Raw genomic sequence first — 144,179 nt, 5'->3', positions numbered from 1 at the left:
CCTCTGACAGGAAAATCTAGCAAACATGTCTCCAGGGAACTTTACTTTCTGTACTGTGAAGTCAGTCCTCCAAGAGTTTTACAGCATGACAATGGTGGAGAGTTTAAGAAAGCTGTTGATTGTTTATGCAAAAAAATGGAAGATCATAAGAGGCTCTCCATACCATCCTCAATCGCAAGGAAAGGTTGAGAGGTTCCATGGTTCTCTCCACAAGTAGATGATGTACGACTTCATGCAAATGTCTAGGAGGGGTATGAATTGGGCCAAGAGGCGTAACTAGAGTACCAGAAACTTCAAAACGAAGAACCAATAGAAGTTCTGGGTAATGGTTCCCCCTTCGAGGTGTTTTATGGCAGAGTTTCAAATGCAGTAACAGAAAGACATCCTGGTGGTTTGATGTGTCAGGAAAGCTGTGCTCCGCAAGAAAGTGATATTGAAAAAAGTCAAGCATGTACTTTAAAAATAAGAGTTAGAAAAAGTCAGTGGAGAAACAATGGGCTGAACGGTATATCGGCAGAAAAATGAAGAATAATCCAACATCAGTCTTTTATGTTGGTGGAAACATTTTCATCCGGTTTCCATTGTCGAGAACAAGTCAAAGTGCTCCGTAATGTCGGTCTGTACTAAAAGCAAATAATTATATGAAACAGAATCTTAGAATATCAAAACACAAGATTTCTTATGAAGACCCTATAACACATGAGCAGGTATCTGAGAGAAAAACACGTCAAGAAAATAAACATAGGGCCAAAGTCCCTGAAGCTACTATAGACATGGATATAAATTAAGTATTTCCTGACTGTATGAAATTATCTCACTTAGGTCATCCTAGAGACTTGTAAACCAAATATTAAAGCTGTCTGACCAGCAGTTTTGAAAGTACAAGCAACTCAACAGTTGACAGAGCTCTGCTGTGTTATGTAGAGAATAACCTTTTGTGACACATGTACTGATGAAGAAGGTGGATATCTTTGATTAACATTGTAAGTGAGTTCTGTTGAATAAGTTGAGACTGTACATACTCAGAGAAAGCACACTGAAGAGACAAATGTTTGAAACTTAAGAAGTTCAAGGTCATCAAAAGCATTATAAGGAATCATGTAACTTTCATTGCACTGTTTACACAGATTGCATAATTGCTATAAATAGCACATGAGGAATCTTACAGCCCAGCTTTACCATAAAAACCTTATCACTTTGACCACTCTTTTAATTGACCACTCTATTTTTTTCCTCAAAAAGTAATTTTATTTTATCCTTACCAAGTCAACCATAAATGGAAATTAGAACTTTCTCTATCTCTATCTCTATTGACTATTTTGAGCAATTTCTTTTAGATAACATACAGGGCACAATAAATGACGGTTCAGAATATGTCAAAGTTGGGATTCAGGAAAGTTGCCTTTACATGTTTTAATCCTCCAAGATGGTAAGCATTTCATTATGAACTGTCAAAAAAAGTTGAACTTTCTGATAATTCTACACTAAAATTATTTTGGCTTTGATGATTTCCTAATTGATTCCATTATTTAAAATCATATTAATTATTTTTTTCTGGGTGAATTGATAGGGTTTACACAGTACAAGAATTACATACAATGTAAGTCAAATTTGACCAAAAATGACAATAAATTCCTTAAAAATACACATTTGCAAATTTCATCACAATTTGAACAAATCTAAGTTGGGTTACCCCTAGGGAACTGTATACCAACTAACAAAGCTGTCTGACCAGCGGTTATGAAGAAGAAGATTTTTTACCAAAAACACCTTTTTGGCATTAATTTGCCTATTTTCAACAATATCAAAAATTAAAAAAAATTGTTTCTCAAAATCATATTTTTCATCTACACAACAAATATCAAATCAGTAAGTACAGCGGTTCTCAAGATATTTGAGTGGACGGACGCCTCACAAACGGACATACATACATACATACATACATACATACATACATACATACATACATACATACATACATACAGACTGACAACGGACGCCGGACGGATACCCATCCCAATAGCTTCTATAGACTATAGTCTATAGTAGCTAAAAATGGAATAAAGCAAAACTGTCATGCCATCCTAAAACCTAAATTCCTCTTCGTTAAGGATGACAACTATGAAGTTTTCCGTAACTGGGCATACGAAGTTATTTTCGATCCTGATGGTGATGGTAATTGTCAATTTGCTGCATAAGCTTATTCCTTACAGGAAGTTGGGATTCATTGATCTCACGACACTCTTTGGAGGGAGATCATAGAATGCCTTGTGGAATATGCATACTCTGTAGATGGCAGCTGTCTGGCAATATTTTCCTACATTCCCTGGTCCGAGTACCTCCGAAGCATGGCATGGATTTAACATAGGGCAATCACATGACTCTCCAACACGCGGCTGACATTTACCAACTTGAAATCGTCATCATTTTTCAGGCTACTCTGATACAAGCAATGTCATAAGTCCCCAGTATTCTGAAAGCATTGCTTGTGTTTTTTCCTGGGCATATGTTTCTCTATCTTAGAGTAATTTGAACATTGAAAATTTTCTTTCCTCTACTTCAATGCCTTGTAACTGGCTGGAGGCAGATTTAGAGAAGAATCAGCACATAAATTGTCAAGCTATGGGATAGAGATTTGTAAAAAAGCAATCAGATTGGACTGTCACAGTGTTGAGGAGGCACAATTACCGTTTTGTACCAATGATTTTGACGATGAGATACAGCTGGATATTGATACACTAATTGGGTTTGTCAGTTTGCTCTCCAATTTACCCTTTTAGTGGTCAACTTTTACAACTTTGCGCCAACATCAGACAGACTAAAACAGCAGGTGATGCAGCAAGATGTCTGTAAACTAATTTACTATGTAGTATGTTTATATCTTTACAGCAGCTATCAGTTTCAATGGTGACACACACAGAGACTGGTTGCCAAGTTTTACAAGCAGTTCAAATTCACAGAGAGAGGTTAAAAGAACGACGTTACTGCAAATTTAGACTCGGAGGACAGTGTTCTTTGTAGTTGAATATCAATAAAGTTCATGACTTCAAAAATAATAGAGTGATGTGTAAAATGAACAAACTGTACTTTGGTCATCGACAAATGAATTACACCACATTTCTCAATGAGCTGACTTCGGGGCCTACTTCAAAGTGATCTAAAATTAAAAGCTGACGAAACAGAGAAACAACTGGCACATCATTTTCCTCAAGCCAGTGCGTACTCTTACACCAGACCACCACTAAATCCATGGATGTCCCCATTTCAAGGAATGTTTCCGGGGTATCCTTCAATGTTCTTTCCGTATCGACCAGTATTTCCAGAAATGCAATATCACCATAATCCCGGTATTTCTGGAATCAACCACGCTCCACAGCCAACACACACTATCACTCAAGCAGGCTGTCCAAGTATTCAGCAAACCAACGCCAGCACTCAGCTATGTCTGCCAACTCTCGGACCGCAAAAGCGGCTCGCTGGAGTTAACACCGATAAATTTGCCAGCTATCAATCCTACAAAGCACACAACTCCATTGTCATCTCCCATTATACCCGCACAGTCGCTACCAACTCAGGATGTCCTGACGCAACCTATACCTGTGTCTACATCAGCTACACATACCGAAACTATGTCCACGTCTCAGCAACCAAATATACTTTTGAATAGGCCAAATGAAAATATAACATTGCTAGATTTAGCAACTATTGCCACTACCAGCGATTATAGTACTAGTGACAATTAAATATAACCCATTCAGGTCGTCTACTTCAAGTAAAATTTGAAAAATAAGTACACGTCCCATTGCACAATTTACTACTTTTTTGTGTGATCCATTTTGTACTACTTTTAGATTTTGGTTAGATTTGAGTTGAAGAGAAATGTTTCAGTTTTGAATTATTTTATTCGTTCGACAAAACACTTGTCTGAGTTTTTTTAGACTAGAAAGTTGCTGACCCAAAGCCCTTGGGTTGTTAGTTTTATATTTTTTTTCCCTGTTAAATGAAAACGTCGGATCAACTAGAAATGAGAAACACTCTTACAATGTTGCAAGGTTTTTATCGCTACAATCTTGTCAATATAGAAAACTGTTGTCTGAGTTTTTTTTTAGGCTAGTAAGTTGCTGACACAAAGACCTTGGGTTGTTAGTTTTAGATTTTTTTGTGTTTAATAAAAACGTCGGATCACTAGAAATGAGAAACACTCTTACAATGTTGCAAGGTTTTTATTGCTTGTCGCTACAATCTTGTCAATATAGAAAACAAATGACGTTCACGAAATAGCCTGAAACCCCCAAGTTCACTTTATACTGAAGTAGGCCCCGATGTCAGCTCATTGAGAAATGTGGTGTCATTCATTTGTTGATAACCAAAGTACAGTTTGTTCATTTTACACATCACTCTATTATTTTTGAAGTCATGAACTTTATTGATATTCAACTACAAAGAACACTGTCCTCTGAGTCTAAATATGCAGTAACGTTGTTCTTTTACCACCTCTCCGTGAATTTGAACTGCTTGTAAAACTTGGCAACCAGTCTCTGTGTGTGTCACCATTGAAACTGATAGCTGCTGTAAAGATATAAACATACTACATAGTAAATTAGTTTACAGACATCTTGCTGCGTCACCTGCTGTTTTAGTCCATTGTTGGCGCAAAGTTGTAAAAGTTGACCACTAAAAAGGGTAAATTGGAGAGCAAACTGACAAACCTAATTAGGTAATGTATCCAACCACCTTAATATCCAGCTGTATCTCATCGTCAAAATCATTGGTACAAATACTGTAAACCATGTAAACGTTTTAAAGTCTAGAAACTAGGCCAGAAGAAATAATGAATAAAATCGTGGCTTATATCTTGACAGTGACACAACGTACGATTATTAATAGTTTCTGTGCCTTATTGTTCAATGTAAATTCACGATTTCAGAGAATAACATCCATTTTTACAACAGACAGACTACAAAAAGTCAGTTACAATGTGGACACTTTTGCAGGGTATCACAATATGTGAGAAATATATAAAGAATTTAGTCAGAGTAGTGGAATTGTGCTTGCAATTAAGGAAATTATCAACGGCACAAGATGGTTGAATGCATTGGTTAATCTACTGTTTACAGGAACGGGATGATAGATGTATATATGTTCGTGAAATAATTTGGCGGAATGGAAAGAAATACTGAATTTAATAAATTAGCTGATCGTATGTTTTACAACTTAACCCTTTCAGGCCCGACTTTCTGGTAACTTACGAGAACTACCCCTATATAGGGGTTTAGGCCTGAAAGGGTTAAAGGTGCTGTAGGTGTAAATTTGATGATTTTCGCTTTTTAGTTCCGCTGTCAGCGACGCGGAGCTTATCAAATAGGTTGATTTTCCGTCGTCGTCCGTCAACAATTGCCTTCTCCTTTAAAACCGCAAGTGTAATTGCTTTGAAATTTTATATGCAGTTCACTTGGAGTGACCTCACTTAAGTTTGTTAAAATCGTGGTGAAATTTGCATATTTGTATTTTTGGGGCATTTTTTGGTGTTTTTAGTAAAAAAATCTTCTCTGAAACCGCTTGTCCGATTGCTTTGAAATTTGATATGCAGTTTACTTAGGGTGACTTCAGTCAGATTTGTTCAAATCATGGTGAAATTTGCATATTTGTATTTTTAAGGCAATTTTTGTCATTTTTGGTAAAAAAAATCTTTAAAAATCTTCTTCAAAATTACCTGTCAGATAGCTTTGGTATTTGATACATATGTCCCTAGGGATGATCTATTTCAGATTTGTTCAAATTGTCCTGAAATATACAAATTTGTATTTTTAAGACAATTTTGTCATTTTTGGTCAAGAAAACTTGTTCTCAAAACTACTTGTCTGATAGCTTTGTAATTTGGTACAAAGTCCCGAGGGATGTTGTTAGATAAATTTTCTGCTCGAAGTGTTTGGAAACCCACAAATTTGTATATTTTACGTATTGGAAACCCCAAATTTGTATATTTTACATAATTTTCTCAGTTTGTGACCTTAAATGACGTACATGTACACCAACCCATGATAATGTTGTGAGAGAGTTTCGAAGGCTGTAAACATAATTTTGTCATATTTAATATCAATTTGTAGTTAAATTTGATCCAGAAAACAAACTTGAGGTAAATTTTTTCATTGTGAACCAATTTTTGCAACTTTTGCATATGAGACACACAAGTTACTGATGAGAAATTTGGATCCAGGATAATTCCAGATGTCTAAATTCCCCCCCCCCCCCCCCCCCCATGGAAGTCATTTCACTATCTGTAACTGATTTAAGTCTTGTTTACATTCAAATGATAGCACTCATAGCATTAATTAAAACATCCCAAAGGTTGTAAATACATTTCCTGCCAGCTGGTCTTATGTAAGGGGTGGAACATGTGATATTCAGGAGGGGGTAAGGGCTAGAAGATTGATGAGGTAGCATTAATTTTTACCAGATCCTTTGTACATTTTTTCCCACTCTATATTTTTCCCCACTCTCCCACCTTTTCTTTTTGTCAAGCTTCTCTGGCGAATTTTTTTTGTTGACATATGCTTTATGTATGTAAGATCTGCTTGTCCCATTGCTATAGAAGTTGATATGCATGTTCCTAAAGATGACCTCCAGTACCTAAGTTGTAGACCTTATTTGCTTTAGTCATTCTTGTTTATCTGGTTTAAATATTTTTCTTGAAGTTACCAATTCAAACCGAATGTGAGCACTCTGTCCTTGAAGGTATTTTTGTATTTTTGGGTGAGTTTTGCCATTTTTGGTCTAAATATTTGTTAGCTTTGATATTTGGTATACAGGTTCCTAAGACTTTATCTTAATGTAATATATTGAAATTATGATGATATCATCAATTTCGTATTTTTGCAGCTAATTTTGCCATTTTTTGATCAGGCCATCCGGAAATGAGCTATCAAAGATATCCACCTTTTTCATCAATACATGTGTCACAAAAACTTCTTTACATAACACAGCAGAGCTCTGTCAACTGTTGCGTCGCGTATTTTTTATAATCGCTGGTCAGACAACTTTAATATTTGGTTTACAGGTCCCTAGGATGACCTCAGTGAGATAATTTCATACAGTCAGGAAATACTTAATTTTATATCCATGTCTATAGTAGCTTCAGGGACTTTGGCCCTATGTTTCTAAGTACTTGTTTAATCCCTTGGATATTTGATAGGCATGTTCGTTGGGATGATCTTCATCAACACATCTATCACAAATACTCTGTACACAGTTGAGCTCTACCAGCCACTGGGTTGCTTGTTTTGATATATGATACGTAATAGTGGGAGCCGGACTGCCAAATCTATGATTTGTGTAAATTGATAAAATGCATTATGAGTTGTATATGGCAGCCTGACCGCATAATTTTGAGTGGATTATATATTATATTTTTTATGCTTCCCAGATTTGTGTTATCAGAAAGCTATAGACAAAATATGTCTTCTGACATATATAGGTTGTCAATGATAGGAGAAATTTTGGTCCCATTATTGAAATAGAGGCGCCTAGGCACCTGCAGTTCTAAATGCAATGTATCCCCGGTAATAAATGAAGGTGACTTGCTACCTTTTCAAATTAATCAAGGGTTGGTACAGAGCCAAGTTTTACAAATGTAAATGTATTTTTTTAGCAGGTGATATCAAGCAAAACTCAGAGAAATGACATTTGCTTTAATCCATATTAAGCTAATGAAGATTTAAATTGAACTTAGGATGGGAAATTAAACAGTAGGAGAAAACAAAAGTAAAAAAGGTGAAATGAACTGCTTGTCTTGTATTTTCCTTTTTGGTGACATGTACTTTTTTCATGTTTAGGTTGAGATTGTGTTCAAAGAACACAACCTTGACAAGATGGTGTCTCAAGTTGGACCTTGTAGAATAAATCTTGGAGATCTGAAGACCCTAAAGTACCCACTGACAAGAGAAGAAGAAGCTCAAATGAAAGCTAAGTTTACATATAAATACCGTTGGGAGAGAAGTGTGTGGCATGGAGGCTGGAAGCAAATGTCATGACCCATGACCTCGACCGTGAAAGGTCAGGCTGATCACAGAAGCGTCGCACTGATTGTTTACAGTTTTCAGAAGTACGGACGATGGCGAAGATGTTCATATTTTGGTTTTTTTTAATGAAATGAAATGTTTATTTATTGAAAACAAATGATTTATATGTTAATATGTTCTATTAATAGCAATATTCGTGAAGGAAACTAGAGGAAATACAATTTTTTACTATAAGCCAGTGAAATTCTATAGCAGCCATATCATCAAAATGACTGGTCACATGATTGGTCATGTGATATGTTGTTCCTTAAAGCGCAGTGGTCGTCGCGCTGCGCATCCTCCTGAGGGGGTCCCCCTCTGTTGTAAACAAATCCAAGAACGCCGCACATGTTACGGGTTGATTGTAATGTTTGCGATATTGCCGCTTGTTAAAATGGCGGCTGATCTGTCACAAGCATACCAACTAACCAAATGTAACACGCATAAAAGGTCAATTAATCTAAGTTAAATATCTGCTGAATATTGAACAATAATTGCACGCTGGATTGAGATCACATTTGCTCATGATTTTCTTGAATCAGTTGAATGGGGCTCGGCTACTGTTATCGCTCGAGCCATAGAGCTAGACGTACGCATGTATACGCCAACAGACTATCAACGACCGGGCTCTAGTTTTCGACATCGCTAGCAAGGACGAGAGCTTTCATTTCAAGAGGCCCGACAGGAGTACAAAGACAACAACCCAAACCACAGAAATCTACAGCTCGCAGAGCAATGCCCGCTGCAGCAAGAAGCATCTCTACATCTGTTCCGTTCCGTGGTCTGTATGAACGTCCGTGTCAAACCGGGTATATGGCGCGCTACACTCGGCTGTGGAGAATCCAACTCAACTACAAAGTTTACCCCGTTTTGGGGTGCAAACGAGAATTCCGAGTACAGGTATCAAGTCAAGCGAAGGACCTTTCATAGCTAGTCTTCTTGTTATGTGGGGGTTATCTCACTTGAAAGAGGATTCAGACCTACCCGGCAATCAGGAGGTACAACAACGAAGTTTGCCCAGCACCGGTAGGCCTGCACAAGCTAGCGGTTGGATCACTGCCATGACCGTGCACAGGACCGGGGCACAGGATCTCTCGATACGTCTATGCACGGTGTAGCCGTGCAATTTTCCTGCCAAATGCTGCGAAAACCCGCTCGTTTTGTCTATTGTTTCCTGTCATTTTACTATATCTTACCACGTAATACTAGGAGAAGTAAGACATGGTGATCAACAGTTGGTTGTGGGCCAAGTCGTCGCGGGCCGGTACGTTGTGGGACCGGATTCTCTATATCCGTGTACGTCAATGCGGTGACCGTCTCCCAACAACATCTCCCGTGTCCTGCTCTAGCTTGCCGATCATGGTCTTGAGTGTAATTTTTGTGTTAGGCATTGTGCTTGTTGCTGGTCTACATAGGCAATGTTGATCATTTTAGTTATGTATTTTCACTGTACTGTACATAGCATTGTGTACAACCAGCGTGATCGCGCAAACCTTTTTGTTCACTGTGTGAGTGCAGTAAACTCAGCGACATAATGTGCTGAGTGTAGTGTCCCAATGTTCGTAGCTCTACACGAGTTTATAGATAGAAATACAGCACTGAAGTTCGTTTCCGATCTTAATATTTTACTATTGCATGATGTTGAGTTTTACAAAGGCTTTAACAAAGTGGGGGACTGCTCCCATCTCACTCCTATTGAAGTTGAGAAGACTTATGTTTACAAAAATTTATGTTTATCAACAAAAAAATCACGCACGCGCAGCGCGACGACCACTGCGCTTTAAAATGTATTTTTAAATATTGTGAATTATTTTTTGATAAATCATAACCATTTTAGATGCATATTTCTGCAAGGAAGACATAAAGCAGGTGTTTACAAATATAAAATGTGTAGATTTTCAAATACATAATCATGTCAGATGTGATGTTTGTGGTTCATTTACTCTGCCTTTTGTGAGAAAAATCTTAAATAGTTATTATTACATATATGTAAAGACAATGCCATGAAAATTGCAACTGTATTCAAATTTGCGTCATTTAATGGATTCAAAACACGTCCTGATGCTTCAAATATTCATATTCTTTGCCAACTCTGGTCACATGCTGTGTCATGTGATCAGTCACGTGACCTGGAAATACAAAACTTATGTATAAAAAATGGGAAATTTCATGCTGATTCAGAAAATATATGGTTTATTGGTACTTACTTAATTTTTACTCAAAGCAGTGTTCATGCAATGACCACACCCATGATTCAATGTTTACATAAGGGGCCTGGTATATAGGAATACATTGGCCTTGGTAGTCAAGGGGTTAAACACAAGGTTTCAAGAACAAAGTCTGCAACAACTATTGAGGATGTATATGATGGTTAACGTTTACAAAATACATTTCAACAAGGAAGGGTTTTTCCATGGGACATCTGCAGCAAAAATGAACAAAGAAATCCATTTATCTTTTCAAATAAATTTTGACGGTGTAGCATTATTCAGATCGTCCAACTTTGGAACTTGGCCAGTATACTATACCATTTAATGAACTGCCTCCTGATGAAAGGTCAGTACAATCACTGACTGAATCTGCAATAAATTTGTACAATCCTCTTTAGAAAATATTAGGTATGAAAAAGATTTTTAACATGCAGCTGTGGACATCAAATACACAGAACCCTGTATGTTAAAAAAGAAAACATGGCACGAGACTATGGGAAAGTTTTTTTTATTTCAGGCAATTGAAAGTGAATCCTCACTTGTAGAGAGAAAAATGTGTCTTTTGGGGGATGGAAGTGAGTCTTGTCGGCCTACCTCTATTGACAATAGGTTCGATCAATTTTGCCTTTATGTTACAACCTAAATCTCACATATTTTGTTGGAAACACATTAAATAGATATCACGGATAATTTATTCAAGTGAATTGTATAAATTTCTAATACTCAACTTGAAATTCTCCCATCTTGACTTTGTCTTTGAATTAAATGAATCCATCTGTGTACATGTACATGCTAAATGTAAACACATTTATTACATGATCTAAGCCAAGAGAAGTGCATGAACATTTTGTGAAATATGACATTAATTTTTTTTGAACCTGCATCTTGAATCTTCTTCTTATTGAAACTTATGAAAAGAGCAATATGGAAAACAAAGTTATCTGGAAGCATGTAGGAAAGTTGTGCCTTTATTTTCTATATTGCTGCATTGGTTTGCTTGCATATCTGGGGATTCAGCTGCACAAGTTCTAGACTGGTTGTGTAAGAGTTCAGATTGTACCCTGTTGAACATCTAACTACTATTAAATGATCCTTGAACCTTCCTATATGTTAAACTCAGAAAAATAGCAATATATGAAAAACAAAGTTGTCAGAAAGCATATAGAACACCAGCGCCTTCATTCATGCATTAGTCCGTTCACATATCTGGTGAATTAAGCTGTACTAGTTCTTCATTGGTTGAGTACATGTATGTGTTCATGTAGTACCCAGTTGAGCATCAACACGACCGAAAAAAATTGACTGCATGAAGAATTGTTTTCTTATATGCACATTATCTGCAAGTTGTTGCATGAGCTTCTGCAGCCATATACCTGCCACACAGTTTGTCAACTACAAACTTTAAAGTCATTTTTTTATTGTAATATTTTTAACAATCCCCATAGCTGCATTAAAGGGATAATCATGGCATCACATGCTAATATAATTAAGTGTCATGTTTTCGAAATCTAAGCAATATAAATTTTTACTATAACCCAAATGGGATTCGAACCCTCACACACTCACGGCAACATCGCCTAGCTGCTCGGCCTCACACAAAACCAGTCGGCCACTGCTTCCAACCCAAAAGAGTTGGTCAAAGTAACTGACTTAGATGTTACAATTCTGTGCGCTACTGAGCAACACAGTGTGCATGGAGCAGACGACACACAGACACAGTACTCACACATATAGTAATCGGAAAGCACGAAGCTTTTTACTGAGCTATCAGATAGACTCGTGACAAGTGATGTTACGAGTGTATTGATATAAGTTCAATCTGCTTTATTTAACAGGACAGGCATGCAGAACTTGACGCACAAAAAATCTCAAACAGAGATTATTATAATATAAACTATAATGACAGCTTCAATGTATCCAATAGAAGTGCTTCAGTTTCCTCCACACCATCAGCCAATCATTACCCACTTAAACTAAATTCAGCAATGGCCAATTTCAGTCCATCAGCTAAAACTGCTTCATTGCTATCAACGCCAGGTGAGTTTTATGGAACTGTACAGGAGAACTTGCACATATTAACACAACGTCAGAGAATCAGTCAGCTGTCTCAGCTTTTCCGGGTGAGCTTGATGGCTGATTTTCCAGAAATTCCAGAGTGCTTTGTGCCCATTAACTTTATCCCATTTATAATGAATGGGATTTCAGAGCTGTACGGTATATACATGAACAAGAAAACACATTTTTGCATTTAGCAAAATGTTTGCAGCTTAGAGACAATGAAGACTGCCACAGATTGCCACTAGACAGAATGCCATGGCCTATGTTGGCATAAAATTTAAGGTTTTTCTCAGTTGATAAAGCTGAAGAAGGCAGCTGTCCTGAAGCCTATCAACAATATATGGAAACCATGTACACATATTTCCGTAACAAGTGGTTATCACTATGTTGTCAAAGATAGTTCTACCCAGTCAGACACCCAAAACCATGCAGAGGATGAAGAAAATGATATTCTAGCAACTGTACTAAGAGAATGTGAAATTCAGGAGTCCGAGGAAATTAACCATGAGTGGGAATCTATGGAAGAAAACTTAGTCATAGACTTGTCTTGTTAAGAGACTGAAAATGTAACCAATATGTTATTCCTGCATGTAGCTATGTTAATTAATGTCGGGCATGATCCTAGTCGACAACTACATGAATTTACAGGTAGTTTACAGAGAACACAATTACGTTGCTGTGTTTTCTTTTATACACAGATGACTGTCATATAGAACATCAATTCCCACTTGTGCTAGCTAAACCAAGATTTTCGATTTTTCTGTGAACACATATAAAAATATTCACAGATTATGGCTCTTTGAAACATGAATACTGCAGTTGTTGTTGTAACAATTCGTTTGTATTTATTTTAAGTAAGAGAGTCAATAACCAGTGTGAAATTATTCTGATGATAATAGATGCACTTTCAATGATTACATTTCACCAAGTAAATGGTATTTTGGCATGTTATTTAAATGTCACATGTGGTGATACATTTACCGATGAGAGAGAGCACAACGTGCAAAGCATACAATCATTGGCTAATCGTGTCACTTCCATCAGGAGAAGGAATTATTCTAAAATGCAGACTTTCACAGAGAAATGAATTTTGGAGGTAATTATCTGACACTTTGAAAGCATGTTTGTTGCAAAGTGGTGTGAAATGTTTTCTGCAAAGAACTTCCATTTCTACTGAAAAGGAGAGTGACTGTATTCTGAAAAGCATCTTGAGAGAGAAGAGTAATTGAGAAGAAAAAGTAGTTCATTCTAATCTTTGCACTCACTTTTCATGTTACCTTGTCATAATATGAAAGACGTCCTAACTGTAATATGTAAATTTTCTTTTTTATACATAAGGTCACTTAAAATAAGTTTTTACAATGGTTTTTACAGTGATGACATTGACTCGTTGAGCAATATTTGCAATTACAGTCATTAAAATCAAGGAGGACTATTTTTGATCATATATTTTTATACAAATGCATAAATGCAAAGTTTAATGTTAATGCTTTAACTTCATGTACCAAGGTTTTCAACTCGGCGTACTACCCTACTTTGTTCCATGTGCCATTTGGTAGAGTTACTTGTGTTCTTGACTCTCTTTTTAGTAGAATTTTGAGCAATTTAATTTGCTTTTAAGCGAATACAATGACATTGATCCTTTTTCTGTAAATTTAAATGGTTTTAAAAATGTTTTAAAACATTGTTTTCTCAGTATTTGTTAAAGTTTGTTCATCTTGTCTTCATGTTTTAACTCTGTATCTGTATCTTTACTAACAGTCTTCCATAAATGGCCTCGGCTGTGGAAGTCATTATTAATAAAATAAAAAAATAAAATAAAATAAAGAAAGTTCCTTAGATTACTGCAAGGCTTTTTACCTCAGGAATCGTTTGAAATTCTAAAATGTCACACCAAATGTCAAGACTTCCTATTGTGCCAACAAATGGTTCTACTACTTCATCCATAATCCGCAGATTTGCCATATGCTAATGATAGAGCTCAATATGGAACACCTTGACTATAGTATAGATTTTTCAGAGGATGGAAAATTATCATAAGTGCCACAGTATTATAAAGAAGCACATATCCTGACAGATGATGACATATAAATTATGCAAATGTGAGGAAGGAAATGAATCAGGCAAGGCATGAACATTCCTGGCAACTGCAGTTAAAAGAACAAAACAGGTATATCATAAGTGTAGAGTGATTAAATGCCATCGTCATGATAACTCATTTCAATTCTTGCAAGTTTGTGAAAACTGGAGACAGTTTACATAGTGAAAATGGGACAATTTACATAGTGTTAAATCAAACTACTCATGAAAACAGGCATCATTCATGAGAATGTGAGGATGGACATGAGTGTCCCAACTGTGGAGTGAAACACCTGGAACAGAGATTCCAGATACTGATCAATAAACACGGTACAGAAAACCTATAACATGCCAACATGGGAAGTACAGAAGTCCACCATTGTAGTTGATGGTGTCACAAAAGGATGACCAGCAAATTCAAAAACGATAAGAAGAGTTTTCGTGGGTCAACCAATTGAGCACAAGAGCAAGTGGTGACAGACAGGCAAAAGGAGGGGTGATTGCAACAGCAAACAGATTGCCTGAAGCAGAAAGGTTTATGCATATATACCTGATGTCCACTATTAGAGAACGGGTTAACAAAGAAATTAACCAATCATAAAAAATCTGTGAGATGCTTCAGGTCAGCCTATCATGCCCAGGCAACCCTGCAGCATATGGTTCATTTGTATGACAAGGGGATTCTGTTTCAAATGTGACAACTCATACCATGCGGTCATTATGACAGTGCAAATTGGGCCTTACTCAGATTTGCATTTGACTATATATACGAGGTATTTTGCCAAGAAGCAGTTGTCTTTAATTTCTTGTTACAAGAAGGAAAGGCATAAGCCTGGAAGATGCAGACAAGCTTTGAAGAGCAACAGAGATTTGACAAATATGTAAAGTATGGAGTACCCTTCATGAAAACATGTCGCCAGCTCGCCAGGTCTAACAAAAGCTTTTGTATCCAATTGTAAAGGAAATGGTCAATGATTTGTGTGAGGAGGCTAAAGACGAAATGAAAGCACTCCCAGACACAGCAATTGGCAGCGGAATAGAATTATTACAAATTCTGATAGTGCTTGGTTAACTATAGAGGCAGCTTTAGCAGGCTCATGTAGTGCGCAATAAACTGCATTTATCAAACTGAACATCAATGTTTTATCTTTATAGTTATGTTTTGTAAATCAAACCTTTTAAATTAAAACATTAAGCAGATATTTTATCAAGTAAGGTAAATTACCAAGTTGTCACATTCATTAACATTATTGATATATTTTCCATTTTGTGTTTACATAACAATAGGTCAGTATTATCTTACAAATTTTGTCATAGTGGCTTTATATAAATAGTAATATTAAATCAATTTGGTGTATCTACATTTATTTGCGCAAGATCTCATATATGGTTACAGTACTTTTTAAGCATTCCTCTGGGTGAGGGTAGTTTCTAATCTGTTTTCTGTACATCACTGTATTTGCACAAAATGAATACAACCTGGCAACTCCTGCATGGTAAGCCATGACCATGTTGTATTATGTTTGTGGTCCAGTATTTGTAAATAACTTGGGATGCAGTACAGTCTGACTCAAAATATCAAGGAATCAAATGTTTTATGTGTGCTTGCATGTTTGCTGTGCTGAGTATTCATGATTAACATAATTATTTACCCCAGAACACAATGATATGTTTTTACAAAATGAAAGCACAATTACAATCAGCCTTGCTAACAAAAGAACATGGCGATGTAGCACTCTGTAATTAATATTATTTCTTACCACCACTCAGCAATGTACAATCTACGGTGATCGTTGACTTTTGAAGTTCGATATCGCGCAATCCTCTTTTGTTTGCAAGGCTTGTTTTCGCCTGGGTGCTCATGGGTTGAATGAGATTAACAATGGCGGCGGATATGAACGCTTCCCTCGCATAGAGAGAGAAAAGTAGGCTTTGTGTAAGTTTACGTTCGCGGCCGAGCACATCTTGTACCTAGGCGAGGTGAGTGTGCTTGAAAATGAAGATCAATGCAAGTTTTTGATTCAAAATCGGCTGCTACCAGCAGTTTTGTCTATGGCAGTCTGCAAGGCTGTAGTGGGAGGCCGTATAACGCTATAACGCCGGTAACACACGTCCCTGCCATGCAAAGCTAGGTCTAGGCTAGTGTTACCACGGCCCTGTCTTGAAAAATTGAACTCATCGACACTCTTATAATTCGTATTTCAATCATCGACGACCTCGCCCAAACCCTACGTTTAAATGTGTGTTTCTAAACAAAATATACATTTCACATAGCCTGATTTTCATGATTTCCTCTTGCCACCCGCTGGTTTGATTATAAACGAGACGTAAATACAGACAGCATACAGAGGGCATACGTCGCAATGCAGAAGTGCACATACTTGACCTGTCAACATTTCCCCACATGACAGTCTCCAGGTATGCGTGTACTGCCGAAGTGGGCTGCCCAGGGTTTTCCCCATTGGCCTCGCTTTGACTTCAGATTCACAGTGATCACAGGAGGGCGCTAGACTTATGAAAAGGGTCTATTGTGATGATTTAAAGTTTTTGCAAATTAACATTGATTTTAACTCTTCTGTAAGTTTTGCATTATTGTAAGTATTAAAATAAGCTTATTTAATATGAAACAACATTTACAATGACCCTTGAATCGGTATGTCAGGCATTGCCCATTTCCCTACTCTTCTGATAAAACAGTATGTCCAGCATCGGCCACTTCCTACTTGGACTCAAACTTTTATGTTATACGATACATCGATTTTATCCAATAATATCCGATAAAGCACACCATGGGACATCAGCCAATACCTCAGTCGTCTAATATTTGACTTACAGTCTAATTTTAGAAAGGTTGGGAGGTGGCAGATGCCTGACATACTATTTTCTCGGAAAATATAGGATAAAATTGATACCATCATCTGACATCTAAGTAAGTGTCTAATATTAGATGAGTGGAAAAGTGGCTGATGCCGCACATGGTGTTTTATCAGATACCGTATTATCGGATAAAATAGATAATATCATCTAACATCTAAATTAGAATCTAATGTTAGAAGGGCCGGGAAGTGGCTGATGCCCAAAACAGTTTTATAGGATAATATCATCAATGTTAGATCACTTTGGTCTCATGCTCCTGAAACACTCTAACTTTGACATCTAAGACAATATTTTCCGATTATAAAGAAAAAAAGCCAGTATTTTGCCCCTTCATGTACAAGGCACTCCTCAGTCACTGTTGAAAAATAGGCTTTGACATGAATGATCCTGGAGGGGTTAATAGTAATATCTCCAAGGTACATGTTATGAAAGGTGTTCACTTCTATTCTTGTTCTGGCTATTATTTTACATTGTGCTCATTTTGTTTGTCCTGCAGCTCATTTGTGAAATCAATTATTCATTCATTTATTTATTTATTTATTTATTTATTTATTTATAATATTTTTTTTGCAAAACTTTCCTGCAGTCATAACAACTCAGTAGATATGCAAAGAAGGTTGGATAAAATGGATTCACATGAAATAAGAACAGCAGTAAACAGTCTCTTGAGAGGTAGAACACAACCACGTCCAGCACAACAAAATACAATGTAACGAAATCCAACAGCAATTTCAAGAAGACAAAGCAGTGTATTTCCTTGATCTGCACCCTTTTATATCCCAAATCTAAAACTTACAATATGAAACTCTGTGTGATAAAATATGATGAAGAGGTCATCATGGATAGTACAGGTAATATGCATTGCTGGCATGGAACCTACCTGTTAAGATATGATATTCGCTTGGAAAGTAAGTTGAATGAAGAAAAGATAGTGCTAGAAATATAGAAGTCTTTCATCTCCAAACTACACTGGGAAATTCAAATATGTCAATGTGCCATACTGTACAGGTGCTGTCATATTTAGAACAGCCTCGTCTTCATTTAAATTCTGTTCCAAAGCACTATGGGACACCAGGACCAATACAAAAACTGCCGATGACATGCTTGACACAGAGCATGATGTCCTAAATGAAAGGAAAGGACAATTAGTAAATATCAACCTGGTCCATCTGCCGCCCTGAGATCTTCAATTATTGAATGTACAATGAGATCTTCAGACATGATAAACATATATAATATCAAATGTAAATAAACATGTGACAAGCCAACTTCATTTCTCTCTTCTATGGCTTAGTTAATATTCATTTCTTTGTCAAACTGCGGCTAATATTTGACATTACAATAGCACCATCAATATCAGACTGATTTTCTGACTGCATGAACATTAACCCTGAGGCTTCCTCATCTGTCTCTGCATCACTTCCACATGTGTATTATCACTGTTTGTCTCTTACCCATTGCTTTCTCTCTTCATGCTCATGTATTCTTGCTTGTTTCCTTCTCAACCTTAGATTTTTGGACCTTTCAGAACCTAAACAACAATACAATGCCAGTATGGAGTGGTATGCTAACCCCTTCGTTGAAATCAACCAACCCATGTTGGGATAGCCTTTGCATAATTCAGGATGAATAATCTGTTAAGCCATTTTTGACCTTTCGTGAGCCTCTATCTCATAAAGCAGAGCATGAAATTCATAGGTCAGAGGGGATTTTGATCTATATGCTTTACCTTTACATTGAAGGTAATCTTTGTCTTCACACTGGCTACATGAACACACTTTCAACGGATGAAAAACGCAATGCCCATCCTTTAAACTATGAACGTTTCAGCAACGATGCATTGACAACTGGTGTAAAATTTGTTTGTACCGTATGTTTATGGGTCTTTGGATGGTCTGCTTCAACTATTGCACAGGGGCGATTAATTCTTGCCTGCCTAATGAATCGCTCAGACGTACTGGTACATCCACAATTTGGAAAGTGATTTTTCTGGCATGTGCATTCAAGCTTCTCACAATGCTAGGATATTCCTGCTTGTAACTACCGGAAATGAATGTTGAGGTTACTGATTTCATGGAAGCAAGTTTGTGTAATTGGTTGGTGTGTGCTTCTTTTGACATGACCACCACAAAACATCACTTTGTTCTTTTCTCCTGCATGGATAAACCCTTTTGAATGACTTAATGCTACTTGAGTCATTATCTTGCCAGTTCACCTAAACATTCACATCCTCATCTCTTGCCCGTCTGAAACACTTATCAGCAAAATAACCGTCTGAAAATTTCAAGGAACCTGGGTAAAGAGGCTCATCAATGTTGTCATTCCCTCTCTGACACAAGTGGAGGTAGTAAAGCATGACCTGCCAGTAATTTTCTGACTATAAAAGTAAAATTCCTGCTAAAGCTGCCTCTATAGTTAACCAAGCACTATCAGAAGTTGTAATAATTCTATTCCACTGCCAATTGCTGTGTCTGGGAGTGCTTTCATTTCGTCGTTAGCCTCCTCACACATATCATTGACCATTTCCTTTACAATTGGATACAAAAGCTTTAAAACTGACTGGAAATCTGGTCTTGACAATACTCTAATGCCTAACCGTAGCTCTAAACTTATATAAATATCACTGAAATGATTCCCTGGCATAAATTGAGCCACATGTATAGTTAAAGAGACTACAGTCCTTTGACTACCGGTACCTTCAATGTATGTTAAATGACTTCAGAGAATGAAATCATGCAGACAATCATTTTTGTACCCCAGAATATTTTTAAATACTGAAACTGCTTTTTGACAGGATGGATACTAATGCAAATTAAGTGACCTCCAACCGTGCTTTTTGAAAAAGACATGAACCTCCCTTGCAGTTTTCAAATTTAAGGCGACCCCCCCCCCCCCATTATCTCTGATGTATCCCATGGTTTTCGCTTCATCTGCCCTATTAGTCTCATTTGGAACCTTTGAGCACAGTTCAAACAACAGACTCTCTTTATAGGGGTATAGGATTCAAGGCCAGTTCTTCTACGTAAATCATGTGTTGATGAATAGGGATCAATGTCCACCACTGTTTAGCTGAACCTGTTCAATAGGCAATTAATATTTCATCACATCTCTAACAGCAACTTTATATACTTGTTATTGATTTGAAAGGACTATTATGTGAACATGAAAATGTCAGTGTCAGCTTAATAAACTATTGTTCCCCTTATAAAATGAAAAATGCAAGACACAATTACTTTCGGTATTTTTTTAGTTTTCAGTTTATTCTTCGGTTATGGTATTGGACTGTTACCTGTCCAAGTGCAAGAAAAGTCATGCCAAGAAAAATGCATACATATACATTATCATTGTTCATTATGGGATAAGGTTGAAGGACATGTACGGGACAGTATTAATAACTGACCAACATGTAAACAATAGAACACCTCATATTGGTCAAGTAGTAACACAGAAAAAAATCACTAGTTCCATTTCAGGTTAAAAAGCAGACTTAATCTAAACAAGAATCTAAAAAGACGATAACAGAAAAGAGCTACCATGACAGATTACTGGTAGTTGCTGCCAAGAATATACCTTGTTGAAAAGTCAAAGAAAGGCACTGAATATTTATTCTGTACATGCTCAGCGGGCTGCTCTGAACGTGTAAAATGCCAGGACAAAAAGCATCAGTTTGTGTTGGCTGCACCTGCCAACTCAGGCAATGCGTCTTTTCTGTGTACTTATCTGCGATAGTACCAGATTTTTGCCAGCTTCAGGTGAAACTCTTCTAAGAGATCAAGTATTGCACAGTATGACATCAACATTATCTAAGGAACAAAGGTTGGAATGTTTATGTGACAAGTTGAAGGCTGAGTGATAGAGGACGCCATTAATTGCTGTGTGGGAGCCACCTACATCAGGGTTCTTGTTTCTCTCTGTTTCCGGGCAATTAATCACACTGTTGACAAACATAGAGGTTTTAGTGACATGAAAGAGTTTTAAAACAGAAGATCATGTGCTACATTCTCCCATGATAACAGAAAAGAACTACCATGACGGATTACTGGTAGTCTCTGCAAAGGGTTTTACCTTGTTGAAATTCAAGAAAGGCATTGGGTATCCCATACATGCTCAGTGGGCTGCTCTTAACAAGTTATGAAATGTGAGGACAAAAAAGTGCCAGTTTGTGTTGGCTGCAGCTGTCAGAGGAGACGATGCATCTTTTCTGTGTCCTTATCTGCAAAGTACAAGATTTTTGCCGGCTTAGGAGAAATACTTCTAGAAATATAATTTCTCTCGATTCAATAGTATAGAAAGAAATTGATGTCTTTGCATAATGTGATATTCTGTCTAGCCAGATACTTCAGCAGCCTACTGACAAGTTCATCCTAGTTATCATCAAAATCGGAAATCATAATAATTTTTGCCCTCATAACTATCCTCAGTGATGGCGACTCACAATACCCAGAATATTAATACAACAAGTGGCAATACATTGACGCCATGGACATCGCAATCAAGCGTGGCGAAGAACAATCGTGGCTCTTACCGAGGAAATAGTGAAGAAAAGAATTGCCAACTCAATGGAAAGAGTGTCGAGCCAACTGCTGCAAGATTTGAACTAACTGCTAACATCAAGGATTTTTGCAATGGCAAAAGTCTAAAGCTGCCACTTCTGGCTGATCATTCATTAATGAATGAATGGAGTGCAATGTCATTCATTTGTCTGGATGATATATAGAGAAGATTATGAAGTATCGCACATTATCTAAGGAACGAACATTGGAATGTTTAATGCCAAGTCAAGTTGTGGGTAACTAATTCCAAATGTATATTAATTGAACCTTGTCCCCATTTCCTGTATGCACGTCTAACTTTACAGTGTAGTTGGACCAAACCATGGTGCTGAAAAGGTTGACGGGAGCTTAGAAAGGTGGACAACATATTTAAAATTGCAACTAAGAACATGAAAATCTGATCAGACTTTGGTATATTGCCAATATATATGTACCATTTAAGATGGCGTCTGCTTTCATTAATATTCACGTTTTACTATTAGTAGTTGCGCCAGCGGCTTACTGACTACACATGCGTAGATTCATAATACACTATGCGAATAACGAAAATGTATCTGACTTAATTCATGGGCGCCGATGTTTTTTTTTAGTGCTCATAAATAAACAAATACACAAGCGACCTAGCGGCCGATATAGCTCCGCTGTGTTTATGTAGAGAATAACTATTTTTGACACATGTTGATGAAGAAGGGTGGAAATCTTTGATAGCTCGATGCAGTGGCCAGAAAAAAGTGGCTAAAATAAGCTGCAAAAATATGCAATTGAAGATTTCATCATACTTTGAATGTATCACATAGGATCATCCCTAAGAACATGTCAACCAAAGCTATCTGATGAGTAGTTTTTGAGAATAAATTTTTTGACCAAAAATGGCAACAATTGCTCCCAAAAGTAAAAATTGCAGATTTCATCATAATTTCAAAAGATCAAATTTAGTTCATCTATAGAAACCTGTATACCAAATTTCAAAGCTGTTAGACAAGTACTTTTTGAGAAACGCATTTTTTGACCAAAAATAGGAAAAATTGCCCCAAAAATTCAAAATTGCAGATTTCATCATTATTTCAATAAATATCATTTAGTTCATCTATGAAAACCTGTATACCAAATTTCAAAGCTATCAGATGAGTAGTTTTGAATATACACATTTTTTGACCAAAAATGGCAAAAATTGCCCCAAAAATACAAAATTACAGATTTCATCAGAAATTCAATATATATTACTTAGCTCATCTGTAGAAACCTGTATACCAAATTTCAAAGCTATCAGACCAGTACTTTTTGAGAAACACATGTTTTGACCAAAAATGGCAAAAATTGCCCCAAAATTACAAAATTGCAGATTTCATCATAATTTCAATAATTATCATTTAGTTCATCTGTAGGAACCTGTACACCAAATTTCAAAGCTATCGAATGAGTAGTTTTGGAAATACACATTTTTTGACCAAAATTGGTAAAAATTGCCCTAAAGTTACAAAATTGTAGATTTCATCATAATTTCAATAACGTTCATTTAGTTAATCTGTAGAACCTGTATACCAAATTCAAAGCTATCGGATGAGCATTTGGAAATACACATTTTTTGACCAAAAATGGCAAAAATTGCCCCAAAAATACAAAATTACAGATTTCATCAGAAATTCAATACATATTACTTAGTTCATCGATAGAAAGCTGTATACCAAATTTCAAAACTATCAGACCAGTACTTTTGAGAAATAATTTTTTGACCAAAAATCGCAAAAATTGCCTTAAAATGCAAATTTGCATATTTCTGCACAATTTGAACAAATCTGAAATAGATCATCCCTAGGGACCTATGTACCAAATATCAAAGCTATCTGACTGGCAGTTTTGAAGAAGAAGATTTTTAAAGATTTTTTTACAAAAAATGAAAAAAATTGCCTTAAAAATACAAATATGCAAATTTCGCCACGATTTGAACAAATCTGACTGAAATCACCCTAAGCAAACTGCATATCAAATTTCAAAGCAATCGGACAAGCGGTTTCAGAGAAGAAGATTTTTTTACCAAAAACACCAAAAAATGCCCCAAAAATACAAATATGCAAATTTCACCACGATTTGAACAAACTGAAGTGAGGTCACCTTAAGTCAACTGCATATAAAATTTCAAAGCAATTGGACTTGCGGTTTCAGAGGAGAAGGCAATTGTTGACGGACGACGACGGACGACGGACGACGACGGAAAATCAACCTATTTGATAAGCTCCGCGTCGCTGACAGCGGAGCTAAAAATGTACAAACTGTTATTTTATAACATGGCATTAATAAATGTATCTCCTTTATTAGCCAGTAAGTATTATTATCACTGTGTCACTGATAGTATCGTTCCCATCACGCCTAGGAAATAGAAAAAGAGTGAAAAACTGTCGGGCATATGAACAAGGACATTTACAAAGAATGCTGGTATTGAATTTTAGAAAAGCGCCCTCTATGTCAATAAGTAGTGTCAATACCTCCATTCTGTCACTTGATGTCACTAGAAAATATACCGTCAATGTTGAATGTTAATGTCAATAGCGTCAACATCTCCCCTTTCTGTCATTTGATGTTACAAAAAGAAATACTGTCAATACATTCCTTCATGTCAATAGTGTCAATATACCTCCCTTGCTGTCATTTGATGTCACAAGTAAAAATACCACCAATACCGCATTTTGATGTCAATAGTCAAAACTTCCCTTTCTATCATTTGATGTTACCATAGAAAATACCATCAATACTGTCTTAAGTTGTCAATAGTGTCAATACCTCCCTTTGATCTGTTACTTGATGTTACTAGAAAAAATACCGTCGATACTATATATTGCTATATCCATGTTTGCTACATGGTTTTTGTTATTATGTGTTGTTCCTGATTTTAAACTTTCCCTTTTTGTCAAGTCATATACCATCTAACTCCAGCTTATGGTGTACACATTTCACAACTCCTTACATACAGTAGAGCTTTTGACTCATATGACGACTTTCGAGAGAGACACAGCGCTAGCCTCTTAGCACTTAAGATTGTAAGACAAGGATTCTTAGAAAGTAGATTGGTGAAATCATTTGAGAAGTTCTATGGTAGACATGAAGATGTTGCATCAAAAAATGACCAATCTGTTTCTCGTATGATGAACGACAGCATATCTGGCTTTGAGTAATTTTGTATTTACTAGATTTCATGAACTTTGTCACTTTTGGTCAATCTTGACGGGTGCAGCTAGCTGGGCAGGGTATGCTTATACCTGTTCCAGAGACCTGCACGCTGGTACCACCACTTATAGTAGTGGTTCAAGATGATCCATCATTTCCTTTGTCATTTTCTACTTGTTCCTTGGACCTGAAATGTCCTGATAAAGAATTTATTTACCTTGAATGATTGTGATTATTGGACCTACATTGATATCTATACTTATAACGATATTATGATATGGTCATTACACGTTTTGGACATTTGTGACTGGTGTGACTTAAAGGAGCAAATAAGGGAGAAATTTGAAGAGGCAATCACACCATACTACATGGAGCTGAGTGGAAGCTAAAGACCAGCACAGGGTTTGGGCATTGACAAACAGTTTTGTACTGTTAGTGGACTTTTGAACAACATTCCAGATTTGCTGACAGATTTACCACCTGGGTAGGTTTGTGTTATATATGTGTGAATCGTTTGACCATTTGTATGTGACTCAGTCAGGGATAACCATCTTTAATTTGTAAACTATCAAAACATTGTTATAAACTGATATACCCAGTAATACGTATTGTAACAGTATTGGGTTTATTTTTATTATAGATACAAAAATTAATCCTCACAAACATACGAAGAAGTGCAATGTGACCACATGCATAGTAGCATTTAGGATTCCTAGTCTTGCCGAGCTATCTAGCCATGGCAATAAAGGGGAGAGTGATATCAGAAAACGCCATCAAGAAGTACATAGAAACAAACAACATTGGATGCTGGATTATTAACCCTTACAACGACTTAGTTCATGTTCTCTTATCAAGTGTTTCCCACGCACATGCAAAGTCTAAGTTAAAGTCCCCGTATTTGTAAACCATAGAAAATTTTGCAATGATCAAAGTGCATCATGTTGTTCCAGCAGACTTTACAATTTTTATCATGTCACTATATGTTCAGAAATTACAGCAAAAATTGTTGCAAAATGTGTCTTTGCAATAAACATTTTTTGCATGAGATTTGTTCATCAATTGAGTTTTTAATCTTACTGTACAAAAAATAATTTTTATGAGCATGAAATTTGCAGGTGTTATATAGTGAAGGCATCACCTATGAAAAGAAAACATCGTGGAATAAAACAAAACATTTCAATAATGTATTCTAAACATATAGAGAGCGTTGTCAAGATGTGGTATTATTTCCAAGAAAAACATGAAATGCTGAAAAAAGTTATGAAAGCCCACAGTCCTGTGAAATTTGAAAGGGTGAAATTTGTGCATGGCTTGGCAAATGCTGTTGTGAGAGATATAGTGGTTACAAAATGACAAAGGAGACAGAGCGGGATACATGAAATAATTCTCAGAGCAGAAAATTATTCTCGATCAAAGTCATTCTCTAATGTGATTACATGTCATATACAGAATGAATTAAATCGCCAGCTTCATCAAACAAGTACACAGAACCTGACCACAATGAGTTAAATCACACAGCCTGTTCGTTTCATCAACAAAATGCCACGATGCAATCTGTGTGGAAAGAAGAATTCTAGAACAGAGTTGGAAAGTCGTGGGACATTTCACATGTATGGCGGTTCTGTCATCAAACAAGCAGAAAAACTACTGTTAGAAGGCTGTAAACTCCAACAAACATCTTGTAAGTTATTTGACATCTGGATTGGTCACGTGGTTTGTCAGTTTCAAGAAAACTTACTTACTTTTGTACCTTCCCAATTGTGACAACATTTACTCATATTTTAAACTTCCCATTAGGAGGATAACTTTACAACTTATGTACCATCCTATGTGGGACAAAATTTACTTTTGCTTTCACCTGCCCACTTGCTAGAAAATTTAACTGTGTTCCTACTTTCCCAATGAGGGTAAACTTCATCACTTTCATACAATGTACCTCCCAAGTTGGGAGAAAACTTACTTGTTTTTAGTCCCACTTTATGGAAAATTTACTTCTGCTTGTAGCATTTAACATCCAACTATTGCACTGTCAAAAACTTTTGCATTTTACCAAGTGTTTTCCGTTATTTTTCAACATTATAAATTTGTGTCATTGTAGTTTGAATAAATACAATATTAAATGTTCCAAATCAGGATGGATAAATTTATTGTCCCCACAAGGCTGTCTTTCGCCCATGTTAAATGATTATTCATTCCTTCGATAAAGTTTGAGCAATGTGTGACAGTAAATCTACAAGCATGAGTGCTTCATAAACGAAAATTAAAGTGATATTAGTTGCTGGTCTAAACGAACATGCACAGTCAGTTATCTGACATGGTGTGAGGCAGTCATGGCGACTGTAAAGATAAGTGTAGGTGATGAAGTTTTACAATTATTACTAATGCCTATCCATACTTCATGTCTCAACATGTTGACTGGCAATAATAATAGGTTCCAGGAAAGAACCATATATTTGGTGTCCACTGAGGCAATTGACGCAGGGCATAAAGTTTACTGACAAACAGAATCATGTCTGTTCGAAATTCCTGAGGAAGAGCTGGAGGAAAGCACTGATGAGGTATACGGCATTATGTCTACCACCAGTGTGTCCAGTCCCGGCAGAACATCTCAGTCTTTAGTAGACATAAGAGACTGTATGCTGTCAAAGTCCAGTCTATATACAACTCCAAATGGTCTAGTGAGTTGCAAACATATTTGGACCAGTTGAAGGCTGGTGCATAATGCAGCCATGTTGGCAGAGAGTTGTTTGCCACAGCTGGACACCCATATTTGGTGATTGGCATCCCTTCATATCCACTGCAAGAACATCTGGGTTTTGCTTTGGTGTCACTCAAAACACACTGTGCACTTACCATTTTTAGGACAGATTTTGCAAGCTGTACAGACAGATTGATGCTACCTGTTGCAGTTACGTGATGAAACGAAGGCTAGTGTACTCAACACATACATGTAAGTACAGTAGCTAATTATAAGTCCTGTACTGGTAGATGCCCTTATTAGTGGGAATACTGTCCCAGTTGGTACAACTTGAGTTAACTGTAAGGAAATGCACAAAACTCTGAAAAAATTAGAAGTTTCAAGAGGAAAATGCCATACGGAGACGTCATGGTGACCTCCTTAATGTAAAGTGCCATGATAAAAGGGATTTGCACCTTCTGTGCACTTTTCAAGATATGAAGAAGTTGAGTCAGAATTTTAAGATCTTTGTGATTCCAGGGCAGTAAGACAAATCAAGTATAAAGGCCATAACATCTGGCAGGACCAAACTTTAAGCAGAATCCCATATGCTGTCATAAATGCTCCTGAAAGTGAGGATCTCTCCTTAAATCAACTGGAATCCTAAAAAATAACGGATTTGTAAAATTCAGTGGGAAATTAGAGGGGGACAAAAAATACAAAAGCATTGTTCTGAATAGAAGAAGTACAAAATTCTTCTGTAACCTCTGCTGTTTCAATAGAACAATGCTATAACCCACACCATCAATGAGGACTGTCCATCACAGCAGAGGACATGACATCATGGGGAAACTCGAAAAGAAGAATGAACAGTCTGGCCCCATCACTCTGTATCAATACAACCTTCAGACTGAATTCACCATCAACCATCAGCATCCTAAACTGAGGGACGCTTATAAATTTTGTATTTTGGGGGCAATTTTTGCATTTTTGGTCAAAAAATGTGTATTTCAAAAAACTACTCATCTGATAGCTTTGAAATTTGGTATACAGGTTTCTACAGATGAACTAAATGATATTTATTGAAATTATGATGAAATCTGCAATTTTGTAATTTTTGGGCCATTTTTGGTCAAAAAATGTGCTTCTCAAAAAGTACTGGTCTGATAGCTTTGAAATTTGGTATACAGGTTTCTACAGATAAGCTAGGTAATATATATTCAATTTCTGATGAAATCTGTAATTTTGTATTTTTGGGGCAATATTTGCCATTTTAGGTCAAAAAATGTGTATTTCAAAAACTACTTATCTGATAGCTTTGAAATTTGGTATACAGGTTTCCATAGATGAACTAAATGATATTTATTGAAATTATGATGAAAATCTGATACAGGTTTCTATAGATGAACTAAATTTGATCTTTTGAAATTATGATGAAATCTGCAATTTTTATTTTTGGGGGCAATTGTTGCCATTTTTGGTCAGAAAGTTTTTTTCTCAAAAAACTACTCATCAGATAGCTTTGGTTGACATGTTCTTATAGGGATGATCCAATGTAATATATTCAAAGTATGATGAAATCTTCAATTGTGTATTTTTGCAGCTTATTTTAGCCACTTTTTTCCACCTTCTTCATCAACATGTGTCAAAAATAGTTATTCTCTACAAAAATACAGCGGAGCTATATCGGCCGCTAGGTCGCTTGTTTTACTATTTTGGGCATATTTTTGCTATCTTCTCTCGGGTTTTTCACCCAAGATGCCAGGAAGATACAGACGCCATTGCCATGCTTGTTTTGAGCAAAGGTTTGTTGCCAGATTTTATTTGACTGGTTTTTTTTAGAAATTTCAGCACAGATATTCTGTAAAAAATGTGATTTTAATACAACATAAGCTATTTCTCTAGGGTAAATGTAGATTTCGAAAAATTACCAACATTGCGTTGTTGTACAACTTAATACGATTCCAACGCAAAAATGACGTACTGCTTGCCTATGCTGACCTCAAAATTGAGGGAGGAGATAGAGTTTGATGAAAGACAGCTACGTCGGAATATAAAATATATTTGGTCATGTTACAGTTTTGACACTTGTAGGCATATGCAAAGAACTGACGCTCGCCTATGCGGGCCAGGTGCCTATGTTGAGACTCTATGATCTATAATTAACAACATAAGATAGAACCATGCAGCTGGTTCATGACTAGCTGCAATAATTGTAGCCTTGGTTGGCCATGGGGATTGGGCTTCTGTCGTGCGGCTCGTGCCTTGCCCCAACCAAGGCTACAAGGCAATACTCATATTTACATGTAAAACGCCACTGTTGATCAACAGTGGACACTCAAGGAATACACGGGGCTGCATTGTCAGAGAATCTCGCCTTACCGTGTGGAAATTAATATATTAAGGGCTTCAAACCCCAGTCCTTTTGCTCAAAGGTTCGAGGCACACAACAGACAGTGCAAAATGCAGCAGAAGTTGTACTTGATTTAGCTTCAATGTCCCCAGCTGGTTCTGGTGATAGGAGAGCTCTTTGCGATACCTGTTACAGGTTGCTTGAAAAAATCTACAAGCAACAGAAAGAAACGGTAGAGTTTCGTGAAGAAAGGGCAGTTGAAGGAAGTTACTTAGATAAAAAGAGAAAAAGGCAGACATCTATGAAAACGCCACACAAGTCACCAAAGAAATACGTCGACGAAAGTCAATGAAGAAATAGTGGAACTGGAAGTAATAATATCAACGTCTCTCAGGTTAGTAAAATAAACACGTGTGCGTGTGTGTGTGTGTGTGTGTGTGTGTGTGCTTGCTCTGCAATAATTGTAATCTTGGTGGGCTGGTTCATGTGGCTTGGGTTTCTGTCGTGCGGCTTGTGTGTCTGTCTGTGTGAACGCGGCCACTCGCATGCACCTATCTTAATGTTTGTTATTGTCGTCTTTATAACAGATACATTCATTTGTAACCAGAGTCGTGAGACTTATAAGGAGATCACAATATTTGTAAGCTTTTAAGTTATTACTACATAAAAGCAAGGCAGCCAGACGAAGTTTCTTTCAGTATATTACACAAAGGGTAAACCGCCCTTTATCACATTGGATTTCATAGTTCATGATGTGATACATGTTCACAATATTTCCATATGCCAGGGAATCATTATTATTGTTTGAAATATAGGTTTTTAGCAACAATATGACAAAATGTTCATACGGTCTAGGCGTAAGTACTACAGGTATGTCCGAGACCAGACTGATCTTGCAGTTTATGAACATCCTTTAAACAGAAATGTATGTGTTCTGTTCCAGTACTTTATGAGGTAAATGTTTATTAATTGCTACAAATTGTCATGCCTTTATATTTCCATGCGTCTCGTATATGAAAGGATCAATGCAGGTAAAACTATTGGCAGCACAATGTACACCTCTGGTCAGCTCTTTTTTCCACTTCTACTATTTACCTTGTTTCAGTTCACATTCATGGAGTTCATTCAGTTTTGTTTTATTATGTCTCTTCCCAGACCAGATAGATCAGTTGTCCTTGTGTCCCAGACAGCAAGCTCTGGGAATTCTTTTAATAATTTAGATGGTTATGTTTTTTATGATTGCCCTTATGATTTACCCATCGGTTCAAGTTTTCCTTTTGATGGCCCCTCCTCAAAGTATTGTAGTCTGGCCGGGAGCTCTTCACTTCCTGATTTATCTCCTCCTTTCCATAATTCTCCACCTGTGTCTCCTTTCCGTGATTGACCTTCTGTCCTTTCTCATTCATTTTCACATTATTCTTTTTCTGACCCTTCTTTCTCTTTAATTTTTTTTGGTGATTCTGTTTTACTTTCTCGTTCATTTCCTTCTCCTCCTCCATCACCAACACCAGACCCTGATCACTGCCCATCGTGTTTTGAAAGGTGGGAGACTCACTATTGGCAGCACTAAGCTTGTTCGTTGATGATGTTTGAGGAATCTGAGTATTCCTTTTGTATTCCTCCTCCTCTTCCAAGTGACAGGCCGACTCATTACAGCCCTACCATACCATACCTGTCTTACAGCGACACATGAACAGCAATCTAGCTGAACATTTATAATCAATGAATAATCCAGTGTACGGATAGAAAGTGAAGTAGCTGAACATTTAGAATCTATGTTTTATCCAGTGTATGGATAGAATTAAGTAGGTGAACTTTTAGATTATCAGGTGTATGACAGAGTGAAGTAGCTGAACTTTAGAATCAATAGATTAGCAAGTGAATGGAAAGAAAGTAAAACCATTCCAACATTTAGAATCAATGGATTATCCATTGTATGGATAGAAACTGAAGTAGCTGAACAATTAGCATCTATGGATATAATTGTATGAATAGAATGAATGGGTGAACATTTAGAATCAATGGATTATCCAGTGTACGGATAGAGAGTGAAATAGGTGAACAACAAGTCATCATTGATGACACAGTCCCCACTTGTTAATGGGTACTCACAGGTCCGTGGACAGCATAGAGTCCTGTTTATTAATTGGGTCTGTGATTAAGAATGACTTCCATGGTGGTGAAAACGTAACACCAATGTGGGCTGCCACCCTAATTACAAAAGGTCATACAATAAGTCAGTAATTAATCGATAGGTTTTTGCATTCTATTGTAGCACTGACAGATATCAACTGTACCACATTTGATAAACAATACTGATAAGTGTCAACAAACTGTATAACAGCACTGTGAGATCAACATCTGTACCAAGTTTCATAAAATTTGCTGAAGTATTTCTGATATCACTCTAATTAGGTAACTTCAATAAAATACCGTCAAGGAAAGTGTGCTCACATTCGGTTTGAATAGGTCCATTCAAGAAATATTTAAAGGCATTTCTGGCGATCCCTGGGATCGCCTTTGTTCTGGTCTGCAAGAGGATTATGGAGGTGTGATAGCCTTTTGTTTTCCATTGAAATTATAATCTTGTGGGTAAATTTTCTGATGAGACAATCTGGCGCCAACGCATGCCTTTAAACCAGAAAAACAAGAATGACAAAAGCAAATAAGGTCTGCAACTTAGGTACTGGACGTCATCTTTAGGAACATGCATATCAACTTCTATAGCATTAGGACAAGCAGATCCTTCATACATAAGCCATTGTCAACAAAAAATTAGCCAGAGAAGGCTTGATAAAAAGAAAAGGTTGAAAGAGTGGGGAAAAAATACAGAGGGCGAAAAAAATTTACAAGGGATCTGGTAAAAAGTAATGCTACCTCATCAATCTTCTAGACCCTACCCCCTCCTGAATATCAAATGTTCAATCCCTTTGTCGATGGCAGGAAATATATTTACAACCTTGGGGATTTTTTAATTAATGCTATGAGTGCCATTATTCGAATGTACACAGCACTTAAACTAGTTACAGATAGTGAAATGCCTTCCACTGTGGGGGGTGTTTACTACATCTGGAATTATCCTGGATCCAAATTTCTCATCTGTTCTTGTATTTTACATGCAAAAATTGATCCGCAATGATTTACCTCAACTTTGTTTTCTGGATCAAATTTTACTACAAATCGATACCAAATATGACAAAATTATGTTCACAGCCTTCAAAACTCTCTCACAACATATCCTGGGTTGGTGTAGGTCATTTAAGGTCACAAACTGAGACAATTACCTAAAATATACAAATTTGGGAGTTTCCCAACACTTTGAGCAGGAAAATTTATCTAATAACATCCCTAGGGACTTTTGTACCAAATAACAAAGCTATCAGAGAAGTAACTTAGAGAACAAGTTTTCTTGACCAAAATTTACAAAATTGTCCTAAAAAATATTTGTATATTTCAGGACAACTTCCACATATCTAACAATTGTCATCCCTGGACATCTGTACACCAAATATAAAAGCTGTCTGTCCAGGGGCTTTAAAAAGAAATATTTTTTACGATTTTTTGACCAAAAATGACAAAAATTGCCCCAAAACAGTAATTTTTCCAATTTTGTCATAATTTCAACAAATTAGAAGGGTAACACCCTTGCAAACATCCAACCCAAATTTGAGAGAAACTGGGCTGGCGGTTTCAGAGAAGAAGAATTTTTACTTAAAATGAGGAAAATAACCAAAAAATTCAGCAAATATACAAAATTCAAGATATCTCCACGATATACATAAAACTGTATAAGGTCTACCTAAGGTACTTGCATACTTATTTTCAAAGCAATCAAACCAGCGGTTCTTGAGTTATTGATTTTTGACCATTTTGACATTTTTAAGCACATTTGCATAATTTGGGCACAGCCAACTTCATTTGAATAAAATCCCACCTACAGCCCAGGATGCATCCACAGACCAAATACCACTCTAAAAAGAGCAGCGGTTCGTGAGTTTTTGAAGTTGACGGACATACTGTACACATACATACAGACGCCATTGACTTCAGCTTATATGATAATCTCATATTGGTATAGCCAAATGTGAGCTAAAAATTAAAATCATAGACTGTAGTTTCTCTACTGTCTGTATTACAATGCATGTATGCAGCACTGAATGGATTCATTACGACTCGGTCCCGCTGTCCATGGGGCCATAATTACAGTCTACAGATACTACCAGGACATGGGGGGGAGGTATCATGCAGGGGTTATGAAAGTAGTCATTCAAATATGAAGGAAGAGTGGTTTGCACTGTGTCCTCTATGTCAGTGTGATCTGACATTGCATCTAAAATGTTGTCTTTGATGTAATGTCCATGCACATTTGTTTTTGTTTTTTTTAAATTCTGGATTGACTGTACAAAAGCATGCCAGAAAGTTGGGAAATTTGATTAAACAAGAGCAGTCACAATTTAAGGTAGCTTTCCGCCTTTGCGACGACCTATTTTCAAACGTGAATTTTGCCATCAAGATGTGTACTTTTACCCAAGTATTATATATCACCTGAAAGCTATTTCTATGAATTTTTTTGTTTTATCGAGAAAATTAGTGTGCGATGAATTTTTTGAAGATCTTAGTGAAAGTGTAAAGAAAATGGGTGGTCTCACGTAAAAAAGTTTAAGTCTGAGCGGAGAGGGGCTATTGTTTAGGTGTTAACGGGCAATTGGTCTTCAGAATACTGGCTACAAAACCGTGTCTCAGATTTTTGAAAAAGGCCTTAGTTTTTTCACATCGTTGAGTCAAAGTTTATCCACCGATTAGTCTTACAATGCCGCCTAATTAAGCAGCAATAACTCGACTTTAAAAATCTTCATAAAAAAACTGAGACACGGTTTTGGAGACAACCTACTTGACAAACGTCTGTGAAAATCTGGTGAACTTCCGTTCACGCGTTCTCGAGTTAAACTCTTTTGAACGTGCTGCAATGTGACAAAATGCCGAACTGAGAAAAGGCGATTTAGTAAATTGGTTCGGGTTTTTCCTTTTGAATGGGAATAAAACAATGTACCCAACGGACAAAACACTAAAACCAGATAGTGAAATCAAAGTGTTCAACTTCAACAGTATATTCACTCATTGAAATCAGTGTCAACGTCGAAATGAGGCTAAAAAGGGTGAATTTTGGGAGCGTTGTACTCTTTTTAGAGCGCAATCTACACAGTAGTTGATGAGTAAATAAACTTGGGGAGTGCCAGGAAGGGATTATGGATAATCTGTTGACTGATTAGTTGTAAGGTTTAAATAGAGTATTAACTGTTCGACCTAACTGTCGGAACTGCTACGGCATCTCGATGCCGTCTACACGAGCGCTTGGACTTATTACCTCCATGACAAGCGTACACTATAGTGTAAGTTTAGGGCAGCATTCGATTCGACCTCGGAAACGACTCACGGCTGCGGAATGAAAGCGAGCCCGATGAGTGATATAGGGAAAACAATATTGGCTGACAACAAAAATATCTGCGTTTGTATGTGGATGTACATTTGCGGTGTCTGTGATCATGGAGATAAAAAGAACAGCTCCATGCTGTGATCCATTACGGTTAGAGTAACCGAGGATTCTAGTGAGCAGCCATTTTTTAGATCTTCACGCGCCTTGAAAACCGATTAACACTAATCAAACTACGAGCATTTCTGAGACAATAGTTCGTCCTCGCTCTGTACAGCATTTCTGTGGGTGAAGACCGTTTCTGGAGTCATTTATGCTAAAATGAGCCAATCGCCTGTCGGCGGCATAAAAGTCAAAGGAGAGAAGTTGAGAAAACATGAACATAGAGAAAAGTACGTCATTTCATCAAGCGCAAGTTGCATGCGATAGACCGCTCGTCAAGCTGTCGTTCGTATCCAACATGAGTACCATCGATTCCAGGCGAATATGATATTAGACCCGTCTTCATTACATGTAAATTTCAGGATTAGGATGGTGTTTTGCACTGTATTCAAGTACTGTAGTTAGCCCGTAAGCGTCTCATTCAATGGTTTACCGACCAATGATGACATGTTGATGAAAACTCAGGGCGATTACGTTATTACGTTGTGACGGTCATATTCATATTGAAATTTGTCTTCGGTCCTGCAGCATTTTGGCTACTGCCATGATAACTGATAACAATGTTGTCGTGTCCATTCCCATAAAATCATTTGATTCACATTCGTCCGGTGTACGATGAACATTTGTTAGTTGACGTATGTTTTTACCTTGTCACGGTCGGTAACGAAATGGGACAAGGAAAAACGGGGACCGCGGGATTGAAACGACTTCGACATTATCAGTTCACTGCCATTGTGCCAAAACGTCTGCAAACCAAAGCAGCTATTGTTTTGTGGCGTGTGATTTCTGCATCGCTACGTATTTTGCCTTGGGAAAATTTCCTGTCGATGTCTTGAAGCCCATGCAATTTGTTTCCACCTTGTATTTTCTAATCCCAAGTAGTTCAAGGTGCCGCAGTTTCTGATATTTCATTTTTATTCATAAATTGTTCAACTCACTCAGTATTCTCATCGAACGGACAATGTCGGGTTTCTAGATCTTTTGGCGCGGTAAAGTCGTTTCGGCCGCACAATTTCCGACGCGAAGACGTTTAGGCAACGCGACTAAAGACGTTTCGGCACTACCTGGTGGGGGAACTCGTGGCAAATGTTACAAATCAAAACACTGAGAAGTATAGTGTCAGCATTCACATGCTTTAAAGTTTGTGAGAACATGGTGAAAAACCGTGAGAAAAGAGTTTCATATCATTTTCAATAGCAATAGCCGCCGACACTGTCAAAGTTTGAAAAGCGGCGCCTAAACGGCACTGTAAAAGTCATACTGGTCAGAACGCAAAGGTCACGCTTATGAATATGACTGGTCTGTCAGTTGCTTATAAGTTTGAAGGGAAAAAAATAAATCGTAACGGGGGTGTCGAAATGTCTTGGGGCCAAAAGAAGCCGAAACTTCGGCCGAAAGAGGCTGAATGTTGCTTGAATGTTGAAGATGTGAAGGGTGTCTGTTGCGGTATTCAAGTGTTCCCGCTGTCACTGAGGCCGCCAGTGGAACGTACCATTTATGTATACGGGACAGCCTCTTCAAAGATGTTTAACATTACGAAACTTATCCACCACTCCTGGTGCTTTTACAAAAGCACAAAAATGTCCCAGATAAAACATTTAGTGTGTGGGCCATTTTTGTAATCTGAAATTGTACCGTCAACAATGTCATAAGTCTGACCTTGTCCGATTGTGTCAATAAATTATGATCTTTTGGGAGCGGCCACCCCTATGAGAAAAACGGTAAGACCCACCTTTCGCCAGGTACAGTCTATGGTCTTGACCCACGCAGTGAACGGTAGGTGTTAATGGGATTTTCACAGCGGATGTTGTCTAAGTGCATGTGAATACTGTGACGCTGCTTGCTTAGTGTAATCCCTTGTCAATCAAGACTTAACGGTAGTCTCAAATGCCAAAATGTACACCTGTGCCTCTCGTACATTTTTATTCCAAAATTTCACCCAAAAACAGGAACTTCACGACCAAGATATTCTACACACAAGGAAGATCAATGTTATAGGAATACTTTTCAGGGATAAAAGAAAAATCGTGTTTTTATCTCAAAATACCAAAACAAAGGCAGAAAGCTACCTTAAAATGAGATTTTCAGCCAAATTTTCATGTTAATTTTTTCCCTTATTTCATTCATCATCAGAGCAGTATTGCAGCGGGTCATTGCATCTCACTCAACTATCAGATGATTGCCATATTTCGTCATGGTGATAAGGTGTATGCGATCAATGAGAAGTGGCCTCACGCAGGTATGGCAAAACTGAAATTTCACATTTCATATTCCCCTTGATACATGTACCCCTTGATACATGTATATTGCAGGTGACTTCTTGTGCAAATTTGAAAATCAAAGTGAGACTTGAGTGGACACCGTGGGTCATCAGTATGTATTAGGGAGATGGTGCAGTGGCAAAGAATGTGAAATTTTCAGAAGAGTTACTTTCAGAATGTGCTTAGGAATACAATTCAGAATAACATTCAGACACTCACTATGTGAGATAATATTCTGTATATTCCAGAAGAGTCCTTTCAGAATGTGCTTTGGAATACAATTCAGAATAATATTCAGACACTCACTATGTGAGATAATATTCTGTATATTCTAGAAGTAACAAGTCATTGACAATGACATAGTCCCCACTTGTAATAGGAGTATTAGTCTTGATGGGGCAGGGAAACGAGGTCATTAAGAAGTATCACTTGAGTGTATATGTTCAGATCTATGATGGACACATAGGTCTATGTCATTGTTCCCATTTTGAAACAAGAGGCATGTCTAAGTTATGGTTCTAAATCGGGAAAAAAGATCAGACCTCTAGCTGTATTGGCCAGCCAAGAAATACATATGTGCATAATAAATGAGGTACAAGATGTGACATCTTAAGGTCTACTATCCTATCAAAATTGAAGCGTAAAGAACTTGTGGTTACTGAGTTATGCATATATATGCATATTCAAGGTCAAAGGTCATCAAGGTCACGTGACATTTTGAAAAAAACAACAACATTGTATTGCTAATTAATCCATATATGCCAAAATTCAGACCTCTAGCTCTATTGGCTTGCCCACAATTATATATGGGCATAATTAACGAGGTAAAGCATGTGTTGTCATAAGGTCTCCCATCCTACTAAATATAAAGGACATAGCACTTGTGGTTACTTATTTATTGACATAATCGTGTATTTTAGGTAAAAGGTTATCGAGGTCACATGACATTTTGTCAAAAAATTTCTATCCTATAGTCTTCCCTATATACTAAAATCATACCTCTGGCTCTATTGGCTCGCTCAAAATTAGATATGCACATAATTAATGAGGTAAATATGTGGCGTCATAAGGTGTCCCATCATACCAAATATGAAGGGTGTAGCACTTGTGGTTCCTGAGTTATGGACAAATATGTATATTTGAGGTCAAAGGTCATTGAGGTCACGTGACATTTTGTCAAAATAATTGTATTGCTAAGTTATCCCTATATACCAAAAATCAGACCTCTAGCTCTATTGGCTCGCTCAAAATTAGATATGTGCATAATTAATGAGGTACAATATGTGGCGTCATAAGGTGTCCCATCATACCAAATATGAAGGGTGTAGCACTTGTGGTTACTGAGTTATGGACAAATATGTATATTTGAGGTCATAGGTCACTGAGGTCACATGACATTTTGTCAAAAAAATTGTATTGCTAAGTTATCCCTATATACCAAAAAATCAGACCTCTAGCTCTATTGGCTCGCTCAAAATTAGATATGTGCAATAATTAATGAGGTACAATTTGTGGCGTCATAAGGTGTGTCATCATACCAAATATGAAGGGTGTGTAGCACTTGTGGTTACTGAGTTTGGACAAATATGTATATTTGAGGTCAAAGGTCACCAAGGTCACGTGACATTTTGTCAAAATAATTGTATTGCTAAGTTATCCATATATACCAAAAATTAGACCTCTAGCTCTATTGGCTTGCTCAAAATTAGATATGCACATAATTAATGAGGTACAATATGTGGCATCATAGGGTGTCCCATCATACCATATATGAAAGGTTTAGCACTTGTGGTTATCGAGTTATGGACAAATATGTATATTTGAGGTCAAAGGTCACGTGACATTTTGTCAAAGCGTCTGAGATATCTGCGTGAACGGATGGACTCACATGGATGGACTAACGGACTGACATGACCCAATCTATGAGCCCCCTGGACTTTATCTGTGGGGACTAAAAACTGTGTCACTGCATCCTTTTTGCAATATGAATACGATGAGAAACTAAATTTTTATTTTTCTTGGCCTTATACATGGGAGTCTATGGACTGCCTTATACATGGGAGTCTATGGACTGCCTTAAACATGGGAGTCTATGGACTGCCTTATACATGGGAGTCTATGGACTGCCTTATACATGGGAGTCTATGGACTTCCTTATGGAGGTGAAAACTAAAAAGTCCTCTAACACGGCCAAATTTGATTGCATTGTGAAACAAATCAACGTGCATCTGTATGAGGTAGAGTACTATCCTTTTACCAAGTTTAAACGAAATCGCTCCAGGCGTCTCTGAGATATCTGCGTGAACGAAAAAAGTCATAAAATATGCAAATGAGCAATTAATTATAAGCCACACCCACCAAAATCTAATCAGATCTAAGTCTCATCATGATAATACCAAGTACCAAATGCATGACATTAGACCTAAGGGTTCTTAAGTTATGAGTGGAACAAAATCTGTCTACGGACAGACGGACGGACAGACGGACGGACGGACAGACATTGTGGCGACATAGGACACCTTTCGTGCTTCGCACCACGGTGTCCAATGACCATAACATTGAAAATGAGATGTTATTTACACTGATGTGGTGTAAACTAAATATAAAGTAGTTTGCATTGAACCCCTGACAATTTGGGATTTAGACATAATTGACTAACTTGCAGAGTTGCCAACACTGTCAGGGGTAATTATTACCTAGCAGTAATGACATGAAAATGACAGAATGATAATACGGACAGGAGGACCAACCTCTACCATCTATGATGTAGACATAATAAACTTTATTATAAAGGAGGCAAGAATAGAATAGAAAATCCTCAAGGACCCCCTTTGAAGTAAATTCTGAACACTCCCTTACATTGGGTAAGTTTCTCTGGTGTCCTATTAAGTTTTTCAAGTCAAACATCACATCAGGTTTCATACTATGCAAATAACGAGCCGCCAATCACATGTGAGGGACTTACCATGTATTAGGTATACCAAGCGGATATTTTAAAATCCCAAAGAACAGGGGGTTCAGAGTTCAGAGTTCCAAAAAACAGCGGCATAGGAGATCCAAAGAGACATCCCAACAAAGGTTTAAAAAACCCATTACACCCATGAAAGTGGTAACTAGGTCAGAAACCGCTAAGAAATCTGCAGCTTTTTAATGCACTTTCCAAAGAGTGATCGGAAAATGATGAAAAACGCATTTTATCTGATCAAAATTGGTTCAGTCATTCAAAAGTTATGAAGATTTTTGTGTATATAAAACCTCGCGGCCAAAGGTCATATTGGAAAAAAGTTAAAATTGATGAAATTACAGTTTTCCATAGGCATGTTTTCCCTGAAATACATAACTTATTTTTACAAAATAATTTACTTAAAATCATGATGTGCCAATGAATGCTATACTCTATCAACGGGATAGCAGAGGATCAGCCTACACCTGGCATTAGTAAAGAATGGACAGGGTACACACAGTCTTTAATTTAAAAACGATAAGAATTTTAATTTAACTACAAATGCAAAAATGTGCAATATTGGTTTAATTAATTTTCAGTTCTCGCATCAAAGAACAAATTTATAATAATTACATCAGTGCTCGGAACGAGATTTCAATAAATAAACTCTGTCAGGTTTTAGGTTGATAAACCGACTCACTGGTAACGTCAAAAGACGTGGTGACATTTAAAGAGGTTGTACATGTCACAACAGCCAAAGAATGCAAGGAAGAACTGATCAAGGGTATACTCAAAACTTAGACCCCTTTAGTGCTACACTAGCCAGCCCAGAAAAAATTACTTATGTTATAAGAGAAAAGTCGGAAGTTATTTATAGTGTTACTGTTATTTGTAACTTCACCAGTTGTCAGGATGCTGCCATACAAACACCCACTGCTGAAAATGCCATGCAATCCATGTTAGAGACTTTAATGAAGAAAATGGAAACTACAATAGACAAAATTATGGAAAATTGTAATGCCACAGAGAAGAATTCTGATTCTGAGGATAAATCTGCCCAGCTAACTGCACAACCAATCAAGATAAGTGTCTTCAAAGAAGCAGAGGCGTGCCCGACAGCAACAATGGACCACAGATGGATTGACAATTTGAAGTTTTTGCCACCGTGTTGGACATGTGCAGTTTAAATGTCCTGAACTTTAACAACAGCAACAGTTCCAGTAAATGCAGCGACCGCTAGATATCCTTTGTTCAGCCACAGCAACCTGCCTGGCATTCAACTCAACGACTTGGTTCCTGCCACAACAACAGCAGCAGGATTCATTAAACTAGGACTGCTGTTGGTCAAGGGGATACTGGAATGGCAGACGTTATATTTGATGATGTCCCCAGCTTAGTGTACCAAGGAAGTAGAAACTGATGATGATAATGAAGATTATATATGAGTACTTTTAGACTGTCCTAGACATATACAGCGAAACTTGTTAAAAAGTCAGTAAATATAGTACGACAAATTAAAAATATTTCTGTGTGCCTGTTGCTGTCTGTTTTGCTCCAATGTTCTACACTAGAGTGCACATGTCTCTAACACAATTTAGACTAAGTGCACATCAACTTAACATAGAAACAGGTAGACATCGTTAAATGAGAGCAGAAAAACGTCTCTGCCCATGTTGCGAGAGTAACAAAATAGAAGATGAAATACACTCTCTACTCTTATGCCCATTATATAACAAAGAAAGAATACAAATCCTGCGTTTAAAAGACAAGAAACGTTTAACTGAAACATTTATTGAAATAATGACAAACAATAACACAGCTGTTTCTTTGGCAAAATTTATTTATTGTTGTTTTGAAAAGAGGAAATGTTAATATTATTTCTAAGTGAATTTTGAAGTTGTTCTCTTTCTTTCTGATTTGTTCAACTTGAAGTTGAATTCTTTATTGTATGTGCTAATATGCCAGAGTGGCAAACGGTTCAATAAAGATCTATTCTATTCTATTCTATCAAGACCCCCTTACAGACCCCCCCCCCCCAGCTACGTGACAGTAGTTTCATGGTCAAGCAAGGAAGACCAAGTGCTAACTTTTTCTATTATTTTAATCATTAAAGTACATAAATAATTGAATGAATGTCTGAGATATCAGCTTTTGTACACTAATACATGTTTATGGCTGATAAAATGATCAAATCATACTTGGAGGAAACGTTCCAAAAGCAAGATTTGTGGTTTTCTTTATACAATGTGAATTCTTTTTGTAGGATGTACCTCTCTGTGCTTCAATACATTTCAGGAAAGAGTTGTCTCAGGGAAAAATCCCTTTTCTTGATCAGAATCAGGTGCATGCCGCCTTGTACGTACTGCAGCAAATGCATTCACATCTCATAAAAATACCGTCAATGACGCTGTACCTTCTCTAATGTGTGGCCAGGTCAGGTAATTTGTTGTTGGCATGGAGTTGTTGGTAAATAGTTGATGATGTAGGGGCATGAGGTGGGATATGGACCCAAAGAACCCAAAAGATGATTAAATACATCAATCAAAAAAATTCTAAGCTACATTATAAACTGCCTAAAGATAGTTCAATGTGGAAAAAAGTTAAATAATTCAGAAATAAGAATTAACAGTCCAAATTAGTAATGACGCACTTCCCTACTGACCTGAGTGCATGTGAAATACACAACCTGGCATCTGTAAATTAAATGTACGGTATACCAAGTGATCATTTTAAGTCACTTTTAACTGTTTTTAATGGATTTTCCAAAGAGTCCTGTGGAAATGATGAAAAACGCTTATCTGGTCTTGTGTTTGTAAAACCTCATGGCTGATAATTGTCATAGTATTGAAAAAAATTGAAAGTGAAGAAATTACTGTTTTTAATAGGCATATTTTCCTTGAAATACATGACTGTGTAAAGAATATATGCTAAAAGTGTTTAAGAGTAAATTCTTTTCAAAAAATAATTTAATCTGTGACCAAAGGATTTTATTCTGAGTTTACAAATTCAAACATTGCATTTGTTCAATCATCTTGTGCAGTGCAAAATTTATAAAATGACTGAAAAAACAAAAAAATTTGCAGAATTACAGTCTTTGTGATGTATCATTATGGGTTGACATTACGATAATTGTTAATGTGTTCGAAGTACTACTATACTATAATTTAAAAAGAAAAGTTCATGCAGAAATGGTACAATATATTGTCAGCAATGTAGTGTTAATTTTGACTTTACATCAAAATATGCTTTTGCTGGATACCAAATATATAGGGCGAAATATTAAAATCAGCCATGTTCAGCAAAATCCACACAACAGCATTGATCCTTTTCTAATGTGATTTGATTTGCTTATGTTATCCTTGTATGACAGTCAGTACAATATGGAACTTGAACACAACATATTGAATAAGTATGCTGTAAATGAAATGGTGTGGCTGCATCCACATGCAGCAATAGGAGTGCCTTTGTCTCTCATCCCTAATTTCCAACCTGTCCCATCCCTGAAAAATAGTTTGGTCTTATATTTATAATGTTAATAATTTCTGTATTTGTTAAAATGTGCGCATCTCAAAAACTTTTGATCATAAACATTTTCATTGTTTTTTATAGCTGACCAGTCAGTTAACCTGTTTATTTTGAATATTTGCGCATTTTTCCTCAGTATTTGACATTTTCAGAATACCTTCTTATATAATTTGTCATTTTCTAAAAGTTTAAATGCTCCTTTATATGGTAAAGCTTTCCACAAGCACCAAAAGTGTACTTCATATAGGAAGGTCCGACTTTCCTGTCTAAAACTTTTACTCATTTTCGTTCGTATGACTTTGAAACTCCAGGAAACGATTGGGAAGAAAGAGTTATCTTGAAATATTGAGGTACTTGCTGATATTTTGCTAAATTAAATGAGAAAAAATGCAAGGAAAATGCCGACAGGCTTACACAGTGACCGTTTTCAGACTCAGAGGCTAGGCATATGATCATCTGCAGATTATGCAACAGGCCCATATCACGTGAGGCCATGAGGGGATATCCACGCAACTCAGTACCAAACACTAGCGCACACAGAGTGAGCAAACACAAAGTGAGTACCCCTAACGTCAGCTCAGTAGTCTGTAATAGATCGTAGTCAACCAAGAAACCTTGGAGAAAGGCTTAACACTGTGGCTATGCCGCTAAGTCACTTTTGATTTTTGTCACAGCTCAAAATCGTTCTCCCACACCTCAACCTGAGCCATGAACACCCCCACCAGTTTATGATATGACCCATCACAATGGTATGACCTCAACGGATCTTGACAGACGGAAGTCTTGACAGACGGAAGTAGAAGTTGACACCAGCATACTGGTTTTCAACTCTAATACCTTCTCTGTCTATAAATAGACACGAGAAGGTAAAAATCTGGTGTATTTTCCCAATGGGAAACTACAACGAAAGTGCTGCCATTAATTACTGTGGGCATATTTTGTAATTTTTGAATAATTAATTCTAATGACGTACTGAGATCGGTCAACTTCGACATAAGGCAGAAACCATACACAGCTGAAATTCAAGCTCTTGGGACAATCAACAAAATTAAAGCTGGCCCAATGCATAGGTTATTTGAAAGGCACAAATATATATAAATTCTGATTTAAGATGGATAAGCATTTCTTGAAAAATCTTAGCAACATGAGAAATGCATTAAACATAGTACAGTTCTTTCCATAGTAATAGAAACCACAAAATCCATGAAACTAAACAGGTTTCCCGCGAAGGCGACTCTTGGCAGAATGGAAGGTCCGGCATGCTTGTGGAAAATCGTTTCCACTTGGCAGGTATGGAGTCCTTTCCAGAATCTTAATGGGACAGAAATAAAGATATATGTTGAATATATGAATAATTCGGTACTTAAGCTCACAGAGAATTGTTAGGTTGTGCGGCCTCTGCATCACAAATCTCATCTTCTGACAAAATTGAACGGGTTCAAATGAAATTTATAACATGTTTGTATTTCGAGGAAGGGCTAGCTTATAATATTGATAGTTATTTGAATCTTGTTACTGTTTTAATTGTACGCCTCTCTTCAAAAGCCGTCAAATTTTAGATCTTTGTTTTGTTCACAAATGTGTCAGTTTTATGGCTGAATGTCTCAACATTACCAGCAAGTTTATCTGTCTGTCAGGAATGTTATCTTTACTTTGCTTTTCTAAGTCTTTGATGAGATTAATTGTCTTTGCATGATATTTCGTATCATTAGTTTGTTAGTCTGTTTGGTTTCTTTTGATAGAAATGATATAAATTTTTTTTGTAACATTTTTTTTAAACAAGTAAAAATCTATGTATACTCACAGTCATACACAATACATAATTATGTTTATTACACCTCACTCATTCAGCTGCACTGCCATTGGTTAAACACGACTCACGTGACATGTAAAACGTAGAAGAACAACTTAGGTCAACGAATAAAGAGGTTGAAAAGGGACTTAGAAATCTGTAATAAAGACTTGAACTAAAAACGTGTATAGAGAATGAGTACAAGGAAAAAGGATTGAAGCAATTAAAAAGATAACAGAGCTTGAGAGTGAGGCTATTTTCCAGCATTCCGTGGAAATGCAACAAAATAAGCAATCAAGAAGTCTTGAAAATCAAGTACATGTTAATGTAGATGAGTTTTAAACTAAGAGAAATCCTGTAGTTATAGCAGCTGTGAATGGTTTCACTTGTCATAAATCACCAACATCAAAAACATCAAACAAAAAACAAAAGGTGAAGAAATTTCTTGCTGTGGAGTCTATCTATAATGCTAGAAATTTAAATTATGTAAGTGACTTTGTGTGTGCAGTGGAAGCTGTGATATATTCAATATGTCAAAGTGAAAGCGTAATTGATATTGTTGGTCACATTTGTCCCAGGGGTAGCTATGATACAATTTATTCAATGTTAACTGAAATGAGAGTGAAATCAGAAAGTAATACGCCTCATGGTTTACTAGAGTATTGATTTGATAATGAACAAAGATTAATGAAGACCAGATTGTCATGTAATCATAACAAACAAATACTGGAAATTTTGACAACTTTAATATGTGTACAATTAGATCCATTTTCAAATATTCAAGATAATAGCCAGTATAAACCAAGTAACTTCCCTTTCCCAACAGAGGAAGAAGCTTTGAGTTTGTGTGAACTTACAACAGACATGATGTCAGCATATCATGCAGAATTTGATGAATATCTAACTGAAAGATTGAACAAATTAGATGGAATTGATTTCATTGATTTAGAAATGGATAAAAGGAAAGAACAGGAAAAGTATAAAATATGTGCTGTACCCCACTGCAGTTATACAAATCTGAAAAAAAATGTGGTAAGTGTGGTACATGGATTGCAAAAGAAAGAAAGGCACAGGCAAGTGGAGATGTCTTAAATACTAGAATGGAAAAGAAATCAAAACCAAACTCTGGTGGATTAAACTTTCACAACACTGTCCTTTCCATAGAAAATTAAATTATAATTTAAAAAAACACAAAAGTCTAGTAGTCCAAATGTTAGTGTCATTACTCCTGTATTTGTAAATCCAAGTAGCACATAGGCTGTGAAGGAAGTCCTTCGATCAATTGGTAAACATGCAGGGATTAAAAGTCATGATCCTGAAGATAAAAGGGAGTGGGTAATTGTCCGTTGCGATGGATTGCCATCAGGGTTGGTCAGAAAGATAATTGCTGAAAGTGCAGAGGAATTTGACTGGGTACTGTTGAGAACTGGGCTGGGCCATGAGGAAATGAATATGCTCAAAGCATTGATTGAATTATATTGGAATGTGTTGTATGAAGAGTTGGTTTGCCCTCAAGGGATAAAATCTTATTTCAACTTTTACAAGATACAATGGTAAACAAATGAAGATAAACAAATGCAAAAGTAAGCTTTGCGAGGTCCGCCTGCACCTACAATACACATACAGAATTACCTTGTGGTGTCTCTATTTTCGTCAATACTGTTCGTTGGTCTGCAATCAGATGAAGGGCATGGCAGAAATATCAAATGGTAGACCAGTAAGTGTTGAGCTGGTATATGAACTATGCCATATCTAGTCATTTACAATACCAAGCTGGGCCCCGCTGACGATGCATGTTCAGCAGAGCCAATCCAGGGTTTCATGGCATCATCAAAGTACTGTACATGCTCGATCAGATCAGGGATAGCTAAAGCAGTTCCTGAGATGCTTTTCTCTAAAACATCAGAATTTGTGTGACAAATATCAAGAGACACTGCAGATAAAGATACATTACTGCATGATGTCGAGAATATCCATGACTCAAAGGTTTTGGGACCCTTTTGGAATCAAAATGTTCGTCAATCATGCCATGCAACAAACCATACTGTTGTAATGTGACCTCTGACCTAAAATCTAGGCATAGTGATTGGCTAATAACAATCAACTGGATATAAATAGCCCTCGTATCAGGGCGAGTTATATTAAAGATTTGTATACTTTTAAATTCTATTTTCACATCCCATCACCATTGCATCGGATCATCTCGAAACAAAATCAGAAAACCTCACCAAAATGAATAAAATAATTCCTAATTATGAAAATTCATTTAATATGCAAATTAGGCATTGGTTGAATTAAAAATGTCTTTAGACTTTCAATAATGTTATATCACAGTATCTTTGATGTATACAACAAGTTTCAACAACTACAATCAAGTTAATTCAGATATACCAGTATATCCCTAAATGGGAAAGTTCATTAAATATGCAAATTCGGAATTGGCTGAAGTAAAAATGCTTAAAGACTTTCAAAAATGTTGTATCATAGTAGCTCCAAATACATGTAGCAAGTTTCATCAACGTCAGTCCAGTCAATTCAAATATACATCCCTAATTAGCAAAGTTCATTAAATATGCAAATTAGTAATTGGCTCAAGTTAAACGCTTAATGACTTTCAATAATGTTAAATCATAGTATCTTTAATATACATACCAAGTTTGGTCAAGTTTGATCAAGTCAAATCAGACATATATCCCTAATTAGGAAAGTTCATTAAATATGCAAATTAGCAACTATCTTTCATGTCACCCCTTAATGCTTCCCACTGCTGATATATCTTGGTGTGATCAACATTTGTGGCAATCTCATCAAATTGTGTAGTCATTTTTAATGTATATCCGGGTTTTTTTTAATCATTAATTATGCAAATGAGCAAAAAGTATGGAAGCCACACCCACCAAAAACTAATCAGTTCTTGCCATTTGCTAACTGAATATATGTGCCAGATTTGATTCTGATCTGATAAGCCGTTTTGAGATATCGACCAACAAACAGACAGACAGACAGACAGACAGACATCGCTACGACATATGCTCACGTGTGTAAACACGTGAGCAAATTATTGGTCAGATATTGCCAACAAACACTGCTGCTTGTGAAAGGGGCTTTTCCAGGTACAACAGAATAAAAACAAAACCCAGGGCTAGGCTGAAAGTTAGCCACAGTTAAGTTAGTTCTATTATGTCAATTGCAATAGAGGCACCATCTCTGAGGAATATTGATAAATTTGACTTCAACAAGGCATTCGCAGTGTGGTGTTCACTGAAATAAAGGAGAATTATTGGCTCAAAATCTACATGTATTTGTATGTCCAGTAGTAGCACATCCAGTCTTTGCACCGTTTTAGAGAAGCTCATTGACACTGCCAAAAGACTGGTAAAAATGACGTTTTATTGAGGACACTGTATTTCTGTAAGTGAAAAGTTGAAGGAACTCTGACTCAAAACTAGTGTGTTTGATTTCTGTACCACACTTTCCTATTCTACTCCCATGTGTCTGATCTGTGGCACAAGATTTTTTTGGTTCAAATTTCAAGGTGTGTCCTTGACAAGTGAGTTGAATCCGTTCTCAAGTTACTTATCAACAATAACAGTAATTTAAGTAGAATCTACCAAGTTGCAGGTTTCATCCAAAAGTATTCTACAAATCTGTTGTTAATATGATCTGTGTAACTGCTGTAAGCTGTAACAAAAATGTTCAAACGTGAAATAAAAGAGTTAATGATATTCTGAACTGTTAGACTGTTATTTTATCCCCTTGAGATAAAAAAAGAATTTGTTCAGCATGCCTTATCAATCATACAACACACCAACACACAAAAAAGTACACCATACTTATTATAGAGTAAACCAACAGAACAGCATTCACTAAAATTTTATCAAATTTACTAATAATTTAAACTGGGATTCGTAAATTTACTAAAAATTTAAAACCAAGAGGAGACCCAGTTAGGTCATTTTAGATCGTCGACAGGCACCTGTGCCACTGTGGCCTTCTCTGTCTATTATGTACTGAAGTGCTGCATGAGCAGTCTGAATATTTCGTTGGGCACAAGCTCGTTCCTTCGACGCTTGGCTGTTAAGGAAAACGCATGCTACTAAATTGTCACAATGTGTTGGTAATTCTTGGGAAAGAACGCACGACAGACAATTGATAGTTTAACAACTTTTGTATAATACCCTGTGTTCGCGCTGCCCATTCGCCACGTTTGCAAAGGCGAATTGAAATCAGCAGTGGCGAAGAAAAATCGATCCTAATTCGCCACAGTGGCGAAGATGATTTTTGCTGAAAAAATTCCGCAAAATAAGCAAAAACGTGGGGTTTTTTAGTCTTTTGTTGATCTGCGCTTCTCTTTCGGCGATTCGCGAAAAAAATATATCCACTTCCGTATTGTTCTCTCCGACGTACGCAATTGCAATCGAGCCAAGTCTCGCGAGAGATTCGACGTCAATTTGTATAGTGTACAGCATGCACGTAAATGACTATCGCGAGAATTGAAAATGCAGGCAGACGCAATCGAGCCCTAGTCTCGCGATAAATTTGACGTCATTTTGTCTAGTGTACAGCAAGCAAAGCGAACACTCGCGAGAATTGAAACTTTTGCTACAGCAGACACACGCATTTTAATCGTGGTCATAAAGTTCGGTGTTGAAATTTATTTGCATCGTGGTCTAGACGTTCCGTGTTGCGCATTTTAATCGAGGTCTTATTTTAATGGTGGTCGATTTGCATCGCGGTCCTCATGGTCCCCTATTGATGTTACTTAAAATCGCCATCCCAGCGACGCATTCCGTGTTGTTGTCGATTTGCATCGTGGTCTCGACGTTCCGTTCCGTTCGTTCTCGACGTTCCGCGTATCCATGCTCAGTTGTAATTTTTTTGGTTGATTTTGCCGTATTGTTTTTTCAGAAACATACAAAATCGTCTAAGTTTTAAGAAACAATTAATTTCTCTAGGGAGGACTATTCAAGCTCGTTGTATCCTCGCATTAAATTTACCGATTTTCTGTAATACAGTTATTTATGTTGTTTACGGAATTTTTGTGACAGCTTTGGGTAAAAAGGTGAATTGGACAACATTTCATTTCTGTCAGGAAATCTTAGCGCGTACATCTTGTGCAGGTGAACTCTACGGAATTTTCTGATATCAAAGATGTTTGCTAATTTACAATGATACTCATACTAGTACTTAACGAGATTTCCTGTCTAAATTCCCGCAAATCACCATGAAAATCTAAAAAATTACTACACGGAATTAAGACAACATGTGGAAGTGTCGTTTGATGACGTTCCGAACGTCTGTGCCACATTTACGCGACGTCTTGTATGACGTGACAAAGACGCTACGTGTACTGATGGAACGTAATTACGTGTAACCAAACTTCTATTTTAATCGCAGTCCGAACGTTCAGTGTTGCTGTCATGCTGTTGATTTGCATCGCGGTCCCAACCTTCCGTGTTGCAGTTCATTTTAATCGTGGTCTCAACGTGCGTGCTGCTTTCGATTTGCATCGGGGTCTAGCCCTGCGTACGATGCTGTGTGTTCCGCTACAGCTAATCGCCCCGCCCTCACGGGCGATTAGCTGTAGCGGAACACACAGCATCGTACGCAGGGCTACATCGGGGTCCAGAATCAAGCAATTTCCAGTGTTAAAATGAAGACAATTGGATACAAGGTTGATGTGTGATAGTTTATTCTTGTGCATGCAACCGACATTGGAGATTATAGCATTATAGAAAGCTTTGTTTTCGTAAAAAATGTGTGGCTAATAAAATTTGTCTGTGGCTAATAAAATTTGAAACTATTCGCCACAGTGGCTAACAGCTTTCCAAACCCAGCGCTAACACAGATACCTTCGAAATTTACTGCTTTACCGAGTGTCAGAGGATATTTAGGTTCGTGAAGGTGGGAGAACGTTGTTTAATGGGCATGAAAAACAGCATATACAACATCTCACTGTATTGCGCAGATCATCGTTCTTAAGGTTTTGTGACAGTCTAGACTTGTGTTTTCTAATTTCTGATCTTATTCATGTAAAATTGACCCTCAAAACTGCAGAATTCACTTAGATAAAGTATCCAAGGTGAAAATTAAGGAGATTCCGAAGTATGTTTGAGTCAGCTGTAAAGAAGTATGATTATACACAGTACCGTGGTACGGTGTATTCTCAGTCCAGGGAACATACATTGCCGTGAAATCATAATTTCGATACACATCACTTGAATCAGCTTGTCCACTCAATAGTAAATATTAAACTGTAGGTAAATAAGATAATTTTTTTCCCCCAAAAAAAATATTGTCACTGATATATTCATCTTTCCAGAAAATGGAGCACCACATCAAATAATACCCAAAATGCAGAAAAATATTGCAAACAAAGAAGCATCTCAACATTGAGTTGGCCTAGAAATAGTAAGAGCAGTTTCAAATGAAAATGTTTAATGTTCAGAGCTTTTGAAATATTTTCACCAAGTCAAAAAAGTGACTAACTGCTTGACCTTTGACCCAATCAAAATTTTATATTATATTTTTCAAATTATGAAAATGGAGATTGCAATATGCTAATTTATTCATCTCAGGTTTAGCAGTGATTTTCAAGATGCACTGTGACCTTATATCTAGCCTGTTGACCTTTGAATGACTGATTACGTAATTTGATAAGTGAATTATGATAATTTTAATTAGATAATTATGATAATGTATTAGTCTATATATTTTTGTAATAGTAAGTCCTCAAGTGACCACATGCATACATTAAAATTCTTATATTATCTGATTACCAAATAATCTGCAATAAATCTGTGGCTTGATATTAATTCATGAATTAATTTTTATATTACGCTATTTCAATAACTTCTGCATTAAAGTAATATCAATAATTGGAATGCTATAGCAGCATCACAATGGTGTACACACCACCTATGATTGGTAATTGCTCTATTGTGCTTTTGGGATGGTACCATCCCACCAAGTAGGTATATTTTGTATGTACGGGTCATAACATTTTATTAGATGGGTTATTTTTGATCACGTATTGAAAACGATTACAATCCTATTACACTTATTTTCAGAGTGCCATCTGAGGAATAATTTTTGATTATGAAAAAAATGTTTTGAACTCCCTATACACAGCTATTAAACACAGCAGATGAAGCCAGTGAATGGCCCGCGGGGGTGCAAGCGCTTATTGCAGCAACGGGACGCTATGGTGATGGTACAGGTTTACCCATGAACACTAACTGTAGTTCAACATAACAGTCTGCTGATGGACAATTACATAAAGTCTTGAATTTGTCTGGAAAATACCAGAAACTAACTTATAGACGTCTGAAAAATGCTAGACAATGGGAGTTCGAGATGGTTAGCACTTCCCTAGCCCCGCGTACGCTGCTGTGTGTTCCTCGTGTTATACGGCCTCTCATCACTTGGGAACGCCCAGCATTGTAAGCATCGTAGCATCGCTATCCACTTCCCTAGCTGATCTATACCACGTGTTGGTACAAAATAAAGTTCCCACCACGACGGCCAAATTCAAACCTGTTATTTCTCACTTTGATCGAATATTTCCTCCATAGGAGGAGGAAACTGAAAGTCGAAGATCCCTTAGCTAGACCCCCGTCTCCGAGGAGTGTGAACGAAGGCCAAAAGCGGAGACTGCGGTCCAGGCTTAGCTATCCCCGCCATGAGCAAAAGAACTTGACCTGTGGATAACGTACTGATCCGACGAAGTCAGATCCCGTGAGGAGTACGGTGCCCAGAGTACAGTGATCCAAGGTCATTAACATGGCGCGAAAACCGCAAACAAATTAATTATGTTTATCTGGAGAAAAGCCGCTGCCCTTTACGTTGCCAGGAATGCTGCTCGAGCTCGCTAATTTCGGCTGTGTTGAAAAAAGGCCTCGGTGAGGTCATCCTATGACTCGGTGAACGTATAGATCACTGTGTTCATGTAGTAGGCTCTTTCATGGCATCTCTCATCTAGTGATTGGACCTCCACGCAGACTTGCCACATGACTGTCTTTCCAGTAGACTCTACAAAGACCGGTCTGTTTGCACAGATGTGATTATGAGTATGACGAACGAGTGAAGTTGATTCGGTGACGGCGGTCCCTGGTTAACTTTATAACAAAGCTTTCCCTCTTCAAATTTCGGGCTTATGCCATAGAGGTAGTCCTTAAAACGTCTTGGTACGAGTAGAGTTTATCAGTGGCAGCATATTTTGCGATCACAACGGCTCTGCGACAAGCTACCTCCAAATCTGTTTCGGTTTAACCGTTAACAGGCCGAGTAATCTTGCTGTCTGGCGAACTGGACGCGGGATCCTATTTTTAGAGGTCTACAGCTACAGTCACACAACGTAAACTGCTAAATTAGTCCGCTAACAGGAAGGCAAAAATACGTGTTACAACCTCCGTGAAGTTAAGTACTCACCGATTGAGTAAAAAATTACTACAACAGTAAATATCTGTTTGATTTTTCAACGTAACTACGTAAAATTAAAGTCAGATTGTTAGGATGGTCAGGATTTACTTTTTATGTGGGCAAAGTCGGAAGTATATAAAGCGGTCGCTAAGGCGCAATTCGACTGGCGGTTCCCATGGCGATAGGTATCTATCGCGCGTATCATGTCATGAGAGAACTGATAGTGTTACCTACGCAGTACATGTGTATGTATGTACTCACACTTGCTCCAAACCACAGTTACCCATGTTTCGCGTATAGCGGCCGCCGCGCACTTGGTAAGCTTATCCTAAATAGAAAAGTACTTTTCCATGCATACCACGCGGCGGCTGCTATGTATTGAAACACTCGTAACTGTGCTCAAGGCCGAATAAATTAAAGGACTATTTATTTTCAGCAGACTGTCGCAACTATTAAAGTGGTAGGTAGCCCAGCCCTGCGTACGTGATGCTGTGTGCTCCCGGCGTTATATTTGCCGGGAACACACCACGTCGTACACAGAGCACAGGCGCTCCTTTGCTGGCTAGTCTGCTAAATTGATCAATTTTCGGCTCGACCCACAGGCGTGATGTTTTCTGGGTAGTTTCTACGAGTGTAGTTTATGCTACGTTCCGTCGTTCTCTTCCGAAGTTCCGTAGCCTACTACGGAAGAGAACGTCGGAACGTAGCATAAACTATACTCATAGAAACTACCCAGAAAAACATCACGCCTGTGGCTCGACCTATCGATCCCGTGGTCGGTTTGCCCACCACTGTAGGCCTAACCCTAGGTTGCAAATCTGGTTCACTTTAACCCGTTATACGCGTGATGTAGCCTACTAGGCCTATATTTAATTCTCAGGCAACATTTCTTTTTCAATCAGAATCATAAACAGTAACCTAGTGTAACCGAAGATTGCAGTGGCGGGCATATCGACCACGGGATCGATAGATCGAGCCGAAAATCGATCAATTTAGCAGACTACCTAGCTAAGGAGCGCCTGTCCTTAAGTAGAGGTACAGATAGTCTATTCCCCAGCCGGAGTATTTTTGCCTTCGGAGACTATTTTTAAGCCTTCGCTCACATTATCTAAGGCGAAAATATCTCCGAAGAGAAAAATAATCCGGCTAGGGAGTAGACGAAGTGGTAGGCTGTTGCGTAGATCGTGGGGTGAACTAGCTCTGCATGGCAGGGATGTGTGTTACCGGCGTTATACGGCCTCTCACTCCTCTCGTATCAAACAAAATTCATGAAAAATGGCCGACTTTGTCCCTTTAATGCTTAAAGTTTTAGTAAGGTTGTCGGCGAAATTAAAGGATATCGCCTGCGTGTGAAAGGTAAGTTATCATACATGTATCTCAAAACGATCAGTCGAGTGTATCACTTCATCATAATCAAAAAAGTCGATAACAAATTTCAATTGGTATAAATATTTACATAGTTGTGCGGGAAGTGAAGAGCACAATCTGTGAAAACTAAATCTGTTTCATTATTGAGCTCGCGCGTTTGTACAAAACGTTTTTCCGCCAAAACTAAAGATATCATCGTTTACATGTATTCTTAATGAATAATATTGTTATATGCGTATTTATACCTGTTTATTAAATTTAATGACATGGGTTATTTTAAACCTCACGCATTTGTGTCTTTGACGCAGTTAATGAATTAACCAATTTACCAAATTATTCCGTTTGTTACTGTATATTATTCCGATTGAAAAAGAAATGTTGCCTGAGAATTAAATAGCCAAGAATATCATCATTACAGTGCTCTCCGAACTTAGAAATTGGCTGAATACGATCGTCGACATCATTGCCTTCGACACTTTTGCAACCAAAGGCAAAATACTGTACACTTTCCATGTACGAGGCGTAAAATCTGTACCAACCGAAGTGTACCCTGGTAATCATATGTCGCGCATTTTTCAACGACGTTTTTCATTATCACTTTTTACTGTACTCGGTAGGCTTTTGCGCCGAAAATATCCAAACGAATTTTCCTACATGATGTGAAACCACACTATTTGAGCGGGAAGCACAAACTGGTCGTTTATGACGACCACATGTTGGACCACACGTTTATTTGTACAACAGTCGGCACACACTCTCAGCGAAATCTCCTAGAATATAATGTGAAACCAAAGAATTTGAGCGGGAAACAATTATTATATCTACTTGCACTAAACTGGGTGTTTATAACAACAGACGAAATGATCCCTAACAATTCAATGTACATCACCCTTCCGCGAGCCAGTGTTAGAGAACAAATTTAATCTTAAACAATCAGCAAAAATCTGGTGCAGAAAATATCTAAGCAATGTTGAACAAAGATGACACCAAAGAGTTAGCGCGGGGAATATTATTACGTTAATTTGCTCCAAATTGCTTGTTCTGACTGACGCCAGCTCGTTTGACCGCAGGTTTTTTTACAACCACGGGTTTATATTTTGGAGCCAAAAACATTAGAGCGGCATTTTAAAAAAAAATAAACATTCCCTTAGAATGTAAAGTGAAACCATCGTTGTAAACCTCAGCTCATCGCTACCTGTTTGATTTTTGCGCAGGTCAGCGGAGCGGAAATTATTGCTCTGGCTCGCGAGAATGAGGTGAAACCACAAAATTTGGGCGGGAAAGAAGCACCATACTGTCGACTTGCACTAAAATGGTCGTTTATGACTACAGACGTGTTGATCCCTTGCAATTAATTAGTACATCCATATCAAAACTTTGCGCGACATTGCGTCAGACGAAAAATCTTTTTTACGACAATAGGCGTACATTTCGAGCCGAAAATATCCATAAATGATATCCTTAAAAAAGAAACAAAATAGCAAAAATTTGCAATAGAATCATATTTCATCAATCTTTACCAAACATAATACATTGACTCGTATGAAAGTGGTCTTTTAAGACGACAGACAGAATGGTCACAGTCCCAGGCAATTGAGTATTCATCATGCATATCGCACGCCACTGTGTTAGACCAAAACTTTACTTTTACGACAATCAGCATATATTTCGGGCAGAAAATATTTACTATCTAAGGTATAACCAAAGATATAATATGACGCCAAGAAGTTTCGCGCCGGAAATATTATTTAGTTAACTGCATTTAATTTGTTGTTTCTGACTACCGATAAAATCTTCCTTAGTACATAATTGAGTGAACATCATCGCGCGACAGCCCGTTTGACAACAACTTTAAAAAAAAAATTGGCATTATACTTCGAACCGAAAATATGTGGGCGATATCCTAAAGAAAAACAAGTATAATAGCCTAAAGTTTGCGTAGGAAACATATTTCATCAATTTGTACCAAACTGACCCGTTGACTTTATGAGGTAATATGTGTTAGAGTTTCGGCACGCGAACTTTTAAGGGGCGGGGCGAGAGTAAATAGTATACGCATTAATCTGCTGTCGTGCAATAAACCGTACTTCTCTTCACTTGTCGGCATTCAGGCTACTACTGGAGTTGTAAAATTGTAAGAAAAAATGTCTTAAACAACTTAATTTGTTATTTCAAATACTAAATGCCTGAAAGAATGGAGGCAAGAATCAATAGATGAAATTTTGTTCAATGTTGTATTAGTTATACTGTGACGTCGCCACTAGATAGTTATTAAAGCTTTTACCAATGACAATGACTGTGACCTATAATAGTAGTAACCCCTTCTGCACGTGGGGCATCGTGAGAATGATTCCCTTGTTTATCTTGGAGACTCTGTGATGTAACCGTTCATCCGCTCTTAGCGAACGCATTGTTTTAACAACACCGACTCGACATACTGTTTATGTTGACAGATGTACCGATGGGAGCGATCTTCCTGTCTTTCACGGATGACGACTGCCGTCAGTTAATTCTTTAGATAATTATAGACGCATACCAAAGTCATGACAAAGCCAGATATTCACTCAATATAAACTCTGCGTTTTAGTGTGTTAAAGTAGAACCTGTTGCGACGCCCGATGACGACGTTGACCGTGACCGACGCCTATTATTAGACTAGTGTGAGACATAGAAGTTTTACCGTGTAACTTCTGTTACTCAGCTAAATAAAGTGCTACGACTTAGAGTATATTTGTGTACCTGTTGCCGTCTCTACTGCCTGACGTTGCACGTCACAAAGTGTACGTACCCGACAATAGCTACATCACAACCACGCTACGTGACAATACCTACCAGAAGTATACTAATGTATTCAGAAATACAAAGTTTGTGAATACAGTGTAAATAAATTTTACATCTACTTGAATATTTAGGGGTGCCTAGATATAAATATTAGAAATAAATTTCCTTATATATTTATGCACAATTAGTTTTGTTTTGTTTTGAACATTGTATAGAGAACATAAGGTACTGCTTTCAGTCTCCATGGTTTTCTGTTTTTTCTACGTTGAAAGTTTGCTTATATTGTCTTCTTTATTTTCTCCAGGGATTTTTTCGCGTCCATGCAGGATATCATGAATCCTGACAAGTTTGTGAAAACGATGAACACTCAAACCAAGATGGGCCTAATTTGCAATTTTCGTAAGCAAAGCGAAAAGTTGGAGAGTACTACAGAACATCCTTGGAAAGGAATGAATCAACAACTCCAAGGACAAGCTGTTGTTGTTGTTGTTGTTGTTGTTGGCTTTAATAAATCTAGGAAGGTCTTTGTATTATCTGACACAGTAAGTTTCCATTTATTAATATGATGCATAAAATGGATTAAGTCTGTGGTACACTGGAAGACCACACTTATTGCAGGTGCTTCTGGTCCTCTAACCATGAGCTAAAGCATTAAAAGTATTTCCCAAGTCTAAATCGTTACTATTTTGCTAATAAATTTTAAGTCCAGTACTCTGCAAGTTGACTTTTTCGAAACCATTTTGTCCATGCCTGTTAAAAAGAAAACACCCCAAGTATCCAAACCAGGTCTGCATCATGTATCCCTAACCTACGTCTGCAAAGTTGCTTGATTTACTTGATTGATCTTAAACTGACATGCACACAATATGAAAGGTGAGAACTTTATATGTCACTGATGCAGAATTTTGTTAGCATTCAATCATAGTAAATAATTATTATTGTGACTGGCTATTTGTGTTATTTGTCATATTGTTATTATTAACACTTATAATAATATAAATGAAGCCTTAGATTAGAATATATGTATGAAATTTTGATGCAATTGCTCTTTAATTAAATTTGCTATCACAGAGAGTTACACCCCCTGTAATTTTACCTATAATTTCGCCTGTATTTCTCCCTTGCTGCAGTTCTCTGAAAAAGGAGTTATGCTTCAAGAACCAGTTGGTATTTTAACAGACGACGTAAAATACTTAAGTCCAGGTATTTCTCTGCCTCTTTGTCAGGCAGAGGAACCAGTCAATGACCTCTTGGGATTAATGAAGGTATTTACAATATCATATTATATTGAAGCTTGCTGCAACTTTTCTACCTTTTGTTCACCATATCAAAATTTCATATAGTTCTTAAACCATGTTGAAATATTAGTAACTACTATTTCTCCTTTTATCCTCTACAGGGCTTGTTTATGCATAACTTCATGTCTTCAGTTGGCATTCTTGCAGGAGGACTTATGTTAATACTGCACTCATTGCGAATTGTCCAAAACCTTTCGAAGTTGCCCGGTCAATTTTACGGTTTCAAAGGATGTTGACTCAGGGAAGACAGCAAGTCTGAAGGTGCTGTGCAATCTCTTTGGCGTTGCAGATAGTTTCCATTCTAGCATCACGGAGGCAGTACTCAAGAGAATACTTAGCCAAAGTACACTTCCTTGTGTCATCGAAGATGTGGTTTCTGTTCATGGAATCGAATAAAGTTGGTAGTCAGATACTTTAATGGCGGGGCACACACCGACTCAAATGGTATAGTTTACACTCCAGTAACAACCTTTCTGTGCTCGGCAAACTTTGCCCTTGGAGAAAATGCAAGGTAAATGGCAGCTGCTTAAAAAGGGGGTATTTTAATTAGAACAGTATATCCAAAGACATAATATGACGCCAAGAAGATTCCCACGAGGAATATTATTTAGTTAACTGCCCTAAATTGGTTATTTCTGACTAACGATAAAATCTTCCTTAGTAATTGAGGGAACATCATCGCGAGACAGCCCGTTTGACAACAATTTTTTAAAGCAATAGGCATTTATACTTCAAACCGAAAATATGTATGCGATATCAAAAGAAAAACAAAGCATAATAGCCCAAAGTTTGCGCAGGAAACATTTCATCAATTTGTATCAAACTGACCGGTTGACCTTACGAGGTAATAGGTGTACAGTGTTTCGGAGGGGTGGAGCGGGAATACAAAGTATACGCATTAAAGAGACAAAGTCTGCCGTTTAATCTGCTGTCGTGCAATAAACCGTACTTCTCTTCACTTGTCGGCTTTCATGGGACTACTAGAGTTGAAAATTGTGAGAAAAAAATGTCTAAAACAGCTTAGCTTGTTATTTCAAATGCTAAATGTCTGAATGAATACAATTTTCCATATATATTTATGCACAAATATTTTTGTTGTGAAAATTGTATAGAGAACATAAGGTACTGCTTTCAGTCTCAATGATTTTCTTTTTTTCTACTTTGAAAGAATGCTTATATTTAGTTCCAGAGACCAGCTCTGGAACTGTTAGTTTTTGCTCACTTTCCTTCTTTCTTTCTTTCTTTCTTTCTTTCTTTCTTTCTTTCTTTCTCTATTTCCGGTATTACTATCATAGAACATGCTATACACAAATTTTACCTTAATTACCCAGAATGCATTGCGACACGCTTATGACGTCATCGCTCAACTCAGACGGGTTTTACGGGCATTTCTTGTGTGTTTATTTATTTATTTTTTATTCTGCATTGCTCGACTATCATATTGCGTTCAGCTATTAATAATTCTAGCTTTTTTTCGCTTTGTTTTTTGTTGCTTTTTGATTTTATTTTTCTCTAAATACTCGCCGTACGTGGCGCTATACTGTTTCGCCCGAATGTAACAATGGCGGCACATAAGATGGCTTCGGTCGCATAGAGAGAGAAAATTATAGCTTTCCCTAAATTTACAAGCGCGGCTGGGTACATCGTGTACCTAGGCGAGGTGGGTGTGCTCGAAAACGAAGGTCAATGCAAAATTTGGATTCAAAATCGGCTGTTTTGGCGGAGAAACTGCCCGCCGTATTTCTGAGGAGCCACCAGCGGTTTTTCCCCGGTTTTTCCTATATCAGTCTGCGAGGCCGTTAACACACAGGCCGGTAACACACAGCCGTCACCGCACCGGCGCCGGCATGCGTTGGCTGCACGTTAAAGCAGCTCAACTTTCCAAGATCAAACGGTCAGTATCTCGTGAAAACAGCGACATTGCAATGAAAATTGTTTTAGTCTGTGCTTTTAATCAAATGAAAATGCATGTGGCCTCGGTTTTCAATTTCAACGGCCTAGGTCCGATGTTTCCTCTCGTCTGATCATCGTCGTAAACCACGCACCTCTTTACGGCAACAACTCAGCGCTACCCGTCAAGCGATTGACTTTTGCGTAGATCAGCGGAGCGAAAATTATTGCTCTGGCTCGCGAGAATGTCGTCTGATATACATTTGCGTGCGTTGTCGCCCCCGTATCTGTTTCGTTTTTACCGTACATGTAGGCATTTGTAATCTGTGGACTGCCTTGCTTTTAGTTGTATATCATTGTGTTTACTGCTAGCAGCCCTATAGGTACGTGCTTGAATATTAAAAGCACTCTTTCATTCTGCACCTATCTTTGTCACACATTCTCTTGTTTCTTCCGCTGCTCTGGTCTCTGGAACTTCGCTTTTGCTTGCAAATGCTTTTATTTTCTTGTTAATTTTCTCCAGGGATTTTTCCCGCATCCATGCAGGATATCATGATTCCTGACAAGTTTGTGAAAACAATGAACCCTCAAACCCAGATGGGCTTAATTTGCTGTTTGCGTAAGCACGAGCTGTTTGAATACGTACAGCAAAAAGTTGCAGAGAACTACATAACATCCTTGGAAAGGAATGAGTCACAACTCCAAGGACAAGCATCGCTGTTGTTGGCTTTAATAAATCTAGGAAAGTCTTTGTATTATCTGACACAGTAAGTTTCCATTTAATAATATGATGCATAAAATGGATTAAGTCTGAGGTACACTGGAAGACAGACTTACTGCAGGTGCTTCTGGTCCTCTACCCATGAGCTACAGCACTGAAAGTACTTTCCCAAGTCTAAATCGTTACTATTTTGCTAATAAATTTAAGTCCTGTACACTGCAAGTTGACTTTTTTGAAACCATTTTGTCCATGCCTGTTAAACAGAAAACATCCCAAATCTCTATACCTGGTCTGGATCATGTATCCCTAAACTACGTCTGCAAAATTGCTTGATTTACTTGATTGATCTTAAACTGACATGCACACAATATGAAAGGTGAGAATTGTATATTACCACTGATGCAGAATTTTTAGCTCCCGTAGCCATATGTATATATGGCAAGGGAAGCTATTCTTATAGGCTAGGGAAATGTCTGTATGTATGTATGTCTGTATGTCTGTATGTCTGTCCGTCAACATCAAAAACTCCAAAACCGCTGTACATTTCATCTTGATATTTGGTGTGTACATGGATGATGGGCTGTAGATGAGATTTTTGTTCAAATGAAGTTGTCATTGCCAAAAATATGCAAATTAAGTGAAAAAATGTAAAAAACAGTCAAAATTGAAAAAACTCAATAACCACTGAGCAGATTACATGAAAAATTAGCATGTAAGTACTTTGGGCTGACATGAAATGATTGTGCACATCTTGGGTCAGTATCTTGGACTTGCTATTTTTCATGAATAATTTTGTAATTTTCTCCCATTTTTGGTCAAAAAATCTCCTGCTCTGAAACCACAAGTCCGATTGATTTGAAACTTGGTATAGAAGTGCATAGGAGTGACCTTTCCCAAATTTGGGCAAATCGTGGTGAAATTTGTATATTTTAATTTTTAGTTTACACGTCCATAGACTCCCATGTATAAGGCAGATCTCCATAGACTCCCATGTATAAGGCCACGAAAAATAAAAATTTAGTTTCTCATCGTATTCATATTGCAAAAAGGATGCAGTGACACAATTTTTAGTCCCCACGGATGAAGTCCAGTGAGCTTATAGATTGGGTCATGTTCGTCCATCCGTGAGTCCATCCGTTCACGCATATATCTCGGATTTGTACCTCATTAATTATGCACATATCTAATTTTGAGCGAGCCAATAGAGCTAGAGGTCTGATTTTTGTATATAGGGATAACTTAGCAATACAATTTTTTTGACAAAATGTCACGTGACCTCGGTGACCTTTGACCTAAAATATACATATTTGTCCATAACTCAGTAACCACAAGTGCTACAGCCTTCATATATGGTATGATGGGACACCTTATGACGCCACATATTGTACCTCATTAATTATGCGCATATCTAATTTTGAGCGAGCCAATAGTGCTAGAGGTCTGATTTTTGGTATATAGGGATAACTTAGCAAAACAATTTTTTTGACAAAATTTCACGTGACCTCGGTGACCTTTGACCTCAAATATACATATTTGTCCATAACTCAGTAACCACAAGTGCTACAGCCTTCATGTATGGTATGATGGGACACCTTATGACGCCACATATTGTACCTCATTAATTATGTGCCTATCTAATTTTGAGCGAGCCAATAGAGCTAGAGGTCTGATTTTTGGTATATAGGGATAACTTAGCAATACAATTTTTTTGACAAAATGTCACGTGACCTCGGTGACCTTTGACCTAAAATATACATATTTGTCCATAACTCAGTAACCACAAGTGCTACAGCCTTCATGTATGGTATGATGGGACACCTTATGACGCCACATATTGTACCTCATTAATTATGCGCATATCTAATTTTGAGCGAGCCAATAGAGCTAGAGGTCTGATTTTTGTATATAGGGATAACTTAGCAAAACAATTTTTTGACAAAATGTCAAGTGGCCTCGGTGACCTTTGACCTCAAATATACATATTTTTCCATAACTCTGTAACCACAAGTGCTACACCCTTCATGTTTGGTATTATTGGACACCTTATGACGCCACATACTGTACCTCAATAATTATGCGCATATCTCATTCTGAGCGAGCCAATAGAGCTGGATGTCTGATTTTTGGTATATAGGGATAACTATAGGAGAGAAATTTTTTGACCAAATGTCATGTGACCTCGATGACCTTTTACCTAAAATATATGTTTATGTCAATAAATAAGTAACCACAAGTGCTATGTCCTTTGTATTTAGTAGGATGGGAGACCTTATGACAACACACGCTTTACCTCATTAATTATGTACACATCTAATTCTGGGCAAGCGAATAGAGCTAGAGATCTGATTTTTTGGCATATAGGGATTAATTAGCAATATAATTTTTTTTTCAAAATGTCATGTGACCTCGATGACCTTTGACCTTGATTATACATATATATGCATATTTCAGTAACCACAAGTTCTATACCCTCCAATTTTGATAGGATATTAGACCTTAAGATGTCACATCTTGTACCTCATTTATAATGCGCATATGTATTTCTTGGCTGGCCAATACTGCTAGAGGTTTGATCTTTTTTCCCGATTTAGAACCATAACTTAGACATGCCTCATGTGTTTCAAATTGGGAACAACGACATAGACGTATGTGCCCATAGATCCCAACATATACACTCCAGTGATACTTCTTAATGACCACATTTCCCTGCCCCATTAAGACTATAACTCCTATTACAAGTGGGGACTATGTCATTGTAAATGACTTGTGAGTTAATGGTTGTATCACAGTATTCGATATATCTAATTCTGTATTTTTTTTTTCATTTTATATTCTGAATAATTACATTAAACATATTTCACTGTCTCCAGTACATTTCATTTAAGTATTTTCACTTCATGCACTTTATCCCTTTCACACATGTTCAAATATCTGACCAGAGAACAAACACTAAATAGTCCAGGATGGGAGCTACAGTGTCATTGACGCTATTTTTGTTAGAATTCAATCATAGTAAATAATTATTATTGTGACTGGCTATTTGTGTTATTTATGTCATACTGTTATTATTAACACTTATAATAATATAATTGAAGCCATAGATTAGAATATATGTATGAAATTTTGATGCAATTGCTCTTTAATTAAATTTGCTATCACTGAGACTTACAGCCCCTGTAAATTTACCAATAATTTCGCCTGTTTTTCTCCCTACCTGCAGTTTTCCAAAAACGGAGTTATGCTTCAAGAACCAGTTGGTATTTTAGCAGACGACATAAAATACTTAAGTCCAAGTATTTCTCTGCCTCTTTGTCAGGCAGAGGAACCACTCAATGACCTCTTGGGATTAATGAAGGTATTTACAATATCATATTATATTGAAACTTGCTGCAACCTTTTCACCGTTTGTTCACCATATCAAAATTTCTTGTAGTTCTTAAACAATGTTGAAATATTCGTAACCACTTTTCTCCTTTTATCCTTCACAGGGCTTGTTTATGCACAACTTCATGTCTTCAGTTGGCATCCTTTCAGGAGGACTAGTGTCACTGCACTACTTGCGAATCGTCGAAACTTTTAGGAGTTGCTCGGTCAATTTTGCGTGTTCAAAGGATGTTGACACAGGGAAGACAGCAAGTCTAAAGTGCTGAGCAATCTCTTTAGCATTGCAGATAGTCTCCATTTAATACTTTAATGGCGGTGCGCAAACCGACTCAAATTGTATAGTAACACTCCAGTAACAACCTTTCTTTGCTTGGCAAACTTTGCCCTTGGAGAAAATGCAAGGTAAATGGCAGCAGCTTAAAAAGGGGGTATTTTAATTAGAATAGTACATTATACAACATAATTGATTATGGTTTCATAAAGATTTCGTGAAATAATATTTAAGAAACTTTATAGCTTAATGCAACACGTGTTTGGAGCATTTTTATTGAGTCATCATCATGAATGTCTTTGCATATGAAGTGTGTTTTGAAAAATCTCTAGACATTGAGAAAAATCGCTTTCACAAGGTGTGTGATGACCTTGGCAATAATAGCCAATGTTTAACTGTTTAGTAATCAATTCACAAATTGACTTTCTTTTTTTAAATTTGTTATTAACTTTTACAGGCTAGCAAAACGTTGCCTCCTGGTTCCCTTCACATTGTCAAGCATCACATCAAACACCAAAGATCAATACAAAAATTTAGAAAGTTATGTTCAAGTCGTAAATGAAGCAAGCAAAGGGATTGGCCAGTTAGTTGCTAGGGGGCAGCAACAAAGTCATCACAGAACAGCATATAGTTAAGGATTGTTACAAAAAGGAGGTGGAGACTGTTTTACATGGAAACATCCTGGCCTGCAGAGTGGATATGCAGCTATGTTATGCATGATGCATGAGGTAAGAACAAACTTTGTAACTTAGCCGGCTATTGAACCACTCTTTTTTGGGAGTGGAGATTTAGCCGAGCGGTTCTCTCTGTGGCCTTTCAGCAAGGCGACTGATGCCGTATGTTGTGGGTTCGAGTCCGATTGAAAAAACTAGCCGTATTTGTTATAACTCAAGCCTATTACATGCACATACAGATGCACATACAGGAAGCTCTTTGTATTAAGTCTTCCATTTCATAATCTGTACTGGAGTAATCACCTTGCACATTAATGTCTACTTTAAGGATCATATTACCCCCTAAGAACGCAGTTTTAATTTCTTCTTGCTTTATATTTTGCAAGAATTCCATGTTTATGACAGGTATAATAAAGATATTAATCCTTGAAATGAGCACTTCTGCATCAGCCAATGCGTAATTTTTATCTCAAAATCCTGGCAAGATGACTTAAGGTTCCAAGACAAGAAATTGACCATTTTAAACCAACAATTTTCTAGTGTTTAATTAGCTCAGAACCCCCGTAAATTGTATATTTTCAGAAAGCCTAGATATAGGGGAACAGTTTGGTTACCATAGTGTCACCATTGTTTACATAACTATCACGTGACAGGTAATTTGCATAACCTTTCAAAAATCGGTTTTCCCTATGTTTTGTTTCAATGCTTTGAGATATGTGGCTGAAATTTGTGTGAGTGCAAGCTATCTATAGGGTCTTCAAAAGTGTGTCTCAGAATCTTTTTAAACCTTCTACAAGAGTTTTTATGTCAGAAAAACTTCCAGAGCGGTGAATTTAAGCATAGTTGATTTCTTTAAAATTGTGCTCCAAAAAAACTAAGCAAGATATAAAAAATCTGAGACACACTTTGGAAGAGCGTTGTGACAACTTGCATTTCAGCAAGTTTGAGTCTGATATTTTGAAGTATTGAGACAAAACATAGGGAAAACCGGTTTTTGAAAGGTGATGCAAATTACTGTGTCACGTGATAGTTATGTAAACAATGGAGACACTGTGGTTACCAAAATGTTCCCGTATATCTAGGCTTTCAGAAAATGTATACTTTACAGGGGTTCTGAGCTTATAAACCGTTAGAGAATTGTTAGATTAAAAAGGTCGAATTTCTTGTCTTGGAACCTTAAAATTGAGATGAATGTATTGATTAAATTCCAAATGCAGCAAAATTTGAGACATAGTATTTAGTAACTTTTTGGAAAGAGTTCCTTAATGCCCCCACCCCAAAAATGTTTTCTCAGGTAAGATATACAACACTTTCAAGTATGCAAACCCTAAACCTCTCCAAAATTGCATTTTGTTGGGCTTCTTTCAAGAAAAGTCCATAATTAAAGTAATTTCCAGGTGTTGGGACCTAAAGGAACTCTTGGCAACTTTTTATTCATAAAGGTGTAGTATTTTGTATTATGCAAGGAGGTGATAGATTTCATTTTTTCTGTTAGATTCTGCTCCTTGGTGGACATCCTAAAACTGTCCAAGAAATAGGTCGAAATTTTTAAAAAATCTTATGGTACCCATAATTGATGACCTTGTTACTTTGCATGAAGACAAGTCTCATCGGTACACTTTCGTATGTGATGTAGGAAAATTCATTCAAGTTGCCACCAACGCAAATGTAAGTATACAGTCTAATGATATGCCTATGACACGTTTCAATACAATTAATGTATCCAATAATATTTATCAATGTTATTTTTTACAAGCAAAGGGATTGGCCAGTCAGTTGCTGGGGGTCAGCAACAAATTCATCACAGAACAGCATATAGTTAAGGATTGTTACAAAAAGGAGGTGGAGACTGTTTTACATGGAAAACATCCTCGCCTGCAGAGTGGATATGCAGCTATGTTGTACATGATGCATGAGGTAAGAACAACCTTTGTTATAACTCGAGCCTATTACATGCTCATACAGATACATGTACAGGAAGCTCTTTGTATTAAGTCTTCCATTTCATAATCTGTACTGGAGTAATCACCTTGCACATTAATGTCTACTTTAAGGATCATATTATCCCCTAAGAACACAGTTTTCATTTCTTCTTGCTTTATATTCTGCAAGAATTCCATGTTTATGCCAGGTATAATAAAGATATTAATCCTTAAAATGAGCACTTCTGCATCAGCCAATGTGTAATTTTTATCTCAAAATCCTGGCAATATGACTTAAAATTGAGATGAATGTATTGATTAAATTCCACATTCTGCAAAATTTGAGACATAGTAATTAGTAACTTTTTGGAAAGAGTTCCTTAAGGCCCCCACCCCAAAATTGTTGTCTTAGGCAAGATATACAACACTTTTAAGTATGCAAACCCTAAACCTCTCCAAAATTGTATTTTGATGGGCTTCTTTCAAGGAAAGTCCATAATTAAAGTAATTTCCAGGTGTTGGGACCTAAAGGAACTCTTGCCAACTTTTTATTCATATAGGTGTAGTATTTTGTATTATGCAAGTAGGTGATAGATTTCATTTTTTCTGTTAGATTCTGCTCCTTGGTGGACATCCCAAAACTGTCCAAGAAATAGGTCAATATTTCAAAGATCTTATGGTACCAATAATTGATGACCTTGTTACTTTACATGAAAACAAGTCTCATCGTACACTTTCTTATGTAATGTAGGAAAACTTATTCAAGTTGCCACCAACGCAAATGTAAGTATACAGTCTAATGATATGCATATGACACGTTTCAATACAATTGTTGTATCCAATAATATTTATCAATGTTATTTTTAACAATAACAATTCTGATATATTTTTGCCGTAATTCCTGTAACTCAGAGCGAAATACTTATGGTAGAATATTGCATCTGAATCGCGCAGCATTCATCAGCTGTTGTGTCAATGTGAATGGTATGATGACGTAACCAGTCCACTGACCGCAGGAGGGTGCTGCCAAGAAATGCCGTCGTCTGGGGACCACCATAATGGAAAAGGAAAATTTGCTCATCATATTGCATCCATAGCAAGAGCACAAATTACAATACCGAATGGATTACGCATTCTGTAATGCTTTGCACAATTTCAGATTCCGATGTGCCAACTTAGGCTTCGGGGATCTGGAGGAACTCTGGGGTAGAGAGGAGAGACTTGAAAGTTTTGCTTTGCCTATAAGGGGGGACCTGAAAATGTTTCGGTTCCCTTTCTTACATTTATCCGATTCCAAGGTTAAGTAGGTATTTTAATGAAAAATGAATCACATTTTATGTCATCCAGTGATTCTAATGTTAATAATAAATAAACAAAATATAGAATCATTTTTTCGCATTTCATAGCTTTTATCTCAATAAAAATATGAAAATATTAAAAATGTATGAACGCCATTGAATTTTCGTAAATAAATAAGTAGGTCTCGTAACAGGGTAGAAACTGCCACTGTTGACGATTTTTTAAATATTTCCCTACAATGTATCAAATACAGTTTCTTGCTGTCTCCCTACAGTATACTGTGTTTTTTGCCTGTGTTTGTTTTTTCCTCTGGCTGGCTGGTAGGTTTTTCAAAATTCCAAGGACATCAAACAAATAATTTTCTTTGAATGGCCTGCACGGTTCGCATACACAGGTTGTGTTGGCAAGCTGAATACTGGACAGTTCAACATGTTGTAGGGAGAACAAGAATGCAGTCGTATAAACTGAACAAAATATCGTCAAAATTATAAAAGTTAATATAGCTACTGTCTACGGGCAGTGTCACTCTCACTGCATACAGGCAGTGACGGAGATATATAGCTCTGACTCTGATGTAGTTGGAGAAGAATTTGGGTCATATGATGCTCATGACAGTGAAACATATTTCTAGGCCTACACAAGATGAGTATGATGAAAGTAGCATCTAAGTTATATATGTCTTGTACTTTAAAGAAAAATCAGAAGGTCATTGCGTTGAGTTATTCACAATTTCTAGCCAGGAATTCACAATTTGCATACTCTCTCATGGTCGTCATTTTGTGTGCCACTGACCTGGCTAGAGTTGGAGTAACTCGTGTCGTCTTTAGACTGACAAATGCAAAACGTCCAAAACGTCCACTGATGCATTTAAAATGAATCAATTATAGAACTTGCCAGACGAATATGACTCTACAAACTGCTGATAACAGGTAGTGTCGAACATCGGAAAGCAAAACTGCGCAATACATTTTTTTTCTGTGCGTGCATCCCTAACAAATATACAGCTATATTATAACAAGGGGGCATGACAATTTTGATAATGTAGACGGGGTAAGAAAACCAAACGATGTGTCATAAAAGCAAGGCCTGTGGGCACTATATCTGCAATGGAAATGCTGTAAGGCAGTAAGAACCAACAATTTGTCTACTCGGAAAGCAGCCTAGATGTATCGTGTACCGAGAACAACTCTCAAGAGAAGAGTACAGGGTAGTTAGTATACCTGAAATTGCACCTGCAAGTCGACCATGTGCTTTGGGTCTGGAAGTTGAAGACAAAGTGGTTAGGTGCTCACTTGAGATGGAAAGTAGGGGATTCGGTTTGAGCTTAACAGATGTTTGCAAGTTAGCATTCCAATTGATTTCCGTAAAGGGGGCAGAAAATCCTTTCAATGGTGAGAAAGAAAGGCCAGTTATGACTGGTTTCACGCTACGGACGCCATCCCCAACTTGCAGTCAGAAAACCATAGGGCTTCTCGACAGCACGGTCAATCAATGCTCAACCCACATGTTGTTGCTGACTATTTTGACAAACTCAATAAGTTAATTGCTCGATTGCATAATGCCGATGAATCGGGTATGAAGATAGTTCATCGACCGAGCAATGTAGTTGGGATGAAGGGAAAGAAGAACATTCTCTCTAAAACCAGTGGAGATCGAGGGGGAAATTTGACGGTGTAGTTGCGCGAAGTGCAGCTGGCCATTAACCCCCTATGGATCACCTTTGAATGCCTGGAACGCTATTTGGTGTAAGCAAATCACCATTTATTAAGGCAGACCTTGTTATCAGTATTTTGAGCAAATCTACACATTCCACCAACGTGTCAACTTCTTCATATTGATGAGAATTCATCCCATGTGACTTTAAAAAACATTACGAATGGCAAAAGCAAATGGAATAAAACTATTCTGTTTTCCTTCTCGTACCACAAACTGGCTGCAGCATCTGGATAAGTGTGTGTGTGTGTGTGCCACTAAAGATGGAGTATAATAAAATGTGTGAAGGTTTCATGAAAAAATCCACGCCAGATTGTCACGCGACAAGAGTTCTGCAATCTCTTTTCCAAGAATCCTACTTCAAGGTAAACTTTCAAGTATATAAACTATAAGGCAAAAAAATGTGTGTTTCCGGTAACCTGACCAACCCTAGAAGTAACTGCCGACCCTTGATTGTTGTTGGCATTCTCAGAAATTTAATCTTTTTTGCTTGTTTCAACCGACAAAAATAAAAAAATTCCTGCCCTACTAGCCCTAATTTTCAGAGGCATGTTACAGAAAACACGTCCCGAAATTATTTTAAGGCCTAATTAGAATTACTTAAAATGAAAAAAAATTCATTGTGGGAGTCTTTATGAGAATCCGCACAACTGCAGCTGATTTTACCATGATGAGACCAGGCCCATATAGATGTTTTATCTGTGAGTTAATATAATAATTTGAAACGAATGTGTAATAAATTGTATCCTATCTAACAGGATTTAATAATTTAAAAACAAAACAAATAGCATGATATCGAATGTTGAGCACCTGCAATTTAGTGTATCTTAATTATCTTCTATGGTTATATTAAACACTGACATGCCCAGTATTAAGCTGAAGGTATATTATACCAAATACAGTTAGTTTTTGTTGACAAGATAATGTCTTGACTTTAAATTGCCAAAAATGTTGCAATTTACAAATAAACTAATAAAAACCTCATTACTGTGCACTTCACCAGCTTTGTATCGGGAAAATTAGTTGGTATACAACATGTATAAAATGTCAAAGGCGGCGATTGGCCTAACAGCAACACGTTTTGTTTATTTTTTATTTACAGGTGTGTACTGTTGACAAAGCTGCTATCGTTTTTAAAGCAACTGGTATTAATCCATTTAACAGTCAAGTAATTCCTGTCGACGCCTTTGCCCCCTCGAGGACATCAGCATTATTTTTGGTAATAGCCTGAATGGAAATACAACATCCTCATCTGATGGAATGGGGGTTGCAGGCTTTGCAGCTGGTGATACCCAAAGTTACAACCTACAGAATTCATCCCCAGTGACAGAACATCATCATGCAGTAAAAAACATTGCCCGACCACAGTGACAGCAACACAGAAGCACCAGCAAACGGCAGGTGTGAATGGCAGTAAAATAATCACAGTCACACCCATCCATAATCCGATAACACTAGCTCAAAATTCGTAATTCCTAATCAATTGTTATAAACATAGACACAGAACAGCTCAGAACAGACAGTAAAGTATCGGTATACACACAGCAAAGTCAAATTCATGAAAGAAATGTAGTTTCCTGAGCCTCTTCCAATTAGTAATGGTAGTTCAGAGACAACGAGCCAAGGTGACTGAACACCAACATCAGGAATGATGAAAGAGAATCAATCTCTGTCGCTAAAAACAGCTGCAATCTTACCAAGTACAATACCTGCAGTGGTATATATGTAATATTTAGTTCTGTAAGTGTCGTACAAGTTGGCAGATTTTACCTTTTACATTGTCATCAATGTAATGTGATTTTTGTACATCCTTACTCAGCATGCAACTTGCATTATTGTCTCATTATTGTCTTTACAGTAATCAGACACCGGGCTTAATGACACAACCTGGTCATATGAAGAATGCCAGCCCTTACGAAACAACAAGCCTTCGGCGAAGGGGAACATTAACTCAAAACTGCAGATAAATTTATTCAAGAACTTGAAAAGGGGAAGAAAAGAAACAGCTTGACGCAAAGCAAAACGGGGAGAGAAAGAGGGAAAGAGAAGAAAAGAAATTACAGAAACAAAGAAAAAGAGGAAAGGCTATTGCAGAGAAAACTGAAAGGGATGCAGAAGTAATGAGACTACTTCAGCTGGAGGAAAAGGAAGAAGCAAAAGAAGAAGCAAAGGAAAGTACCACTGAAAGGAAGGGAAAATGCAACCCTGCTGAAATCAAAGAGAAATGCAACACAGCTGTGTGAAGGTAGTAGGCCTAATGCCCTTCAAATGTACGGTGGACATCGTAACGGATACTACTATGATGGCGGCAGCCATGCATGACGACGGGTAGAAATGCCGCAAATGCCCAAAACGGTTCCATGAAACGTGTACTGGAGTTTTTGGATCATCTAGATCGGAGCTATTCTGCTGTTCTGACCACAGTTGTAGTGAGGACGATTAGTCGCTGACTTAATCACTCAGTGTTATTCTGAATAAACTTGTGACAATTTTGTGATTCAGATTCAATCAATTTGAAACAAAGAGACATTTCGTTATAAAGTATGCATGCCAACTTATTAAGCAATTTCTGCTGAATCGGCCCGTTGTGAGCCTTCAATTTGTGCATGTGTAATGTTGAATTTACTGTAACATTTGAATAATAATCAATAAAACTGCATTAATTAATTGCACTCCTGCTGCATCTATGTATCATGAATTTAATGTATTTAATAATTAATGATGAATTGACAATTAGAAATTCATTTGTAAAGCGAGCAGAATTTTCCACGTCGAAAAAGTTATTTATCATGGATGGCTCACTTACCCACAATAGTTGGATAAGTGGGTCACGTGCACTTCGACGAACTTTTTCACGGACTTGGAATTGGCATATTTATATTTCTTTAATATAATTTACCATGTAAATGTATTTCAATGGTTTCCTTCACATTAAAGAATATGTTTCTTAGTATTTGTTCAAGTCATCAAATAACCTTAAGTGCCCAAACCCACTTTCCCCTATTTAGTGCAATTTCGTATCAGTTTTGTCATATCTCGAAATCAGACGAGCAGCAACACAAAACGTAGAGAATGTCAGCATTTAGGGCTGTATTTCGCCTCAAAAGTGAAAGACTTGAACTTTTGCTGAAACTTTCCTCACGACATCTTTCAATCATTCTCTTTCAAAATCCCGAATACTGAGAAATAGGTGTCGTCACCGTGCACATTTTTGTACCAGAGAACAAATTAGATTTACCGATATTTGAAATTCAATATGGCCGCCATCTGTGTGTCAACTCTATGGAGGAAAATAAAATGTTCGATTTCGAAAGACGGTGAAAATCTTACACCAAGACATGGTAGGTCAGAAAAGAATTCATTATTGTAACAGCCAGAGAGTCCTAATATCTGTCCTGACGCACATTCCACCTTGAGGCAGCAAGATACCTAACAGTGTCACGTGCCTTCGGCACTCGGTTCACAGGGAAACCTGGATAAACAAATAAACAAACAAAATAGGCCTAAATAAATGTAAGAAAAAACAAACTGAATAAGAATTTGTTTGTTTGCTTGTCTGGCCTAACTTCACTGTGATGAAACAAAACGAAGGACCAGGAGGCAGGCTGTTGTCGATAATCACTCAGCGTGCGTCATCATTTTAGTGGTACTGATAGACGTTCTTCTGAGTTCGGATCATGAAAATACAGGGGTAGGAATGAAATAGGGGTAGGGAATAGAAACCACCCTGTTGACCACTGGAAACCAACCGTGGACCGGAAAAATCCCGCGTTGACAACTGGATCCCATAGCGGACCCTGTAGAACCACACTGTAGACCACTAAAATAGTGCTCATTGGCCACATGAGGCGTGTTTTCAAGATGGCGACGGCTGATGATGACAGAAACTCCGCGCCCGGTAAGTGATTTTTCATCGATAAACTACTTATCAGATGAAAGTCTATACTTCAAATATGCCCCATCCAATGACAAAATGTGTCGAGAATACTCAGATCAAGTTTCGTTGGCCAATTCCGTTCTAATCAGAAAAAAAATCCAATTCTTGTGTAGAAATAACAACACAGTCTCCTTGCGCCCATAGCAGTAGCTAGTAATGGCATATGTGTATGAGTACGAGTGTGTCGAAATCACACCCCGTCATTTTGCTGCAGTTCCGTGGCCAACAACTTTACACGATGTGCGACGTGTGGACGAAAAAGTAGACCCACCTTTCCGCCCACACACTCATCGGGCCTGTGAATACATTGAAGTGGATTTAAACAGTGACAATGTTCAGACAGTTTAGACTATTCTAGGAAGTATAACCCACTTTTCCACGTTTTATGGAGTTGAACACGAAACTGACACATATACAGTGGGCAAATATACCAAAAAATCATCAGCAGTTCCAACTAGTTTCCCTTGGATTTGAAACATTTGGCCCACTTTAATTGAAATGGCTGTTATTGTGAAAAAAAATGGTGAAAGATTATTCAAAATATGAATGTTATTTTATTATAATAAATATATGCAACGTTTGTGCCTTTCAGGTACAGTGTACATTATCTATGGACAGTTAATATCACTGATGTATTTTTTAACAAAACAGATCAAGAGACTGCCGTATCCCTCTTTGATGTCATAGAAAATGCTGGTACAGTAACACCATTACACCCCAATCTACTCTTGATATCAAGTCATCTTATGATTCCTCTGATGCTGAGCTTGCCAAGACTGGAGACACTGATGCTGAAATACCTGAAGGAAGTGTCAGCGCGAAATCCCTGCATCATCTCCAATCATTCCTAATATCTCAGAGGCTGCCACAGTCATCAAAGAGTTTTGCTGCAACTATGATGGGTGCACAAAGGTCTTCAGAAGTAAGACTGGTCTCCGGAAACACACAAGACTTCATACTGGCAAATTCCCATTCACATGCAAAATTTGTGACAAAGGATTTCTGAACGTGGGAGGCTGAAAGAACATTCTGTAAGGCACACAGATGTTCCCTTAAAAGTATGCAAAGTGTGTGGTTTTAAACCACGCACCTTTCACAGAGTGAAGTCCCACCAGGAGATGCATGGATCTGCAAAGTTTACGTGCCCAATTTGTTCAAAATCTCTTAAGTGTAAAACAGGTCTTCAGCAACATATCAGAGGTAGCCATGGCAGTAAATATATTTGCCAAGTTAGCAATAAAAAGTTTGGAATAAAATCTTGGTATGATTCACATATGATTATGCATTCAAAAGAAAAGCAGTATCAGTGTGAGCAATGCAATTATAAAACAGCCAGAAAAAAAGACCTGAAGAACCATGCTAAGACCCATGACACCACAGCAATCTTTTTATGTGAGCGTTGTGGCAAGAGCTTCAAACACAAACACAATTTGACTGCCCATAGAAACAGAAAACAAAAAAAATGTTTGGAAAGCATCAATCAGCTATGGAATGATGTTGAAGACCACTAGCTTGATCAAACCAACAATATCTGTGTTATAAAGTGTTTTAGTTTTTGTTTCAATAATAAAGTAATAAAAAAAAAGGTGGTAAGCACTATATCCTCCAAAAAGAGATCTATCGTGCCATAACCATCACTGACACACACACACAAAGTAAATAAGGCAAGTCAGAACAATGGTTGTTTTATTGCAGTAAAAGGCATCCTTGCATTTTACATCACGTACCTCATTTGTTACATATAGTTTTCTTTATCAATGCAATTATTTGTCCATTGCAGTTATTTATAGTGCCACTCTGTTCTATTGTACTGTTCAATTTTAAGTAAGCCAATGAGTTTTGCTACTTTTCTTGAAGTCTTGATTAAATTAACAGTAAGTTAATAACTCCATTACATATAACTGGTATATTTTTAAATATACATGTAGTTCTAATTTGTGATCCCTCCTGTGTTCAAATACAAGTGCACTGACATGAATCTGTCTGTTTTAATATATGTTGCTGTGTCTTTGATATATCAATGGCTCTTAAAATTTAAGCTAAGTTTGAAGAATAGTGTCTTTACAGTCCCCAGTAACATCTATTTTTGATAATATTTTATAATAATATAAGATATAAGATAAATAGTGGTTGCTTTAACATACTTTTGGAAGTAGAAGAACATACAACTGACATGCATAACAAAAGTAAAACACAGGGCCAAAGTCCCTGAAGCTACTATAGACATGGATACAAAATTAAGTATTTCCTGACTGTATGAAATTATCTCACTAAGGTCATCACAGGGACCTGTAAACCAAATATTAAAGCTGTCTGACCAGCGGTTTTGAAAAAAAACAAGCGAGCCAACAGTGATAGAGCTCTGCTGTGTTATGTAGAGAATAACTTTTTGTGACACATGTATTGATGGAGAAGGTTGATATCTTTGATAGCTCATTTCAGGATGGCCTGACCAAAATCGGGAAAATTAGCTGCAAAAATACAAAATTGATGATTTCATCATAATTTCAATATATTACATTAAGATAAAGCCTAGGAACCTGTATACCAAATATCAAAGCTATCAGATGCGTAACTTTTGAGAAATAAATATTTGGACCAAAAATAACAAAAGTAGCCCCCGAAAGGCAATTTTGCTAATTTTGTCGTAATTCTCAATGCTTTGTGTTGCTGCTCTTACCAAGTCTAATCAAGGGATTTAGCTTTGCCTCATTTATTTTGTGGTAGACGCGTACACCAGTAACACCTTTTGCAGGCTCACCAAAAGCAGAAATACCAGTTGGTTTATGACGGAAGAAGTTCTTCTGAACTTGCTATCAAAAAGATGATCCTGTGAAAAAAAAGGTATACAATGTTGATATTATTTGTCACAGTGGAATTTAAAAGTAGATTCCTTCAGTTCCCCCAACAACAACAAAAACAACAACAAAACAAACAAAGAAACAAAAAACTGTAATCCAAATCAAACTAACTTTGTTCAGGGATAATCTTGTGTAGCCAGATAATGCTAAAGCAAATTCATCCAAATAATATGAGCAAAGAAAAGGTATATCATGAGTGATCAAGGAAGTGTAGTGTGTGTAGTTCTCTACATTTAAATCATCACATTATGTCAATTATGTCACACTATGAAAACCGGTGTCATTATCCAGAAGAACATTGCCCCTTCTCATGCTGAAGAATTTCTACAGCCAAATAGAGGTAATTCCAGAATCAGAGTCATTTTTAAACCAACCAGGGCTTAGCCAGCACCAAGTAAAAAGCCAAAAATTCATCCTTCTGACAGACCCTGTGTTACAGGTTTGTATCTACAGGTCTATACCCAGACTAAATTTTGTGAGGATATGACTGGAAAGTGCTGTGAACACAATGTTGTGACACTGACACCTAAGTGACAGAAGCTTTCCTAAGAATCTTTGACGAACACGTTAGCTTGCTCTCAGACGATTACTTATACCATAGCAGTTTTCTATCGTAGTAGTTTTCTGAGGTTTCCTTGGCTGTCGAAGCGAGTTGGGGATAGAAGAAGTGACATAAAATGTACACATTGCTGTGATACAGCTCGCCCATGCATTCTCTATAGTCGGACTTCCACTTCAGTTCAAGATCGATGACAGGGTCTATTTCTACACAAGAATTCGATTTTCTTCTGATTAGAACGGAATCGGCCAACGAAACTTGATCTGAGTATTCTCGAGACATTTTGTCATTGGATGGGGCATATTTGAAGTATAGACTTTCATCTGATAAGTAGTTTATCGGTGAAATATCACTTACCGGGCGCGGAGTTTCTGTCATCATCAGCCGTCGCCATCTTGAAAACACGCCCTCATGTGGCCAATGAGCACTATTTTAGTGGTCTACAGTGTGGTTCTACAGGGTCCGCTATGGGATCCAGTTGTCAACCGCGGGATTTTTCCGGTCCACGGTTGGTTTCCAGTGGTCAACAGGGTGGTTTCTATTCCCTACCCCTATTTCATTCCCACCCCTGAAATAGAAGACGGTCATTCTGGGATTTCTTCAAACCTCTACAGCCACGTTGAACTACCAGTAAAACCACCACCATTAATATATCATTTGGAGAGGGTGTGACGGTCACTTTCATTCGAGCGATGCGTTCCGCGTGCTGTGACTTTCTACCACAAATGTTTACTGCTCATCTTTATGGCTTTCTGTGCAGGTGATATGTGGATTTTGGAGCGAAGTTCTTTGCGCATAGTCTATATAACGAATACCTTGGTCCCCGGGCCTTGGTCTCAGTCGTCCTGTACTGGACCAGTTTTGTTCCCTGCCCCAATCTGACCGCTGGCTGCGCTGCTCACGAAAATGGAATCATAGAATGGGATTAAAGTTTCCCTCCAATCGTATGTCATGCAATTGAAATGTTATCTCTCCTCATGGATGAATACATTGTATTTCACTTATAAGATGATGAACACAACTGAGGATTTTATCACAAAGTTTTCAAGCCTTGTAAGACTTGAAGGAGAAGAATGCATCCTGAATGCATTCATATGATGATCTTTGCAATTAAACAGCTAATTATTTGTTTTTTCAGACAATCACAGATATGTAGATTTGTTCTATTTGTTACTATGTTGAAATAAATTTATCTTTTTCAAAAAAAAAAAAAGAATATATATCAAGACCGACACTACGGCATACGAGCTGCAGACAGATGCTGTCTCCGTATTGTACGAGTACAGTTCGATCTACTTTTTTCTGTTTCACACGTCGACGTCTTTGCGAAGTGATTAGGTAAAACTTGTATTATATTAAAGTTGCGAGTTCGAATTTGAAATTCGATACTCTACCCCAACAGCAAGGATATTTTGCTGTACGGTATGGCAAATCATGATTACTATATAAGCACTCAATAGTTACGGATACATGTAGACCTTTTTAAGTTATGAAGTTGTGTACTACCGCAGTATTGTTAATGAGCATTGCGACTTGACAACGGAAGGCCGTTTTTAGAATGGTCTTTCCATAATCATTTGGCACAATGAAGTCCAAGTAAATGACATCAAGACAATTTATTTCAGTCAAAATTTAACTTCACGAATGACTATGCGCGAAGTAGTTTTGAATTTTAGTCAGAGAATAGAACCCTGCTTGCATATCATATGCTTAGATTTAAAATTATGGAATTCTAAGTGGTCGCAGAAGAAAAGAATCCAGATCAAATATATCGTCAGTAATATGTATATTCTTAGCACACGCCATCATACATTCATCTATAATTGGACCATCATGCGTTGTGAAGTACTCTCTTCATTGGCTATGCTTGTCACCCTGTAGCCTAGAAACCTATTCGTCCGCTTGCCTCCGTACCTCCGAGTGGGTCGGAGCTAGGCTAGTCACCCAGGTAATGCCATGTCCACTGTTTACTTTATTCCACAGATGCTTGCAGCGTTGCTTGAATAGTCAATCGAAGGCCCAGGATCGAAGTGTGATGGAGGCCAAAGGTCGAACCTCGGTGAAGTCTGGTTCTCTGCCCCCTTTCTACGGCTGGCTAACGAAACTGTATAACCTTACTGGTGCGTTCACTGGTGACTTTGCCAATTTAATCGGTGATAATGTGGTAGCTCTGCATGGCAGGGCTGTGTCTACCGGCGTTATCAACTAACGCCGGTAACACACAGCCCTGCCATGCAGAGCTAATCTAGTGACAGCATGCGCAGATTAGTAACTTACCCTAGACCACAGTCCCTCCACACACGGACTGTGCCTAGACAATCAAATTCGTCCTATAATAGACGCAACGCAGTGATAAAAACTTCGTGTAAGACTGTCAAATGACAAATACATGAGTACGTAGAAGGAGAAAAAGAAATCTTTACAAACCAGTGCTGCTTACCTTCCCATTTCGATGTCTGGTATGCACACATTGTGTGCACAGAACACATGGTGTTTTACACAAACAGGGTCTCTCAAAAGTGATAGTTCCTCCGCAGATTACAAGAGATTAATTACAGTCGGCCGCTGTGTTTATTTATCGAGTAGGTTGTTGATGTAATCGGTAGTGACTAAAATTTAAGGACAAGCGAAGTTCACTTGTTACAGTAGCTGCAGTACAGTAGCTCGAGGTTTGCCTGGGTATTTGGGTCGGACGGCAAAACCAGCTCTGGTTTTGCCGTCCGACCTTAATACCCAGGCAAAACCTCGAGCTACTGTACTGCAGCTAGTGTTACAGTAGCTGTTCTCTAAGGCAGTGTGAAATCTGTTAAAAGTTTTATTTATGTAAGAGGAGACCAAGACATCCAATGTTGGTATTATTGAGCTTTTTTGGCAAAACCATAGTCCGACGTATTAAGAGCAACAAGAAGCATGTGCTTAGAGCCAAGATATGCCTTTCACGGGCTGGTTTTAACTTTCACGTGTGGTGGCGGGGTTAAAAACGTCAGTCATGGTTGTCTCGGAGACACTGGGTCAACAAATTGGGTGCTGCATGATGGGATACTTTAACTTCCGCCGCCGTTAAAATAAAGTTTTGCGCTTGTCGGAAAAAATGTTTTACTCTTCCCCACAATATGTTACTCTGGCTAGACAGAGTTTGCTATGCATTGTAGGTAATTGCGCCCTCACATGAAATATTTATCCGGAGAATTAACTGCGCTCTGAATAACAATAAGTTTGACTTTTTCGTCCTTCATTTTTCGTTCTTTCTCAGTTCAGTTTTACCAAATGCATAAATCACACTCATATGTAGAAAATATATCTTAAAGGAATTAATTCTGTTGTCATCAGAAAATAATTTCGCTCCATTTAGAAAAAAAAAATTCAATGTTTTACAATTTGCTGCTCTGAGAAAATCTTTTTTCCATAAAGAAATTAATTTTACTCTCGGAAAATAAAATTTCCTGTAAAGAATTCAAGTTTTCTGCTCTAAAGACTTATAGTTACATCATCCATTTAAGTAACACAGTTCGCGCTCAGCAAAAATTTTAAACTCTTGAACAATTTTTACTTCTGTTTTACAAAGTAAAATAAAAACGCTTTTGAGAAATAATTGTAAAGTAAAATAAAAACGCTTTTGAGAAATAATTGTAAAGTAAAATAAAAACGCTTTTGAGAAATAATTGTTTTGTTTAAAGTTAAAGTTATTTTTTAAAAGTTAAAGTTTTTTTGTCAAAAGTTTTTAAAAATAGTTTACCCCAAAAATAAAGTTGCCCGTTCAGAATTAAAGTTTGCGGTGAAGAAATAAAATTTCTTACAAATATTAAATATATTGTCAAGAAATAGAAGTTTATATTCAAAAGTAATACATTTCCATGACGTGTAAGGGAGTAAGTACTCTTGAACAATTTTTACTTTTGTTTAACAAAATAATAAACACTTTTGAGAAACAAATGTTTTGTTTAAGTTAAGTTAAGTTCATTTTTTGAAAGTTAAACTTTTTTTGTTCAAAGTGTTTTAAAACATTTTACTCCAAATAAAGTTTCCCGTACAAAATTAAAAGTTCGCGTTGGAGAAATAAAATCTCTTATAAATATTAAAGATATTGTCAAGAAAAATTAGAGTTTATATTCAAAAGTGATAAAATTCCTTGGTGTGTAGGGACCACCGTAGGTATAGAGTCTACGCAGGGTAAGTTACTCACAGGTTACACCCTACCCTATACTGTCGTCGCCGTTGGATACCGTTGCAATTTTTATTACATGCCCCGATGTGAGTGTAAATCAGTGCATTGATTTGAATAGGAACATCCGGGATGTTAGCGAGCCGGCGAACGATGTACTGACCGGTTTCCATGGTTATCCGGTCCAGTGAAGCCCTTCGACGTTTTCGACCTTAAAGTAGACGCTTTAATGCTGAGTGTAAAATATCCATTGGCGCACTGCTATTTTGACTTTCGTTAATTGATGCTAGTCGATAATGGTAAAATTGTTTGAAAATATGCCCTGCATGTAACTAAATGTCATATCGCATTAACTGTGAAGAGGTATGTAGTAGAAATATTATTGCCTGAATACATGGGTTTATGTGCCCTCGCAGAAAGAGACAATTTGCCAGGAGGGCAAATTGTCACCATGTATTCAGGCAATAACATATAATGGCATTGCAAATTTGCCCTATTCTTGTATAACAATCCGTCGTACAGACAAATTGAGTGTTATACTGTGTTTGAAGCAGCTACAGCAATGCCTTGTGGGATATCCTCGTAAATGTCTATTGCCACTGCGTATTCATTTTCACACTGCCAACACAAAGATTTGTGAGAATATTCGTTGCTAGAGGTAACCCAGTGATGCTGACATGTTTTGAAATTTCAAATGTCGCGAGAAAACATTATATCGGATGCACATTTCGAAAAGTAGAAAGCGTTTCCGTCGCTCGCCATTTGGATGAATGTAAACATGTCTTGATCATTACTTTGTCCTCACATTGTCTTTACTTTCGAAGTGTAAATCATCCACTCCGTTACGGTATTTTGTACAATACGCAATCGAGCGTAGAGTCCATCTTTCTTTAAGAGCCAGGATTGTAATCACAATCATGTCACCTTGACATCAATTAACAAGTTCGTGTTCACTCTTAATTTAGAGATGTATTTTGGAGCATTGCGCATGCGCAGTTCTACATTTGCATAAGCGACCCGTTCAACACGAAAATGGATTTTTCTCAGGGTACGCACACCGCACCGGGTGCTTTCGGCTCTTGTGTAAAGGCGATGGAGAGACATATTCGGGTCAAGCTTGGAAGCAGAAACAGTTTGGACTTTCAGTTAACGTCATGGCTACCAGCGAGGGTGGAAAGTTAGGATTTCCGGTAGATTTTATGCAATACTTTCAGCGATCCTCTCAGGGTTTCCGCCATGTTGTTTCTGTCAGAATATCCATGATTTCATTCAGCTGCTATATTCAAATCCATCGTACAGTGTCTTTTTCGGCCGATTTTTTCATCCCACGTGAACAACACTGTCGATGAACAATTGGTGGACACAAAGACCAGCATTTTATGGCCGTTGCGCCTTGGGGGACATTGGGGGACACTCGGCATTCCTTACATGCATCGCGGCCTACTTCTATTTTTGGAAATTCCGACGTTTTAAGCTTTGTATACGTACCAAGAATATAACGATCTCATGCATGGCGACTTATAGAACAGCCCGCGAAGGAATCTTTTAGTGAAAAAATACAGCCTTCAATTGTCCATAGTTTCATCAAGTGTTCAGCTGCGTCAAGTGGTAGCCCTGCGTACAATAGTGTGTGTTCCCGGCGCTATACGTCCTCCCATCCGTGTAACGCCAGGAACATACAGCGTTGTACGCAGGGCCGGCTACGTCTAGTGGCAGTATACGAATTGAATCAAGTCATTGGTACGTACCGCACTTTAGATGGGTTCAAACTTAAACTGAGTTCGATGTTAAGTGATAAGAGGGGAAATACACCATTATAAATATTTAGGATTTTGATCTCGTTTGAAAATAAATATTGCATGTATCAGATATTGTAGAGTAGGCCTACAATAACAAATTGTCTTCTGGAGAGTCAAAACATTTTGATGTTAGGGTTGCCAAGCAAAGTTTTTGTTTTTTAGATGATATATGTATGGGGTCACATGGATAAGTAACCTGGCCCTGTGATTAGTCAATTTGGTGATGCATCTTCAAGGTCTGCAGTTTGGGTATTTCTACAAGAGATACCTTGAACTTAGTCAGTATTGTTATTCCAGTAATTTTGTATTGCTTTTCATGACTGAGGATCTGAATTAAAAAAGACACTAAAAAGACACTACTAAATCATATTGCAGTATCTTTATTATATTTCACAACACCATGAACATGTATAACAATATAAGTATTATAATTTTCAAATAAATACTCTTGCAGTAAATAATGTTTCTCTGTCTTGTTTTTGTAGTACTTTATAGTGCTGCATGGACAGTCCTGTTGAGTAACTAACTATGAGTGATATTCTGCTGACATGTGTCTTTTATATTAACCTTATAAGAACAAATGCTTTCATTGCACTGTGCAAAAAATATGACGATAAAAAAATAAGAACAAAACCGAAAGAAAACCCTCAAACTAGGTTTTTGGAGGAAATGGTTTTCCCTAAAACAGAGCAAAATCAAAACAACCTGAAAATCAGCCTATAAGCTTGACTAGACAAACGTTATAATGCACATGAAGCAAATTTTATTTAGGCAAATTTTATCATCCTGGTGTCGTACATCTGACTAAAATTCCCCTTCAATGGTTTCCTTCCATTAGTCCAGATCCTCCCAACCGCTTCATGGCGAGACTCCTTTGGCGTCGTTGGCGTGTAGCAAAAGACTGAGGGGAAGGGAAATTAAATACAGTTTTAGAAACCTATGTCAGTTATGGAAGCCTAGCCCCCGAGGAAGTAGCCATTGCGGAAGCTTTAGGTTTTGACGATCACCTGAGACGTACCTCTGCAGACTAGAGTGCAGTCGTCCATCGGAGCATCAACGTACGTTCACCGTGGCGATGGCGGAAGAAGTTTCTACCTCCATGCAGCATCATATTATTATAAGCCATACACAGCCCCATGGCAATATATTCGAAATGATCAACATTAACAGGCAGGGAGGGACAAACAGTCGACGGTACAATGGCGAAGTTTAACACCAAAAGAAATACAACTGCCGTGCATGCAAACATGAAATACAAGTCCGGGCAGCGGGCTCTGCGTCGCAGGGTACCGGCGTTTTGTGGCCCCAACGCCGGTAAAACACACAGCCCTGCCACGCAGGCCTTGCATCGTGCTCCCAGGAAAGTTAAAAATTAAGCGCTGGTTCCACAAATTTATCATGGGATCACTGTAAAGAGGTTTATTAACCGTTGATTCCTGATCAATTGTAACTGTGGACCTGATTCGGCAAGTTTACCGTATACAGCAGAAGCTTCCGAAGGAGTACACACGGTGTAGACAGTCAGGCAGAAAACTTAGCGCGATCCGCGCGATCGGAGCTAGCTCTGACCTCTGACATTTAGGTACGATCAACTTCCTGCTCTACGCACGCGCAGCAAAGGGTCAACGGGTCAAAACGTTACTGCGAGTGCGCATAATACATCTCTAAATTAAGAGTGAACACGAACTGATTAACAAAGTGTGATATTCTTATTAAAAAGCACTACTCTTTAATTCAGTGAATCCATAAAAAGCAAACTGATGCTAGAATTGTTATAATCTGTTGACATTGTACTTCGCTCTCACAGTCAAAACTAAATCTGCTTTTCACAAGATGTATTTTGCTTCAAGGTAGTATACGCCTCGAAAGTAACAGACTTTATCTTTCACTCACAGTTTCCCTAATGAATCTTTCAATCATTATCTTACCAAATCAACAATAAAAATGAGGGTTCACCGTGCAAAATTTAGCACAAGAGACGCATTTCCTTACAGTTACAGATATTTGAAATTCAAAATGGCCGTCATCCCTGTGTGAATTGTAGGGCGAAAAATAACATTTTCGATTTTCGTTTTTTTATAACTACTAGAGCTTTAAAATGAGCCCCCAAAGTCGTAGATCAGAAAAGAATTATCATCAAAATTTGAAAGGCTAAATATCTGTCTCCCAGGCTAGCTTTCACTGAAAAGTGTTATGCCGTCGGAAAATAATACTATAAAGTTCACAACATGTCACGTTTTGAAGGTTTTTATGTCGGTGTTAGGAATACAAATATAATTGAAGATACATTAATTTTACGTCTTAGTTCGAGTTCAATCGTTATTTGTTTAATCCACAGCTATCTATGTTGAGCGCAAATTGTTTCATTAGTTTGATGACGAGATTACAGGTGAACTTATGAGAGTACATGCTGACTGACTAAGCGTTGTTCAGTTATGCAAGTGTGACTCAGGATACCTGTCTCGACTTCACTTCTCCAACGTATTTGCTCGTTAAAAACCCGAGGTACACGAAAAACTACTTGAACAGATTTGCACCAACACCAGGACCTGATTTATTCTTCTTTCATGCCAGCTTCTCATCGAGTCTATGACCTATACGACCACTGGCACCTTGTTGTCGGCTTGACGAATTCCTTTTATTGGTGTCAACGTGCTGCACAGAACAAGATTGGAACTAATTTGGTAGAATTTGATCATTTAAATGTTCAAATTTATCAAAAATGCCAGGCGCCCTATAGCTTAAAGTTGCAATACTAGACAAGTGTATTGCTAAAAAAAAACACAAAAAAAAACCCGGAAAAGCAGATGGGCTTACATTATCCAAAATTAGATCCAATCGTGGTACGGAAACTCTTGTGGCTGTAACGGTTGATGCCAAGCCGGAAAATGCAGTACATTGACAACTAACCGTGGCTATACAATAAAATGTAGTCAAGCTAATATCATGACAGTGGTAAACACTCAATCGACAATATGACTTTGTTATACATTTATTGTGAGTCAATATGGTTTGAAATTTCGATTGTATTGTTCAATCGAGGTACGTCAAATGATTTTGATTAGTGTAAACCAAAACAATAGGGGGGCAGACTGAAACATATTCTTGTTCCGAATGCTATCACAATTGCCTGCACTGTAGTATATTACGGACTGGTTATCTCTTGCCTGCATTTGAAAACCTTCACCCCAAGTAGGATCCCTGGACAATCATTAAAGAACTTTATATGGCTTGATAACATGTATAATATAGTGTCTTTAGACCCGCTCATGCCTTTGTATGCAGTTGTTCGAATGTCCTCGGCCTTCCTCCTTTCGAACACACCTTTTATATAAGGGCTGTTCTCAAAACTTGACCTCTACATAGAACTAAGTGACTTTGAATTCACAGTTTGTTTGTTTGGTCAGAGAGAGAGAGAGAGAGAGAGAGAGAGAGAGAGAGAGATGCGCTACTTATATACATCAGTGACATGTACCGTATACCTTGCCGTACCATACGGTAAGGTACGTACGGTACGGTACGGTTGTTAATGTGGAGATGTCTAGGCTGCAATGGTCCATTTATGCCTTCTTTTCATGTTGTAAGTTTTATTTGGCGCCAATTTACATTTCCGATGTGAATAACGATTTTGTACATTATCAAAAGCTTTCATATTAGAATTTAAAGGTCCGATTTAAGGATGTGACTCAGGTTCATTGACACTTATTTTTATTTAATCCGCATTTTTACATAGAAATGTGGTCACACACCCGACATGTGGTACTTTTGTATCAGCTCGGTCACCGAAGAGTTCAGAAAATTTGTTAGTTTTTCAAAAACAGTGCTCACATGATTGTTTTACTCAAAAACGCGTGTTTTTTTTTTATTTTTTTACTCAAAAAAGTGTATTCTATGTCAACATTGATCTGCCATTGTGAATTTTCAGCATGGCATGTTGAGTGGAAGCAGCGTGGGTCTCAGTCGCGAAATTTGAATTTTTTTTTTTATTTTGTCAGACTTGCTCACAACCGCACGTGGGATGGGTAGTCTGCTAGATCGAAATATTTTCGACTCGATCTATTGATCCCGTGCTCGATCTGCTCGCCACTGTATTTAGGTTGCAGTCGCGGGCAGATCGAGTAAGGGATCGATAGATCGAGCAGAAAATCGATCGATTTAGCAGACTACCACTCCGCGGGCGCCTGTGGATTTGTTCCATGTCTGTGGGTACGTATATATCAAAACAGTATTGAAGAAATAAACTTTAGCAGACTGTCGCGTTAATCGTGGAGTGAACGCCATTGTCCACACCACAGACCTGTGAACCTCGCAGGGTTTGGTTTATATAAATAGTTCATAATGACGCCAAGCTTGTAAATATGCATAAAGGGCGGGTAGAGTTTCCCCCGGAAGTGTGTGGAGGGACCGTATTGCGACCAGTGTATTATGTACCATTATACTTTATTACACACATTTGGGAAGTGTATTTTCAAGAATGTTCAATGCAGTAACTTTGCCATCCCTGCCTGATACGAATCCCATTTCAAATTTACCAATGTAAGTTTTATCATCTTTTGACCTGCAAGTTTCACCAAAGGATGATGGAACTTGCATTGGTAAATTTGAATGGGATTCGCATCAATGTCGATTAAGGTAGCTTTCCGCCTTTGCGACGACCTATTTTCAAACGTGAATTTTGCCATCAAGATGTGTACGTTTACCCAAGTATTATATATCACCTGAAAGCTATTTCTATGAATATTTTTATTTTATCAAGAAAATTAGTGTGCGGTGAATTTTTTTGAAGATCTTAGTGAAAGTGTAAAGAAAATGGGTGGTCTCACGTAAAAAAAGTTTCTGAGCGGAGAGGGGTTATTGTTTAGGTGTTAACGGCCAATTGGTCTTCAGAATACTGGCTACAAAACCATGTCTCAGATTTTTGAAAAAGGCCTTAGTTTTTTCACATCGTTGAGTCAAAGTTTATCCACCGATTAGTCTGTCAATGCCTCCTAATTAAGCAGCAATAACTCGACTTAAAAAAAATTCATTAAAAAACTGAGACACGGTTTTGGAGACAACCTACTTGACAAACGTCTGTGAAAATCTGGTGAACTTCCGTTCACGCGTTCTCGAGTTAAACTCTTTTGAACGTGCGTCTAACTTTCAGAACTGCCTTATGAGCAGTTCCAGGGAAATAAAACATTTTGACCTAAAATGAAAAAGGGATCGGCCTCGACAACTATATGTTCAACTGTAGTCATTATACAAACAAATAACAATAATGCCCTCGCTTGAAACCATTAATCAAAAAATGAAAGACGTCAGACATCCGGTTTCAGAGAAGAATGTGTTTTGATCAAAGTAGGAAATTTAAAAGCAAATTTAATAATCTTACAATTAAATTTATGCGCCTTCAAGCACTGGAACTGTTTAATATTGAATTACTGATGGTGTGAGAGAACAACATGTTTCAACCTTACTGAAAATTCACACTTTGCCATCATTTAAGCAAATCTGAATACGCACATTTACATGCACCAGCGTCCTCAACTGGGTGTGTGTTCGTTAAGAAATTCCTAAAATGCTGAGATAGCGATCTGACCTAACCATACACCACCTGGTCAGTTGTTCACCTGTAGATATCGACTTACTTGCCTACGCATGTCAGAAAGTAAATGAGAGGAGCCGTATGCCACAGTAAGTGTTTAAAATCCTACAAATCTCTATGACTTTATGTCCTCAAGTTTTGAAATTTTACGATAAATGCATCGTGTGCTGTGTGAGAAAGCTGGTAAGGTTACCGAGAGAAATATACGTTGGAACTATCAGTGTCAACCTCCGCGTTTTAGGAAATCGTTAAAGTTAAACTTTCATGTAATTTACATGTCAACGAGAACGATGTTAAATTGTTTTACATATGTTATTAATTGGATATATGAGAACGGCAAATCTTGTATAAAGTCAAAACAGTTACCATCTCAGACCACAAAGGATTGAACCACGTGCTTACCATGGGATGATCTCAGACTACCACGTGCTTGCCATCTCAGACCACATGGATTGAACCACGTGCTTGCCATCTCAGGCCGCCAAGTAGACAAAGAAACTAACTTATATTGGTAAAAATAGGTATGACATATTATTTTAGAGAAACATGCGGTCATACGTTCGTATTCATTCAGTTTAATAGTCAGTATCACGCAGATAGCAAAAGTTTTTCTGAGAAACGCGTCATTTCAGTCGAGCTAGGGAGATTTTTTGGTGAGAGTATTGTGTTTAGTTCATTAGCAGTAAGGATTTAATGACAACATTACAAGCTTGAACAAAACGGACAACCTCTCTGACGCAGCATTCGGTTAGGGACTGGACGTAAATTAGCAGGAGGTTAGGGAGGTATTTGGGGGAGGGTCACAAATGTTTGAGCCTCTGTTTGGGGGAGGGTCACAATTTTTTGAGCTCCTCTAAGGCGGAGGGTCACAAATTTTTGGGCATGTTGTCGGTGCACTAAAAGAAGAAAACAAATTGTTTGCAAAGACAATATGCCCACATGACATCACTCGCACACTGCCTCTTACTTTCTATGAAGTGCTCATTCCCAACTCTCTGTGTATCTACGTAAATTGGATTGTCTCTCTTGTTGCTATTCTTAATGCCATTAAGTTTATAGCAAATCCAATCTATTGTTCCTCAGCTAACCCACCATATTAAAGGGATATTATGATTCGTGGCATTCTGGCTGCACATTGTACATGTAATGTTGTTAATAAACACTGGACAGTGTTTTTGCTAAGGTTTGGGACAATTGGGAATCCTAGTAAAATCTCTGTTGTCCGCTAGTATGACTGCACTGGTATACCAAGGGTAACCCTGGTAAAATGACTGGGGAACCCCGGTAACATTTACCTTGGTACCGCCCTTAACAAAGACACTGCTGGATATTACCACAATATCTTACATTGTTCTAGAATCTACTGATGTAGTCAATCATGAACCTAACTATTTGACAATATTATTTCTCATTCCACTTTATGTTGATCAACAAAAGTTCCTTCTCTTGCATATAAGCCACTTCCCTTTAAAGTTTAAGGCCAAGCTCCACCCTGCATCAGTACATGAATTTTAGGTTTTAGAGATACTATTGTTTGAAATTGAGAGCAAGCTTTGGTGTGATAATTAATAATTTTGATCCAGAAAAGTGATTTTAGTATACTTAAATATTTACGTACAGTCATCTGATTGGTATGGCTATTTGTGGCATTTCTCAAATTTATATTGGCTTTACCACACGGGTACTATCTTTTGAATGGATAACGTTCATTTATGTTGTGATGGCAGAATATATGACATTTGTTGAAATTTAATGTGGGTAATTTATACAGTGAATTAGCCATGTTTATCACGAATTCAGATTGAACTTGGTAAAATAATGTCAGTGTTAAAACACCATAATTTCACACTATGGCATTCAATCTATGACCATACTTAGAATTGTTTGCTTAAATTATTGCTTGAATAGGCATAGTCTTTCTGTTGACTTTTTCCCACAAACAGGGCAACATGACCAAAACTTCTCATTGTTTACTGGAACACATAGAATATTTTGTAAAACTGGATTTGATATGAGTGGCACTGTGCAATGAGCACATGTACAAGTATTTTCAGTTCTCTGACTACACAGGTCTATCAGAAATATAATAAATTCAGTGAATAATGGGGTCATGCACACACATGTAGTTCTACATGTGTGTGCATATTTTCCCATATTTCCTCCCCATATAGAGATTGAATTGCTCAATACATTGTACATGACCAAATAATATTGTTGTGGAGATCAGTGTCACTTTGTGTTTCCAGTATTCCCTAAATTGTCAATGTGATACATTCCAAAATTATGAATTTCACTGACATTTTGATAAATGTAAAATTATAATTCCTAAGAAAAAATGGCAGGCACATGTGCATTAATATAAAAGAAAACATTTGATGAGCATAATTTATTACAATCACTCTTAATGGAGTATAAGTGTGCTCTATTCCATTATGAGCCACTTTGGGCATTCATTACTGGAATTATTGGACAGTCTGTTGAATCATAACATTCCACATCTGCAGTTCAAAGCCAAAGTGAAAGGGTACATATTTACTGCCTACTTTACATGATATATGCCATTGACTTGGTATAGCAGTCTAAGCCTTACAAGAATGGTAAGAATATTCAGCTATTGGCTGCTTTGATTGCCTCCAACAACGGCATACTCATCACACACAGGTGCAACCACTGTCGCAACGCGAAGGCCTATGGACCCGATAGAGAGAGCCCTTCTGGGTATAAGTAGCCTTCGCGTAGCAACAGTGGTACACATATCCTCCAAGCGTAGGGCAATATTGCCGTTGTACCTCAATATTTGGACTGGTGTTTAGGTAGGACGTCAACTTGATCAAACCCTAAAAACTAAAAGCTTAAAATCGAAAAAGGCAAAACCTTCAGTTTCGGAACTGCAGCTACATAAGGCAATATACGATACCACGGTACTACCAAAAGAGTGTGGTAGCTCCTAGCTTTGCATGGCAGAGCTGTGTTACCAGCGTTATACGGCCTGTGGTAGGAGGCCGTATAACACCCGTAACACACAGCTCTGCCATGCAGAGCTTGGTAGCTCCATGATGATACTGATACGCTCATGCTTGGGAAAACAACACCGAGACTTGTGAATTGCAATATCAACATCCTTCTGATCCTTAATATATTTTTCATAAGCCAATAAGTCAATCATTTAAACATACAGAACTTTATTTCCTGAAAATGATAGGCTTAAAATGTACAGTGTACGTCCAGAGAACTTCTTGGTACAGCGCGACACTTGTAAACAAACTTGAATGCGTTGAAGTTATTTGAATATTTTAAGAATGATGTTCACACTCACACTTTGAAGTATTGACAATTTAGTCCAGTTGTAAGTGATACATATTTATGAAAATCATCATTAAATTAAGTACTTTCAATACTCAGACCTCAATCAATTTTGACAGTCAGGAAGAACGGACAGAAATAATTGAGTGAAATTAATGACTTATATGACGAATCTCTGACTTAAAATGACGTTAAAGTTACTGTCATATTCCAGAATACAATGTATGTACAAAGCCTGCAGGTCAAGTCCAGGGCGTCTAGTATGATATGAAGTAGGCCCAGAAGAAAGTTTTTAAATAGCTTTGAAACAAGCAGACTGCCGATCTTGTTTAGCAGTCTTCCAGTACCAAGACTTTAATTTTTTTGACATGATGCTATGCTTTGTGTCTACCTCCATGGTGTACAACATACCAGTACATGATTCGGCACTCAGCAGAGGACTGCTGGTGGTGTAATCTTACATCCTGTTCAGAAATGGCTAATGTTATGATACTTTGGACAAAGCTATTTTTGTCAGCATTTTACAGTAGTGTCTTGTCAATTCACCAATTATAAAAATATTAATTGCCACCATTTTAATACTTAAACAGTACAATGGTCATGTTGCTTGACACTTGAATTAAAAGAATCTGTACCAGATATGTACCAAGTTAAAGGGACAAAGTTGCTCATTTTTGACATTATTTTGCCATTTAAATTTCTTTTGATAGATTATTCTCACTGAAATATGCTCACTCTCTGGTTATTGCGATTCAATTCTCATTTTCTATAAGGCACATTAACATGTGAATTTTACTGTGATACTTTTTGGTACATACCTTAAATTAAATTATTAAGTGACCACATGTTATATCCAATGGTGCACATGAGTTTAGCTGTGACAATTACAACCAGAGATTGCAATTTAGCCCATTTAAGTGAGCAGCAGAAAAGCATATATTCAACAGAACTTAAAATGACCAAACTTTTGTCAAAAATGAGTGACTGTGTCCCTTTAATTGCCAATGGAAATGGCTGAATTCAATGTTTGCTGTTTTGTTATTTTTGCCTGTCAGTCACTGTAACTAGAAACAATGGTGTATGGACAAGATGTTGGTTTTGTTGTTTACTTTGCAGGTCAGAGTTACATAAATTCATAAGATTTCAGAATTTTTCAGTATTAGCTGCTGTATTTTAGCATGATATGCTCAGTATTGATTCAGTTTGTCAGCCTAGCCTGATGACACTTGAGCAGTGGTGTCATTTTTTGTGTCAAGTGAAGTCTTAAACCTTTTTTTGTGGTTTGTTCCACATTTACAAGTGTGCTGACAACATGGAAAATTGAGCATTTCATCAAACTTGTGCAGAAAATCAAACAATGAATTAATTTAATCATAGAGTTTATCCTATGGTGTTCCCCAGAATAATCCATCCATACCACATTGGAAACAAGAATACCAGTACTCCTGTATCTTGTGATTGGTTTACTAAATTTAAACAGTGTAAGAGTTAAACAGTATATTAAACCATTATCATAACAATTGAAATGCATATTGTGTAGGCAGAGAAATCAGGGGTTTTCCTTTTATTAAAAGTATTAAAAAATCTGTAGCATAGAATTATCCAGATTTTTTTTACAAGATTAGTTTTACCCATGCTGGTCAAATGTGACTGCCGCCGAGTCATTGAAAGTATACTTAGGTAAGGCTGACATCCATATTTAGACTTGTTCTTGTCACGAGCAGAAGCAAATAAAAAATTGCAGGCATCCTTTGCTGGTGTCCATCTATATTGCCCTGTGTTGTAAATCCCCACCTCAATTTTTGAACGTTGAAGATTCGATCAATTTCTATTTTTTTTTGAAACTGGGGGAGGGTCACAAATTTTTCAGCCTTGCTTTAGGGGAGGGTCACAAATTTTTCAGCCTTGCTTTAGGGGAGGGTCATAATTTTTTGGCCACTCTCTTGCGAAACCCCCCCGGCCCTCCCCCTACTAATTTACGTCCAGTCCCTTACCAAAGGAAATATACTTGGAACTATCAGTGTCAACCTACGCGTTTCAGGAATTAATCGTTAAAGTTAAACTTTCATGTAATTTACATGTCAACGAGAACGATGTTAAATTGTTTTACATACCCTATTAATTGGATGTATGAGAACGGCAAATCTTGTATAAAGTCAAAACAGTTGCCATGCAGTAACCACGTGAAAGGATTGAACACGTACGTGCTTGCCATCTCAGACCACAAAAGGATCGTACCAACGCGTGCGTTTCCATTTTCCATGTTTCTGGGAATTCCACTCAACGCATCACGCGCTTGCCATCTCAGACCACAAAAGGATCGTACCAACGCGTGCGTTTCCATTTTCCATGTTTCTGGGAATTTCACTCAACGCATCACGCGCTTGCCATCTCAGACCACAAGCAGTGTTTGGCAGTGCAGAGCAAAGATGAGAGTATAAGCTGATCTCCATGGAGACGAGTGGCATGATCACGCACGATTTCCGGCTATTGTATACTGCCTATATAACTGGAAAGATTGCAGTGATTCAGAACCGTACCCGTCGTCGATATCGAGACATCGGTTTCAAAACCACAAGTACTATAAGTATGGACCCAGAGAAGCCTGTTCATGCGATGAGCCAAAGTTTGGACAAACTAGCAAGCGTAAGTGTACAAACGTAGTGAATAGTCTAGCATAAACTTCAGCGAATGGAGGTACCCTCTGTTTTTTCTGACTTGTGTTTTATTCTCAGTCAAGTGAATTTATATTTAAAATGCAGAAAATCGATCACGTTAATATTTGGATGTCGATTCTCCAGTGCAAAGAGGGAAAGGAACGTTGCAAAGGCCAACTTAAGCGCGGTCAAGACAATATTTCTTCTATGCAGGCAGGATTTGTTGATCGATGAAATAACCCTTGTGATCGAGCAATGGAATATTAGTTTTACGCCTTAGCACGTGTGACGTTTCTGGATGTGTAAACGTCTTTGTAATAGTTTCTTAAATAGTTTCTTAATTAGTGAAAGCCCCAGTATTTGTAACTTTAAACCTTTTTGTACGTTCGAAATTACATGTTATTTTCTTACATTCATCGCGAAATGTTGTTCAGTGAAGAAATAAGCCAAGTTTGTGCTCCTGTAGTGATATATAAATTAAATAATAACATATGAGAGGGAGGGCATGATCACGATTTATTGCCTGCCCAAGGGATGGTGGTCATGATCGAAATATTGATGATGCCCGAGCCAGAACTTATTATTTTTATTACACCGAACAAGCTTCTTCGAGTACAGTTCGCCTTTCTGCATGAGTCCGGACCTCAGCGTAAAATGTTGTCAGTGCCAAGTCTAAGGTTGCCGCTGAAAGTTTGCCGATCTCCTCTGGCGTGTCCAAATTTGTTGCTTGCATAGTCGCTGAACACAGAAATTGCATTCCTTGTTGCTATTTTCGTTCGTTTGCTGTTTACTTGCATCAAAATATCGTCTAACTGTGCCGGTGACAGCTCTGCATGACGTTTCGCAGCCATAAGTTGCCAACTGCAAAGTACAACAAGCGGACGACAAGTTGTCTTGCGCAGAAAGGATGCGCAGTAAGTAAAATGACGTCACCATGTAATATCAAATGCAGAGGGCATCATCACGTTCTTTTACATGTCACGTGAGTCGTGTTTAACCAATGGCAGTGCACGCTGAATGGGTGAGGTGTAATAATGCTAAATATTGCCCGACCGAGTTGGAATGCCGCGCGGGTTTTTGGACAACTTGTAGGCTGTGCACATGGCCGAGAACGCCTATACTGATGACATCGAGCTCGCATTCGCAACATGCATTCATTCCTGGGGCCATGCCATGCCACGCCGTGCTGCCCGGGCAATCGCCCATGGTCGCTGGCTGAATGACCTGCGAATGTTTTTATTATACGTTCTGCTACTGTCTTTCAGAGGATACAGAACTTTGACAGAGAAGCCTGACATTCTATTCTGATAGGCTACTCCCTCTCCTTTCGTTCGGAATCTTGGTGTTATTCTCAACAGGGATGGCTTTATGTGTGAACATATCAGTCAACTTTGTAGGAACGCATATTTCTCTTTATCAAGAATCGGTAAAAATTCGTAAATTACTCGACAAGCCCACTACTGAGAAACTCATTCATGCATTCGTTATTCTAGACTTGACTATTGTAACAGTCTGTTCTATGGCATCTCAAATGACCAGCTGACCCGTCTGCAGTCTGTTCAAAATGCAGCAGCCCGTCTCGTCACAAGTACACGCAAATACGACCACATCACCCCTGTTTTCATTAATTTACACTGGTTACCTGTGAAAGCTCGTATTCAATTCAAAATTTTATTGACTACTTTTAAGATTGTCAGAGGTGATGCACCGCTTTATCTGACCGATTTGATTGATCTGTACGTACCGTCAAGAAATCTGCGATCTTCTGAGAAATTGCGTTTAACTCCTCCTCGCGGATATTTTAATAAGTCCTACGGTCAAAGAGCATTTTCGGTATGTGCTCCTTTGCTGTGGAATGCACTGCCCTCAGAAATTCGTTGTGCCAGAAATGTTACTTCTTTTAAACGTTGTTTGAAGACCCATCTTTTTACCAAGTTTTACTCATAATTGTAGTTTTTTGAGTTTTTAGCTGTTTTTGTATCTTTTAAATACTTGTGTTCAGCGCACTGAGACGTTTGTGGAGTGCGTTTTTTAAGAATTAAATATTATTATTATTATTATTATTATTATTATTCACACTGCAGTCGGCAGTGTACCGATTCGCACCCTGCAGTTGGTCGGTCACTCAGGAACTCCCGGTACCGATGTAAAATCAAGACGACACTGAATACACTTAGCTCACTTCTGTCGGCAAATAACTCATAGGCGCAGGAACCGAGGGGCAGGGGGGCGGCCCCCATGCTGAAGTTTGGGGGGCAAAGGTATACCTTTGCCCTCCCCCCCAACTTTTACAAATACACATTGACTACGGCTAGCTGTCCCAACTATTGCTGAGTGTGAGTTAAACAAACAACTGAAGTTAGCCGTAAAATAAATTCTTTGTTTGCCGTCCGCGTGCGGGTAGGTTTTTGGACGAAATCTGAAAAACAAACACAGATCGTATGATCGAAAATACGGCGAGATGTGCCCTTCCTTTGTTCACAATGCCGCAGTAATTTACTTTAATGTCGCAAAAACGCAAATGGCGTACGATCTTTCAATACAAATCAGATTACCTATCGTAAAGGGGTACATCAACCGCTGTACGTAAAGTGTACGTGTCCACCTCCAGTTGTAGCGGACTGCAGTTTCCGTAAGTGAAGATCAATCGACCGTTTCACAAGTTGATTTCTCCCTCAAAGTTTTCAAACTCCGTACGGATCGAAAACAATTCTTGACTGGTTAGCTTCGAATAAGGAACGGAACTGAATTTCCATCAGCTTTTCCACGATCCCGCGATTGATCACGATGTTGGATCTGCACAGTGGCAAGTAGGTACCGCGGGTGAAATGTTCGTTGTTGAATGCTCCAAATAGTTCGTACGCGATGGAAGTTGCCCTTACTATGAACATTTTTTCTGCTAAAAAACGATTTGGACATTTTATAAGGCCGGATTAGAATTCAGTTTTCAAAATAGCAATGGCCATTCGCATTGCTGTCTTGACAAACAGAATATTTAGCATTTTAGTATGCAATAGCGTCAGTTTTCTGTCATTAATATGCAAAAATAACTATTTGTCCGCATTTTCGGCAAGAACGATGATATCAAAACCTGCTAGTGTTATAATGAATACAAAAACTCACACTTACAACTGAGCTGCAAAAACGACCGCGCATGCAAAAATTTGTCCGAATTTCAGGCAGCGGTGTCTGAAGTCGCACGTGCAGCTATATTTAGTAACAAACCTGACATTGCGATCAGCGCTATTGGAATTCGGCTAAAAATAGTTGATACACAAAATTCAGAATAAAGCCTTTAAAGTTACAGCTAATGGAGCATTTAACTCAACAGAAACAGTGTTCAGGACTAGTATTTGTTTGACACTAAAAAGGAGGATTTGTACTCGAGGCGGTTATGATTTGTTCAGCTACCCACTCTTCTTACTGTGAAAATTGTAATTTTATGGAAGGGATAGTAGTTTCACCTTTACCAAGATGTTTAGCATTTGTTTTCTGAGTGACAACTACACTATGATACTTTGTTATACTCCGTAACTTTTGCAGTTTTATATTTGGAATTTTCAGGTTTTGTAAGAACATCTTTTTGATATCAGCTTACCCCAAATGTTGGAGTTCATAGTGTACAGTTGTCAAAACAACTCTTACTACTCATTTTTTCTCGTATTATCTCATTACCTCATCTTTTCCGTCTTTTACTGATGGACTCGTCTTGGCTTGCTGAGAGGTGCTGGTAGTCTTCGATTGACTACACGAGATGTTCAGAGTTCGTTGGTACAACATAAACTTTATTTTTCGGTAGACAAGCTTGACAGCTGCCATCACCCAAAATACCCTTCTCCAATTGTCTGTCCTCCTGCCCTGTCTGTTGTATTTTTCTCACTTGTCCTTTGTATTCCCTTTCCCGTACTATTTAGAATGGGATTTTAAACGTTATGTCTAAGCACCGTCCCTCCAACCACCAGTCTGGAAACGCGACACGTGCGCTATTGTTTAAGGGGTTAATTGCTCTGCCGTTAGTACGAAGCGCGTTACCAACATGACAACTTTTCCCCACACAGACTTAGACGTGGTGGCTGTGACCAATCTGCGCTGAAATTGGTCATAGCCACCACGTCTATTAAATTCATGAGTTTACTTTTCTTGTTTACGTACATACTTATATCAGATGGAAATCTGAGGATTTGCGATTACATCAGGTTGACAACCCCCCACACAAGAGCAATGAATTAAAATTACTCTTTACAAAGCATGCGGACAAATTTGTTGGTTGCACCATGGAGGTAGTCTCTTCCTACCTCCATGGTTCCACACATGTCACTTACTCTTTACAAAGCATGACAAATTAGTTGGTTCCACACATGTCACTACAAATACAACACTAACGTTCATTGGAAAGGGACAATTTGAAGCCGCCTATTAAAGCTCGTGCCCGTGTGCAGTGATATGTTCGTCGGTAACGCTGTGAATGAAACATCCTTCAAACAAGGAAACAAAACATGTCGCGTGCCCAAAGAATCGCGATAAACCAGCTTGCAAACAGTAGACAAATTACCATAAAAACCCTTCGACAAGGGTCGGGTTTTCGTCTTTGTCAACACAAAAGATTACGTACACAAATGCGAAAGGCAATTACGCAACACTAAGTAGCCAGTGACGACACAGAACAAACAGTAAACAAAGTACACGAACTATCAAACAAAATGTACGAGTACAAACACATCGATCATGATACTTGTAAGTATCTTGATCCAGAAAACATAAAATCCGTACCCCGCAGTGGTACTTATTGCCTAAAAATTCACAAACCTCGGCAAAAATCTAAAAGACACACTAATCAAAACAAAATTTACTGAAGTAAAGAAACATAGAACAAACAAACTGAACCACCAAACGGACTCACAACGAGACCCAAACATTAATATACTTGCCTCGCTACTCGAAGAGCAAGACAACTAAAATGCAGTAAAATAATTTTTCACCAACACAATCTAAGGAAAGGATCTACACTGCGACTGATGGAAACCACACTCGGGTTTCGAAACGCAAGCGTCAAAGGGCCACTCTATCAACTTTGTAACACAATAGGTCCGGCTGCGTCTCGCCATAAGCTTTCCCCACACAAACAATACATTACCGTATACACTAATCCAAACTTCCCTACAAATATCCGAGGCGAAACAAACATTTTTATTAACACAAACAATCGGATTAGAATGTAGGAACACATTTTTGAAACGAATCAAACACAAACTCGACACAAAAACATTTTGGATAGTTAGGTGGGGAGCCTCTTTCACACTTTTTACATCCTTCTTCAACTGCAACTATTTTCTTCACTGCACCCTTTGTCCACCAGTAACAGTCATCGAGGGCCTCAACTTTTTCACCTACTGAGAACGCGTAATGAGCCATGTTTTCTGTGTTTTCCGGTGTTTGGCTTAATTGCTAATGAAACTTTTAATGTTAATTGTTTTCCAAGTCAACTATCCAAGCATTTTAAGAGGGGTGATCAAAAAGGCCAGAACAGCCAATTTTGACCAACCGGGTTCAAGAACCCGGGAAAGGTGTTAAAAGTGTGCGATAGATGTGTTTACGACATAAACATTACGAACAGTAGGATTAAGATAGGTATGAATAATCCAAACTGCCCAGTTTTGTGGGGAAAAGTTGGAAGAGGGTGGAGGGACGGCGAAGAATGTAAAGCTTGCTTGGGGAGCCATCAGTAGCGTTGGCAACATCTTGCGGTGCAGAGTATTTTTATTATTGTCATGTCTTTGCTCCTCAGGTAACTTTGTTACCATAGCAAGGATTTCTGCTACAACTGAAAAGCTGTGTTTATTGAGAGTAATTTCTTTTTTAGATTTTCATCTATGATTTTCCGTTTTTTTTCCGTCGAATTTCGCCCACCAAATTTGACCCCGCTAGGTAGAAGAGGCACCTTACAGTACGAAAGTTTCCCCCTTTCACTTGTAGAAAGAAATCGAAACGACTTTGGCGTGATCAATCAGCAATGGGGATTTTAAAATTGGTAGTATGCGTTTTTTTGTCGTTTACTCTGTTCTGTTGTAGAAAACGCCCGAGTTTTCGACGATGCATTTGTTGTTAAAAATCAAGATGGCGGCTACCATACGTCGGCCATGCGGTTTTTGAACAACGAAAATTGCCAATCAATCCGTAAATTCCCCGTGAATTTTGACTTGCGAGATATAAACCTTCCTAAAATTTATTTTCTAGAATCGATTTTCATTCTAACATTACTCGAAATTTATGCTTTCGATGTTTCGGAATGCTGTTGAGTTTGCCGCGACGCCATTTTGAAACTTTGATCGCGCATGTTAGTTCTTCGGTCACGAAGTTTTTTCCTCCCTTCCATGTTTGAATCTAATCCAACTCAGCATATTTCAGTCATTGAACATTAAATTTATGATATTTTACAAATGGTGAGAAACTTATTTTGATGTTTTTTTCTTCCGAAACGTTGATTTTTGGGGTAGTGATTTTGTTTGTGTCTTTGTTTATCCGTTTTAAGACTTAGGGGTACAGTCGCGTACAGTTGTCCGGCGGCGATTCCTTGCAAGCTCTATCTGCTTTGGAGGTCAAAAGAGTAGGCAACAGCTTTGAAAAGAAATGATTTTTATGTATAAAATGTGAAAGAGCCTTGAGGCTCCCACCTCAATATCGAAACGTTTGTGTTACAATATCGACAAGTTTATTCAGCAAAATCGCTGTAGTGAATAGTGCAGTGCATTCAGGTTATTTTGGCTAAAATTAGCATATTTTTCATGCAAATTCACGTACTTGTCACCTTTAAGTTGTCAGAGATTCAAGGATTTTTTGTAATTGATATGTTTACCCGTAACGCGCATCGGAACAAAGAAACAGGAGCTGTTTCCAGACCGGACGGTGGAGGGACGGTGGTTTGGATCATATGATAGATATGAATTAAAGATGGAAATATACGTCCAATCGTAAACATCAATACAGATCTCGATCTTAAATGTACATGTCATAATTTTAATATACAAATGTCACTTAGACACGTTGCAAAATTGAAGCCATTGCGTAAACGGTGAAGTTCGTATGTTCCTTCATTAGGTGTTGATTCAAATATATTTTGTTTTCTTCAAAACTTCGTAAGCATCATCGTAATATGTAATTTGCATCTTTTACAATTGTCGCAAATATGCTTTGTTTTCATAATTGAGATCTTGTTATTTTAATTAGTAGTTTTACTCTTGCTATGACCACCTTGTGCATAAACCTCCGTCAGAGACAAACTATAGATCTGCGTAACACAACCAGTTGATTACTATCACACTGTATGTGGTACACTAGGGCCTATGTACTGGTATAGTGTTTATTGCCATTGCTTATTATGGAATTTTTGTTTAGACTCACAGTCACCTAACTCTAAGTATGCTTGTTGTAGTTATACAAATATAACCTTTGTTTCCAAGGATCGCTTTCAACGTGCTTAATGAAGAGCATAAGAAACACTCCTTGTAAATGTAACAGATGATTTTTCATACTTGTGACTCACAAACCGATGAGAAAGTTAAAGTTTATGCGATTGATCTATGTTGTGTTTGTTTTTCTGTGTTTGTTTTTTTTTTTGCTGGCTGGCTTGTAGGTTTTTCAAAAATCCAAGGACGGCAAACAAAGAATTTACTTCTTTTACACGGCCTAATACATAAAACACAAATATTGAGACATTGCCATGTGTGAAAGTAGTGGTACTTTCATTACATTTTTTACTATTTAGATTGATTTTGGCCTGTTTTAATTATTTAAATTTATTCATGTATGATTTAATATTTGAATTTATTTAGATCGTAATTCATATTCATCACCAGAATATAGGTTATCTTTGCCCCCAACCGTGAAGTGCTTCCTACTTCCTGAATAACTATCAACGTCAGTATCTTGAAGTAATAAATTTCAGCGATTGTTGTTCTAGCCGCAAGGTGATTGCGAAATCGAAGCAACATACTTTGGCAACGTATGGCAGGCTATTGAATGCAGTGAACGCGATGGCCTTTGGCGGCAAGCAAGGGAACCGTCAGTATTGCGACCTGGGGGTCATTCAAAATTTCAAAGCTATAAGGGGGTGCTCAAAATGTTTTTTCTTTGACTTACTTTGTCCTCAATGACATAATGATAAGTTGATATTGTATATTTTACTCTGATACATGTTAAATAAAAAGCAAATAAATACTTTAACAGAACAATAAATATCAACTACATGAAGCCAGGCAAAAAAATGTGATTAACTGCCAGTACTAGCAATACTTACTTTGAAAGAGAAGATAGTAACGATGAAATGATATCACTGTTCATGTACTCAATGGCACCAGCAACAGTGAAGTTGAGGATCGGCAGTGCTGATGATGATGTCACACAGTAGTTTTTTACGGTCGTTACCAGAGGTGGAAGGAGAGGCTGGGTCATGGAGAAATGTTCTCGAGATACCATTATTAGTGTACAGGATCTAGGACAAAACTGAACTGTTGTGAATTCATCCTCTGTATTGTCACAGAAATGTATTTTAATTGACTTCAGTTCAACAACTTTTTGGACATTTAACCATCAATAATGACATGCTACCCATCCAAATTCAACAATACTATATGATCGGAGACTGTAGATGAGCCTTTATATCTACATTACGTGGGTTCAGGTAAGCCAAAGTTTCTGTATAAGAAAGGGGGTTACTCAAACTCACCATGGTTGGCTGGGATGTGACTCAAAATTTCGGAGTTTCTAATTAATTCCTCCCGACCCCCCCCCCCGGCCGGAAATAATGACGACTCCCTAAACAGCTGTTTAAGCCCGAGTCAGAACGACCGGCACCAGCACACGCACGGCTAATATTTCAGCGAAATTTAGAAACAACAATGAAGCTTCTGCTAAAGAATTTACAGACTTTTGGCTTTTGATGCATCAGTTTTTGAGCTTTTATACCGGTAGGAAAGCATTCTGAATACAGCGGTAAATTTCCTCCCAAACGCGAGAAGCGAAGAGGCGGGCATTTTGCAATGGGCGCTGTCAACTTTACCTTGCTACAGGGCCCACGCGCTTCAATCTCGGCCCGGCCCTCGCTGCACTTGTAAAGACCTATTGCCTGGTCATGAGGGCTATAGCGACCGTATTACCCCCGAGGGGCCGTGTGTTACCAGAAACACATCGCTATTCCCTGAGGCCGTAGGCCGAGGGGTATAGCGATGTGTTTCTGGTAACACACGCCCACGAGGGGAAATAGACGAGCGCTACAGCCCGAACAAAGACCAGGCTATAGGTGTTTTATAACACACCACATGCTCATGTTGTATTGTAATATAGTTTTAATGTGTTTTGATAGTTTGTACCCCAACAATCCATTGTGACAAGTTTACTGGGCGATGTTTCCGCAGCGCTTTGAGTTGTACGTGGTACCACTTTCTTTCAAAAATATTGTAAGCATGCCTAGCGACATCCTTAGTTGCATCTTAATCTTTTCCGTCGATGGGCTATCCAAGTTCATACGCTGTTGGAATGTTGAAAAATCTGTTTTAGAGAATGTGTCGTCACCTATCCGGGAAGCATATCACGTTCTAGTCACCCGCCATTGTTGCAAAGCTGCAGACGACACTACGGTCACGTGACCGGGCACTTTTCCAAATTTGGTCAAAACTATTTCCCTAGGGAAATAGCTTTTCAAAAAATACCCTCTGACGTCACTTTTGTCGATTTGGTGGGGACTAGACGTATCTATTTTTTCGTGACGTGACGTATTCTGGCGAATCGTGGCGTGTTACAATACAGTCTACTGCCTCCATGTAGTCCAGTCTTACAGGACTAATAGCCAGCCAAACGCATAAAAAAAACCAAAAAAAACGACGCCACAGTGTAAAATCCGTGGGTCAGAACCATTGATCATAAATTTACAGAACAAGTGATGTTTAAAACATTTGTATTGATCACTTCATTTAGCTTTATGTGAACGACTTTCTCATCGAGCTGCGTGTCTGCGTGTATAAATCGTCCCGGGCATTGTCCATGCAAATTTGGGGCCTGCTTAGCTCCCTCCGATCGTCTCTAGACTACAGCCAAAATCACAGTCCTAAGCAAATTGTGCAGTTGTGAAAGTCAGATATATGTATCATGAATTCTTTCCAAAAGTAAGTGAACAAAAAAATCAAACCAAGAATATAGACGTAGTTTGCTGTCGGGCGGGGTGCGCTCGGGACGACTTTGCAGTGAGGCCGGGATCTCTCTTGTGTTCGAACTTTTACCACCATGCCTGGAGCTCCGTCGCATCGCAGCTAGTCGGTAATTGCACTACGGTAGTCCTTGGGAGGATTAGATACCCGTTGCGTATACTTGTAAATGTAATAAGAAAGACTTTTGTGCTGCATCCAAGATACAATTTGTTCCTTTCTGAGCGTTTTCAGTTACGGCAACGACATGCGAGGTTGATAGGCTATATGTTGCCTGCAGCGTAGCCCTGCCGTACACTAAACTTCGTTTGAGTAAACGGAGCAGAATCAGTCCCGTCATTATTTTCAACGAAATTTTCATTATACTGCATAATGAAAGAAACGACTAGTTCAATGATTACGATGGTGAAGAATTGAATTTTTAATTATATTTTTATTTATGTTTTTCTCTCTCAATTCATTCAGCAAACTTGATCTCCATACCGTCGGTCACAACGTGTATGGAAATCAGGTCATGACATGCGACCATGCGACCTGCGACTTCAAAACTGCGACCTGCGTCCTGCGTTTTTTTTTCAAACTGTAACCTGCGACCTTCGGGTGCTCTGGCCTAGCTGCCACCTGCGAGTTTGAATCTGCGACCTGCGAGATCACGACCTGATCCATGATTTTAGGTATTTCGTGTTTATTGAGAGTATGAAAAGCAGTCACAAGTAATATCAGTGATAGGTGGTTTCATTTAGGAAAGAGATGAGCTTGGATGACACAGCTGTGTTGACCTACGTGTTGTTCGGTTGCTGTCAAAGTGGAGGGCTGCTCCTGATGAACCTTAATACCTTCAGTTTGATTCAGGAGTGTCGGTGTTGTCCCTTAGGCTTTAGGCCTATGCCAAACTAACCTAAAAGCGGACAATCATGATTATTGGGTTCAAAACCAAGGGAAATGTTTGATTTCACAAAGTGGACAAGATACCATTACCTCTCTGATTTCTCAGACTGTCTATGAACATGGTCCCGTATTGTGACGGAAAATTGAACAATCCGTGGATTTTAGCTTCAAGCGTAATTATGACTCGTTTAGTTTCAAGCGTAATTATGATTCTTTTTCAGTTTCTGGAATCACATGCAGATCAGTCTCCCATCTGAACCACCAGACTGGACGCAGGTCGCATGTCGCAGTTGTGAAGTCGCAGGTTGCAGTTTGACCATGAAGGTAGACCTCCATGGTTTGACAAACGCGCAGGACGCGGACGCAGGTGTTACAACCGATAAAGTAGTAACTAACCGATAACGTATCAAACCCGATAACGTAGTAAAAATCAACCGATAACGTAGTAACGAACCGATAACGTAGTAATTCTTTCTAACCGATAACGTAGTAAAAATTTACCGATGACGTAGTAATTTCTCCTAACTGATAACGTATCAACAAATTTACCGATAACGTATCAATGAACAATAACGGATTAAACAAACTGACAATATAGAGTAGTCAACCAATACCACATCAAAACGACCAATAACGTATCAATTAGTTGATAATATCTGATTAAGCGAATCGTGGGGAGCAATAGATCGATCGATTGATAGATAGATAGATAGATAGATAGATAGATAGATAGATGTAGATAGATAGATAGATAGATAGATACGTACATGTAGATAGATAGATAGATAGATAGATAGAGATATAGATAGATAGATAGATAGATAGATAGATAGATAGATAGATAGATAAATAGGTCGATCAATGTATCGATAGATAAATCAATCAATCGATAGATCGACCGATCTATCTATCGATATTTGATAGATGGTCGTCGGTCGATCGATCGATCGATCAATCGATCGATAGATAAATGTAATGTCAATAGATAGGTGAATAGATAGATCTATAGATCGATTTGTCATCACATTGTCTCTTACTCAATTTATTTTTCTTCTATTAATTTTTTCCGTTTAGCGTAAATTGTTATAAATATATTTGTTTCTCATCCTAGACATATTGCAAAACTGATGCGGTGACGCGTTTTTTTCTTCTCATTTCTTTTACTCTTCAACCAACAAGAATGCGCGAAAAACATGAAAACGACATAGGAATGCACGCAGAGATAAATGCACAGTAGTGTTGTTTAGTATTTTTGTATAGCAACAGTTCTGCGGTTTGACTTTTAGTGCAGCAATGCACAGTTTTGTCAGCTTAATATAACAGTGACATATGTGTACTGTTCTGAATGGAATGTTAGTGTCAGTTATTTTGTTTATACCGTTCTGTTTTATACATATTCCTCATGAGCAGAAAGAAAGGTTGACGTGGCGGGTCTCAATTGACACGCGCGAGGACGAGAAACAAACTTTTTATACTTCTTGTCAGCTCTATACTATGTATGACTACTCAATAATTTTGAGATGTCTTCGTAATAAGATGTCACTCGACGTGAATCACACCAGAAAGGATAAAAAGGAAAGAAAAAGCAATACGTTGTCTACAAAATCCGTTGACTTGGCTTGCTTACAGGAGTAATTAATGAATTGTGGTTATAAGGATTTCAATTGAGCAATGAGTCCAGACTTACCTGTAATTCAGTCCCAGAATGAGAGTTACATGAGTATGTACCGGTGCTTTACTGTCAGTTCTGTTTTGTGTCTATGTTTATAACTAGTGTATTACGAATTTTTACCCAGTGTTATCAGATTACGGATGGGTATGATTACGATTATTTTGTAAAGGCATATTGCTATTTTGATATACTGACGTTGTAAGTAGCGAAATTTTATAAAAGGTCATGTTGGAAACTTTTTCCAAGTCCCCCCAACTTAGAAAGTGTGTCATAAAGACACTCTTATATGTGTTGTATCTTTAATTCATTCTGCAGGAATACTTATAAATTGGTTCACATTTCCAAAATTGATGAAATTCGATTCGTGATGTCTGAGTAATATCACGAAAACAGTATACTTCAATTTGATACGTTATCGGTAAATTTATTGATACGTTATCGGTTACGAAAAATTACTACGTTATCGGTAAATTTTTACTACGTTATCGGTTAGAAAAAATTACTACGTTATCGGTTCGATACTACGTTATCGGTTGATTTACTAGGTTATAAGTTTTTACTACGTTATCGGGTTTGATACGTTATCGGTTAGTTACTACGTTATCGGTTGTGACACGCAGGTCGCTGTTGTGAAGTTGCAGGTTACACCAAGGTCTTAATGCCAAAGTCGCAGGTCGAAGTTTTGAAGTCGCATGTCGCATGTGGTGACCGGATTTCCATAGAAATCTGGTATCGCATGTCGTGACCGGATTTCCATAGAAATATCGCATGTCGTGACCGGATTTCCATAGAAATCTGGTGTCGCATGTCGTGACTGGATTTCAATAGAAATCCGGTTACCGGATTTCCATAGAAATATCGCATGTCGTAACCGGATTTTCATAGAAATCCGGTGTTGCATGTCGTGACCGGATTTCCATACAACGTGCTATGCAGTGCATGCATGAAGTTTACAATCGACTGCATCCATCGTTAGTTTAGCTGTTCAAAAACGTTTGTTTGCACTGGTCATTATAGTCGAAAAAATCTGTAAACACTTACATATTTATGTGTTTCCGATATTCGCTCAACTTTCGCGCATTTTAATTAAGCCCAGTCTCCAGTTTCGATGGACAGACCTTTTTGAAGAGTGCAGGTTTCTATGCCGCCACAGTAAAATTTGTGTAGATGTGGTTGAGCATGTGCGGTGGTGTGATTACGTTTCGTTTCGTGTGTCAACAAAGCCTGACTTCTGGTCTGGACAAGAAGTCATTTTTCACTCCTTTTACTGTTAATCGTACACGTTTGTGAGGCGGGCTGGGCATACAAAACATGCGATTCTGTAGTAATTTATGGTCTACTTTCACATACTGAGGATATCATTTTAATCAAAAATACGAAAACAATTGTTAAAAATTACAAATACTGGGGCTTTTTAATTGATGTGTTTACGTTTTAATTATAGTATCGAGTAGCGTACTCTCCTTGGTACATGCACTTCAGAGGTCAGTAGACATATCGGATGAAATGACTGGACTGCATTCCAATGCGTCTCTTTGTCTTAGAGTGTGTAGTAATTTATCATTTCTTCTAACAGTCGTTTTTTGTCGCAGCGATGTCTGTCTGTCTGTGTGTCCATGTGTCTGTCTGTCTGTCTGTTGGTCCGATATCTCAAAAAGGCTAGTCAGATTAGAATCAAATCTTGTACATATATTTAGTCAGCAAATGGCAAGAACTGATAAGTTTTTGGTGGGTGTGGCTTGCATACTTTTTACTCATTTGCATAATATTAATGATTTTAGAAAAAACGGATATACATTAAAAACGACTACGCACAATTTGATGCGATTTGCTACAAATGTTGATCACACCAAGATATATCAGCATTTGGAACCATTAAGGGGTTACATGAAAGATAGTTACTAATTTGCATATTTAATGAACTTTCCTAATTAGGGATTTAACTCGATCAAAATTGACCAAACTTGGTATGTATATTAAAGATACTATTATTTAATATTATTGAAAGTCATTAAGTGTTTTAACTTAAGCCAATTCCTAATTTGTACATTTAATGAACTTTGCTAATTAGGGATGCATATTTGAATTGACTGGACCGACGTTGATGAAACTTGCTACATGTATTTGGAGCTACTATGATACAACATTTTTGAAAGTCTTTAAGCATTTTTACTTCGGCCTATTCCAAATTTGCATATTTAATGAACTTTCCCAATTAGGGATATATATCTGAATTAACTTGATTGTAGTTGTTGAAACTTGCTATATACATCAAAGATACTGTGATATAATATTATCGAAAGTCAAAAGACATTTTTACTTCAGCCAATTCCTAATTTGCATATTAAAGGAATTTTCATAATTGGGGATATTTATCTGAATTGACTTGATCAAAATTGATGAAAGTTGCTATGTACATTAAAGACACTATAATACAATATTATTGAAAGTCATTAAGCATTTTCTCTTCAGCCAATTCCTAATTTGCATATTTAATCAAGATTTCCCAATAAGAGATATATATCTGCATTGACTTGACCAAAGTTGACAAAACTTGCTACATATATTGCAGATACCATGATACAATATTATTGACAATCATTAAGCATATTTACTGAAGTCAATTCCTAATTTGCATATTTGATGAAATTTGCTTCTTTGGGATATATACTGGGATTTACTTGATCAACGTTGGCAAAACATGCTATGTACATTGATGATTATACCAATTTAAAACAATATCGAAAGTCATTTCACATTTTCATGTCAGCTAATTTATAATTTGCATATCTAATGAGCTATCACAGCTCGGCATATATCGCTTGAAGGACTTGGCCAACGGTAATTACAATTACTGTATAAAATGGTGATACAATGACAGCAGTCAAAGAACTTTAATATTTTTATTTCAGCTAATTACATATTTGTATACTTCATGACCTTTTAGAATCAATCGGCGGTGATTATTGTTCATTATGTTGATCATAATACTTTCAATGAAGTTGCAAACATGTGGCAAAGGTTCAAATTTACACATAACTGCAATATATAATGAAACATGTGAGCATTTTCAGTTCATATCTGGTTGCTCACGTGTTCACACGAGTGCGTATATGTCGCAACGATGTGTGTCTGTCTGTCTGTCTGTCTGTCTGTCTGTCTGATATCTCAAAAACAGCTGATCAGATCAGAATCAAATCTAATACATAGATTGAGTTTGCAAATGGCAAGTACTGATTAGTTTTTGGTGGGTCTGGCTTGCATACGTTTTGCTCATTTGCATAATTAATGATTTTAGGAAAAAACGGATATACATTAAAAACGACTGCACACAATTTGATGAGATTTGCTACAAACGTTGATCTCACCATGATATATCAGCAGTGGGAAGCATTAAGGGGGACATGAAAGATAGTTGCTAATTTGCACATTTAATGAACTTTCCTAATCAGGGATATATATCTGATTTGACTGGATCAAAATTGACCAAACTTGGTATGTATATTGAAGATACTATAATTTAACATTATTGAAAGTCGTTAAGCGTTTTTACTTCACCCAATTCCCAATTTGCATATTTAATGAACTTTGCCAATTAGGGATATATATTTGAATTGACTGGACCATTGTTGATGAAAATTGCTACATGTATTAAAGCTACTATGATGCAACATTCTTGCAAGTCATTAAGCATTTTTACTGCAGCTTATTCCGAATTTGCATATTTAATGAACTTTCCTAATTAGGGATATATATCTGAATTAACTTGATTGTAGTTGTTGAAACTTGCTATATACATCAAAGATACTGTGATATAACATTATTGAAAGTCAAAAGACATTTTTACTTCAGCCAATTCCTAATTTGCATATTAAAGGAATTTTTATAATTAGGGATATATATCTGAATTGACTAGACCAAAGTTGATGAAACTTGCTATATATATTGAAGATACTATGATACAACATTATTGAAAGTCATTAAGCATTTTTTCTTCAGCCAATTCCTAATTTGCATATTTAATGAACTTTCATAATTAGGGATATAAATCTGAATTGACTTGACCAAAGTTGACAAAACTTGCTACATATATTGAAGACACTATGATACAACAGTATTAAAAATCGTTAAGCATTTTTACTTCAGCCAATTCCTAATTTACATATTTAATGAACTTTGCTAATTAGAGATATATATCTGAATTGACTGGACCAGCGTTGATGAAACTTGCTATACACATTAAAGATACTATGATACAGCATTATTGAAAGTCATTAAGCAATTAATCGGTGGTGAATATTGTTCTATATCTTGATCATAATACTTTCATAATACTTATGTTGATCATAATGAAGTTGCAAAAATGTGGCAAAGGTTCAACATTACATATAACTGCAATATATAATGAAACACGTGAGCATTTTCAGTTCATATCTGGTTGCTAACGTGGCAGTATTAGTATTAAGATGATATAGGGTTGTTAATATACAGATAAGGCAATCATAATTAGCGAAATATTGTATGCCATTGGCTTAAGGATTTGTTTGTGTGCAAAAGTAGCTTCTGATTGGCTAGAGAAGTCATACACAGGCTAGTGTTTTGTGTAATTATGTTGAGTTAGCATCGGTTGCTACTCCACGCAGAGGGGAAGGATGCTGTTATGCCCAGCAGTAGTAGCAGAGATCTCTAAGCTCTGGACTTAAAGTTTTGTAAGCAGATAGAATGGAGTTGCTGATAGAACTGAGTTGCTGTATGTGTAGGAGACATCTCAGTCGTCTCAACGGCAAGGCTTGCAGATATCCTGAGCCGCTGCTAACTTAGCCTCGAGGGGCTTCAGCATCGATCCAGCGGCCAGTGTGCTGACAGCCAACCCCACTGAGACCAGGTTCCTGTTAAGTGAGCTGAGGGATAAGTCCAGTTAAGGACTTGGTTAATGGCTGTATGCTGCTCGTTCTTGTTCCCAGAGTATCACCCTAAACTCTGGTGTTGCTGCTCTAGCCTTGCGAGACTGTCTTAACAGAAAGACAGTTCGTTCCAGTACTCCGTTGCTGTCGAATAGTTCCAGTGGGCATACTTGGCATTCCAGACATTCATTCCCTGTTGAGTGGAGCTACATACGATCCTGAGTAAAGTAAGCAGAGAGTTTAGATAGCTCTGCATGGCAGGGCTGTGTGTTACCGGCGTTATACTCCGGTAACGACCGGAATGTCGCTCACTCTTACATGATAGACGAACTTGCTACTTTTCACAGTAAAATCGAACGTCGAAGATGACATGGTGGCATAATCCCTATAGGAAATAGCCATTTGGTTTCCAGACTTGTTTTTTTCTGGCTTATGTACACACGTCTATGGGGCGAGTACCGGGGGCGAGTAGTCTCAGAGCTGAATAGCTCACGAGTGACTGTGATTTTACAAACAATTGCAGCCAAACTGACAGGTACACTTTGTGTAAAGGATTAGAGCTAAAAATCAACATTCCATAAATCAGGTATCGTGTGTTTTTTATTTCCCGTTGTTTACTAGAAGACCATAAATTCAACGTTATTTGACCAACTTAATTTGTAACTTGTTAGCTCATATTTGGTTTCGTATACATATACCAAAAAGAGCTTATGTGATGAGTTGGTGGTGTCTGTATTTTGTATGTATTCTGGTATGTATGTGCGGATGTATGTCCGTCATACAAAAAGGCTCCAATACCGCCAAAGCTACCATCTCAGTGAGGTAGATGCAGGGGTTGAGATGTGACGTTGTTCAAATGAACACGTCAGTGTCAAAAATGTGCAAATGAGGTAAGAAAAAGAAAAATCCTGCAAATGTGCAGGAGTGATGGCATACCAGTGACTGACTCCACTGACCTTGAGTCATTTCCTGTTATTGTTTATGAACTGTTACATACTAACAGACCAGGGGGAAGATATGCATGTTGCTAAAGTTGACCTCCAGTACCCAAAGTTTCAGACCTTATTTACTTTTGTCATTCTTGTTTTTCTGGTTTAAATATTTCTTGTTGTTTTTCTGGTTGTACTGTGCAGAAATCATTGTCATAACGTCAACGTAGAATTTTCCTGCACTGAACAGATAGAAACAACATTTATTGTTGATCTTTGGTATGTACCAATTCTGAACAAATTTGAGCGACATCATATAATTGCGGTATTTTTTTTTGTTGTGAAAATCTGGACCTTATTTCCTGGAGAGCACGAGATTGATTCATCAGTGCTTTCGGTTTTTGTTCCCAGGATTATGTGACATTATTACATTCTCTTTCAAATCATAGAACGGTTCGGAGGAAGACAAAAAAGGAACCCCTCTCTTCAAGACTCGCAAGTTCAAGGTCGGTGCCATCCTGAGTTCCCTGATGGTAGTTGGTTTGGTGGCTGTCGTCTGTGTTCTCTCAATTGGAGTGCTAGATATCAGCGATGGCGATGAAGATGTTGATATCTCGCAAAATAAGGTGAGAAAAACCAAACCTGTCAGTCAGATTAAAGACAAGGTTTTTGTCAGTATGCTCTGTTTTTAAACCTTTCAAAGACAGGCGTTGGTATATCGAGTCCCCACTGATTTTAGTTGATGATCATATCTGCAAGGAAAATAAAGGAAACCGTAGGACTAATACCACGACAAGTACTTTCTTACATGTAATAACTGTTTATCGGTTCGTCTAAAATATATTTGACGGCTTTTTCTCATTCCCACACAAGCGTTTCGATGTGCTCGCATTGTACAGAAATGAATAATATACTGCTGTTCTCATAAGGGTATTGAAGTTTTGGGAGTTCAGCTGGAAGATTATTTTAGTCGAATGGGATATCAAAGAATATCTGGTTGAAATACTTCCACGCGTTACTTAAGGGAATTTATGAAACTACTAGTATGAAGAAGAAAGGAAGAGTTTTGCTTCGACTCTCTTTCAACATATGCTTTACATTCATGTTGTACATTAGGGCTAGCTGCTATAATGTAGCCCAGGAATGCGGCTCATCAACAGCAAGAATCAGTCGCACGGCGCTGGGACACATCGTTGCAGCTACATGAGGGCTGCCTCGTTATTTAGTGAATAACCCCTCGCCGTTCATATGAAATACAACGTCGACACGTTTGGTAATCCGCTTATGACAAAAGGGAAAAGAATAAGACTATCAAGAATATTTTGAAAGTTTTGTTTTCGAGCAAAAGTACGTTTCGTTGGAGACTTCCATAAATTTGACGATTTTTACCACTTTTGCGGACTTAAATTTGAAGTTTGAGCGACTAAATATTACAAATATCTGCTTACCACTCTAGGCAGCTGCTAAGAGATACGAATCAGTTTTGATTAACCTAAAAATCTTTATTTGTTTCAGATAATCTTAGGATTTTAAAGTTTAAATAAATTTAGATTTTTAAGTTGGTCAGCAGATTGTTTCAACAATAGCGTTCAGATCGTAACGAATATTTTTTCTGATTCAGAGATACTCCATGGACCTGAAAGACATTGACGGCAATCCCTTCGAAGACTCAGTTGAAGTGAGCGTCACAACAGGTGAAGAGATTTACAGGACCGGCTTTACAAACTCCAGTGGTGAGACTAAGGTCATGATTGGGTCAAAGTCAAGTGGAAATGCGACAGCCGAAGTTCCGTACTTAGTGCAAGATGTAAAGAAGGTGAGGACTGGCTATCTGTACAAGGACTAAAGCCTTGTTTGGTTAGTTAGTAGCCGATGTGGTTACAATTACATGTGATGTGTCTGTTGCGTGGGTAACATTATGCGTACGATGCATCTTGTATGAAAGATGCATCTCATAGTTTTACAATTGCCGTAATTCTGTCATAAAATGCAGGCCTTCCACAAAGCCCTTCAACAGACGACAGTTCACTCAAATTGGTCAACCTCACGCTAAGTCATTTACGGACTTTGTTTAAGATTATTGTTTAAATAAATTTAGATTTTTTAGTAAGTCAGCAGATTGTTTCAAAAATAGCGTTCAGATCGTAACGAATATATTTTTATGATTCAGAGATACTTCATGGACCTGAAAGACTTTGACGGCAATCCTTTCGAAGGCTCAGTTGAAGTGAGCGTCACAACAGGTGAAGAGATTTACAGGACCGGCTTTAAAAACTCCAGCGGTGAGACTAACGTCATGATTGGGTCAAAGCCAAGTGGAAATGCGACAGCCGAAGTTCCGTACTTAGTGCGAGATGTAAATAAGGTGAGGACTGGCTATCTGTACAAGGACTAAAGCCTTGTTTGGTTAGTTAGTAGCTGAAGTGGTTACAATTACATGTGATGTGTCTGTTGCGTGGGTAACATTATACACATATTGACTGGCTATGAGGGCAACAGCATACGTCTGTACCCCGAGGGACTGTGAGTCACCCAAAAAACAGACTGTTTCCCGAGGCCTCGGGCCTGTGAGTCAACCCCAAAAACAGACTGTTTCCCTCGGCCCACGGCCTCGGGAAACAGTCTGTTTTTTGGGTGACTCACAGTCCCTCGGGGTACAGACGTATGCTGTTGCCCTCATGCCAGTCAATATGTGTTTTGTAACACACCTCATCCGTAGCCATGCATAAGAACGTACTATACACAAAACTTGTCGCATGTAGGTCTATGATGTAATATGTTGGAGTGGTTCAGTAAGAAAAAGTTTTCCTAAAAAGACCTCAATACTTCTGCAAAACGTTCAATTCACCTTTGATTATAGTTTTTGTCCGTATCGAGTCCTTGTTAGAAACCAAAGCATTCAATTCTTCTTCAGAAAGTAGAATAAACCAAGAAATTTCTGGATTATCGGCCGCAGACGACATCTTTGTTTACATTCCGGTCCGCGTTCGCGTCAAATATCGTTTTTGACGTCAGCGGGCATCATTTTTCAGAACGATGCCTGGCAGGCAACAGTTCAAACGAATGATGCCTGATGACGTCGTTTACGTGGATCAGCACAAAAAGAACGCATCCCACGTGACTATCAATTGGCGAATTAGAATACAGACTGCGGATGAGTGTGTTTACATTATGCGTACGATGCATCTTGTATGAAAGATGCATCTCATAGTTTTACAATTGCCGTAATTCTGTCATAAAATGCAGGCCATCCACAAAGCCCTTCAACAGACGACAGTTCACTCAAATTGGTCAACCTCACGCTAAGTCATTTACGGAATTTGAGAAAATCGTCAGCTAAATTTGGTGTGATTTTAACGTCAGGAATCTGTTCTAAGCAGTCTAAATAATCAGTGATCAAACTATAAGGGTGAAGGATGCCACGGACGCCCAACTACAAATTTACACCTCATTGGTATCCCGAGTCTTTGGTATCGCAGAACAAACGTCAATACAATTCTTGCTAATTATCGTCGTCTGTCGTGATTCAGTCGCAACAAACCGGGGTGTTTCATGTGGTTTGGCGTGAATTGTCTTACACAGTTCAAGTTATTAACTATGGTGGCATACGTCTTATTTCTCACAGAAATTAGACGCTGTGGTGGACGTTCAGAACTCTGTGTGTTTCCTGTCGACATACGATGCAAACACAGAAGTCACTCCGAGCGAGTTTATTAACTTCATGGACTCACACTCTCCGGTGAGTAAAACATCCTTTTCCCCAGTGTTTGGGTTTAGCTGTTCCATGCATCATTTCCCTTCATGGGGATTGACTATTAGACGAGTCTTCAACACAAGGAACAACCGTAATAAACTTCAACAAAGTTATTTAGGCCTAGAAAACTATAATCTAGATTTGCAGCTGTACAAAAGATGATGAACTCCCGTTGCAAACATTTCTGATGTGTCGTTTTATGTTGTCAGCTTGATGTTGTTCGCCCAGCGAGTAAGCGTATAAAGATTAAGGTGGCTGGAAAGGCTATTTTTGCACCAATTCTTTTCTCAGAGTTAATGTCAAGTTTCAAGTGTTAGAATCAAGATATTTGGTTCAAATTTTCAGGATAACTCCCTTAGTTAATATTTTCTCCAAAGAATATAAAAGTTGTATATTTGCAGCCATGATTTTGAAATATGACACCAGTAAATATTAAAATTTAATTTTTCATATTTTTTTACATATTTGAATTTAATAATAATTGGACAGTATAAATATTACCAAATTAGTTATAAATATGTTGACACTATTGATTGTAAGATTTGTACGGCAGGATTTGTAAATACAATTTGTTTTTTAGCTCCGCTGTCAGCTTATCAAATAGGTTGATTTTCCGTCGTCGTCCGTCGTCGTCGTCCATCAACAATTGCCTTCTCCTCTGAAACCGCAAGTCCAATTGCTTTGAAATTTTATATGCAGTTCACTTGGGGTGACCTCACTTAAGTTTGTTCAAATCGTGGTGAAATTTGCATATTTGTATTTTTGGGGCATTTTTTGGTGTTTTTGGTAAAAAAATCTTCTTCTCTGAAACCGCTTGTCCGATTGCTTTGAAATTTAATATGAAGTTTACTTAGGGTGACTTGAGTCAGATTTGTTCAAATCGTGGTGAAATTTGCATATTTGTATTTTTAAGGCAATTTTTGTCATTTTTGGTAAAAAAAATCTTTAAAAATCTTCTTCTTCAGAACTACCAGTCAGATAGCTTTGAAATTTGGTACATATGTCCCTAGGGATGATCTATTTCAGATTTGTTCAAATTGTGAAGAAATATGCAAATTTGCATTTCTAAGGCAATTTTTGCCATTTTTTGTCAAAAAATGTATTTCTCAAAAAGTACTGGTCTAATAGTTTTGAAATTTGGTATACAGGTTTTAATAGATGCACTAAGTAATATATATTGAATTTCTGATGAAATCTGTAGTTTTGTATTTTTGGGGCAACTTTTGCCAATTTTGGTCAAAAAATGTGTATTTCCAAAACTACTCATCTGATAGCTTTGAAATTTGGTATAGAGGTTCCTACACATGAACTAAATGATTTGTATTGAAATTATGATGAAATCTGCAATTTTGTATTTTTGGGGCAATTTTTGCCATTTTTGGTCAAAAAATGTGTATTTCCAAAAGTACTCATCTGATAGCTTTGCAATTTAGTATACAGGTTCCTACAGATCACCTTAATGATAATTGTAGAAATTATGATGAAATCTGCAATTTTGTAATTTTCGGGCAATTTTTGCCATTTTTGGTCAAAAAACGTGTTTCTCAAAACGTACTGGTCTGATAGCTTTGAAATTTGGTGTACAGGTTCCTACAGATGAGCTAAGTAATATATATTTAATTTCTCCTGAAATCTGTTGTTTTGTATTTTTGGGGCAATTTTTGCAATTTTAGGTCAAAAAATGTGTATTTCAAAAACTACTCATCTGATAGCTTTGAAATTTTGTATACAGGTTTCCATAGATGAACTAAATGATATTTATTGAAATGATGGTGAAATCTGCAATTTTGAATTTTGTGGCAATTTTTCCCATTTTTGGTCAAAATATGTGTTTCTCAAAAAGTACTGGTCTTACAGCTTTGAAATTTGGTAAAGAGGTTTCTATAGATGAACTAAATTTGATCTTTTGAAATTATGATGAAATCTGCAATTTTTATTTTGGGGGGGCAATTGTTGCCATTTTTGGTCAGAAAATTTTATTCTCAAAACACTACTCATCAGATAGCTTTGGTTGACATGTTCCTAGGGATGATCCGATGTGATATATTCAAAGTATGATGAAATCTTCAATTGTGTATTTGTGCAGCTTATTTTAGCCACTTTTTTCTGGCCACTGCATTGAGCTATCAAAGATTTCCTCCTTCTTCATCAACATGTGTCAAAAATAGTTATTCTCTACATAAACACAGCGGAGCTATATCGGCCGCTAGGTCGCTTGTATGATTTTACATGGGTTTATATATCAAAAAATTATTAAAAATTCTTTCAAATTTCAAAATGTGATTTTTCAAAAAGTACTTCGAATACAGGAAAATTGTGGCATAAAAATCTTATCTGTTACCTTGTTAATAGGCTGTAAAAATTCCATGTCCATATCTCATTTCAAAGTTGGATTAAATTGGTATACAATTATGTAGGAAAACTGTTATTCTGTCGAAAATGTTGAAAACAAGCCATATTTGCACCCCTCTTTTGAAGTCATAGAGCAGTTTTTTTTGGTTAATCTCACTTTTGACACCTCTTTGACACTCAAAAAATCTAAAAATGCATTTACAATAGCAGTCACTCACTCTGAATGCCAGCACCGCCTTGTCAAACTTTCCTGAAAAACAGCAAATAATGACTTTCCCTTTTCAAACATTTTATTAAAAGCTAGGGGACCTCTACCATAGTTAATACACTAAGGACTCCCCAACTTCTTCTTATTTGGTCAGTTTTCCAGAAGTTTCAACAGGCTATAACTCTGCAATGCCTTTGTGCCCAAATGTCTAGTTTTTTTTATTCCACAGAGAATGTTGACTACTTTTATATTTTAATAGTTTTATTGAAATTTATAACTGACGCTCTAGCCTTTCCAACTACCTTAATAAGGTTTCGATACCACGGGTCCGAAACCCACTAGTAATCATTCTGTTTTTAGCTACTATAGACTATAGTCTATAGAAGCTATTGGGAATGGTTATCCGTCCATGTCCGTTTGTGAGGCGTCCGTCGACTCAAATATCTTGAGAACTGCAGTACTTACTGATTTGATATTTGTTGTGTAGATGAAAAATATAATTTTGAGAAACTATTTTTCTTATGCTCCCATATATGCATATGTATATATGCAAATGGGAGGTATTCGTATAAGGTGGCAAAATGGCATCTGTGTGTATGTATGTATGTCTGTTAGTCCGTCCACATCAAAAACTACTAAACCGTAGCACCTACTGTCTTAGTATTTGGTGTACAGGTGTACCTAGGGGTGGAGATGTCAATTTGTTCAAATGAACATGTCAATGCCAAAAATATACAAATGAGGGGGAAAAAAGGAAAAATCCTGCAAATGGCTAAAACTCAGTAAGCATTGGTCAGATTTGGTTGAAACTTGGTATGCAGATTTCTTTAGGTATTCTAAATTATGTGTGCAAAAATTGCGATGAAATTTGCATGTTGGTATTTTAAGGGTATTTTTTCCGTTTTTAGCTCACATTTGGTTTTACCAATGTGAGTTTATCGTATAGGCTGAAGTCGATGGCGTCTGTATGTATGTGTGTATGTATGTATGTATGTACAGTATGTCCGTCAACATCAAAACCACGCAAACCGCTGCACGTTTCAGCTTGGTATTTTGTGTGTGGATGCATCCTGGGCTATAGATAGGATTTTGTTCAAATGAAGTCTGCATTGCCAAAATTATGCAAATGAGCTTACAAAATGTGAAAATGGTCAAAAATTAATAACTCTAGAACCGCTGTTTTGATTGCTTTGAAAATTTGTGTGCAAGTACCTTAGCTTAATCTTATACAGTTTTATGAATATTGTGAAGATATCCTTAATTTTGTATTTTTGCTGAATTTTTTTTATGATTTTTCTAATTTTCAGTAAAAATTCTTCTTCTCTGAAACCGCCAGCCCAATCGCTCTCAAATTTGGGTTGTCTCTTTGCAAGGATGTTACTCTTCTAATTTGTTGAAATTATGACAAAATTGGGAAAATTACTATTTTTGTGCAATTTTGTCATTTTTGGTCAAAAAATCTTAGACAGTGTTTCCTTTTTAAAACCCCTGGACAGACAGCTTTCATATTTCGTACACAGACGTACAGAGATGACAATAGTTAGATATGTGGAAATTGTCGTGAAATATACAGAATTGTATTTTTAAGACAATATTGTCATTTTTGGTCAAGAAAACTTTATCTCAACATTACTTGTTTGATAGCTTTGTAATTTGGTATAAAGTACCGAAAGATGTTATTAGATAAATTTTCTGCTCAAAGTGTTGGGAAACCCCAAAATTTGTATATTTTAGGTACTTTTCTCAGTTTCTGACCTTAAATGACCTATACTAACCCAGGATATGTTGTGAGACAATTTTGAAGGCTGTGAACATAATTTTGTCATATTTGATACCAATTTGTAGGAAAATTTGATCCAGAAAACAAAGCTGAGGTGATTTTTTTTCATTTTGGACCAATTTTTGCAACTTTTCTATGTAAGACATACAAAAACTGATGAGAAATTTGGATCCAGGATAATTCCAGATGTTGTAATCACCACCCACAGTGGAAGGCATTTCACTATCTGTAACTAACTTAAGTGCTGTTTACATTAGAATGATAACACTCATGGCATTAATTAAAAATCTCAAAGGTTGTAATGTACTTCCTGTCATTTGGTCTTATGTAATACCAAGGGGTGGAACATTTGATATGCAGGAGGGGGTAGGTTTAGAAGATCAATGATGTAGCATTACTTTTTTACCGGATCCCTTGTGCATTTTTTGCCCACTCCCACCTTTTCTTTTTATCAAGCCTTCTCTGTTTTTTGTTGTTGACATTTGCTTATGTATTTAGGATCTGCTTCTCCCATTGCTATAGAAGTTGATATGCATGTTCCTAAAGATGACCTCCAGTACCTAAGTTGGAGACCTTATTTGCTTTTGTCATTCTTGTTTTTCCTGGTTTAAATATTTCTCGAATGGACCAATTCAAACCGAATGTGAGCACATAGTGTCCTTGACGGTATTTTTATTCAAAAAATCTTGTTCTCTGAAATCGCTCGTCTGATTGCTATGAAACTTAATATTCATGTTCCTCAGAATGACCTCAGTCATGCTTGTACAAATTGTATTGATATTGTCATATTTGTAATTTTGGGGCAATTATCCCAATTTTTGATAAAAAATTTTTAAATCCAAAAACTGCTGATTTGATAGCTTTGATACATGTATTTGGTATACAGGTATCTAAGATTAATCTCAATATAATGTATTGAAGGTATGTTGAAACTGGCATTTTTTTTTTATTTTGGGGCAATTTTTGCCTTTTTTGGTCAAAAAATTTTTCTCCTAAAACTTCTGATCTGGTAGCTTTGATATCTAGTATACAGGTTCCTAGGGTTTATGTTAATTAGATATATTTAAAAATAGGATGAAATCTGCAATTTTGTATTTTGGGGGCAATTTTTCTCATTTTTGGTCAAAAAATTTGTTTCTCAAAATTTACCAGTCTGATTGCTTTGATATTTAGTAAACCGGTCCTTAGGGTTTTTGTTAATAAGATATATTGAGATTAAGTTGAAATCTGGAATGTTGAATTTTTGGGGCAACTTTGCGAAACTTTCAGTTTTACTGGGATATCTTTCATTTTGTATTTTTAAGATTTTTTTTTGTAATTTTATACCTCCTGGAACTAAGAGTATATAATGTGGTGATTTAGTAAGCATTTGATATGGTGTTGAATGCGGTAAAAAAATCCTGGCAGATTTTGAAAAAATTCCAAACAAATGCCAATAAAAAATTTAGCCAGAGAAGGTTTGACAAAAAGAAAAGGTGGGAGAGTGGGGAAAAAGAATGTACAATGGATCGGATAAAAAAGATAATGTACCTCATCGATCTTTCAGACACCATCCCTTATCAAATGGTCCACCCCGATGTATTTACTTTTGTTAAAAACCATGACTTTTGACTTCTTTGTACTAATAGAAAGCTTCCACTTCAAACAATAAGAGTGTAATTTATCAAGACAACTTTGCAAACCTACTTGAGTTTCTGAAATCAACAGCAGATCATCAGCATATGAAAGACAGTTGATGCGCAATGAATCTAATGTAATGGGGCTCTCCTCACTGGAGCCAAAAGTACCTGGAAGGTCATTTATGTAAATGTTAAATAACGTAGGGCTCAGATTACACCCCTGTTTAACTCCTACTTTAGATTAAAACATGGTCAGTGAGGCTATTGTTAGATTTAACACAATGGTTAACATTTTCATACATAGACTTAATCACAGAAAAGAAATTACCATTGATACCATAATTCCTAAGTTTCCAAAGCAAACTTGGTCTCCAAACTTTATCAAATGCTTTATGAAGATCAATAAAACAACAAAAAAGATACTTGTTTCTTAAGTTGCAATCAGCTTTGTTCATATACGAAGAATAAATATACTTATCAACAGCAGATCTCAAAACAAAAGTATTATCAGAAGTAGATCTCTTGACTCTGAAACAAGACTGAAATGGAGTGTAAATTCCCTTATCATTCAAGTACTTAACGAGCCGACAATTGAGAACAGAAGTGAACAATTTTGCCAGACAGCTATTAATTTAAATTCCTCGATAATTATGGATCACTTCTGTCACCTGACTTGTAAACAGGTACTAAAAAGCTGATTGCCAAGAACTGGGAAACTTACCGGATCTAAGAATGGTGTTAAATAAAGAGCAAATTGGAGTACGCAAACTTTGTCCACCAAACTTCAACATTTCATTCAAGATACCATCTGCATCGGGGGACTTTTCTGATTTCAACTTACAGAGGGCTTTAAGTAATTCTGCTTCAGAAAAAGGAAAATTGAGAATAGGACACTCATTATCATAATTACTCTTTACCATGCAAAGCAGATCAGAAAGTACTTGTACAGAAAAGTTATCAGAAACATCATGACCACCATCAGCTTAATTTCTAAAATGATTAAACCATTCCCCTTGAGAAATTGAAACGTCACTTCTGTCAGTAACACTATTGCCTATGATTTCATAGCTGCTGGTCAGACAGCTTTGTTATTTGGTATACAGGTCCCTAGGGATAACCCAACGCGTAGATTTGTTCAAATTGGGGTGAAATATGCAAACCTGTATTTTTAAGGAATTTTTTGTCATCTTTGGTCAAAACTTTATTTTATCAAAACCGCTCGTCTGACAGCTTTGATATTCGGTATACAGGTTTCTACAGTTGAACTTTATATGATGTATTGAATATGTGACGAAATCTGCAATTTTGTATTTTGGGTGCAATTTTTGCCATTTGTGGTCATAATATTTGTTTCTCAAAAGTTATTCATCTGATAGCTTTGATATTTTGTATCCATGTCTATAGTAGCTTCAGGGACTTTGGCCCCATGTTTATGATATTTAGTTTGCTTTTCACCATATTGTATGTCCTTCCCTGCATAACGCAATTCAAAATTAAATTTTGTTTTTGCCTACACACAGTTGAGGAGTAAACTTATTTAGTCTCATAGATTAAGATGTATGGTTGACTTCACAGTCTCCAAACTTTTTTCATTGAACATGTATTGTAGATAGGTGTACACTCCAAACACTAAGTACATGATGGTGTGGTGAGTGTAACAAGCAAATGTTTTTTAGTCAATGGCCCAAACTTATTTTCTATTTGATTGACAATAGATACATGTGTAATCAATGCCAACAATCCAGTTTAAGTAATTTGGTTTAGATAAGCCATTGTCCACTTATGGTACAATAATTTGTTGCTAAATTTTTCTCCCGTTCTGCATTTAATAAGTTCATCATTTCCTGTTTTACATATTTTTCATCCTATTGAGTTTCATGTCTGAATTCACTTTCACACATATCAAAGCTGTTGATACTCAAGATTCCATCCTTGAACTTAGGCTGGAGCAGTAACCAACCAGTTCAATACTTTCATTTATGTCCAAACAATTTGAATTTTTGACAAACTTCACGTTTTATCGCAAATGATAAACACTAAGAAGGTCCAAAGGATGTTGTTACCGCCGGGCCGCTGTTGAAATTATGATGGAATCTGCAATTTTGTATTTTGGCGCAATTTTTTTGCCATTTTTGGTCAAAAAATTGTTTCTCAAAAACTACCTGTCTGATACCTTATATATTTGGTATACAGGTTCCTAGGGGTTGTCTCAGTTTGATGTATTAAAATTTGATGAAATCTTCAATTTTTTTATTTCTGGGACAATTTTTGCCGTTTTTTGGTCAAAATCTTTGTTTCTCAAATGTTAATCATCTGATAGCTTTGATATTAGGTATACAGGTATATATATATATACTGCGGTATATATATAGAAATTATTATGCAATCTTTAATTTCATACTTTTGCAGCTAATTTTGCCATTTTTGGTGAGGCCATCCTGAAATGAGCTATCAAAGATATCCACCTTCCTCATCAACACATGTATCACAAAAAGTTATTCTCTTCATAACATAGCAGAGCTCTGTCGACTGTTAGGTCACTCGTTTTTGTCAAATCACTGGTCAGACAGCTTAAATATTTGGTACACAGGTCCCTGTGATGACCTTAGTGAGATACAGTCAGGAAATACTTAATTTTGTATCCATGTCTATAGTAGCTTCAGGGACATTGGCCCTATGTGTTAGGGTTTCGAGACCACGGGTGCAAAACACTCTAGTAATCGTTCTGTTTATTAGTGTTTCGAGACCACAGGTCCGAAACCCTCGAGTAATCTTTCTGTTTTAGCTCTCATTTGGTATACCAAAGAAAGCTAATCGTATAAGGTGAATCATTTCATTTGCATCTCATTTGAATGTCGTCTGTGTTTATGTACGTATGTCTGTTAGTCCGTCCAGATCAAAAACTCTTGGACCGCAGCAGCTGCCAGCTTAGTATTTGGTGTACAGATGCACCTAGGGGTGGAGATTTGAATTTTTCAAATGAACATGTCAGTGTCAAAAATATGCAAATGGGGTAAAAAAGGAACAATCCTGCAAACTGCTAAAACTCAGTAACCGAAAGTCAGATTTGGTTGAAACTTGGTATGTAGGTTCCTTTAGGTATTCTAAATTAGATGCGTACAACTGAGGATGATATTTGCATGTTTGTATTTTTGGGTAATTTTTTCAGATTTTAGTAAAAAAACTTTTTTTCTGAAACAGCTTGTCCGAATAAGAATACTAAGAATACATAACATGGTGATTTTGTGAGCATTTCATATGGTAAACTGTATTTGGTGTTGAAATGAGTGGTGTAACGAACTTAGTAGTCTCAAGTTAATTAAGGATTTATTCGCATATTTAATGAACTTTGTAATTAGGTATCATATAACATGATAAGCTCTTTTTTACAGTTACTTTGTTTTAGATATACAGCAAGAGTTGGGGATTTCAAAATGATCTCTCAATCCCTTCCACGGTGATCTTTAATTATTGAATTGTACGAAAATATAAAACAGGGGAGGTAGGGAAAAAATAAAAAAATCAAATTCTTGTTCCCCGGCATCTTGTGTCTATATCAAATGTGTCTTTGCCATTGGAGGGGCTCAGGTAACTAGTGACTATAAGGTTTAGATTTCGATAGGGGAGAATCTTGAATCTGCTTGGTTGGTCGATACTTTCTGGGTGGTATTTGTTACGTGGAGCAGGACCATGTCTGCTTAGTTATGTTTGAATGTGGCGCTTGGCAATGAAGAGTATGCGCGTTTCCAGCGTTCCTTTCGATCTAGCCGTTTATTTTTGAATAATGAGCAGTGTTTGTTTGCGCATATCATGAATATATAAGCATTCACTAGGTTTACGAACGTCCTCGGGACATGTTTCCCAAGATCGTCATACCTTCTCCTTTTTCATTTACATCTCTATCTTTGCAATGTTGACCAATCCTTGATAAGTCCACGGATTAGCATAATAAGTTGTGTTGACTAATTACAATATGTGTATTTGAGAGATAAGCGTCCTTGTAATGGAGTGTAACAAAGTGTTTATGACTTAAAATTACAGCAATGATTTTAGCGAATTAGACACAGCATTATACTTCTATATATGAAAATGTCAATGTTTATCCAAAGTTACAGCCGCTGTAACTGCGACAGACCACCAATATGTAATGTCACAATATATGCTCTCTTGCTTCTCACGAGGCTGCAATTTTAAGCTCCTTTCTAGAACTCTATTGTTATCGACAAATTTCATAGTAACAGTCACAACTGCTGGTTGATTCTTACAATATCCTTGAAATTATGATCGGTAATTCTTTATTACGCAAAGAAATGGTTTTTCGGCGCCACTTGGTGAATAAGTAAGATGACATGGTTCCACAAACAGGTCATATACAATGGAAGACTCATGCAGTATTGAGGGTTTTTTCAATTGATATGCAGCTTCTGCCACTATAGCAAAAATTTCATCCCAAGGTCATGAGGTACGTTCCAAAATTTAGGACGTTTTTGCAGAGTGTATCTGACTTTGCTAGAAATGTATTTGAAGTTTAGCACATCCGACAAATGAAAAACTGTCCATAACACCAGAATTGATATCTGAAAGCGAGACTACTGTTTGAGACTTGGAATTATCAGTTGATGAAGTATAAAAGATTTATGTGGTATAGAGAAGTATCTTCTCAGATCTCAGATGGGACCATATCTCGAAATATTTACATCCCATTGCATATTTCATAAATAAAGTCTGTATCAAATACATCATTGTCTGTGGCAATAGGAACCACATTAATGTTGTATGAATTACAAACACAAAGGTGTAGACGGCCACGTAACACACTCAGTGTGTTACTCGACAAAGGCCTGGAGTTTGTAGAAAGCATCTGATGACCAAATTTGTTATTTACATAATTTCATTACTTGTATGTATATAATAACACGATTGGAACTAATTTGGGATAATTGGATGCTGAATGTCTTTTAAAATCTGCAAATGTTAGCTAATCTGCTTTTCTTTTTACATGATACACTTGTTTTTATGAGTAATTTGTAATATTGAGACATTCAGCTATAGGGCACCTAAGATTTTTGAGAAATTTGAAAATTATGAACATCCAATTATCCCAAAAACAGTTCCAATCGTTTTAATCTAACATATCTGTGTTTCGCATTCAATTAAAGCTTACATACTTTACAGTCTCAAAGTACGTACCAGCAACAGGCCTTTGACGTCAAAGTCGGATGTTTTGTGATATACAGTAGCAACCAAGCTAATGACTAGTAGAATGACTCTACGGCGTCAAAGAGGTTATCTCACCGGTTACTTTTTCGCCTAATAAAAGAGAGCTAGTCGCTACATGGAGCTAGAATACTAGTCGCTACTAGTCTAAGGAATTCATCGATTTTTCAATCGCTCCTTATGCTGTACACTTCCCGAAAGAAGCGGCGCACGGGCTATAAAATTTGCGTGTACTGTTAAGCTAGCTGTGGGTCCATATAGCTGAGGTATTTTCGAACGGGATTTCTGCCTTTTACGGCTGGTTTTGACTTCTACATTTTTAACCCCGCCACCACAGCCATGGGAACGTCCATGTTCTGCCCGACACCACGCTTGTCTCAACTTTGTTCGTTGATATTTCAAAAAGTTTCCACACAAATTGCAATTGCCAACACTCATCGACAGCTTAGTTATTAGGGGCCTGGCACGACCAGGAATCCGCTCAAAAATCACCAAACTATCGCCGTTTTTGCTCATGTGTTCACACACGTGAGCATATATCGAAGCGATGTCTGTCTGTCTGTCTGTCTGTCTGTCTGTCTGTCTGTCCATGTGTCTGTCTGTCTGTCTGTCTGTTGGTCGGATATCTCAAAAACAGCTGATCAGATCAGAATCAAATCTGGTAAATAGATTCAGTTAGCAAATGGCAAGAACTGATCAGCTTTTGGAGGGTGTTGCTTGCATACTTTTTGCTTATTTGCATAATTGATGATTTTAGAAAAAAACGGATATACATTAAAAACGACTGCACACAATTTGACCAGATTTGCTACAAATGTTGATCACACCAAAATATATCAGGAGTGGGAACCATTAATGGGTGACATGAAAGATAGTTGCTAGTTTGCGTAATTAATGAACTTTCCTAATTAGGGATGTATATCTGATTTGACTTGATCAAAATTGACCAAACTTGGTATGTATATTGAAGATACTATAATTTAATATTCTTGAAAGTCATCAAGCATTTTAACTTCAACCAATTTCTAATTTACATATTTAATGAACTTTGCTAATAAGGGATACATATTTGAATTGACTGGACTAAAGTTGATGAAACTTGCTACAAGTATTGAAGCTACGATGATACAACATTCTTGAAAGTCATTAAGCATTTTTTCTGCAGCCAATGCTGAATTTGCATATTTAATGAACTTTCCTAATTAGGGATATATATCTGAATTAACTTGATTATAGTTGTTGAAACTTGCTATATACATCAAAGATACTTTCATATAACATTATTGAAAGTCAAAAGACATTTTTACTTTAGCCAATTCCGAACTTGCATAATAATATGACAGAACCCCATGGCCGGTGAGTGCAAGCGCGCCGTACTAGCGGTATTTGCATGAGTGCTGCGGTGTATTCGGCGGCAGTCCTTTCACGAGCGAACGCCGAATACACCGCAGCACGAGTGCAAATACCCCTAGTACAGCGCGCGTGCACTCACAGGCCATGGGGTTCTGTTATTATTACATATGTTCTGTCTTTTATTTGCATCATTTATCGAGAGAATCGACGGTTAGTAGTGCGTACTACTTGTCTGTCAAAGCTTCAGGGCGACCCTGCGGAGTTATATAACACTGACATCACTGTAATGAGGCATTGAATCAACTTTCACTTTTCATTGGTCAACGCCGCCACACCCTCTATTTTGATTGGCTAAACTATTGTTTACTTGTTTATCAAGGATGACGTAAGAGGAACGTCGGAGGGCTCGAAAACTCTGCTTGCGATCGCTCACACGTACACATACGTAGCAACCTGCATAGATAGCCAAACGAAGAGAACTTTGAACATAGAACGGTTTTGATTTTTTTCAAATGCTCAGGGAATGTCCGGTGAGAAAACTACTGGAAAAAACGTCTCTGAAAATGTTAACTGTTTAATTGACTCTACTGCGACCGCAGTAATGTGTGTTTCGATGTATGACTATGACGGCCACCGTGGTACGGCGGCCACCGTGCATTCATGGAGGTAGAAACGGACGTCGCCTGTTGTCAATGTTTTTGCTTCGCTGACAAACACACTGCTCTTCCGGATAATAAAAATCATCCTCACACTATAATAAGTATATTTTCTTTGTCGTAGTTTTTAATCCGTAATGTCATGCATTGTACTATAACGAACATCGAACAAAAGTGAAATGAAATCTTGTAGACGACATTTTTTTGTGTTTACAAACAAAAATAGTTCCGGGTCAAAATCGGTAAATACTCATTAACATACTCATGGCACAATGTTTTTGGTATTGCACTGCAGTGCAAATACCGGTAGTACGTGCGCGCTTCGATGCAAGTAAACTGTGGTACATATGTAATAAAATGGAATTTTCATATTTAGGGATATATATCTGAACTGACTTGATCAAAATTGATGAAACTTGCTATCTACATTAATGACACTATAATACAATATTATTGAAAGTCATTAAGCATTTTCTCTTCAGCCAATTCATAATTTGCATATTTAATGAACTTTCCTAATTAGGGATATGTATCTGAATTGACTTGACCAAAGTTGACAAAACTTGCTATATATATTGAAGATACTATGATACAACATTATTGAAAGTCATTAAGCATTTTTACTTCAGCCAATTTCTAATTTACATATTTAATGAACTTTGCTAATTAGGGATATATATCTGAATTGACCGGACCAAAGTTGATGAACCTTGCTATATACATTAAAGATACTATGATACAACATTATTGAAAGTCATTAAGCATTTTTTCTTCAGCCAATTCCTAATTTGCGTATTCAATGATCTTTTCTAATTACGGATATATACTGGGATTTACTTGATCAAAGTTGGCAAAACATGCTATGTAAATTGATGATTATACCAGGTTAAAACAATATCGAAAGTCATTTCACATTTTCATGTTAGCTAGTTTATATTTTGCATACGAATGAGCTTTCACAGTTCGGCATATATGGCTTGAAGGACTTGGCCAAAGGTAATTACACATGCTATATAAAGTGGTGATACAATGACAGAATTTAAAGAACTTTAATATTTTTATTTCAGCTAATTACATATTTGTATACTTCATTATCTTTTAGAATTAATCAGTGGTTAATATTGTTCATTATACTGATCATATTACTTTCAATGAAGTTGCAAACATGTGGCAGAGGTTCAAATTTACATATAATGCAATATATTGTGAGCTTTTTCAGTTCATATCTGGTTCCAGCTTTTTTCCGATATGACTACTCGCAAACCGTTCTTTTTCTGGCGTACAAGCGATGGAAGAGGCTCAGTGTAGCCCATCACTAAATTCACGTGAGCGGTGACCTCGCAACTTTGAAACAAAAACTGACATCACCGATGATGTCGGCCACTACGTTAAGAAGCCAGTGAGAACTTTTGCTAACACTGTCACCGTCATTTCAATTCACTCGCTATCATGTCTGCCGGTAACAGAGAAGTTTAGTCACACGTAATTACATTTCATCATCAGTCCGGGTAGTGTCTTTGTCACTTGATAACCAGACATCGCGCGTACGTGCAGACATTCGGAACGGCAAACAACACCTCTACACATACAAAAATGTAGTCATAATTACGTGTTGTATTTTTTTAAGATATTCTTGATGATATCCGCGAATTTAGACAGGAAACCTTGTAAACTATCATTGCAAACATATTTGATATCATAATATTTTGTAGAATTTGCACCAGCGCAAGTACTTGCTATATGATTTCCTAACATGAACGAAATATTGTTGTCTCATTCCACTTGGTTTTTGACGCCGCCCCAAAGATTTCTCCAAACCACATAAATAACTGTATCAAAGAAAATCGGCCGACTTAATTCGAGGATACAACGAGCTAGAATATTCCTCTCATAGAGAAATGGGAGTACCTCATTAATTATGCACCTATCTAATTTTTGGCTAGCCAATAGAGCTGGAGGTCTGATTTTTGGTATATATGAATAATTATGGGATACAAATTTTTTGCGAAAATGTCACTGACCTCGATGACCTTTGACCTCAAATATACATAATTGTCCATAACTCAGTAACAGGAGCTACACCCTTCATATTTGGTGTGATGAGAGACCTTATGGTGACGTATCTGGTAGCTTATTAATTATGCACATATCAAATTTTGGGCAAGCCAATGGAGCTGGAGGTCTGATTTTTGGTATATAGGGATGACTATGACATTCAATTCTTTTAACAAAATGTCACATCACCTCGATGACCTTTGACATCGATTTCACAAATATTACCATAGCCTTTCACGTTTTATGCATATGTATTTCCCTATTGCCCCTGTTCACTAAGATGTCTCGAAACCTGGTTATCGTGCTTTGCAGCTATATTAATCCTTGTATTGGAAGCAGACTTGCCGGAGTAGAAATTTTTCTAATGATTGAAGTTTGAAGTTGACCAATACAAAAATTTAACTTTCTTATGTATTTTGATGTACATATGCACTCATATTTATCAGAAGGAGACTATGTCAAATTCAGCATACTTTTATTTTCTGTAATTTAACAGGATAAGATTCCAAATTCAGAGGAAGTGATAATTGAAAAGATGGACGTGGAGGAAAATATAATCGACGACGTGAATGCTGAAAGTGACGTCATTGCTGCCCACTGCGCTGACAAGGACTCCTATTGGACCGTGGCTATATCGCAGACAATATTGTGTGCTGGATCCGACTGCCCAGAAAGTCGCTCAGCAGTCGGCCATGGTCTGCAGAAGAGGAGCGAAGGTATATGGTTCAAAGCGTAATATTATGCTTTTGCGGGATGTTTTATGGTACTCAAGTTTGAACATGCGTCACTATGATTCGAGAATCTGTTTGTAACTTAAGGGTAATTTTAAAACTGCCGTCAATTGAATTTGTTTTGTATTTCTACAAATGGAATAACGACACTTCGAAAAAAGGAAATTGAAAGCTAGCAAATTGAAAGAGAAACAAAATGAATTATGGAAATTCTTGAAATATACTGCATTCATGATCAATGAAATTAATTTTGAGAAGGGTTTCATAAAACGTATCGCAAAGCAATTAAGTATAAACAATGATAGCAGATAATGAAGAAAGGGTACAAGAAGTTGTCATGCATCAAACTGTCTGTTGATGTAAAAATTCATTGTTGATGAGAGACATACTTCATATAATTGACATTTGGTTCTTGAGGTCTTCTCACAATTTTAAACAACTGTCCTGCATAAACTGATGCATGAGGCGTTTCTGGTGTGGCACCTATCGCGTGTCGATGCTTATTGTACACGTTGCAGAAGTAATTTTTGATACAAAACGTCAGGTGCAAATTGTAGCCTTAAGTTTAGAATAAATCACTTGCAAAAAATGAATCGACTTTTGCATGAATCTGAGTACAATAAACATCTTTCTCTTAATTGTTCTTTCATTACAGAAGGTGGGTGGTGCCCGCGTGTCTGTGATACCGTTATAACATATACCTGCAGGTCCATTTTCTGGTTCCTTGGTGACTTGGTGTGCTTCGCGGTCGCGAACTTTAGCTGTGGATATGTATGCTAGCAACCATGGCAATACGATTCAGCGGTGGACATGAACAAAATATCGGAAATGGATGTCGTCATCGAGGCAAATCAGCCGTTCGTTTCTATAACCCTAATCGATTTTTACTGATGGCGAAATTTTTTGTTTGAGTTAGTTTCAATGCAGAAACATGAAATCAATTAAAGGGACAAAACCTGTAACTTTTCTTCTAGATATTAGCCCTGTCAACACATTAGGCTTTGTGAATTTGAAATTTTGTAGTCAAATGAACTCTAGTTTTAGTCTGTATCAGCGTTCAGCTGTAAACTATATTATTCAGCATGACACACACATACTGGCTGCCATAAAAGTCGAACACCGCATCTAGGCACATTTAAATTACTCTATATTCTGTTGTGAGCATAAAAAGAAAATGCAGTTTACAAACAGAACTCAAACACTGTCAAATACATTAAAATATTAAACTTAAATGAGTCTGCAACTTGTGAGAATCAACAATGGTATGACACGTGAATAGACTCTCAATCCGATATCGAATTGTAATACCTGTTTAAAGAAGTTATTTTAGAAATAAAAAGGCTTTTGCATATATAATGTCATCATGATTCTGTAAGTCAATGCCAAGGTGTTTAATGTGTAAAAGTTCCTCTACCGCAATGCCTAAAATACGCAAAGCATAACGATAAATGATTATATTAAGAGTGGGAGTATGAATGTATTCTTGTGATATCGTAATATCTACACAAGTAGTATGTCTGTTTATGTCGAGGCAAATTACGAATGAGAGCTGGAGGGAATTGCGAACACATCTGTCGTCTGAACACGTTGAGAATGTCTTCAAATATGGATGATCAAATGTGAAAGAGTAGGATGCAAGCGACTATCCAACATTAAACATAAAGGAATAATGGCATGCATGTCTTGTAAATGATTGTAACTATTGAAAAGAAAAAAGAAAAGAAAAGAGAAATGAAAAGAAAAGACTTGTTAATTCATTTACTACATTATATGGGTACAAATCGTGCTTCAGATAAAAACAGGGTCAAACGTGTACATTGTATGAACAGTTCAAAGTTTACATGGGGCAAAAACTGGAAGGGGTGTCAAAACTGCGGTACATGTCTATACCTTATATCACAGTAACATAGACAGAGTAGCAACGCTTGCATGCCTTTTGTTCCATGGTCGTCTCGGTAGACTATTGGCTTTTCATATTAAAATGAGCTCCAAAGGTGTTAAACTTTTTGGAGGCTTTGTTTGTGGTTGATGATTACACGAGATTATGCGAAAAATACGACGAGATGGCATCGTACTGCCAGTCGCGTAGCAACCATAGTTACTTTGTGAGCTCTCAGGCCAGAAACACTGCTTCACGCCAATCAAAACATAACACGGCAGCATTTTCATAAACATGTCCTTCCTTGACGCACGTGTAAAAGAGGGTACGACTGACCGTAAACCATTGAACTCGTAAAACCAGACAGTGTCGATAAAAGACTTTCAAATTTGGTTCAAACACACTCATTATAGATTCATAAAAAATATGAGAGGAAATTTTAAAACGGTAAAACTCATTTTCCTGAAGCTCAAAACACTCCCGTTTTCGCCAGCACGTCAATTCTGCTCAGCACCACACGACAACAATAACACAAACTTTGCCGAACATACTTTTGCTTAACAATTGGTTAAAATCCGAAAACTACCGAAGGATTCATGGTCGGCACTCTTCGGAAAAGAGAGGCGAGAGCAACCTGAGGCGAGGCGAACATGGATGGGTTACGTATTACCGCTTCACGCCTTAAACAATACCCGTTGGCACTCTATCTATGTTTCCCTATGCTTATATTAGTACCCCATGGTTAGGGATGTATTGAGCCAAACACACGCAATATATAAAACAATCTTGACAATCCGGGATATCATGCATTATCACATGAACTGGCCCGAATCGCCGCCTGTGTGACGTAGAACAGGACGGATGAGAAATCCGAGTTACCCCTTTTGTACGTCATCAACCGGAAATTTTTTCGTGCGTAGTAGCGTTCATACATGCAGGCGTTGCGACACAAACAGATTTGTTGTGGTCGATGCCGTGCTAGCTCGTACGTTATTTTTACAAAAAAGTGACCCGATAAATCCAGACATAGAAACATAGAAGGCATATTTGTCCAACGAAATTTCGAGTCGCTAAAACTATAGCTTTTCCCGAGAATCGAATGGAGATACCGACGATCGTTTTATTTTAACGAGTCATAGTAACGTCGTGGCTCCAGTCAAGTCGTGTAGGCTCAATGTGGATGCCATACCTGGCGTTCCCGGTTGGCGATAAAACCACAGTCACTCGTGATTTATTCAGCTCAGGGACTATTCGCCCCATAGCCGTGTGTACATTTGCGCGTTTTTCTCGCAAATCTACACACGTCTATGGGGCGAATAGTCCCAGAGCTGAATAGATCACGAGTGACTGTGATAAAACCGAAACCTACACCTCAACGTAAGTTAAACTGAAGAAATGAGTATACAGTATAATCTTAGGGAAAGCGACACAGGAGACACAAGCATAAAGTCATTAGACTTAACAACGATCAATTTCCTTCATCGCACAAAAATTCCGTAAATTCTCGCTCGGAATCAAACTTCTAGCGCGGCATAAGGCTGTAGGGAAGACATAAGTTGTCGAGCTGTGTGCAGCGCTGTGGAATTCCATGTACTTCGAAAGTTGACTCAGACAACACTCAAAACAGAGTTTCCGTCAAGCAACAAAATTAGGATGTATCCACGGGCGAGATATGTGTCACTGCAAACATCAAAGTTCGTAAGACAAAAACATTGACGACCGAGATGGGGATTGACGAGTTGACACCGGCAGACACCGTTGACGACGGCAACGTTGTGGGCACAAATATGCAATGAGCGTGTCATCGAACTGAATCTTTCGCGCTCGCAAAGGTCGTAAACTTTTGTGATATTTTGAAAGCCACGGCATCTCTGAGAATGAGAATTACTGTTTCAATCGTGTCGTTGCATTTACTTCATAAATCTATTTGTAAATATTCTAAGTAACTCTGAATACTATGGCTATCCGCGTATAATATCCGTCGCTAGCACGGTGAAAGCTATGTCCGCAGATGGGTAGTCTCGCATGCCAGACCTCGAACCTGCATGCGGCGCGAGCGGCAAAGCCGCGAGCTGCGAGTAACCACAGGTTACTCGTAACCTGCTGTTACTCGCAGCTGGCGGCTTCGCCGCTCGCGCATGCAGGTTTCGAGGTCTAGCATGCGAGACTAGCAGATGGCCAACTTTCCTTGGCATCGGTACAGTGTGAGACAATGATTCACACGTTCACGTGACCAAATCCGTAAGTCTGGTTGGTGGAGATACCATTTGATGTATAATTTCAGCTTGATTGGATTTATGAATGAAAGTATCTCCTGGGTGACGGGCCGCTTTACTCTTTAAATGAAAGTAAGTAAAGCACAAATCGAGACGAAATTCATGCAATTTGTTACGATAATTTTGATTTATCTACGTCTAGAAAAAGTAAGAAGACTGTTCATGTGATAAATATATAATCCCATGGTATTTTTCTCTGTTTGACATCATCGTATACTCGTGTTTTTCGCAGAGCCTTCGGCTTGAAGTTGTACAGCTCCGCGAAAAACACTCGTATAAGATGACGTCAAACAGAGAAAATTACCATGGGATTATATATATTCCTTTGGTAAGACGAATAAATCGCAATTATCAGAAATGTTTTTTTTTCTTTTGTCTGTAATGTTCGTCTTCTCTAAATTTTGGCCACAGTGGAAATGGACTTTCCTGTGTAATCCATGCACGATATTGTTGTTTTATTGATTTTTTTATGTATTACGCTGTGAAAAACAATGTTAAAAAATAAAATGTAATTTTTTTGCGATAGGAAAGGACCATAGCCGAACGAGGAGACAGTTGTTAAGTTCAAGGGAAAGTCTATCGGTATTCGTCAGCAACTTTAAGGTTGTATATCATGTCAAAAATGATTCACCTACAGTAACTATATACATGAGTTCTAGTGAGTGAGCTGTTAGTTAGCTGATGTATGGACATGGATGGCACCCATTTACTTATCCATATGCTAATCAACTCTCATCCAAAATACAAAAATTAAGCTGTTAGAAATCGTCAATTTGTGTATTTATGTTTTTCCGAAGTATTGAAAAAATGTTAGTTGGTGTAATTTTTATTTCGGTCGAGTTGGTGTTGGTCCATGTTGTTTCTGGGCGTATAATTGCAAATTTGGCAAAGCCATTTTGGTTCGAGTTGGTCATGCCAGAAAATCCCAAGAGAGTTTGACCGGTTGACCTCGCTGTTAATTTTATGCAGGAAATTACAATAACAATGCTTGGTCGAATGACGCAGTGCCTTGAGGGTGGGATCGCCAGTGGTATAGGGGGAGGAGTACCTTCCCGATGGTGATAAGTGGTGCGGATTACCGTCGCCTAGGTGACTGGCGTTGCAAATACCTGGACTGAACCCAGGCTTGGACTGAACCATTTGGTTTTTAGCTCCCATAGCCATATGTATATATGGCAATGGAAGCTATTCTTATAGGCTAGGGAAATGTCTGTATGTATGTATGTCTGTATGTCTGTATGTCTGTACGTCTGTATGTCTGTATGTCTGTATGTCTGTCCGTCAACATCAAAAACTCCAAAACCGCTGCATATTTCATCTTGATATTTGGTGTGTACATGGATGATGGGCTGTAGATGAGATTTTGTTCAAATGAAGTTGTCATTGCCAAAAATATGCAAATTAGTGCCAAAAAGGCGTTTTTGGTAAAAAATCTCAACCACTGGTCAGACAGCTTTGATATTTGGTATACAGGTCTCTAGGGATAATCCAACTTGGATTTGTTCAAATTGTGATGAAATAAGCAAATCTGTATTTTTAAGGAATTTTTTGTCATTTTTGGTCAAAAATTTATTTCATCAAAACCGCTTGTCTGACAGCTTTGATATTTGGTATACAGGTCCCTAGGGATAACCCAACTTGGATTTGTTCAAATTGTGATGAAATAAGCAAATCTGTATTTTTAAAGAATTTTTTTGTCATTTTTGGTCAAAAATTTATTTCATCAAAAGCGCTTGTCTGACAGCTTTGATATTTGGTATACAGGTCCCTAGGGATAACCCAATTGGATTTGTTTAAATTGTAATGAAATAAGCAAATCTGTATTTTTAAGGAATTTTTTGGTCATTTTTGGTCAAAAATTTATTTCATCAAAACCGCTTGTCTGACAGCTTTGATATTTGGTATACAGGTCCCTAGGGATAGCCCAACTTGGATTTGTTCAATTGTGATGAAATAAGCAAATCTGTATTTTTAAGGAATTTTTTTGTCATTTTGGTCAAAAATTGATTTCATCAAAACCGCTCGTCTGACAGCTTTGATATTTGGTATACAGGTTCCTACAGATAAACTGAATATGATATACAGAATATATGATGAAATCTGCAATTTTGTATTTTGGTGCAATTTTTGCCATTTTTGGTCAAAAAATGTGTTTCTCAAAAACTACTTGTCTGATGCCTTTGATATTTGGTATACAGGTTCCGTGGGGTCTCTTTGTGTGATATAGTGAAATTTGATAAAATCTTCAATTTTTGTATTTTTGGGTCAGTTTTTGCCGTTTTTGGTCAAATATTTGTTTCTCAAAAGTTACTCATGTGATAGCTTTGATATTTGGTATACATTTTATACATAATTATGATGAAATCATCAATTTTGTATTTTTGCAGCTAATTTTGCCATTTTAGGTCAGGCCATCCTGAAATGAGCTATCAAAGATCTCAACCTTCTTCATCAATACATATGTCACAAAAAGTTGCTCTCTACATAACACAGCAGAGCTCTGTCGACCATTGGGTCGCTTGTTAGCTCTTATAGCCGTATGTATATATGTTTACTAGTTTACATTTTATTGAAAATCTCAATAGCCACTGAGCAGATTAGATGAAAAATTAGCATGTAAGTACTTTGGGCTGACCTGAAATGATTGTGCACATCTTGGGTCAGTATCTTGGACTTGCTATTTTTCATGAATTTTTTTGTAATTTTCTCCCATTTTTGGTCAAAAAATCTTCTTCTCTGAAACCACAAGTCTGATTGATTTGAAACTTGGTATGGAAGTGCATAGGAGTGACCTTTCCCAATTGGGCAAATCGTGGTGAACTTTGCATATTTGCATTTTTTGGCTATTTTTTTCATTTTTGATCAAAATTTTTTTTTTAACTCTGAAACCACACGTCCGATTGAGTTGAAACTTAGTGTAGAGGTTTTTACGGGTGACGTCAGTAAGATTTGATCAAATTCTGGTGAAATTTGCATAATTTTATTTTATTGGGGGAATTGTTTCTATTTGTGATAAAAAAATCTTTTAGCTTGATTTTAGCTTGTTTTGATAACTATATGGGAGCAACCAGTGACATTGTCACTATTTTTTGTGGATGTCGGTGGTACTTTGACAATAAAAGTAAAGATGCACAGATATTGAGTTTATTGTCTTGTTTATGAGCGGCCAGTATTTCCAACAGCATGAATTACATGCATTTGCCCTAGAAGAAATAAATAATTTCGAATAAAACATCGCGAATGTAACCACATTCCTTAAGCTTGACGTACACTTAAGTGCCCCAAAGAACCATGAAATCACCCGACTTTCGATTGAAGAGATGAGTTTTGCCAAACCGCGTATACAGAAAAAGTGGCAGATGACTTTATTTTTATAATCATAGACAGTATAGCGAGATGTAAAAAATGTGAAAGAGGCTCCCCACCTAACTATCCTAAATGTTTTTTGTGTCGAGTTCGTGTTTGATTCGTTTCGAAAATGTGTTCCTACATTCTTATCCGATTTATGTGTAAATAAAAATGTTTGTTTCGCTTTGGATATTTGTAGAGAAGTTTGGATTAGTGTGTACGGTAATGTTTTGTTTGTGTGGGGAAAGCTTATGGCGAGACGCAGCCGGACCTATGTTGTTACAAAAGTTGATAGAGTCGCCCTTTGACGCTTGCGTTTCGAAACCCGGGTGTGGTTTCTCATCAGTCGCGGTGTACATTCTTTCCTTAGTTTGTGTTTGTGAAAATTTATTTTAATGCATTTTAGTGGTCTTGCTTTTCGATTAGCGAGGCAAGTATATTTATTTTTGGTCACGTTGTGAGTCCGTTTGGTGGTTCGGTTTGTTTGTTCTATGTTTCTTACTTCGGTAAATTTTGTTTTGACTGGTGTGTCTTTTAGATTTTTGCGGAGGTTTGTGAATTTTTAGGCAATAAGTACCACTGGGGGTACGGATTTTATGTTTATTGGATCAAGATACTCACAAGTATCCTGGTTGATGTGCTTGTTCTCGTACATTTTGATTCATAGTTCGTTTACTTTGTTTACTGTTTGTTCTGGCTTGTTGTGTATAATACTGAGTGTTGCGTAATTGCCTTTCGCATTCGAGTACGTAATCGTTTGTGTTGACAATGACGAAAACCCGACCCTTGTCGAGGTTTTTTTTTTCCCGAAATTTGTCTATTGTTTGCAAGCTGGTTTATCGCGATTCTTTTAGCACGCGACATGATTTGTTTCCTTGTTTGAAAGGGTATCTCTAGAAGTGCGAGTTTAGCAGCTTCAGATAGCTTTCAAGTTTTGGTTTTGTGTTTTGTGGAGCCCAATTTGACTTTTCTTTGAATTTGTGTTGTTGCGATTGTTTGTGTCTCACGATGTAGCGTAGTCACATTTTACGACTTTATTTGTTGAAATCCTGAGGTGGTTTTATTCTGTTTGGTTTTGTTGGCGTCCGAATTAATTTTAAGGCCTTTGCCTAGTAGTATTTTTCGGAGTTTCATAGTTTGAGCGATGATAGGTTGTTGTTGAATTTCATGTTGTTGTCGGCTTTTCTTTGGAAATAGCTGATTTATTTCCACGGCCATTTTTTCTGTTACGTCATTTTTATGTGTACGATTTTTACGATTTTTGTTATTTCTTTTAAGTGTTTGTGTGTTCTATGTCATTTTATGTTTTTTTTGGTAGTTCTCTTTTTGGAGTATTTGGTGGCCCTGAAAAGGGCCGCTTGGTATGGGTTTTTGTTAGCGCTTGGCGCGTTTGTTTTGGCGATGAGCCTATAGCTTTTTTATGCTTCTTTTCGCCGATTCGATGTGCTTGGTAAGTAGGTGTTTGCCGCCGCCTTGTCACTGTGTGTGCGTACATGGACATGGTCTGCATAGCCCTTGAATGTGGTCTCGATTTTGATCAATCTTACAATTTAGGAGTATATATCAAAACTGATAAATGATTTATGTTTTCACATGGGTTCACACAAAGTTTCG

At 37.5% G+C, this 144,179-nt stretch overlaps 1 protein-coding gene and 3 long non-coding RNA genes across 4 annotated transcripts; 3 read left to right on the top strand and 1 right to left on the bottom strand.

Moving 5' to 3' along the window:
• Positions 1-66,114: 66,114 nt before the first annotated feature.
• Positions 66,115-69,648, top strand: LOC139143130 (uncharacterized). Its single transcript, XR_011554538.1, has 4 exons — positions 66,115-66,406; positions 66,733-67,003; positions 68,706-68,866; positions 69,485-69,648. It is a non-coding gene; the product is annotated as an uncharacterized lncRNA (long non-coding RNA).
• Positions 69,649-75,660: 6,012 nt separating this feature from the next.
• LOC139144147 (uncharacterized) lies at positions 75,661-77,434 on the top strand. The gene is made up of 2 exons (XR_011554762.1): positions 75,661-75,781; positions 76,472-77,434. It is a non-coding gene; the product is annotated as an uncharacterized lncRNA (long non-coding RNA).
• A 54-nt stretch (positions 77,435-77,488) lies between these two features.
• Positions 77,489-79,847, bottom strand: LOC139144146 (uncharacterized). Its single transcript, XR_011554761.1, has 2 exons — positions 79,598-79,847; positions 77,489-78,650 (listed from the first exon to the last, which is right to left on the bottom strand). It is a non-coding gene; the product is annotated as an uncharacterized lncRNA (long non-coding RNA).
• Positions 79,848-96,579: 16,732 nt separating this feature from the next.
• LOC139144145 (uncharacterized) lies at positions 96,580-136,423 on the top strand. Its single transcript, XM_070714807.1, has 7 exons — positions 96,580-96,737; positions 115,787-115,963; positions 116,959-117,153; positions 117,508-117,702; positions 118,963-119,076; positions 134,828-135,047; positions 135,718-136,423. Exons 1-7 carry the CDS (start codon positions 96,681-96,683, stop codon positions 135,840-135,842), a joined length of 1,083 nt encoding a protein of 360 aa, XP_070570908.1. The 5' UTR covers positions 96,580-96,680; the 3' UTR covers positions 135,843-136,423.
• Positions 136,424-144,179: the final 7,756 nt, after the last annotated feature.

Source organism: Ptychodera flava, chromosome 11 (genome assembly GCF_041260155.1).
Source record: "Ptychodera flava strain L36383 chromosome 11, AS_Pfla_20210202, whole genome shotgun sequence".
NCBI classification, from domain to species: domain Eukaryota; kingdom Metazoa; phylum Hemichordata; class Enteropneusta; family Ptychoderidae; genus Ptychodera; species Ptychodera flava.
Note: the sequence above shows the minus strand (reverse complement) of the source record. Positions and strands in the feature narration are given on the sequence as shown.

What these genes read in the sequence shown, in the direction of transcription:
- LOC139144145 (XM_070714807.1), top strand. Translation starts at nt 96,681, where the DNA reads ATGGACCCAGAGAAGCCTGTTCATGCGATGAGCCAAAGTTTGGACAAA. An exon ending in GTTTGGACAAACTAGCAAGC is followed by an intron (nt 96,738 to 115,786) that starts GTAAGTGTACAA and finishes TTCAAATCATAG; the next exon opens with AACGGTTCGGAGGAAGACAA. An exon ending in TCTGCAGAAGAGGAGCGAAG is followed by an intron (nt 135,048 to 135,717) that starts GTATATGGTTCA and finishes CTTTCATTACAG; the next exon opens with AAGGTGGGTGGTGCCCGCGT.